This window comes from Camelus dromedarius, chromosome 12 (assembly GCF_036321535.1).
Source record: "Camelus dromedarius isolate mCamDro1 chromosome 12, mCamDro1.pat, whole genome shotgun sequence".
NCBI lineage: Eukaryota > Metazoa > Chordata > Mammalia > Artiodactyla > Camelidae > Camelus > Camelus dromedarius.
This window is the reverse complement of record NC_087447.1, coordinates 4,496,470-4,620,224: the sequence shown is the minus strand read 5'-3', so window position 1 is coordinate 4,620,224 and position 123,755 is coordinate 4,496,470. Positions and strand designations below refer to the sequence as shown.

Here is a 123,755-nt window from a genome sequence, read left to right as displayed (position 1 = left end):
GTGGAGGGGTGAGACCTGTGGACAGGGGGCCTCAGGCAGGGCAGCTTCATGGATGCTTGGCTCATGTACGGCTCGATGCTTGATTTCATGCTCTTCTGTCGCCGTCCTGAAATTCTGAATCATCTTTAAGATCAAGGCCCTGTATTTTCAGTTTGCATTGGGCTCTACAGATTACATACCTGGGCTTTGGGCCCCTGGCCAGTCCCTGCTGACGTCTGCCCTGAGTGTGTGCCAGCCCAGGGCTGCAGTTGCGCATCAAGACAGTGCTGGGGGCCGGGGCCCCTCCTGGCCCTGCCATCCGTGTTGACCCCCGTGGATGGGTCTGCCAGGCCACACCGGCCCCAAGCAGGGAAGGGAGCCCCCCTGCCCTCCCCGGGCCGCACCTTGTCCATTTCTGCAGACAGGCCGGGTGGAGCCCTGTCCTCAGAGATGGTCAATACATACTGCCTGCCCCATGCCCACCCAGGTGGTACTGGAGGCAACATGGATCAGGCCTGGTCCCTGCCCCTGGGGTCCCCAGTCTCTGGAAGGAGACAGAAATCAGTAAGGAATGATGTGTCAAGAGGAGGCTGGGCTGTTCTGGGGCCGGACAGGAAGAACCATGTTCCCAGGGTTGGGAGGAAGGAAATGCAACAGCCAGGAAGGGCCTGACCCCAACCAGGATGCAGAGGGAGGTCAGGGGAGAATGATGTGGAGTGCTGGATGCGCTCTCTGTTTGAGAATCAAAATTCAAAGATCTGGAAGAAGTGTCTCCCCACAAGACCCTGAGATTGCACCTTGACCCACAGGGCCTGGAGTGTGGAGGTGACAGCTAAGGGCGGGGAGCCTACCAGCTGCTGGACAGTCTCCAAGATGTGGACCCCAGAACACATGGCAATCCTGCTGCTCCAGTGCTGAAGAGGTGGGACAGGAAGGATGATGGCCCAGAGAGCTCCAAGACAGCTGGTTTGGCCAGGGGACAGAGCTGGGGATGGGCCTGGTTTCCTGGGACAGACCTTCAAGGACTCGCCTCTCCTGCCCTGGCTGCCATGGTGTTCCCCCAGGTCCTGGGTCAGCACGGCAGTGATGGAGACAGGTGGACTTGCTGGTGCTCCTGCTGCTGGGACCTCTTTGAGAGCAGGTGGTGGGGCAGGGGTGACCTGCCATCAGTGCTAAGCAACAGCATGGGAGTCCTGTCCTAAGTGCCGACCCCGGGCCGCCTGAGCCCCCAGCAGGGGTTTACACTCGAGGTCCCTTTGTGACCAGAAGCATCAGGCCTGACTCTGGAAAGCTTCATCTCTTATCCACTTTATCCACTGCTCTGTCTGTCCAGAAAGGGTGCCATCACCCGCCCCTGGGGCTGTTGTCAGGCTCCCATGAGATAAGGCCTGTGAAGACGCCTCGCTCCGTCGGGGGCCTGGCAGGTCCTTGGTAAGTGGGCGAGGTGACATACTTGCCCAAGTTCATAGCGCTAAGGACCAGCAGAGCTAGAGGGTGCATCCGTCTCCCAAGCCCAAGGTGGGGAGCTGCCTGCGGAGGCTCAGGGCTCTGAGCACTTGGGACCTGCACCCTAAGGTGCTAATTAAAGCACCAGTCTCCATGTGGGCAGCCAGTGGAGCAGGCGGCACCTTTGCTGAATCAGAAGCAGCAGCTGCATCATGGGGAGATGCCCCCTCTACTCTCCTGCTCAGCCAGCCCGTCTGCTTGGGTGGCCAGGGGTCTGGGAAGGGGAGGGGGAGGGGAGGCAGAGCTGCTGCCCCCTGGCAGCCTGCGTGCACACTGGGAAGAGGGTGGAACCACCCTCCTAGAGGCCCTCCTCCTTCCCCTCTCTCTCCTCTGGCACCCTGATAGAGCCATTGCATGGCTACAGGTGCCAGAGGCCACTTCGCTGGACCCTTTCCCACCATGTGGCCAGCAAAGGGGAGCGAGGGTCAACTCAGTGGCCTCCTTCTATGGGCCAAGTAAATCTGTCAGCCTTCAGGAAGCAGCTACTGCGTGCAGAGCCCTGCACTTAATTCACAGGCTGGGCGACCCAGAGAGTAGTCAGATAGGACTCCTCCCTTAAAGGTGCTCAAAATCCAGGAATGGGGGCAGTTTCCAAAGCTGTGGGGAAAGCATAGTGTTGAGATATCCTGGGGCCCCTATTCAGATGGGAAGACAGGGAAGGCTTCCTGGAGGAGGTGAGGTCTAATCCATGTCTTAAATGGGGGGGTGAAGTTAACCTGGCTTATTTCATTTAAACTTCACAACAGCAGAGCTAGGTAGAAGGTATCTCCTATTTGTAGTTGAGGAAACCAAGCCTTGGGGGGAAAAAGAAGTAAACCCAGAATTTTTTCATTCATTTGTTCACTCATTACTTTAGCCAATAAACATCACCAACTGGCTACTGGGTGCCACTCAATGCAGCCAAAAGGGCTTCTACTTTCCTTCCAAACCCTCTCACCTCCACAATGAGACCCACTACTCCTCAAGTCTCTTCCATCCCTTACTGAGCCCTGTGGGGTCTCCCTTATGAATGGGCTCCCTCCAACCCCAGGACAGGTTTGGGAGCTCCCCCCTGCCTGGGATCCAGCAGCCCCCTTGGACCTACAGCTGCCCTGAGCAGTTGAACAAAATCCATGTGACCACATCTTGTGCGTGTCCACTGTCAGGCAACACGCTGGGAAACCAGGATGTAGGCAATGTAGGCGGTTCTGTCCCTGAGAAGCCTGGGTGGTTGGGAAGTTGGGTGGGCCCCTGCAGAGTTCCTTCTTGAGAGCCCCTTGGCTGGCTCTTCTGGCACGGGGACCTCCACACCCTCAGACCATGGAGCTGGGGTCCCACTGCGGAACCCTTTGCTGGCTCCTCCCCTCATGGGCCTCTCCCAGATTCCCACTTCTCTGCCTCTTCCTCGCCACCCAAAGGCCCTCTTTTCTTTCCCTGTAAGCTCGTTGGCAGCCCTAATGGTCTGCAATCTTAGCACTTCCTGTTCTACCAACACTCAGGCCACCAACAGTCCTTTGATAGGAAGGGAAATACCTCCTCCCCAACCCAGACTGAATCGTACACAGTGAAGAAAAGGAAAAGAAAGAGTTACATTTCCATGCTAAAACGGGCCCACCCTTCATAACCCCCTTCTCTCCAACCCAACCCAGCAACCACCCAGCACCAGCCTGGGCGCTTCTGGAGCCTCACTCCAGCCTCAGATCAGGACTGAGTCCTGGTGACACAACGGAAGGAAAGACAATGGGGGTCTTTGTCCTCGAGGAGAGCTCATTCCATTTAAAGCCTCTTTCTTTATCCTAAGCTAGTCTTTCCTATCTGAGTGTATGTGTGTGTTCAAATGTCCTTTCTTTTATGAAATCATGGTAATAGTAAATGGCACTTTAAAAAAAAATCATTACTTGATAGAATTAAAATTTGGCAGCTCTGTGTCTGTTCCCAAAAGTGAAGGAGTCCTAGCTGGGTGTTGGGCACATGTGCATTTACTATACTATCCTCTCTACTGTTGAGTACGTATAAAATTATTCACAGTTTTTTAAAAAGTCAAGATGGGTTGAAAATCTAAATATTAAAAATTAAATTACAAAAGGATTAGGGGGAAAAAGTGATCTGAGGAAATCTAAACATTTTATGATGGTGAGGCCAATACAAAGCTTTGAAATAACTCTCCTCCATGAAGCCTTAAAACTCCCCATGGTCCTCAGGAAATGGGCTGAATGCAGATGCCTCCTCCTCCAGGACGTTATCCCTGACTTCAACCCTGCTGGTTAGGCTAGGAGCTCATCATATTGGAGACTTTGGGGGCCCACTTATGTTGGGCAAGGTATTGAAGATTTCATGCAATTATAGGGCACATGGCTCTGTGGCCCACCTGAGTCTGGGATGGAGGAGCCTGAAGCAGGTATTGACAAGTCGTTTGATGATGAGTGAGTAAAGGGAAGCATGATCAGTGGGTGGCTGGGCCACCTCTTCCCCAGGAGAGCAGCTCCTAGCCTTGGCTGCCCCCTCCTGCCCACACACCCAGAAGTGTCCTCTGAGGCACCAAACCCTGTCAACAACACTGACTTGTGCCAGAGGACTGGAATAAAGACACGGACTGGCAAGAGAGAGACGAGGCTGAACAGGACTAAGGCTTTGTGCTGGATTATTTGGTAAGGAAAGTCAGGAGATAGCTGGCTTAAGACTTCCTCACCAGCCAAAAGGAATTTGGAAGACCAAGGCGGTCCCAGCTGCAGGGAAGGGTCAGCACCAAGTAATATTCTCAAAGCATCTGGTCAGTCAGAAGGACCAGGACATCTTTAAAAAGTTTTTAATTAAATTAACAATCATTTACTGAGTATCTACTGTGTGCTAAGTACTATGCACTGAAATACAGCAGTGAAAAAAAAAATTAACCTCGTGAAGCTTCTAGTCCAATGGATCTAGAAATAAAGCTGAGTTTTCAGTGCTGATCAACAGCAGAAGGTCCACCTCATATTTCATATTGTTTGAAGCATCATAGCTGACAGAGTGCCCTTACTGTCCTGGGCTTCCCTGCAGTCTCTCCTGTGCTCCTTGGTCCAGCCCCCGGGGCCTGCCCCTCTGGCCCTGTGCTACCTCTGCAGCATAGCCTTGCTGCTCTTATTCCAGATGGTCCTTTCTGAAGTACGGTCAGCCCTGAATTTGCCCTTCCGTTGCTCTGAAGCTTTTCCTGGCCTCACTATCTGAGGATAAACCCCAGGTTCCTTCACTTACCCCCAACACTTCTATGAATCTCTCCCATTCTTTTCCCCCAGACCTGTAATCACCCCAATCTGGTCCTCCAGATGTGCCTCCCCCTCTACCATGCTTCTGCAGTGCCTTCTGCCGGGCATGCCTGCTCCTGCCCCACTGCTGGGTATCTGTATCTAAGTCCCTCTCCCTAGCGCTCCGCACCAAGCACACCTTCTGAACCAGTTTCAATAGTGACCATGTTCTTCACTAGCTTTGTGGCCTTGGGCAAGGCCCTGAGCCTCTCTGAGCAGCTGAATCAACACAGGTAATATCTGCCCTCGGTTACAGCCTCCCTAGAGGCCCAGTACCTTCAGAGGCACGGACCCAGGTTGGTAGGTGTTATTACCAGTACTCTACAGATAAGACCTGGAGAGTCAGAGGGATTAGATCACCCAGCCAAGGTCACTCAGCCCACATGGACCACACCCAGTGTCTAAAGGCTTTCTGGAAGAATATGAAAATGAATATACATATATATGCAAGACTGGGACATTATGCTGTACACCAGAAATGGACACACTGTAACTGATTATACTTCAATTAAAAAAAAAAGAAAAATTAGGGTCTCAAGGCCAAGAGTCATCAAACCAAAAAAATAAAAAAGTCTTTCTGGGCCTCAGTTAACTAACATGTAAAATGGGGATGATAATACTGATGATAACGGAGCTACTAGAAATAAGCTCCTAGGGAGTCTGCCTCTAGCTACAGGATCTGCTGAAGGGATGAGCTGGGGGAGGGCATCTTTGCATCAGAGACCCAGCTTCCCAGGTGCTGGGGTTGACTCCGTTCAAGCTGGGCTCCATACTCCCTGCCATTTGGTGGGAGAGCTCTGAGATCTGAGCCAATTCGGTGGAGGGAGTCTCAGGCTAGCTGGGGCCGGTGCAAAGGCGGTGCAGAGAGGTGCTGAGCATTGGGGAAGGCACCCCAGTGGCTAACTCTATGGTCTTGCCTTCCCCACTCCCAGCCTAGACTCTGGAAGGCAGCCTGGGGAAGCCCCACAGTAAGCCTGCCTCCCCTCCATGAGCTGGGGTGGTCATTTCCAACCAAGTCAGCGCCACCAGAGATCTGCTAACCTCCCGACACAGAGCCCTCATTATGCTCCAGGCCCACCACCCATGTAAGCATCAGGGCTGTTAGTTTCCCCCGGGGCATGGTGGCACTGGCCTCAAGGCCCAGCAGGACCCGGTCATCTGTGACATTTCCTCTCTCTGCCGTGTGTGTCCCTCTCTCACCACAACCCAGCCTGCTCCAAAGCCTCACCGTGGGGTCTCAGGTCTTTCTCCCTGCCACCTGGACAAAGGTCCACGTCTGTTCTCTGTGTCCTGTGGGTTGAAATGCCACCTGCTCAGGAAGACCCCCACCAGTTTGCAGTCTGTTTTACGTAACCACTCTCTAGTGTTGCCCAGGTAGTGTCTGACGTGCTCCACAGACGTGAGAGGCGGGATCCTTCGCTCCTAGCGCACCCCCGCAGGCTGGGCACAGACCAGGTGCTCACTCCAGGTCTGCCTGGCCGCGAAAGATGAGCACTCCCTCCTCAGCAGCCGGCAGCCTAAGCCTCCCTGCACCGCACGCACTCTCGTGGGTGTGCGATTTTGCGTTCCGCTGAACTCCGGCTGGGTTTCACGGGCCCCCAGTCCTGCCTGCCCTTTTCAGCCCCTGCCGCCAACTTCTGCCCTCTTTCTTGTTGATTTACACGTGACTCTGGAGGGCGCTTCGCGTGCATTTAGGAAGGAGGCAGCAGCTCCTAGGTGTCCCAGCCCGGCCCCCTCGCCCTTCCAGGGGAGGCGGGGAGGTGGCAGGGGTACCGGAGGAGAATTTTGATAGAAGCTCGAGTGTAAATCCTTCTGCAAGGCAAAAAGAGGAACCCCTGCCCCCGCATTTCCCCTCCCTAGCAGTGGCAGGTGCACAATTAGGGGTGCCGAGTCTTCACCTTAACCGTCTCTCCTGGCACAGCCACTCTCTCAGGGGTTAAGTGACCATGACGACGGGTAACCCCCTTCGCCGCACCTTCTAAAATTCTGCTGTGGAGAATGCGGGCATCGATCCCGCTACCTCTCACATGCTAAGCGAGCGCTCTACCATTTGAGCTAATTCCCCAGCTCCCGACGACTTCCGCCGCCGGAACACATTGTGGCTCACATCATCACCGGCTTCCTCCAGGCCCTCCGACCAGCCTGCCCGCCGCTCTCGCTTCCCCATTGGTTCCCTTGCAGCTCCTAGCTCTACGGCCATGACTGGTTTGGCTCAATTTAGTTTTGAAAAGCACTGGCTATTGGATTGGTCGTCCGAAGCGTCCGTCAAGCGGAGGCCCGGCTGTTGCTACGGCGTAGGGGGACCCGGCCAGGTTTCTCTCGGTTTCTGATTTGTTTCTCCAGACTCCGGGGTCCTAGAGGTTCCGGATCCGTCAAGTCCATGGGAAAAGAATGCACTTGACTGACGGGGTCTCTGATCCAATCACAGTGGGTGCAATGGGGACCGCAGGGTGAGCCAATAGGTTGCAGGGGGCGGGAGAGGAAGGCCAATGAGCGCGGATCTGGGGGCGGGGGCAGGGCCGTGATTGGCTATGAGGCGGCCGGAGGGAGGGCGGGGGGAACTCAAGGCCTGCTTGATACGTCCGCCATTTTGGGCGCTTCGCTGATGGTGTCGGTGAGCGCGTTTCCCGCCTGAGCGCAACTAGCGGCGAGTCGCGGGCACCTCCAGGTAATGGGGGAGGGGGCGGCGGAGCGGGCTGCGGCGCGAGGTGCGCGGGGTGCACGGCGCGCGGGCGGCGGCGGCGGGGCCCCTCCGCCCGGCCTCGGCGGCGCGGGGAGGGAGCGTCCCGGCCCCCTCCCCTCCCCCCCGGAATTCGCCGTTCGGCGGCCGGGGAGGCGCTGCGCCGAGGCTCCTCGGCCCGTCCCCGCCCGCGCCTGTCAGCCGCCGGCTCGCCCGCCACGGGCCGCGGGGGCCCCGCCGGGCCGGGCGCTGGGGCGGGACGTGGGCCGGCGGCGAACTTTGCGCTCTCGTTGACGTCCGCGGCCTTGCGCGGCGGGCGGGCGTCCGGGGCGCGCCCCTAACCGGGCCGGGCCCCTCTCGGCTCCGCTCCGCGCCGGCCTGTCCGCCCCGAGCGCCGCCCGGGCCCTGGAGAACTTCTCTCGGCGCGGGCCCTGGAGCGTGTCAAGTTGAGGCGGCAGCTCGCCGGAGACTCGCGAAGCCCATTGTTGGACTCCGTTCTCCGGAAAACAAGTTCTGTGGGTTTCTGTTCATTCGCCGCAGTCATCGGAATACGCCAAAACCAGCTCGGAGTATTTAAATCTCCTTCCGAGCGATTTTTTGACTCCGGTGTTGCGACTCCAACGTAGACCTGGTCACGAATGCCTCCCTGGCGAATATGAGCGAGGGGGGTGGTCCTTCTTTCGGCTGCAAGGACCTCCCTCTTAAAGAAGCCCTCTCGCTGTTAACTCGGAGGGGGTCTCCTAGCTCCTGCTCGCTGTGATCACAACGGAGACTTGGTTGTAGGTGGACAGAATGAGTCCGTGGATGTACCTGTGTGTCCTGACGTTTCAACCTCAGAGTTTCGTGTAATTTTCTCGGTACTTAACAATTTCTCTGTGGGTCGGCTGGAGCTTTGTTTATGTTTTGCTTTTATGGGAGGAGCACTTGGTAGTTGTTTCCTTTCATCCTCACAGCACTTGTTAACGTGGCCATTGTCCTAGTTTGTTAATGTGAAGTTTACTTTGATTTTGTCCTCAAGGTCATGTTGCAGGTAGGCAGCAAGTGGGAAAGGGACTCCAGATTTCCAGCCACAGGAAAGTCTCCTAAGTGGTGGTGGTGGTGGTTGCGCTGTCTTGGCTCTCGAGTTAGATAGCCTGGATTCAGATCTCGGTTTCACCACTTCTAGCTCTGTGACCTTGGGCAAGTTACTCAGTCTCACTGCTGCTTCTGTAATGTGGGAATAATCATAAGTTAGTCGGAAGTAAATGCGTTAGTACGTGCAAAGCAGCTAGAAACGGTGCCTGGCACGAAGAATCAGCTTAGTAATTAGCGGCTGCTGTTAGTTTAAATTTGCTTCTTAAATGTTTAAATATTATTAGGAAGTCAGGTGAGTATTTAAGTCCTGGCTTTGGGTGACTGTCTTTAGAAAGTTCTGTATTTAGGAGTCATTTGGGCTGAGAAAATGAACTGGGACTTTAACTAGTTTTTTTCAGGAGAGGGGTGGTTGAAGAGTCATTTAATTACAAACGTTTTCTGGAGTAGTTAGTGGTGGTGCCTCAGAATTTTAAGAGATAGTTAAATAATGAAAAGCCCATCAGGACCCCAGTCGAATTCTGTTCCCACTGTACTTTTGGATCTTACTTAATCAGTGTGATTGGCTCCCAAATCAACGACTCCAGAGTTTCTCCGTGTACTCCTAGGTTCTTAGTGAGATTTGAAGGGTTACTGTGGATTGAGATACACTTCAGTGAAGATAGTTTGGGGAGTAACTCTTTCCTGGATGGACACTTTGGAAACTGTTTTGCATTTCAGTATGTGTGATCAGGGAGTCTAGAATATCTAACAAAATGCCATCCACTCAGTCACACACATGCTCACCATCTTTTAGTTCCTGCCCTGAGCTCTTCCCCCTGTACTTGAAACCATCCTTGCTCTTCCCCTGTATTACTTGTTTGGGACCTGGCCTGCTCTGTTGCACTGGGGAAGTGTTATTTTGATAGACTCAATCTTAAGTAGAGATGAGCATCTTGCTGGTGTAACTTACTCAAGAACAGAAAGAAGATTGTTTTAGATTAGAAAACTAGCTCTTGTGTAAGGTATAGCAAAACAAAAACTTGCTAGTTTCAGTTAACTACTTGGGAATTTGAGAATCAGACCACAACAGAAGACAAACAGGGATAAAATTAAGGCTTTAACAGAATGAGGTTGGCTTAGCCTCTTTAAGATACAGTTTTGCATCAGTTTGGTTCAGAGTTAATGTGCTTATTACAGATAAAAACATCTTTTTAAAAATACTGTTTGCAGGATTGGTATTTAGTTTATTTCTATGATAAACTTGTATCTTTCCATTTTATATTTTAGATATTTGAGAGCCTGTGAGTATACATTGGTCTAAAATTTTACAGTATTTTATTACTCTTAAGAATAATGATAGTGACAGTGAAGTTCTTCTAACCATCTGCTCAGCTGAAACGGCATTGTTTATTTCATAAAAAGCACAGGAAGCTGTGGTTGGTCTTCCTCAGAAGTCAAGATCTGAGCCCTGGTGTGGGCTGAGTAGTGTTCGCTACTTTTTCTTAGGTGAGATGGACAGAAAATACAGACCTGGCCTTTTGGTTTTAAGCACTTTTCTTATTTCTTTCCTTTCTTAAGGGAACCTCAAATGATTGGTTTTTGATTTACTCTAGATCAGTGGTTCTCAGCTGGGGGATGATTTTGCCCCAAAGAAACATTCGGCAATGTCTGAAGACACTTTTGCTTGTCACACTTGTGGAGTTGGTCACTGTACTGTTGGCTTCTAGAGGGTAGAGACCAGGGATGCTGCTAAACATCCTATGGTGCACAGGAAGGCACCCCACACCCCCCGACAGATGAATTCTCAACCCCAACTATCAGTAGTGCCGAGGGTGAGAAACCCTGGATAAATGCTACACTGGCCTACATTATAGTCATTTGGGATACTGTTTAAGACTGTGGGTGATTTAAGACCCCACCTCTAGAAATTTGTGATGAGAGTTTTAAAACCTCCCCAAGTGATACTGAAGTGCAGCTAAGTTTTGGAACCACTGTTCTAGACCACAGATTTTGGGGACTACTGCTGGGTCAAGGAATCCTTTGTGTTGTCTGTGAACTCTGTCTATACCTAGATCCTACCTTGGAGATTACTTAGTAGGGAAAGATATGTGTATTATTATTTTCAGATGCCCTAAGACTGAACTTTAAAAGAATTTTTAAATGAATTTGTTCTATAAAGTAATTGAGAAACTTATTTTTCTGTTGCTTTATGAGACTACATCCCATATTGTGCTGAAACTTAGCACTCTCAGGTATTTAGGTTGTCTGTGCTAAATAACCTCATCCTGCTGTGACTTTTGAGTTTTGTATCTTTTGCCCTCTTCCAGTCAGTCAGCTGTCAGTTCTGATTTTAGATGCCAGCTTCATCATCATCTTGAAGGCCTGTTTCCACAGAGCCCTGAATCAGTTTGCCAATTCTGCCCTTTGAAGACAAGAGAGAGGCAAGCTCTGTGCTTAACCTTTTAACACAGTGACTCTTTCTGGCTAGTAAAGGGGGCTCCTCTGTGCCCCAGACCCTGACCCAATTAGTCAAGTGTTTTTCCTCCTGGAGAGGTGAGGCGCAGTAGAAGAGAGAAGAGCAGAGGTCCTTTTCTCATACATACTTAGAATTTAGATGATCTAGTTTATTGAATGGAAGAATGTTAGTATAAAAACTATACACATTTTCAGCAACTGAATGTTAAAATCTGGACATATGAAGGGGAGAAGAGCAGGAAGGCACTTTCTAATCCTTCGTCCTTAAATTCAGCCTATGGCCATGTTGGAAATGACAAGTGACCACTCCAATCTTCTAATCTTCATTTATTTGATCAGCAGCTATATTGAGTCCTTACTCTGTCAGAAACTGTGTTAGGGATTCACTCACGAACAGGCACTTAAGGACTTGCAGTCTGTAGGGAAAGGCAGCTTTGACAAGCAAGATGATGTCCTATTGGCTGTGAGACCAGACAACACAGATTGTTAGACTTGTACATGATTTAAATAAGTTTGTGACTTTGTGAGAGGCCCTAGAGGCTTCAGAGGAAAGAGCTTATGTTTGTTGGTTGGGTGGTTAAGATTGCCAGAAGTTTCTTGCCGCGGAATAAAATTGTTACACTTTTGTTTTTCCTATGTATTAGTTACTTTCACTTGCCTCCTTGGTTTGGTGTGTCTTAAAAAGTAATGCTATTCTTCCCCAGCTGGTGAAGCTGTTTAGTAATGACAGACAGAATCTACCTCTATTGTCTTTGCTTCTTGTATGTTCGTCAGTCACTGGATCTAACTTGCACTGTTGACTGGTGCAGTGAACCTAGACATAGTGAGCACCCTTGAAATCGATGGTGCTTCCTGTGGGAATGGGTTTCCTCTGCTGCAGTCTGGGTCTAGGTTGACTGGAGATTTGTTTTTGTGGCCTTTTGACTTTGGCTTAGATTTAGTTGCCTTGGAAACCTCTTTCTTTCCCTTTCCCTCCCCCTTTATTTTTCTTTACCCGGAGAGAAGAGAGAGTTACTAGTCGGATCAATGCCCAGTTTGTTTCAGGTTTTGAATGGTTATGAACTGACATCTGGATACCAGGCAGATTGGCTAGATGGTAAAGAAGCAAGCAAAAGGGAATCTTGGCAGTACTTGAAAGGCTTCTTACCTTAACTAGGACACTTTTTTGTTACAGACTTGGCAAAGATCTGGGTTTGCTCTGAGCAGAGGAGGTTTACTACTTCTCACTTCTAGTTGACTAGTGTTGACCTGTTTTATTAAGTATTAGTGAAGACTACATGGTTGACTGATTTTATGCAAATAAAGTTTGATACTTTCTGAACATCTTTTTACTGATATAAGGAGGCTCTGATTTTGTACTTCTCAGCAACTCTGGAGAAAACTAGGGTATTATTAGCTCTAAAATTCTTACTGTGGGAATATGTATTGACTTAGAATGTTTTATGTGCCCCAGAGGCTGACTACCATGAAATCTGGTGGCCCAAAGAAAAGATGAAGGAAAGTTTTTTGGTTTTTTTGAAATGTTAGGAAGCAGAACTAAAAAGGCTGCAGAAAAATAAAAATAAAAAGGCTGCAGAAACAAAAGTATGACTGAATGTTGAGTCAGACTTGGAGAGAAAGCTGTGTGGATTGCTAGTCGGAGCCTTGAGTTCTATGTACCTGGTTGTAAATCCGAACTGTAATGCTGGTAACAGAGACACTGACAAGAAGAGAAAGGGGAGCTTGCCGGAGAATGTGTGTCCCCTGAGACCCTGATCAAGGCACGTAAGGCAGCAGGTACATTAGCCACTGAAGCACATTCCGGGATGGCTTCGCGTAGTCAGTAGACATTGGTGGACCTTGATGAAATCTGGGCCTTCAGTTCCCAGATGAGGCAGTGATGGGAGGAACACTGACAGATTGACTTGATTGGTTGTTTGGGGCTTCCTTTCATGAGAATCAGTGGTTTTGGAGCTGGAACAGAACTTAGAGGTCATTGATTATTAGAGAAAAATTTAGGTCGTGCTAGAGAATGGACCTGTAGGCAACAGGGAAATCTCAGTCCCTGGGTGGTTCCTTAGGGTTTTGGTGGCCCCACCAGACCATAATTCCACGTGTCATTTGTTTCAGTAGTGACATCACAGCTGAAGCTCACTGAGAGTTAAGAGTAAATGGTGAACTTTTTTTTTGTGGTATAGTACATGTCAGTTTTTGCCATTGTAGCAGATGAAGGCGTAGTGTCTCCTGGTTCTCTTTGTTGGTGTAGAGATACACAGGGTTTCTGTTGCCTCTGAACTGTGGACAGGTCTCACTTGCCTCTGTTGCCTGTGAGTGAGACCCTGTACCTTTCTGTTTAAACAACATCCTTTGAACGACCCCCACTCCTCTCCGCCAACTATGGACCTCTTGTCCTCGATTTATTATACTCCTAGATGGATACAACAGCTATGCATTTGGCACCTATTATTGGCATAGTCTTTTAAGCTAAGGGAGTTTTCACAGATTAATACCTGTTCTCTGTTCTCAATTTGGAGTGCCTTGTGGAGGTTAAGAGGGCACAGGATCTAAAATAGCTGACTTTGAGTTCTGGCTCCCAGTCTTCCAACTGTGTAATTATAATATTAGATGACATCTGTTTTTTAGTTTCCTTATCTATGAAATGAATATTAAATTTAAATTAAATAGCACAATGCCTAGCATGCAGTAGTATTTTAATATTGTTACTGTTATCAGTCTTCCTAATAACAATAGAAGTATGTTCAGAAATGACTCTAATATAAGTTGTAGTGGAATGCCCTAAAGAAGTGAAATGGAATACCATGGTATCATAGAGGACCTGAGAGGTCTAACTGCCTGCTTTGGGGAAGTATAGGGTGATGGTGACGTGGGTCAGGGGAGGTTATGGGGTTAGGTTTTCCCCCCACATTTAGATTATGTTACATAGATTTTACCTGTATAAGTGTGATAATATTTTCTTAGTGTGGTGAGAGAAGAGATCGTAAATTTTGTTTGCACTTTGCTTTCTAAAACATTCATCTTTAAAGTCTCTTTCCAGAGCTTACGACAGTATCAAAACTCTGCTTTGGAGTCCCTCATGTTACATAGAACCATCATTTTTCAATGTACTGTGCTTTTGGAGATAATCACACATGCCTTGCAGGACCCGTGTATTTTAGGAGATGATTAGGTCTTTTAAATTTTGCTCTTACTTTCTTTACATATTTCGCATTATAACCAGATGTTTTTCTGTAAAGGTCTAGTTGGTAAATATGTTAGGCTTTGCAGGCTGTGTGGTCTCTCTACTGACTCTGTTCTGCTGCTGTAGTGTGAAAGCCGCAGTGGGCAACATGTAAACAAATAAAGGTGTCTGTCCTCTAATGCAGTCTTATTTACAAAAACAGGTGATTCTGCTGGGTTTGGCCTGTCCTGCTGGAAACTATTTTTTATTTTAATTCTTAATGAGATTATGTATTCAAAGAGTATATACCAGCGTGTGTAGAGATGTTTAATGTTAAAACCAACAATCGTGTGCGCATTAACCAGCGCATTAAACAGAATGTAGTCACTGCTTTTGGCTCCCTGTGTGTCCTCCCCTGAACACTCCTCCCTTCTCTGACTTCCCCAAGGCAAGCACTACCCTGCACGTATCATTTTTGTTTTACTTTATGGTGTTGCCATCTGTGAATGTATCCATATATAATGTAACTTAATTTTTGCATGCCTTTATATAAATGCAATCATTTTGTTCTGTAACTCACCCACTCCCCTCATATTGTTTTTGAGATTAAGTTATTCAGATGTTTTGAGTTCTTATGTTCTGGGCACTAACACATATGTTCCAATGCTGGGTGTATTAGCAGTGAGCACAGAAGACATTGTCCCTGCCCTCTGGAACTTACGTGTTACTGAGGAAAGACAGTTAACAGGTCAAAGATACAGCAGTCCTGTGGTGAAACAGCTGGGAGCAGAGTCAGGCTGGGAAGTGGGTGGATGGCGGCTGTTTGCAGGTTGAAATGAGGTGGTCAGATTGGACCTTCCTGAGAGGGGCCCGTTGAACACAGGAGGTGAGGGACGGAGCCGAGCCATGTGGTACAGGTCGGGGTGCGGCAGGGGGGTCTGATAGAGTCCAGTGTATGTGAGGTGCTCAGAAGAATGGTACCTGTTGTGTTGGAGGGACAGGAGAGACCAGCCTGGCTGGAGGGAGAGCCGGAGGGAGAGTGGCAGGAGGCAGGTCACAGAGGGTAGCGATGGGGTGGGAGCCAGTCACACAGGCCATTGTTGGGATTTTGTCTTTTTTTTTCTGAATGAGATGGGAAGTCATTGTAGTGTTTTGAGCAGAGATGTGGCATGAGATCTGATTTATGTTTTTTAAAGGTCCCTCTGAAACTGTTAATAGCTGCCCAGGGCTGCCCAGGATCCAGCAGAACAGTAATGGCAGCTCGGACGAAAGTGAGAAGTGGTTGGTTGCTGGGTGCATCTTGAAGGTAGAGCCGACAAGATTTGTTGACAAATATGGAACACGGCTGTGAGAGCTGAGTGAAGGGTGACCAGGGATTTTTGCTTGCTGTGGAAGGTGGCGGGAGGCACGGGCTGTAAAAAGAAAGATCACCAATTGGGATTTGGACCTGTTATGTTCGTGAAGATTTTAGAGAGGGGACTGGAGGCATGTAGGATTAAGGTGTTTGAAGTTGAGGGGAGAGGTCTGGGTTGGCGATAAAAATGTGAGAGTCTTCAGTGTCTTGATGATACTTAAAAGTCCTAATGTTGAGAGGGCAGTGAGGAACGAGGGCTGTGTTGGCAAGGAAGGTGAGGAGGGGCAGCTCTGAGGTAGAGGAGAGCCAGGTGAGCCTTGCATCTTTGAAGACAAGGGCAGTGTTGTCATGGGAGGGAGTGGGGAGGGAGGACTGCACCAGGGCTCGCTGCACAGTCAAGTGCAGTGTGGGCCCAGGCTTGTCCTGTGGCTTTGGCAGCACACAAGTTGTTGATGATCTTGACAAGAGCGGTCCCTGTACGTGGGGCAGTAAAAGCCTGAAAGGAAGGGTCACTGGGGTAGAGAGGAGAGGACGGCAAACAGAGAAAGCCCTTTCGTGGGCACTTGTCATGATGCTGCAGGGAGATTTGGGACCCGGGGAAGGTTTTGTTGAGTGGCAGAAATTACAGCATTTTGTAACACTGGTGGGAAATGGTTCTGTACAGAGTGAACAGCTTGAGGAGGTGGGAGAAGGGGGCTCTTGCTGGGACCATGTCTTTGGGAAGGCAGTGGGCCCAAGTGATAAGTCCATAGGCTCTTCCTTGGTGAGAGGAGGGAGAGCAGAGTTGGGGAGCTGGGAGAGTGGGAGCAGCAACGTTTTCTTCTTTCCCTCTCAGTGAAATAGGGAGAAGCCACCAGTCAGTGAAAATGAGGGTGAGTAGGGGCGGGTGGGGTGTGAGGAGACAAGAAGGTCTGGAGTGTCCTATGGGAAAGTAAGCGTGTGAACAGATGAGCAGCACGGAGTGGCCTCCTGAGGGGAGCCATCCTGGGTTTAAAGTGAAAAGAGCAGTTGTGTTCTTTTTACTGGAAGCAGAGTAGGCAGTGTTGCAGTTGTGTGGGAGTTGTGGTTTTCTTGAAAGAAAAGTGGCAAAGCAGGAGAAGGTCAAGGGGGCGATTACAGTGGTGAGGTGCAGAATGGAAGCTGGGAAGGGAGGGAAGTGAGGCCATGCTGATATTGAGTTTTGTCCACATTGATGTGTGTGGCTGTAGTTTATTCATTTTCATGTCTGTGTTCTACTTCAGGCTGAATATCTCATTTTAATCTTTGTCCTAGCATTGGAGGATAGGATGGTTTCCACTAAACAGGCAGAGAGGCTTTGAACGAGTGCAAAAACAGCTCTCGAGGGAATAGGGCCTGGAGAGGATCGGAATTGCAGGGTAGCAGGACCTGTATAGCTTTCACTTCAGTGATGGTGCAAACTCTATTCCAAAATAGTTGGACCAATTTACCCTCCTACAGGCATTGTTGTTCTGCATCCTTATCAACTCCTGGTATTGTCAGACTATTATATTTGCCAATTTAGTGGGTGTCAACTTCCATCTCATTTTTAAATTAATAGCTTTATTGAGATATAATTCACATATCACTACAATTTACTCATTTAAAGCATAACATTAATAGGTTTCAGTATATTTACAAAATTGTATAATGATTACCACAGTCTAATTTTAGAACATTTCATCATCCTAAAAAGAAACCTTGTACCCATGAGAAGTCACTCTCCATTTCCATTTAACCCCTAGGCAACCACTAATGGACTTTCTATGGGTTTGCCTATTCTGGACATCTCATATAGGTGGAATCATACAGAATATGGTCTTTTGTGACTAGCTTCTTTCACTTAGTGTATTTTTAAGGTTTATCTGTGTTGTACCATGTATCAGTATCAGTACTTCTTTGAATTTGATTGCTGAATAGCATTCCATTGTATGGACATACCACATGTTATTTATCCATTCAGCAGTGATGGACATTTGACTTGTTTCCACTTTTGGACTGTTATGACTAATACTGCTGTGAGCATTTGTGTACTGGTCTTTGGATGGACATATGTATTTCTCTTGGTGTATACTTAGAGGAGTGGAATTGTTTGGTAGTGTAACTCCGCTTTTAACATTTTGAAGAACTACCAAACTATTTTCCAAAGTAGCTGTACCATATTACAGTCCCACCAACACTATATCAGGGTTCTAATCTCTCCATGTCCTTACCAACATTTATTATCTTCCATTAAAAAAAATTGCAGCCATCCTAGTGGTTGCGAAGTGTGGTATCTCGCTGTGGTTTTGCTTTGCCTTTCCTGAATGACTAATGCTGCTAAGTGTATTCGTGTGCTATTCGCTCTTTGTATGTCTTCTTTAGGAAAAAGTCTATTGAAATAATTCTATGCCCATTTTTATTAATTCATTTATTTCTTCATGGTTTCAGTGTTCTTTTTTTTCTGATTTCTTAATGAAGTTGAGCATCTTTTTGTCTGTTTGGATTTCTACTTTTGTGAAATACCTGTGTCTTATTTTTTTCTATTGAGTTGTTTGGGTTTTCTTATTTGTAGGAATTCTTTCATATTCTGGGTTTTATTGCTTATCTGTGTGACAGGTATCTTTTCTCCGTTTGTGACCTGTCTTTTGCTGTGTTTATGGGATTTTTTAAAAAGTGTTTCATTGAAAGCATGGAATAAAAGAGCAAAAAAGGGTCTTAATATCTTCTAATCTTTTTTCTAGTCCTTATACTACCCAGGTGGAAGAGGAAATAGATTTTTGGCTTTTAAAAATTAAAAAAATTTTTTGTTAGATTTATTTTTTGGTTACTTCATAGTTTTTGTTGCTGTTGTAAATGATGTTTTTAGGTTAAATTTTCAATTTGCTGGTAAATGGAAATGCAGATGACTTTATATGTGGCTCTTATATTCAATAACTTCTCTAACTTAGTAATTTTCTCATGGACTTCTTTTGTGTAGATAATCGTCTCACCTTTGAATAATGACAGGTCATTTCTTTCCAGTCCTTTTACTTTTTATGTCTTACTTTCATCTTACTGTGCTGCTTCCGGGCAGCCATCACCAGTGGGCAGTGTGAATGGTAATGGCAGGCCTCCTTGTCATGTTCCTGGTTTAAAAGGAAAATGCTTTTATTTTGCATCATTAAATGTGTGGATACTTTTTTATTTTCTTAACAAGTTGACGAAGATTCCTTCAATCTTTGTTTATGGAGAATTTTTTAAAAGTCACAAGCAGGTATTGAACTTAATTGAATGCATTTTCTACATTTATCGCCATGATGCTAATACAGTTTTCTCCTTTAATCTGGTGGCGTGAAAAATTGCTCCCAAAGGAGCAGTTAACATTGGAATTAACTTTATACTCCTGGGATAAATCCAGCTTGATCATGACATACTCTTTAAAAAAAACAAAAAACTTTTGTCTTGTTTTCTTTTTGTCATGTATTTTTGGTGTTTATTTTACTTGCTAATATCTTAGGATGTAAGTATCTATGCTCATTGGTAAGATTGGTCTCTAATTTCCCTTTTTTTGTATCAACCTTGATGAATTCTGCTTTCAGGTCTAATAAAATGTTATTCTAGTCTAATAAAATGAGCTGTAGTATTTCCTCCTTTTTATTCTCATAGAGAATTTATGTGTAAAACTGGAATTGTCTGTTCCTTCAGTGTTTGTTTAAACTTGCCTGTAAAACCATCAGGGCCTGGTGTTTTCTGCCTGAGATTTTAAAATTATTGATTTGGTTGCTTTAATATTTATAGGATAATTAGAGTCTTTATTTTTTCTTGAGTCACATTTGGTAATTTCCATTTTTCTAGATTTTATTTTGTCTGCATTTTCAAATATATTGGCAGAAAATTCTAATTTCTTATCTTTTGAATCTACCTGATTTGTAATTAATTACTGATGTTTATCTTCTGAAAAGGATGCTTAGATCGTTAATTTTCAGCTTTTTTTATGTACATAATTTGTACACATATATGTAAATAAAGTAGTAATTACCCTTTAATTACCACTTTAGCTACATCTCAGAAGTTCTATGTAAAATTTTTCTTTCAGTTCTGAATATATTCACATTTTCATTTTGATTTCTTCTTTGACTTAGTATATTGAAAAACCTTGCTTTCTGTATCTTTTAACCTTATCTTTGTTATTGATTGCTAACATACATTGTGCTAATAAAATGTGCTCCAGTGTGATTTTAATTTTTGAAATTTGTTGACGCTGTTTTTATAGTGTCTATTTTGTGGCAGATTTTTATCAGTATTCCGTGTGTGTTTAAAGATAATGTATGTTTCCAATTTTAAGATAAAGTTTTCCCATGTCTATTAGATGAAACACATTAATTGAATTAACATTCAAACTAATCCTTAACTAATATTGTCTGCTTGTTCTGTCAATTTCAGAGAGGGGTGTTGTTAAAAATCCCATTATGATGGAATATTTGTCAGATTCCTGTAGTTATCTCAATATTTTTGCTTTTTGCCTGTAAGTTAGAATTATTAAATTCCCAGTGACTTGCAAAGTTTGTCATTTCTGTAATGAATCTTCGTTTTTAGGAATATTTTTTCCATTAAAGTATATTTTGTCAGATAATGGCATAACTGTACCCAGTGACTTTTAGTTAATGTTTGCCTGATATATATTTTTCTACCCTGTAACTATCAAGTTTTCGGTTCCCTTAATGTTTTAGGTGTGCCTTTGAAAGCAACACATAGCTGGATTGCATTTTTATAATTTGACTGTAAGCTGATGAGTGAGTCTGTTTATGTTAATTGTGATCAAAATATTTGGTTTATTTCTCCTATGTTATTTTGTGCTTTCTAACTGGTCTTTTCTCTTGTTCTTTTTCTTTTCTTGCCTGTGTATTGTGAGATTTTTTTCCCTTCATTCCTGTTTGCTGTTTTTACCTACACCTCGTAAGAGATTAGACACTTCTTTTCTTGGTAATCTTATATATTTCATATTTAACTTAGGGCCTAGAGCTATTTGATATCTTGCACTCTCATAAGAACCTTTGATTGCTTTTAGTCTTAGACTCTTCCTAATTTTTATGCAACTATTGTCTCATTTTTATTTTGCTGCCCTTAAAATCCCATAAATAGGTCATTTTTTTATACTGTCATTCTTGAGAGACAGTTTTGCCTAATACCTGATTCTAGGTTGATTTAACAATATTTTCTTTTTCCATTGTTGCCACTGAGATTAATTAGAGGTTAGCTGTCAGTTGTTCCTTATCCACGAATCTGAGATATTCTGTACCTAAAGCACTATTCATGTTGGCCAGTCTAGCAGATAATGTTTACTCTTTAATTTTTAGGTTGCTGGTCTTATTTTGGATTGCTCTTTGGTGTCTTGCTACTTCTGAATAATCAAGTACCAGGTATTGTTTTGGATATTTTAAAAAACTTTAAAAATTACAAGTAATAGAAGATGTTCATTTTGTTAAGAGCTGGCAAATATGTTTTTTTCCCTCCTTTAATGTGGAGTGTTTCTGTGTTAATAAGGGATTTCTTAGAGATTTTCTTCTCCTTCAGATTACTTAGTTCATTTTTATATCCAGAAATGGGAAAGATTTCAAGGAAAAGTACTTTTTTAAAATGGTATCATTTGATTACTAGAAAACGTTTATCTGAACCTTAAATGTGACTCCAGCCACGTATAGAAGACCAAAAGCAATCTGGAAAAAGGATGTGGATCAAAACAGATTATGAACCAAATTTGTCTTTGGGAAAGAAAGAGAGTGGAGTTCAGCATTTATAATATGTGGCCTATCCTGAGGGAGAGGAGGAATGGTTTTATAACTTTTTAATATTTAAAGTCTTTTCTTACTCTGACTAATAAGTGAAAAGAGGCAATCAGAAACAAAAGAGGCATGGAGGGACATAATAATGGCCTGTAGGCTGGGCTAGGTTGGAACTCCCTTTGTGACACTGTAGTTAGCAGACCATATCAGTTGAGGAGGGTTAGGGGGTTTGGTGCCAGCGCTGCTGATCCCAGGAGCAAAGAGTTAATAACTACTTTTAGTTTTGTCCCAGGAATTTTCAATGAGGCGAAGGAGTTTGGAAATGTATAGGCATTGTAACTATTGTATTCAAAAAATAAAGCTTGATAATCTTCTGGGGCAATGAGGAAAGAATGAAAAAGGATTGTAGGGGCACAGGGTAGAGAGAGAGCTGGTTTAGCATAATTGTTGTGAAGATTAAACATTCCTGGACATGTTTGTGTTTATAAACCCCCAGAAAAAAGTAGAGTCCATTCCTGCCATTAACTGTATTGTAAAGTTTTCTGGTTCTTGGAATGAGTTACTTTTTTTTTAAAACAAACTTTATTGTTGTTATTATTTTTGGAGGGGGGTAATTAGGTTTATTTATTTATGTTTAGAGGGAGTAGTGGGAATTGAACCCCAGACCTCGGTGCATGCTAAGCGTGTGCTCTACCACTTGAGCTGTACTCCCCTTCAGCTCAGTTAGTATTGAATTGCCTCTTGATTAGTGTGAACCTTCAGCAGCCTGCCTGTGCTCACCTACCTGCCTTACACTGGGAAGATGTAATTGTGTCTCTTCCTATTTTGCTTGCCCAGTCCTGTTATTACAGTTGTTACTTGGGCTTGATTCATTACTTAGATTATTTTAAGTGTTTTTACCCCAGGAAGGCTCTTCATATTTTATATGAAGAAGGAGCCACTGGGAGGAAGTGAAGGAGGGAGACGTCTAGCCAGAATGATTTCGAGAAAGGGTCATTAAGTTGATGAGAACTGAATTGGAATTTTGGTTTGACCACTGAAGTGATTTTGGGCAAAATGTTTCACTTTCTGAGCCCCAGTTTCTTCGTACACAAAATGGAAATAATGTTAAAGTTCTCCTCTCTTTTCCATAGAAAATAACTGGGTAATTTGAATTTGTAAGGGTTTTTTTTCTTGCAAATGTATTAATTTAGAAGTCACAAACTTTCACAGAAAAAGTGATTAAGACTAAGCTGACTTTATTAATGATTAATATCTTATTTTATTAACTTTTACTGGGTTTGGTTTTGAAATCTTGACTGATGGTAGAATATTGTGAAATTTTCTTTTTTACTCGATTGCCATTTTTCTGTTTAGAAGTCTTAGTTTAAAAAAATTAGTCAATATGTGATTGTATTTGCTTTGAAAAAACAGTAAAGTTGATAAGACTAAAATCTCTTCTGATCACATTCCCCCAGTCCATTTCCACCTTATGCTGTTAATAGTTTTGTCTCTATTTTCTTGATTTTTTTTCTCTGTGTTTGTATACTTACATATGTGTTTATAAAAACTATATAGTGTTGGAAATAAACACTTAGTAAAAAATCATTCATCACTTTTCATGGAGTCCCCTCCAGTACACAGACATCTGCCCTTTTAATTGCTGTATACTGAAGGTGTACTTGGTAGCCATTTCCCGTAAGAGTGAGCTTTAGATTTTTTTTTTTTAAATCACAAACAACTCAGCTTGCTTTCAGTTTGGTATAATAAAGCACTTTGTTCCTAGAAGCTGTTAGAAGTATAGCGTTTGGTACAGAGGTAGGTAAAATACTAAATATAAAGCTGGAGTCTTTGCATTTAAAGTACACCTGTAAGCAGTGAGATGAAACTTTTTTTTTTTTGAAGTCGTTGCTGTTTTTCTCCTTTTCAAATGGTGACATTGTTTTTAAGCTCTACTATAAATGAACAATGATTTAAGAAATCTTTACTGTTTTATTATAAAATACGCATAACAGAATTTACATTTTAACCATTTTTTAAAATTAATGAGCTTTATTTTATAGAGCAGTTTTAAGTTCACAGCAAAATGAAATATAGTAGAAATCATGCAATATTATGGTCTTTTCATACTGGCTTGTTTCACTTAGTAATATACATTTAAGGTTTCTCCATGTCTTTTCATGGCTTGAGAGCTCATTTCTTGTTATTGCTGAATGATATTCCATTGTCTGGATGTAGCACAGTGTATTTATTCACTTGCCTACTGAAGGACATCTTTGTTGCCTTCAAGTTTTGGCAGTTAAGAAAAAGCTGCTGTAAGTGTCTGTCTGCAGGTTTGTATATGAACGTAAGTTTTCATTTGAGTAAATACCAAGGGGCATGATTGCTGGATTGTATATAAGAGTATGTTTTGTTTTATAAGAAACTGCCAAACTGTCTTCCAAAGTGGCCATATCATTTTGCATTCCTGCCAGCAGTGAATGAGAGCTCCTGTTGCTCCACAAGCTCATCAGCACTTGGTGTATCGGTATTTTGGATTTTGGCCATCCAGCAGGTATAGTGGTATCTCACTGTTTTAATTTGCAATTCTCTGATGATATATAACATTGAATATCTGTTCAAAAGCTATGTGTATATCTTCTTTGGTGAAGTGTCTTCTTAGGTTTTTGGCCCATTTTTAAATCAGGTTTATTTTCTTATTGTTGAGTTTTAAGAGTTCTTTGTATATTTTCAGTAACAGTGCTTTATCAGATGTATCTTTTGCAGATATTTTCTCCCACTCTGTGGCTTGTCTTCCTATTCTTTTGACATTTTCTTTTGCAAAGCAGGTTTTAATTTTAATGAAGTCTAACTTATCAATTATTTCTTTCAGGAATCATGCCTTTGGTATTGTATCTAAAAAGTCATTGCCACACCCAAGTTAGTTTAGGTTGCTGTAACACAGTACCATAGACAGGGTGGCTTATAAACAACAGGAATTTATTTCTCACAGATCTCAATCAGGGTGCCAGCATGGTCAGGTTCTAGTGAAGACCTTCAGAGTTTCAAACAGCCATTTTCTCATTGCATCCTCACATGGCAGAGAGAGGGTAAGAGCTCTCTGGGGTCCCTTTTGTAATGGCACTGACCCCATTTATGAGGGCTCCACTCTCATGACCTGATTATCTCCCAAAGGCCCTACTTCCTAGTACTATCACCTTGAAGGTTAAGATTTCCACATATGAATTTTAAGGGGACAAAAGGTCCGTTGCACAAGGTCATCTAGGTTTTCTCCTGTGTTATCTTCTAGGAGGTTTATAGTTTTGCATTTTACTTTCTAAGTCTGTGATCCATTTTGAGTTAATTTTTGTGAAAAATGTAAGGTCTGTGTCTAGATGCAGTTTTTTGCATGTGATGTCCAGTTGCTCCAGCACCATTTGTTGAAACGACTGTTCCAATATATTGCCTTTGCTTCTTTGTCAAAGATCAGCTAACTGTGTTTGTGTGGGTCTGTGTCTGGATTTTCTGTTCTCTTTCGTTGATCTATTTGTCTATTTCATCAGTTTCATAGTCTTGATTACGGTAGCTTTCTAGTAAGTCTTGAAGTTGAGTAGTATTGGTCTTCTGACTTTGTTTTTCCTTCAGTAGTGAATTGGCTATTTTGGGTCTTTTGTCTCTCCATATACTTTACAAACTATTTATTTATTTACTTACTTACTTATTTTTTACAAACATTAGAATTAGGTTATCAGTACCTGCAAAATAACTTGCTAGTGTTTTGATTGGGTTTTGTTTGATTAGAATTGTTCATGATCTTAGTGGGAAAACTTTCTCACCATTGAATATGATGTTTGCTGTAGGATTTTTGTAAGTGTTCTTTATTAAATTGAAGAAATCCCCCCCTGTTTCAAGTTTGCTGAAGAGTTTTTATCATGAATGGGTGCTAGATTTTGTCAAATGCTTTTTCCGCCTCTATTGATATGATCATATTATTTTTCTTTAGCCTGTTGATATGATGAATTATATTTATTGATTTTTTTAAGTGTCAAACAGCCTTGCATATCTGGGATAGATTCCACTTGATGTATAATTCTTTTTATAGCATTTTGGATTTTATTTGCTAACATGTTGTTGAGGATTTTTACATCTGTATTTATGGGAGATACCTGTTTTTCTTTTCTTGTAGTTCTTGGTCTCATAGAATGAGTTAGGAAGTAGTCCTGTTCCTACCTTCTGGAAGAGATTGCAGAGAATTTGTATAATTTTTTCTTTAAATGTTTAGTAGACTTCAACAGTAAACCCATTTGGACATGGTGCTTTTTGTTTTAAAAGATTAGTAATAGTTAATCCAATTTCTTTAAAAGATATGGACCTATTCAAATTGTCTATTCTTAATCTGAGTTGTGACAGATTGTATCTGTCAAGGAGTTAGTTATCCATCATGTGTTATTTAGAGATGTGATATTTAACTTTTACGTACTTTGGATTTTTCCAGGTATCTTTCTGTTACTGATTTCTAATTTAATTGTATTGTTTTCTGAGTGCAGACATTGTATGTTTTCTGTTCCTTTAAATTTGTTAAGGTGTGTTTCATAGACTGCATTCTATCTTGGTGCATAATCCACGTGCATTTGAGAAGAATGTGTGATTTGCTGTTGTTGGATAAAGTAGTCTATACATGTCAATTATATACAGTTGGTTGATGATGTGCCGTCGAGTTCAATTCTCTTTACTGATATTCTGCCTAGTGGATTTGTCTATTTCTGATAGAGGAGTGTTGAAGTCTCCAATTATCATAGTGACTTAATCTATTTCTCCTTGCAGTTTTATCCATTTTTGACTCATGTATTTTGATGCTGTTGTTAGGATTGTTATGTCTCCTTGAAGTATTGACCCTTTTTTATGTTGTAATAACTCTTTTTCATTGACAACATTCCTTTCTCTGAAGTCTCTGTCTGAAATTAATATAACTACTCCTTTGTTTTAATTAGTGTTAGTACGGTATAGCTCCATCCCTTTACTTTTTTTTTTTTTTTAAACAGTATCAGTTTATTTTTAACTTTCAACGTTAATGCCATCAATTGAGAATGTTTCATCTTCATTAAGAGAACTTCAGGAAATAAAATGCTGAGGGGGGAGTCCATCCCTTTACTTTTAACCCATATGCATCTCTGTACTTAAGGTGGGTTTCTAAAACCCAATCAAAAATGGGCAGATCTAAATAGACATTTCTTCAAAGAAGACATATAGATGGCTAATAGGCACATGAAAAGATGCTCAACATTGCCAATTATCAGAGAAATGCAAATCAAAACTACAATGAGGTATCACCTCATACTGGTCAGAATGGCCATTATTAAAAAGTCCACAAATGATAAATGCTGGAGAGGGTATGGAGAAAAGGGAACCCTCTTACACTGTTGGTAGGAATGTAATTTGGTGTTGCCACTATGGAAAACAGTATGTTGATTCCTTAAAAAACTAGAAATAGACTTACCAGATGATCCAGCAATCCCACTCCTGGGCATATACCTGGAGAAAACTCTAATTTGAAAAGATATATGTACCCCAGTGTTCATAGCAGCACTATTCACAATAGCCAAGACATAGAAGCAACCTAAATGTCCATTGGCAGATGATTGGATAAAGAAGATGTGGTATATTTAAATAATAGAATACTACTCAGCCTTAAAGAAGAATGAAATAATACCATTTGTAGTAGCGTGGATGGTCCTGGAGATTATCATACTAAGTGAAGTAAGTCAAATAGAGAAAGACAAATATTATATGATATCACTTATGTGGAATCTAAAAAATAATACAGATCAACTTGTTTATAAAACAGAAAGAGACTCAGAGACGTAGAAAATAAACTTATGGTTTATTCCCCAAAGGGGAAGAGGGGAGAGGGATAAATTAGGAGTTTGGGATTAGCAGATAAAAACTACTATATATAAAAGAGATGAACAACAGGGTACTACTGTATAGCACAGGGAACTATATTCAATACCTTATAATAACCTGCAATGAAAAAGAATATATATGTATAACTGAATCACTGTGCTGTACACCAGAAACTAACACAACATTGTAAATCAACTGTATTTCAATTGAAAAAATAAATAAAGTGGGTTTCTTGTAGACAACATATGATATGCCTAGGTGTAGGTTTTTGGGTTTTGTTTTTTTTTTTTTGCTTCGTGTTCTCTGAGATTCCTGATCTGTGATTTGGTGTCTGACATTAATTTGGGGAAATTCTGAGTCATTAAATACTGTTTCTGTTCCCTTTATCTTTCCTTCTGGTATTGCCATTATGTGTATGTTACACCTTTTGTAGTTGTCCCACAGTTTTTGAATATTCTGCTGTGCCTCCCCCAACTCCCCAGTTTTTTTCGTTTGATTTTCCATTTTGGAAGTTCTAGTGTCATATCTTCAAGCTCAGAGTTTCTTTCTGCTGCTGTGTCCAGTCTACTAATGAGCCTATCAAAAGCATTTTTCATTTCTGTTACAGTGTTTTTGGTCTCTGGCATTTCTTTTTGGTTCTTTCTTAGAATTTTTCTCTCTGTTTATGTTATTCACCTGTAATTGCATATTGTCTGCCTTTTCCATTAAACCTCTTAGCACATTCATCATAGGTTTAAAAAAATTTTCTGATCTGGTAATTCCAGCATCTCTGACATATATGACTGATTCTGATGCTTTTTCAGTCTCTTTGAACTGTGTTTTGCCTTTTGCTGTGCTTTGTAATTTTTTTTTAAAAGACAGACATGATACACAGGTAAAAGGTACTGTGAAGAACAGGCCTTTAGAGATGTAGTGGTCAATTGTCCAGGGAGGGGAAGTGTTCCATAGTCCTGTGATTGAGTCTTTTGATGAGCCTTTGCCCCTGAACATGAACTTCACCAGTGCTTCTCTGCTTTTTTCCTTTTCTTAGGTGGGACAGGATGGCTAGAGTGGCCTGGAGTTGTGTACTTGCCTTTCCTCATGCAGAAGGTTAGAGGGGGCTGGAGTTGGATTTTTCCCTTCCTCCAGGTAGGTTAGGTTCCGGTAAAACCCCAGTGGGTTAGGCTCTGGTAAAAGAGTTTTTCTTGAAGGCAGGCTTTGTTAAGAACAGAATGTTCTGGTGTATTTCAAAATATGTTCCTTTTTCCCTCCCAGAAACAAGAGGGGAAGGGAAAAGTCTATCTACTCACCTACTGAAGGACATTTTGGTTGCTTCCAGGTATTGGCCAGTATGGATAAAGCTACTTTAAGCATCTGTATGCAGGTTTTTGTGTGAATGTAAGTTTTCAGCTCCTTTGGGTAAATACCAAGGAGTGGGATTGCTGTATTGTATGGTAGGAGCGTATTTAGTTCTGTATGAAACTGCTAAACTCTCTTCACAATGCTTGTACCATTTTGTGTTCCCAGCAGCAATGAGTAAGAGTTCCTATTGCTCCACTTCCTCCTCAGCATTTGGTGTTGTGTTTTGGACTTTGGCCGTTCTGATTGATCTGTAATGGCATCACATTGTTTTAATTTGAATGTTTCTGATGACGTAATGATGTGGAGCATTTTTCATATGATCATATCATTTTTAATGACTATTTCATTGGATAGATAAAAGAACCTTGATGTAGACGAAATCATTGCTATTTAGGTTCCATGTATTTGTGGATGACCTGGATTTTTGTCCTATGGTGGTCCCCACAGTGTCTTGTGACCTCTATATTTAGATATTTCTCTTTTTTCTGGTATAAACTCTTTGGACATTTTTATATATAAGACTTTTTACTCAGAATAAACACCTTAGGATGAACTCATAAAAGTAGAGTAATTGGGACAAAGGACTTACAGATCTTAACACCCTGTGATATCTGAGGCCAGAAAAATTACCCCACTTTATACTTTTCCCAGCAGTTCCAGCAAGTTTTATATTGATATATATTTAAAATCTTTCTTACTAGGGGAAAACTTTTAACATAGACAAGCGTAGACTAATATAATAACCCTCAGGTACTCAGCTCCAAATCCCATATACCCAAGACCAATCCTGTGCTACTTCAAGCCCCACTTCTCCCTTATATTGTTACTATTTTAAAACTCCATTGAATTGTAATAGAAATACAGAGAACTACACCCATCATAAGTGAATTTTCACAATCTGAAACCCCTCTGGGTAATTAGTGTCCCAGATATGCCTTTGTCCCCTTTCAGTCATGCCCTCTCTGCCAGGGCAACCAGTATCCTGATATGTAACTGCATTGATTAGTTCTGCCTAGTTTTTTTCCTTAAGTAAACAGAATGTTATGGTATGTTCTTGTGTCTGAGTTTTTCTCTTGGCATTGCTTGTGAGATTGTCCGTGTGCTTGCAGGCAGTTGTTGACTATTTGTTCTTGTTTTATGTGAAATTTTATTGTATGAAATTATTTTGTTGTTGATGAACATTTGGATAGTTGCCGCTCTGGGGCTACTATAAATAGTGCTGCTCTGAGCATTCAAAGTTTGTGTCTTTTGGTGAACATATGCATGCATTCCTTTGGGGGGATATACCCAGAAGTGAAATTTCTAGGTCATAGAGGTATGTATATATTTGATTTTGGCTGCATCTACTAAAGTGATTGTACCAAATTATACTTCCACTACCATATCCTCTTTAGTAGCTTGCATTTTACATCCTTTTCATTTTAACTACACTCCTAGCTGTGTAGTGATAACTTATGATAGTTTTAATTTGCACTAGTGAAGTCAAGCACCTTTTCGTGCTTTTATTGGTCATTTAGTTATCCTTTTTAAATGAAGGGTAATATTTAAGTCTCCTGTTCTTTTTTCTGTTGCATTCTCTTTTTCTTACTGTATTAGCTCTCTGTTGCTACATAACAGTTGTCCCCAAACTTAGTGGCTTATAACAACAATAAACATTTATTATCTCACAATTTTTGTGGGTTAGGAACTTGGGAACAGCTTGGCTGGGCTATTCCAGCTTGGATGTCATCAGCCTTCTGAAGTCTTGACTGGAGTTGGAGGGCCCTTCCCGAGGTGGCTCATTCACATGCCTGGCAAGTTAGTCCTGGCTCTTGGTGGAAGGCCACGGTTCCTTTTCATGTAGGCTTTTGTCAGGGATGCCTAAGTGTCCTGTCCTCAGGACATGGTGACTGACTCCCCCCCTGAGAGAGTGATTTGAGAGAAGGAGCGCCAGGGGGAAGCTATCGTTTTTCTGACACAGCCTCAGAAGTCACATGGCATTTAATTTTGCTGTGTTCTGTTTGTTAGAAGAGAGTCACTTAAATCATCCCAGCTTGGGGAGTTATGTTCCACTTTTTGAAAGAAGTGTCAAAAAAATCTGTGGGCTTATTTTCAAACACAACTTTTGGTAGGATTTCTTTTGTGTTGGAGGTGAATCTTTCAGGAGATATAGGCATGGTGACTATCTTTGTCTACTCTGTGGGTTGTCATTGTGTGAGGAAGAGGAGTTAATATTAATGTAATTCAGTTGATTAATTTTTCCTTTATTGGTTAGCCCTTTCCATATTCCTTTGAAGAAAATTCCCAAATACTTATTGTTTCTTCTATAAACGTGTCAGTATAGATCTTTCAAAGATAAACTTTTTGTTTTAACCATAACATAACCACAAAACTGTAACATCTAAAACAAACTCCCACACAGTAGTTGCTTAATATTATCCAATATCTAGTCAGTGTTGAAATTTCTAGTTGTCTCAAATATGATAAATTTTTAGTAGAGTTTTTTAATTTTGTCAGATCAAGATCCAAATAAGGTCTACCAATTAATACTATCTGCAGATTCCCCAGTTGTCACTCTTCCTCCCACCCGCCTTGCCATCTGTGTGTGAAAGACCTGGATATCTTGTTCTGCAGTGTCCTCACAGTGCTCTGTGTTAAGTAGGTAGCCATGGATTTTTCTCTCTGGGCCGTAAACTTTGTTGCAGTCTCACTGGTGTTTATTTTTCGGTTGTGATCTGTCTCTAAAGGTTGAATGTGGACCCAAATTGAAATTTTTAAAGGGCTTCCAACCTAAATCAGGTAGAAATTCATTCAGATCATAGTTCTGTACTTAAAATATAATAATGTTTGCTTTGAAATGTACTCTCTGTGTGTTTGGGGCCATCTGAGAGTATATTTTCTGTTTTCTGTAGATCACACATTGACTGAAAGCCTTTCCTCTTGAGGAAACCACACCCCCTCTGGTAGTTTAAATGTTGCAGGGCATAACATAAGGTGGTCTGACACCTTTTGGGGGGGTCCAAATCCCTCTCCCCAGTTTTTTTTTACTTGATGTACGGTTATATATGTACAATATTATGTTAATTCAGGTGTACAACATAGCGATTGGACATTTAAATGCATGACAAAATGATCGCCACCCACCTCTTATTAATAACCATGTTAACCATCTACTTTTTTTTTTTTTTCTCCTTGTGTTGTCCACTAGCTGACTGATTTTTTGAGTTGTGATGACCAGTGTTTTAAGGGTTGATGACTCAAAATCTTTTTAGGCTACCTTGAGTTTCCAGTCTTCCTCAGTTTCTGTTTTTCCCTTCTAATAGAAATTTTAACAATAAAGAATTAGAAAAATTAATGATGACATGATTAGAATGAATGTTAGAGAATTAAACAAATCATTTCTTAAAATTCATGTATGTATAAATTTAAAAGGTCATTTTCTTAATACCAATTGTATTCAAAAACTGTGGTTCAACTTCAAGTAAGAAGTAAATTTTCAAAAAAAATTTTTTTTCAGTGTTTTATTTTTAAGTGAGTATACATAAAGGATACTGATTCATAATTCATTCAGCAAATATCTGGGTGCCTGCCCAGTACCAGGCTGGTGCTTCTAGGCTTTGGTCATAAATGGTTAAAAAGATGGCCATGGTACTGGTGACTTCAGTGAATCACAACAGTGTCTCAGTAGAGATACAATGCAAGCTACATGTGTAATCTCAAATTTTCTAGTGGCCTCATGAAAAAGAAACAGGTAAAATTAATTTTAATGTATTTTATTTAACCCAGTATTCCAAAATATTGTCATTTCAACATAAAAATTATCAATGAGATATTTTCACTTTTTGGGGAACTAAATCTTTGAAGTCAAGTATGTATATTTATACATATATACTTCTCAGTTTGAACTGGCTACATTTTATATGCTCAGAAACCTTATGTGGCTACTGTAGTGGACCACATAGGTCATGGTTATCATCATTGTTATCATTGCTCACATGGAGTGGCAGGGGACGCTGACTAGGAACCTAAGTAAACAGTGGCTAGAAGGACCAGAGGAGATGCAGGGAGATGAATTAGGAAGCTGTTTCTGTCCTCCAGGTGGCGGCAGAAGAAGATGGAAAATGAGAGATACTCAAGAGGTGGAGTTGGCAACATTTTGATGAATTTGATGGGGAGGGAAAAGAGGAACCAGGCTCTGTCTTTCACAGCTGGGTGTGCCTTTTCTGGGATGGGGAAGACTTGGTGAGGAAAAGGTTTGGTTCGTGGCTGGTATATGGTAGAGAGCAGAAGCTCTGTTTGGGGGATACTAGCTTTAATGTGCTTGTGAGACATCCAAAGGGAAATGTCTGCTAATAGTAGGATACCTGTGTTTGAAGTGAAGAGGTGGCCTTAACTGGCTTAATGAATTTGAATCTTAAATGTGATTATGGAGGTATTTTAAAAAACCCATGGAAATGGCTTCATTTATTCAACAACCCCCTTTTTTTTTTTTTAAAGTCTTGTTGGGTCTTGTTTTAGTTGCTGCGGCCACAGCATGAATTGAACAAGTGTAAATTGACACTTCAGCCAATGTCGTGAACTTGAGAGTATACCTAAATAGTGTCCACAGTCTGGACCCTGTGGGAACTTCTACCTTAGCAGTTGTGGAGAAGAGACAGAGAGTGGGGGCAGTGAGGAAACAAGGAGAGATGAGCTTAAAGAAGCCAAGTAAGGAGAATGTACCAATGAGGAGGACGGTGCCATGGTCTGCTGTACTGAATGCTCCGGAGAGCGAGTTTAAAACGAGGATAGAAGAGTTTCATTTGGATTTAGCCCCATCTGGAGGTCACTGGTGACTTGAAAGGTAGTTTCAGTTGAGTGGTACAGATAGACACCGGATTAGAATGAGTTGAAGAGGGAATGGTTTGAGACAAAGGGCTCCTTTTCTTACTTTTAAATAACTACTACAAATCATTGAGAAGACAAGCCCAGTAGAAAAATGGACCAAGGATATCAACAGAGAGTTGGCAGATAAGTGAAGTATAAATAGCTCTTAGACCTATGAACAGTGCTCCTAGGAGAAAAAGATGTTGTTGGCCAGGGTGTGAGGAAACAGGCATACATACCTCCTGTGCCGGTGGGAATACGGGTAGGCGTGGCCCCCGTGTAGAGCCATCTGGCTGTATGCATCTAGTTAGAAATGCATGTTGTTCACTCCAGCAGTTCTACTCCTGGAACCCTGGCATTTTTGGTGATAGTAAAAATTGAAAACTAGATGATCATCAGTGATGGCCTGGTTAAATGAACTGTACTGTAAAGTCAGTATCAACTAAAATGTTTTATTCTCCAAAAAGTAGAATTTGTTTTTGTTTTTTCTACCGTGCTATAAACCAAGCTCTTTGAAGAGTGATTTTTTTTTCTCCCTTCTTAAAGATTGAGAAAAATATCAGTGGGTCTGGTATAGGTCACAGAAGGTATTTGGAAATACGCTTTTGAAGAGCGATGTTAAGCCTGTCATTCTGTCTTGACTTTCTGCCTTTTAACACACTTTACGTAAGTTACTAGTCTATATTCCCTTGTCCAGATACATGTTAGGATTCTTTTTAAAGGACTCTGTCCTCTTTTATATGTTTTGGGTTATACACCACAGGAAAGATGGGTATAGCATGTCTTACAAGCTTCGTGGATGAATTCACACCCCAGTTTACCTTATTGCACCTAAAAGTAACTAGAGCTCCTATCACGAGAGCTTTTACTTGGTTTGGGTCACTGACAAGGCAAGCAAGCGTATGTTGTTTGAGGGCCCTAAATGGAGCAATGGTGGTTAAACTGTAGCTGTCTGACGTCAGAGGAAGACTTTCGTGGTCAACTTTCTGTGAGGGAAAGGGACAGGACAAGCCTTTGTAAGCTGTATGTTCTCCTGTCACCTATATTAACCTGGTTTTATTGACCTTTCCATAGTTTGGCCTTCTTCGGAGAAAGTAGCATATTCAGTTGTGGACTTACAGCAAAAATGAAAAACTTGGCACACCCACATAGACCAAATCAGTCTGAGCAGAGTACAGTGACAATGTGTAACTTTAAATTCTTTGTCGTTGGCACTCTCTACTCGAAGATCTTGTTTAAATTTAATTAATTTCATTTAAGAGCTCGAGATTGTGGTTATTCATTGATTCCTTTTTCTTTCTTTCTTAGAGTACCCTGGTTTCACTTCTATTTTATATTTCTTCGTAGAGCCCCAGGAAAGAAGTAGTTGAGGATTTGAAGCATCTTAAGTGATCATTTAGTCTAATCCTCTCATTTTACAAACATGAAAACAAGCTCAGAGAGATGAGGTTACTTGCCCAAAGGCTGACTGAACTGAATCAGTGTTCTCTTCGTCTTCCTCTTTACATCTGGTGAAGTGCGGGTTGTATGATACCCTGCATCATCAGGTTGAGGTGACCTGCCATAACTTCGGGGTGAGAGTGGATTTAATTTACATTACAGCAGTTCTGGTGAAGACTTTTAGGTTATGTGCTGCACTGCTTTATTTTTAGTCATGGAGACAATCTAATAGAACTGTTTTTACACTTTTTGGTTGAGAAAGTTGAAGCCTAGAGATGTGAGCTTAATTCATCAATGATTATAGACCAGAAATGTTTATTCTATGCTTAGTTTTAAATGTGGGTCAGAGAGGTGCTGTTCAATATAATGATTTATCTGTGCTCACTGTGGCTATTAAAATGAAAAGAAATTTGAAAATTCAGTTTCTTAGTCTTACTAGCTGCGTTGGAGGTACTCAGTGGCTGTGTGTGGCAGGTAACTACTGTGTTGGACAGTGTAGGTCTAGAGCATTTACCTTAAAAAATTTTTTTTGAGAACTTTACAAGTGTTAGTGGGGGACACCAAGGCTTACGAGTATAATTCGAATTGCCTACTGGAAATCAGGTCTATGTTCAAAAGTAGGAGAAAAAATTGCTCTTGGAGCTTATGACAGTGCTACATACAGCTGGTTGTGACGTGGGCCTTTTCTCGGTTCATATTTCATCCATTCTTTAGGACAGTAACCAAGAACCTATATGAAGGGCTTTTCGTTTCCTGACTTGGAGGTGTCTTGTTTTGCTTGTTGAAAACCTCATCCTTGGGTTAAGTTTTCAATGAATACATTTATTCACCTTCATGGTACTCAGCATGTTTTTCAGTCTCTGTACTTTTATTTCACATATTAATCACTTGGTTACCCAGATGCCCTACAAAAAGTTGGATGTCTTTCTTGCTGTTGTATTCTAGATTTTGGAAGTTTCAGCTTTTACATCAAATTCATTCTGGTGTATACCATGCATGGCTGAGCTAGCTAGATATAGCTTTTGCGATTGGAATTGTTTAGTCTTTGGTACCATTGCTATGCATCTTTGTACAGTGTTGTTGTAACAGACAGATAGGTTCTCTAGGCTTTACTTTGGATGCTAATTGACTAATTTATGATTTGGCTCCATTTTAATAGCAATTTAGATTGGGTTGGCTTGATGCATGATGGCAGTGGATTTGAGTGTCCATTAGGGTGCATAGCCAGACGATGATGTAATCCAATCAGGTGCCAAAGTTTTTTACTTAAAGTACTTTACATACATGATTTTACTTTAAAAACGTGGTAGTATGGATTTACCTTGGGTATTCTGTACTTTAAAGAGTTGTCTTTTTGCATTCTTGGCAGAGTAATTTTTGATTAATTCTTTAGAAGCCTGGGTATTCTTGCTACAGTTTGTGTTAAATTGATTGGTGTTTCTGAAATTACATGTGTGTATATGTGTATATATATTTATATATATATATATAGAGAGAGAGAGAGATACCTCTGAAGTCATCCAAATGATGTTACTTATTTAGGTTGTTTCTCCCAATTATGAGTGTTCATGCACTCATTTCTGGTGATTTTTGTATTCAGCATTTTGTGGATTTATTTTTTAATTTTTTAATTTACAGTGTGCTAGGCACTGAGGATAAAATGGTGAACAAGACCTCCTAGAGAAGGATTATCTTCCATCTCTTTGGTCTTAGGTCTTTGAAGGTGTGTGAACACACTTGCAGAAATAGGATCATTGAGATCCCCATTAAGATAATGCTCTGACTGAGCTGGTCTACCTTAGGACTCATGTTAGTAACAAGTAGAGCTACTTGCTTTTGTGTGTCCAGGCTCTAGGGTGTATCACCTGTCAGTAACAGAGAGGTTGTTTTTAGTTGTTTGTGTCTGACACGTGGTATAAGAGGAAAATATTTTCTTGCATGCAATGTAATAGCTGTAGCTTCCTCTTGAATTTGCATCAGTAAACAGTATCATATAATTTATATTAAAAATTCATACTAGAGCATAGGGGTCAGGTTATTTTTTCTCTTTTCCCCAAAAGTGAGTTTTTAGAAAAAATAAATTCAGTGTTCTTGAAAGGATTATTTGGAGTAAATCCTTTCTTACTAGTCTCAACTATAAAATAGGAATAATACCCAAGAGGATTGATAGGCACCTGTATAATACGAGCACAAAGGGTTTTTGTGGGTAGATGGTCATTCTTGCTATTCTTGAGTTTTGTGACTAAGCAAGTGCATGTTTAGATACCATTTAGTTGATAATATGTTCCTTGGCTGTTTTAGGTTAAAACAGCCTCATTCTTGACTGATTTTTGTAATTATGCTCTTACATTCTCTTTATTGGCCTTAATCAAAGTCAGTAGTATTGGGAAAGAGGAGACCCTATGTGATAGGGTTAATGTTGTATGGCTGTTGAGGAAAATGTGGCTCCTTTAAGGAATGATTGGCAATAATAAATACAAAAGTAGAAGTATATTATCTTCTTTTAAAAAAATACTGATTTCCTGTTTTGAGGGGGTCCCTTTGGATCCATTTCCTCTGAGAGAATAATCTATTGATAACACTACTGCAGACTGAATATTTGTGGTCTGTCCCGTCCCCCCCTCTCCCCCCGCCACTGCCTCCCCTGCCAGATTCATATGTGGAAGCCTAATCCTCAGTGTGATGGTATTGGGAAGTGATTAGGTCATGAGAGTTTAGCCCTAATGGATGCGATTAGTGATCCCAGTGAGTTCCCTTGCCCCTTCCTGCCATGTGAGGACACAGAGAACAGGCAGCCATTTATGGACCAGGAATGGGGTGTTCACCAGACGCTGAATCTGCAGATGCTGTGACCTTGGACTTCTAGTCTGTAGAACTGTGAGCAATAAATTCTTGTTGTTTATAAGTCATCCAGTCTGTGATACTCTGTTACAACAGCGTGAATGGGCTAAGACATCACCTAGTAAACCACATAATATATATTCTTTATTAGCATATCTATATTTCTCCTCCTTTAGCTTGCACGACGCTGTGCTTTTGCTGCCACTGTCTTTCAGTAGTCTGCGCTCTGGCCATGCCCCTTTCTCATGTTTGTCCTTTAATTACGGTGTAAAACTTAACAGTTTCCTGGAAGTTAAATACTTGGGGAGTTCCTCCTTTTTCAGCTTCTGTATTCTTTGGGAAGAAACTTTCGTCATCCTCATGGATTCCACCATCATCTGTATATTTTAACTTTTAAAACAAACATCTCTTTCTACCTTAGGTTTTTTTCCAGTGGTCTTATGTCATACTTTGTCTGGATACTGTCAGTTAAATTCTTTCTGGGCTAGGATCAGGAACTCTTTGTTTTCATTTCTTAAACACTGCTTTTCTAATTTCTTCTGCAGCGTCAACATCATCTCAGTACCCACAGGCTTACAGCAGAATATTTTTTTTTCCATTTTACTTTTATCTCCATTTATTATTTCACCAATTCCTGCTTAATTCTTTCTGTAATTTAACTTGCTGTAATCGGTAGCCACTGGCACCGTATTTAAAGCTTTGATTATTTTTATATTAGACTCATAAATTTATTGAAATTTGAGAGTTTATTTAGTTCAGCTCTTTTATTTTGTAGATGAAGAAATGGGTACTTAAGTCAAATGACTTGTCTTAGGTCGCACAGCTAGTGAGTAGCTGATGTTATAGTTCTTTGGTCTCAATACTTCCGGTCTAACATCCTTCTTAAAAATTTACTTAAAAATTTTTTGGGGTAAGTTTTACATCTGCAGTTAAGAGTGAGCTAGTTTTAGGATGTTATGTAAGACGAACAGCATTTCTTAGCCACCCTACCGTCTTTCCCTGCTTCCTGAAGGTAACAATAATACTTAGAACTCTTTTAGCCAGTTAAAAAACACATATTTACCTCCATCTATCTGAAGAGCATTTTGGAAGAGTTCATACTTGTGTGCATGTTTGCTGATTTTTCTTAATTTTCAGCACATCTGTTGATTTCCTCCTATGTGGAAGATAAGGATTAGCTTTCTCTTCACCCCTCACTGCACCCTCCTCCCCACATCCTGTGTTCCCCATCTTTCCAAAATAGGTTTATAGCAGTTTTGGTTTAATCAATACTTATCTTTATCCATTATGACTCTGGATGCTATTTATGGTGTCAAGTGGTAAATTGCAAATACTTTTTAGGAACATCTTTCGGCTTTCCTCGGAAATGTATCTTTTTTTTTTTTTTTTTTAATGTAGTAATCACTAATTTGGGCTCAGACTTTTAGCCAGTTACATGTTCAGGTATTTCGCTAGCTTTATCTTTTTGAAGTTTTTACCTGCTCCAGCTTGGACTGCTGGCCCTCTGCCCGAAGCCTGGGGGTTCTTTTTGCCTCCCTCCTACATTGAATTTCATATTCCTCTTTCTCTGTTGTTCTCCCTCTTGTTTAGTGGAGCAGCCTCTAGTAGTCTTCTGTGAGAAAGATGTGTGGGAGGTAAATCTTTTAAGAGTTTTCTTGAGCTTTTCTTAAGACTTTTCTGTGCTTCTTTCTGGGCACTATTGATTGATAGTTTGGCTGGGTATAAAATTCTGGGTTGGAAATTATTTTTCTTCTGTATTAGTGTGCTAATGATTCTTGATGCCTTTTAAAAATAGTATCACATTTTTATTTAATGGATACTTTATCTTCTCTTATTTCTGAGGATGCTAATCAATTTTTCAAATGTACTCTTTTTCTTGTACAGTCTTTCCTCCAACCTGCATTTTTCTGTTTGTTTTGTTCTCTACCTTTCATGATAGAGGCTTTCCTGAGATGTCTGGTAACCCTTGGTTTTTGTTCCTGTTTAAAAGTTGGGATATGCACACACTTGGCACATAGAGTTGAATCATAGGAAATTGCCATTCTTTCCCAGCTTTGTTCACTGTGAACATGCTTAGTTTTCAGATATTCATTTCTGTGTAACACCCTCACTAAAAAGGAACCAAGGTTTCTTGGAGAAATGAGTGATTTTAGAACTGGGACAGAGAATGTACAAGATGAATCTGGAACATGTTATGCAAGGAAATAAGAAAATGCTCAGAAAATATGAAAAGCATGTAGGCATCTGCTTGAAGGGGTTACCAGTGGCCAAATTTGAGATAACTGGAGCATCAGAATGAATAGTGATATTAATTAATAAAATAAGAATCTGAGTCCATACTGTTAATAAATTAAAGGTAATTGGGGAGAAGCAGACATATCTTTACTAAATTTACAGTGTCAACTGATTAGTGCAGAAGGAACAGTAGATTTACAAAATAAAGATCATTTTATAACTGTCAGTAACAATTGATTCAGATATTACCAAAGGATACTAAAACTGTTGGGTGAATATTTTAAGAACACAATCTCAAAATATCTTCCTACAGATTATTTACTAGTTAATTACTGAAGGAAAAATGGTTATTTTACAGTGGAGAAATATTGCAAATATCATCTTAACCAAGTGATCAAAATTATCACCAACAATGGGACAAACTGACATCATCTTGCCTACTTATGTGGTACTGTAGGAAAAACAGATCTCCTTTATGTGGTATTACTGCTAGAAATTCATACCTTGTATTCTTTGAAAATGCCAGTGAAATGAAAGACAAAGAATTGCTTGAAGAGATAATGACGTTCGGTGTGATACATGATCCGGGATTGAGGTGAAGTGGCATTGCCGTAAGGGATGTTATAGATACATGAATTGGCAGAAGTGGAGTGTGAACTATATGGTCTGTATGGGACCGTTAATATGTTAACTTTGTGACTTTGACATGAGTACTGTGGTTGTGTTAAGAGAATATCCTTGTTCTGAAGAAATACAGAGTGAACTATTTCAGGGGTTAAGGACATGATCGCTGCAGAAACTCAAAACGTTTGAGGGGTGTGTAGAAGGAGAGAGGGGTCGTACAGCAGCAGAGATAGTGATTAGTTGTGAATCTGGGTGAAGGCTCTGTGGGAGTTTCTTGAATTGTTCTGCAAGTTTACAATGAAAAGTTTTGTTTTGTTTTGTTTTGTTTTTTTAAAGATTGGAGTAAGAGTGGTTGGTTGGAGGCTGATGAGTGTGAGCTTTTCAGCAGAGTGACTAGTTGAGCTCCTTTGGTTGGGAAGTCCCCAGTGTCAGGATTTTCCTGTCACTTTTTCTTGAAGTCAGTGATTAGAAGACACTTTGAGTCTTCAGCCTGGAACGTCAGAGTCCAGTGGGCAAATCTGGCTGAGGGTGGGTGGGCATTTGGGTGTGCCCGTGTCTCTGTGCCCTTTCTGCAGATCACACGGTCCCTCTGTTTTTAGTGTGGCAAGCCCATCTTCAGCTTTGCTGGCGTCATCTTCCTTTTTGGCTTCCTCCTGTCAACTGCCAGTTTTGGGAGGGACAGGAGAAGGCAAGGAGATTGAGGGATCTAAGGGTTCATTAAATAACTTTTTCTATCAGTATTCCTTTTGCTCCCTTCTGGCACTCCTCTAACTTTGTTGGTCCTTGGGGTTGTGCCTTTAAAAAGCAAGACAGAACAACCCAAACAGTCCTTTTACTGTAGTTTTAGAGGCATTTCAGTGTGTTTAATATGCACTCTTTAACCCAGGAGTACTGCACTTCATTTTGTTTTGTGTCTACCTTTTGGTCTTGTTTCTCACATTCTCACACTTTAGAATAACCACATTTCTTATTTGCAATAGTGTTAGACCCACTTTTCCCCCTAACTAGTCTAAGTGAAAAGACTGAGCAATTAAACAAAGACCTTTTTCCAGAAAAGTGGATAATGTCTCAGCATAGTTGTTAGAGCTTAATAAGCACCTGGATTTGTAATGCTGTGAGCATGTTTGATAGCTGTTTTGTCTTTTGGCTTCCCTGGATGGGAGTGTGCGGCGTGGTGAGGCAGGCAAGTTGGTACAACTCTGCTGGGAGCCTCCGAGGGTCTGTAAGTGGGTGAAGTGGGTGGTCTTGGCTGAGGGGAGAAAGGATTGCAAATCTGTTGCAGGCCCTACAGCTATTCCAATTTAAGTGCTGTGTGTGTGTGTGTGTGTGTGTGTGTGTGTGTGTGTGTGTGTGTGTTATGTAACTTCATCAGATTTTAAAAGGGAGCTGGAACGCCTAACACAGAATGGTTGTGTTGGGACTAGAATTACCTATGACATTTAGAAATGCACTTTTTACACTAACCTTTTAAGTTGGTCATGTCTAAGGACTGTGGTGTCACATAATCTGTTCTTAGAATTTAAAGGAAAAATTTAGGTGATCGATTACACTTTTTTCAAGTTTTTGTTCAAAAAACATTTAAATGGTGAAATGTTTTTAGAATCAAATATTCTCTTTATTTTAAGCTAGGTTTGTGACTCTTCTTGTTGATTTTTGTTTCAACAAACGGTTAGTATTGTTTATATTTGGTAGAATTTTATGGAACAAAAGCATTAAATGAGCAGCATTTATTTTGAGATGCCTTGTAGACTGCATCCTCCTAGGACTTCTGATTAGTATATTGTCCATGTGTGTTGGAGTCTTTTTCCACAGTATTTAGTTATGAATGAAGTGCCCTCAAAAACCGTTTAAGTTTATAGTCTTTTCACGTGTAGCATTTGGTTAATTCACATTAGAGACAAGATTTGGCTACAGCTAGGACTTCAGTGAACTTAACGTTCTGCTCAAAATTCCTAGTAAGTTATGATTGTTTAAAGGTATTACATGAGGCTACTTGGGTGCATTTAGAGGGAGATACCTTTAAAATTTGTTTTAGTATTTTAAAGTATGGTAGCCTTGCAGTTAACTCTATGTTGGATGAGAATATCATTGATGTTTTCATAAGATAAAAGATAAGCGTATGTATTTTTTCTTATTTATTCACTGATAGCACTCTTATGATGACTCTGTTTCTGGGTTATTTTAGTAAGTGTAGGATAAAAGCTTTAGGTAGAGGGATGACAGTGCCTTTTTCCTCTTGTCACATAGAAAAAAATTCAATTAACTAGAACTTTTCAGTCCTCTGAGGTACAGTTCTGTGTGGACCAGCGCTCATCAGACCAAAAGAGAACATGTTGTGATTATATGCTCTTTTTTTTCTTCATAGGAGAGCTTCTGTTGCATGCCCACCACCCCACTTTATTCCTGCTAATGTGCTAATGCAATAAATTGGAAGACAACTGTTGCCAGGATAACCTGTAATGGGCAAGGAGCCACAGAGAAGAAAACATTTCTTTTAATTTTTAAACTTGGTTTGAAAGGTAAGGTCATCAAGGTTATGAGGTTTTCTTCCATGAGTTACATCAAGGAAAGCAGTTTTCTGTCATGAGACTAGGGAGTCTAGGTGGACCAGATCTAGTTCATCTCTGAGCCAGATACCACATGGTTCTGTGGCACTGTGGTATTTTTAGGAAGTTAAACGGCAGCCTCTGTAGTTTGCTCAGGTGTGTCTTGGAATCTGTAGCACCCATGGGATTCCCAGTTTTCCATGGGGTGGGGGGTTTAGGGGGTGGACTGGGCCTTAAGGACCAGACAGGCCTTGCAAGCTAAAGTAGCATGCCAGAGAAAGACTGCTAGCAGAGACCCAGCGCTGCTTCTAGGTCATCTGGCTCGCTCGCTAGCTCGCTCTCTCTCTCTCTCTCTCTCTCTCTCTCTCTCTCTCTCTCTCTCTCTCGCTCTCTCGCTCTCTCTCGCTCTCTCTCGCTCTCTCTCGCTCTCACTCGCTCTCACTCGCTCTCACTGTCTCTCTCTCTCTGTGTGTGTGTGAGTGTGTGAGAGAGAGGTTTTTGTTTTACACTAGCCAAAGGGCGTCTGGCTTCTGGCCAGCCACCTGACTCTTGAGTTTTAATTGCTATCAGTTTGGAACTCTTCACTGAAATTTTTTGTTTGTTTGCTTGTTTGTGTGTGGGGGGGCAGTAATTAGGTTTATTTATTTATTTATTTTAATGGAGGTACTGGAGGTTGAACCCAGGACCTCGTGAATGCTAAGCGTGCCCTCTACCACTGAGCTATACCCTCCCCCACTGAAGTTTTTTTATTAAAGACCAGAGGTTTACTTTGCATATTTGACTTTTGGGTTGGTTGGCATTTAATAGATAGTGGCCCAGTAGGACCTTTTTGGTAACACGCACACGTTCTTAATCCAGTTTCATTTGCTCCACAGTATCTCTAGGAGGAGGTGGGCGTACACCATTTAATCATCTGCCTTTCAGGCTTCGTTATCTCAGGAGATACTATAGCTGTTCTGTTGTAACAGCTCTCAGTTTGTAATCCCCTGGCCAGCATCTTTCCTAGGCGGTATACCACTTTGTATGTGGTCTCTTCCACCTCCACCCCTTTGTGAATGACTCTCCTCAACACCCCCTTCTGCTTACACAGTCAAGTGCCAGCTCTTAATATAGAGGTTCTCATCTAAATCTTCTGACTTGTCAAGCTTTTATCTCCATGTTATTCTGTATAAATCCTGACAAGGAGAATTCCCTTTCAGTGGTCATTCACCTCTTGGCACCTTGTCGCATGTAGGTTTTTTTTTGTTTGTTTGTTTGTTTGTTTGTTTTTTGGCTAATGGAGCCCAGTTCTTCTTTTTCTCCACCATGGGGTATGCTCTAACCCCTTGGGTAGGGCCTCTTTTGTTGCTGTTGTTTGGTTTGGTTGGTTGGATTTTTCTATTTCTTTGTTTGCTGATTTTTTGTATATAGGAATCTTAAGTGTATGCAGTCACCTCATAATTTTTCTGTATGACTTAGCCAGTTAGGTAATCTTTTATGGTATCTTGATTTCAGATTGTGCTTGCATTTATAGAGCCCTTACTAAGTGCCAGGAATTGTACTAAGTGCTGTTATATTTTCTTTCTTTTCATACTTTTTTATTTTATAATACATCAGTACATAGTCTGCATAGGTGCATAGTTTAAATAGTCAAATGGTATCACAAGATTTATAACAGAAAATGACAACCATCTCCTTCATCTTTCCTATCCTGCCCCCTCCTTATCTACTCTCTAGGAGCTGCTACCTTCATCTTTTAGCTGTTTCTCATATTTATTTATTTCCGCATTTCTAAATCATATAATATGTATAGGTAGCAGTTTCTAATCTGTCTTACTTCTAACCATGAAGGTGAAGGTTTAGCTCTTATGTGCATAGCTCTTTCCCTCTCTCATCTCCTAACATAGTTAAAGCACAGCTTTGGTTAAGATCGGTAATAAAAATTTGTATATTTTGGTTAATTAGTCCCTAAATCTCTGACCAAATTTTTAAAAAATTCTTCTCAACATGGTAACATACCTCTGGCAATACACTTCCTTGAACATGTCCTTTCCAGAGCCCTCTGCCTCATGGGTTACTCCGGACTGGTTCCTCTTGACTTTCTCTGTAGCTGCAGGTGTCCCCCTTCTGGGAGTCGGCTGTGTTTCTGGGTGTGTCTTAGCCCTGGTCTCATGTTTTCTGGGTCTTCCCTCACGGCTTATTGCCGTGCTTTGGTGAAGCCTATTCTCCAGCAGCTTCCTGAAGAAATAAATCTTTCAGACCTTCCATGTCTAAAAATGTTCTTTTCTAGAGTATTGAGGAAACTGATGTCATTTTGATTTCCAGTCCTTTCATAAGTATTTTTTTTCTCACTAGAAAAGTTTAAATACTCTTCTTTATCTCTGATACCATGGACTTTCACACTGTCTTAAAGGATCTTTTACCCCTCAGTGTGATGGCCTGTGCAGGTCCTAAGAGTTAGTCGCATCTTTATGCTCTGAGAAAAAAACATTTTTATGATAAGAGAGGATGGTGGTAGATTATGATATGTTCTAAAATTTCTGTTACTTAGATGTTGGACTTCCTGAATTGTTTCTCCATTTTCTATCTTTTCATAAAATTTTTGGCCTTCTCATTGACTGTTCCTTTTCTTTGTCCTCTGTTGTTGTTTTAGTAGAGCTTCTGGAGAAGTGGGGAGTTGTGTGGGTTTCAGCTCACTAAACATCTGGAAGTTTGCATAATCCTTTTTCTGTTTTCTTGTTGAGACTCCATGTCAGCCCACATGTCACCATGCCTTTTATATCAAATAGACTTTGAAGAAATTCATAAAACAACATGGTGATCACTTAGGATAGCCTTATTCTCCAGGATGGAGAGTTCTCTGCCCTTGTCCTTGTAGAGAATCATCCAGGCTCTGCCAGAGCGCCTCCAGCCTCAGGGCCTTGATGTGTTCCTCACCTTTGTCAGGTTTCTGCTTCTGCTGCTCACAAATGATCTGTACTTTTCACTCTTTGGCTCTTTATTCTTGGGAGCTATACATGGTAGTATAAAAGAGCTTTAAGATATTCAGAGCTAGTTATCTTTTCCTCCAAGTGGCGAGTCCTTCTGCCACCCTGGTCCTCTTTGGGCGCTGTGCGGTGGGCAGTCCCTCCATCCTCACCAGAACAGGGTATGAAGCTGCCTGGCGTGAGGTGACCTGCGCAGGGAAGAAGGCTGCAGCAGAGTTAGTATCTCCCGTGGTCCTAGACACGATTAATCTGTGGCTGCGGTCTGAGATAACTTGCTTATTAGTCACAGCATAATATAACTTTATGTTGAGCTTATAATTAACTAAAATCTTTGGACTTGTTTCTTTCTTCACTTTAACAGTTTATTATGCCTGGCCTAGTGCCCCCCCTCAACCCCTCAATATATTTTTCAGTTTTTATTTTACTTCAGTCCTTTATTTTAAAAGGACTTTGCAATTATCCATGTTAAGTAAATTTCTCTTGGTTTCATCATATCAAACAGTTTTTTGAATGCTGATTCGCTCGTGTTTTCTGTGCATTTTGACAAACCTGTGGCATCCTGGCCAATCAGCTGATAGCCACTGACCCTCAGAGCGAAGCTGCTCCCTTGTCCCCAACCATTCTCAGGCTGAGCTGCCCAGCCGGCTTGTCTGTCAGGTGACCCTTTGCCCTGCACACGAAGACCGGGGGTTCCCATTCGTGAGTGTGTCCCAAGATTACATTAGGCTGCTGCGGTTTCCCTTCTGCAGGCTGGCCTAGGACCGGCTTGTGCTCTTGATTACTGCTGCTGTGACATTTGCTCAGCCACTGTCCCTGCACCAGTCCTGTGGCATGCACTGTAATGGGAAGAGTGCAGACTTCGGAGCTCAACAGATCTGAGTTTGGGTCCCAGCTGGCTAGGATATTTACTAGCTGTGGTCTTTGGTAGGTCATCTGACCTTTCAGAGTCTTAGTTTTTTCATCTGCAAATGAGAGCAAAACCTTGAAGGGTTGTTTTGAGGTACAGATAATGTATCTAAAAGCATCAGGCCCAGGGTCTGGCATATGATAGGCACTTAATAATTGTGAGCTGCTGTTAGTCATTTTTCTGCCTTTAATAGAAAGTTGCTGTATCAACAGTTACTGTTACTGTGGAACAGCTAGAAGAGACTGAAGACTTTTTCATAAGGAGCTGTAGAGACCTTGAGCACTGCTCACTTCTCATGTGCTGCACTGCACTTTTGTTCCTGAGTAGAAGCTCAACAGTTCATGAACCTGCTTTTCCTTTTCTTGCACATACTGGTGAAACATTTATGAAGGAGAGCACTTCCTGGAGGTTACCAGTTTATTACTGCTGGTCTAGGGACTGTTGAGGTAGCCCTGAGTGCTTTATGATCATACATGTTCGGATTGAAGTTTGCTGGACAAGGAAGATTGAAGGTTAAAAAGAAGTTGGGGGAGGTGCTTTTAAAAGATTTTTGTGAACAACCTGCCACTTCTGTGTTCTACTAAAGAATTGGTTATAACTCCAAATTAACCAGGATAGTTAGGTCATTCTTAATCTGAAGCCTGTTTCTTACTGGCCTTTTTTCAGAGGATCTCAGTATGTCTAGTTTGTATCTGATTTGGAAAGGCTGTTCTCTTTGGGCATCTTGTCTGTAACAGGTGTATGAATACACAAGTGGCCACTGTCACTTGTTTCAAGTTGGTTGACTCAAAAACTGTGTATAACTTGCTTTTACTTTGTGAAAATGTGGGTGAGTTGGATTTTCCAAGTCTTTCCCCCACCTTGTGTTAGTATAGAATTCTCTTCTAGCTGTGCGGTTTTCACCTCATTCTTGGCCTAGATAGGACCTCCCTGTAGTTTTAGATTAGAAACTGTTTTGGAGTGTTTCAGATAACAGCCGTTCTAATCTCATCATGTTTCCTCTTGCTCTCCAGTTACATGTCACTTCTTTGTGATGTTTGAGTCAGATTTGTTGACAGCTCATAAGAATTTTCTGATTGGACTTTCATCAAGCTCTCTTACCCATGCCATCCCTTTCAGCATGTGCGCGCGTACACACGTGCACAGAGTAGACACTTAGATCTAGCTGGGTTTTCCTTGTGTTACTGCTTTGATCTCTAATAAGGCTCCTGGCGAAAACCTGATTACCGTTGTGTTATCCTCATTACTTGTCCTTTTTCTTTCCAACTCCTTAGTCTCACTTTAAAAAAACAAGCACAAAAACAAAACTTCATTCTCAGTATAAATAAGTCATACTTTGCATATACTTGTATTGACGTTTTTGAAGTTGTGGAAATTATTCACACAAATTCATGTACATTTGCGTTTTCATAATGAGAATTTGTAGAGGAACACTTTATGTACTTGCTTTAGTGTGGACTCCGGGACAAAAGTGAGGCTGGCTTTCTCTTGATTGGCAGGCGGCTTTTTAAATGTAAAAGCGAAGTGGGCGATTTAAGATCTCATCTCTCCCTGTACATAGCATCTTAGAAGTGCATTTGGAGTAAGCCCCAGGGCATGGGTAGGCATTTGCTTTTTGAGGGCCTGTATTTCCCAGGTAGCTCAGAATTCTAGAGGCAAGGCAGAGATTTGTATCATCTGATACCGAAATACAGGTAGGAATGAAGAAAACATGAAGACTCTGAGGAATTTTGTTTGAAATTGGAGGGGGGATAGTAATTCAATGTGAAATCTGTCAGGGAATAATAATTTTCAAAATAGAGGCTGTTGCAGGGTCTCACCGTCTTCTGTGAGTCCTTAAAATGGTCTCTGGATCTCTTTCTGTGGCCCATCCCTCTCCAGCCCCTCGTTCACGTTTCTGACAGTATGCAGACTGTAGGTCTGATCTTGTTGCTGTTTGTCTTGCCTTACCTGACTCCACTGTTCATGTCTTAGTCTGGCGTGTGGTACCTGCAGTGTCCCTCCCTGGTGCTCTTGTCCCCAGCACTCCCTTCCCTATCCTGCATTTCAGTCCTGTTCAAATATGTGGCCATTCCTAGAACAGGTTTAGTTAGACCTCTTCCCTCTCTTGGCCTCTGTGGGAGTATGTCCATTGAAAATGGGCTTGCCACAGCTTAAATTTCATCTCCTCAATGTTGTTCCCTCCTACTTCTATTCAGAATCATTTCTTTCTGTATACTTTGTTTCGCCTTTGCTATAGCTATTTGAATGTATGTCTGTTGCAGTTAGAACTCACTGGGTCCTCTTTGCTCCTGCAGCAAGCCTGCGCTGCTCCACTGTGCACTCATGCATGGCTGTTTGAGATGTGGCCTTGTGTTGCCTGACCGTTTCCTAGTGCCCTCCCAAAGGCTCTTTCTTCTTGTCATCAGGACCTTCTCCCTGCTGTGAATTTCCTGAAGCTACTGGGTCTACCTGTCGCCTGTGCTTGCAGGCTTACTTCTCCTGGCCCAGAATACTGCTTGCTTCCAAATCACCTAATGAACCTTACCTATTTTTCAAGGCCTAGCTCAGGCCTTGTGTGTAATGAAGTGTTTTCTGGCCAGTCTCCCCTCCATTGAGCTCCCTTTCTACAGAACAAGCTTGGAGTTTGCTTTCGTTTTCTGTGTTTTCTCTTAGTGTTACTGTGTTCTTTGGGGGCAGGCACCATTTATCGTATTACTTCTGCGTTCGTCGATACAGTGTGTATTAGTGCTTTGAAAGTACCTGTTGGTTAATATAGTGCACAGTAAATGGATTTGACTCTTATTTACTATTCTCAAAGAAAAACTGAAATAGCAAAGAAGTTTCATATTAAAACTGGGAAAGAGTCTGTAATGTCTGGGTGGTAGAAAGTTGATTGCTTTTAACATGTTCTTCGGAAGAAGCAATTGCAGAGCAAATACAATGACACTGTCTCTGGGTTTGTACTGCCCTTTACTCTAAAGAAATTTGTTATCTATAATAGACACTCTGATACTTGATTTGATTAGTCCAGCCTTTGGGTGGGGGTGAGGGGGTGACTGAGTGAAATGGATACCTTTACTAAGAATGGAGAAGCAGATACCGGGTAGGCTTCCCGGGCCTTTGTGATCATTTTCCATAGTACTTAAAGAGAACTGCCTGCAAAGGCCAGCAGTTATTTCTTCTCTGTGTTCCATGTTCTGCCTCTTCGTGTGAAAATTATAATGTTCTCCTAGGCATTGAGCTTTGCTGTTAGGGGGAATAGTTTATCGTTAACTTATAGCACAGAGGTGATCTCCCTTTAGAGTGGCTCTGCCTTTTACTATTTATAGATTCTTTCCTCTCTGTCCCCTTCCTAGTGGTGTACTGCTTTCAGTGAGTGAGCAACCACCAACCCCTCTTGGGCTCAACAGTTCCCCATTTGGGTCTTGTCAGATGCTGCCCAGCTAAGTTCCCTGCATACCTGAATCCAAGCCCAGGGGTCCTGAGACTCCAGGTGTCTGGACACTGGCAGGAGTAGGTGAGCCAGTAAGAACAGCCTTTCAGCAGCTCAGTTTGCTCAATACATCTTGTTCTCAGGCTGCTCATAAGCTCAGCCAGAGGTTTGGGGTAAACATGTCTGCTGCTCGTGGAATAAGCAGGTGGTTTTGAATCTAAATGGAGACTGTGAGGACTCAGTGTTCTCCAGAACAAGGGGGGAGTTTAGTTTTTTTAGTTTGTTTGTTTTTACATTAATCAAACATCACTGTTTCCCAACATGCTTAAGTGACCTAGGCATTTTTTTTCTTCTTCATAATAGTTTTGCAGTAACTTAGAAAATGAAATAAATTCCCAGAGACATGCACCTGTTTCAAAATTTGGCCAAGTATGTCTATACCAGTAGTGAGCCACTTGTGGCCCTCCTGATTTTAAGATGTAGCCTTCTCCGTTATCACAAAGTGAAGAATTTGAAAACTTATCTTCTATTTCTATATATATTCCTAGATATTAGAGGCTAAAAACCAGTTCTAGTATTTTTGTGACCTATTTTTTTAAACTGACGAATGTCCAACATATACACAAGAATAAACATGTTTCTCATGTATGTTTATATTTTAGAAGGAAGGAAACATGGCCCGTAACCTCTCCCCACTCACTCCGTGTCGACTCTTGTGTGGGAAAGATGATGATTAACTCCTGACTTTGGCTGTGGAAGGAGATGGGGAGGCTATTTTAGTACCAGGAGAGAAACTTGGCATCATAATTGTAGCAATCATATAATTAGAGCTGTCATGGCCACATGTGACTCTTGAGCACTTGAAAAGTGGCTGGCGCAAATTGCCACGTGCTATAAAATGTCAGAGCACCCAGATTTTGAAGACTAGTATCTAAAGAATTACATGTTGAAGTAATGATGTTTAGATGTATGAGGTTAAATACACACTTAAAATTAATTTCGCTAGTTTCCTTTTTACTTTTTGGTGTGGCTACTAGAAAATTTAAACTTACATGTGGCTCACATGGTGCCTCGAGTGTGATTTCTGTCAGCGCCAGCTTGGGCGATGGGTGGAGCCAGTGCGGTTCCAACAGTGGTGAGAGGAGGCCTCGAGGCAGTGCTGCAGGCGGACTTGAGGTGTGTAGGAATTTGAACTTGGGCAGTGTGTTTGCATGCTTTTGTATAAGGTCATGAAAAAATCTTTATTACAGATATTCCCTTCATGGCACATTTTAAAGAAATAGTATTAAAAATTTATAATACATTTTGTTGTCTTAAAGTGTTTCCCACGTGTTCTCTTAGGTGGAAGCAGTGGCTTCTTGTTTCTGTAGTTTGTGCTCCTTACTTTAGGTAACTGCAGCTGTTTAAACTAGAAGCATGTTACACAGGTTACTGCAAGACTGGAGCGTGAGAGGAAGTATTCACGTAGGACATGGGGTCTGGGGATTCCAGTGGGGCAGGTTATAGAATGGTATGGATACATTCAGCTGGCTTCCTGAGTGCGCGCGCGGCCATGCCGTCTTGTGGGGTCCCCACGCCCAGACACATTGGCTTGAATGCTTAACATTGCTGTCCTGAGATTCTTCATAATCTTTGAATCTTTTTTTGAATCTTTGAATCTTTTGCCCTGGGTCCAGCCAGTCCTGGATATCACAGTTGGGATAGCAGTGTGTAGACTTGGGGTTTTGCAGAACACCGTTTATCCTACTTGGATAGAAAATTGCCAAATTTAGGCAGAGTTAGGAGTAGGGGATTTTGAATTTTAAATTCATCGAAGTTCTTCCTTGTCATTTCCAGTTTCTTGCTCATTTGTAGGTATGACCATCAGCAGTTTCTCTCTCCAGAGTTCCAGTAGTTTGTTTTTCAGTGTGTTCATGGTGTCATTTCTTCTGGGCTCCTGTTGGAAAGTGATATGTTCTGCTCTGCTTCTGTCACATTGAAAGAAAACCCACTAATGTCAGTTTATCCACAGGGAGCTTCTGAAATAAATAACACAGTCATGTGTTTGCATGGTATGCTTTTCCTCTATTTCTCATGGTTATGTAATTATTTTGAATATACTTACTGCAGTTTATTACAAATGATCAGCAGTGGTTTAAGCCCAGGACAGCAGCATCTGGGAACTTGCTAGAGATGCACAGTCTGGGTCTGATCCCTTCTTTCCTGAATCAGAGCGTGAGACTGTGTTTTAATCAGACCCCTAGGTGTTTCCATGCCCATGAAAAGTGTGGGGAGGCGTGGTTTACAGCTTGCCGACTCCGATGTGTTTACTGCACAGGAGGTTCCAGTTGCCGAGTGCCTGTGCGTTCCAGCTACGAGACCGGGCCTTTCTCATCAGCTACTCACAGCCCATTTACTTGGTGAGAGTATTGAGGCTAGAGAGGGGAGGTAGTTTTCCTGAGGATGCAGGACCAGCCAGTAGAGGAGCTGGCATTGGAATTCAGGTCTGTTTAGATGCGTAATAGTCCTACCAAGAGTTGAGGAGAAAATGATGTTTATTGGTTGTAGGTGGTTTACATAAACCACAGTTGGGCCTTGTGGGATATGCTCTACCAGCAGGGCCTTGGCGTAATCTACAGAGGGCATATTCCACGGAGGGACAGGCCTTCTCATACCTGCTGCAAATGATTTAACCACATCCCCATACCAGTTCCTGTGTCAGAGAGACAAGGTAGCACCTTTTCTTTCAGAAACAAAGTGACGCTGCTTGACTGCTTTTGAAATAAAAGTACTGTGGCCCAGATTTTGCTTCCAAGAAGGAAGGTATTTTAGTAATTTCGGAGGACCTTTAATTAAAACAGTTGATCTAAGATGAGTAAATTTGTGGATCCTTTGATTCTATCTTGTGCATATATGGTGGTAATTTACACTTGTGGGGAAGGCAGAGCATAGCAGAGGTTGTCACCTCCGTGGTACCAAGTAACGGTTAACTCCTCCCACGTCTTCTTCAGCTCTTTTGGAGAAAACCCTATTTTCAGGCTGCCTAATCCAATTTGCAAAATAACTCTAGGATTTTGCAGAAAGGTGGAGGATAGTTCTGGTTTTATCGTTTTCCCCCTTTGTCAATATTGATTTAAAAGGCTATAATTTGGTTTGTAAAAAATTGTATTTCCTCTTATCTCTAAATCCTTCTGAGTGCAGCTAGGGTAGCAGTTTTAAAGTGTATTTGTGTTTACTAAAAATGAGCTGTTGACGTTCTGACTTTTTTCAGTTTTTCTGAGTATCTTAGAGTAGTTACAGTATTAAAAGAACTCCATTCTACCTCCTGGCCCTGGGCAGTTGAACTTTGAAACTGTTAGTTCATACCTAGCTTGATTCTACTTCAGAGGACACAAGTTAGGGCCAGGCCAGAGGTAACTAATTTACTAGTGCTGTTCGTTTCCAGTCCAGTTTGCTGTTTGGCTAAAAGATAAAATACATAATGTTTGCTGACGGAGTCTACTGTGGTTATATTTTATTTTTAAGTTTGTAGTACACCTACCCAATTTAAAGAAAATGTACTGTGGAAATGTATATTTCAAAGTGTTCTGATTTAAAAAGGTGCTATTCTGATTTAGGATAGTGGAAAGTAAAAGGAGTTGGGCATTTTAAAAGATAGTTGCTCAAGAATTCCTTTTCTTGTGTTTAAAAAAGTATAATAAAACAAGAAGTTGTGGGCTCGGGAGATCAGAGGAGCTGGTTGGTCAGGTAGGCCATCCTGCTGGAACACCCGGTCCAGGTTGGGACGGCTCATCGTAACACAGCCCAGGGCAGCCTCTCAGGTCAGCAGGCAGCTTTCTTACACATGGTGACCTGGGGATGGAGGCACCTTCCATTTTTCAGCTCTTCTGTCCCTTAGGGCCCTTTTTGTCATCAGCATCCAGCCACATGCAGGGGAGAGCTCATGAAAGTTTTTATGGCTCACAGCCTATTGGAAAAAACTTTGTCACGTGGTCATACTTACTTGCCCAAGAAGTTAGGTACGTGGTCTAGGTGAGTGCATGAGGGAGAATGGGTCTGGTAGACAGTCCCGCCTGGCACCACGTGGCTGCATCCCTCCAGGCAGGCGGTGAGAGCTGGGGGGTAGGTGCCTGTGTGGGTGCAGAGATAGCAGAAAGGAATGTTAGTGTTAGTGGGTACTCTTTCCTCTTGAGCAAGGGACGCTAAACTTTTTCTATAAAGGACCAGATAGTAAATGTGCAGGCCACATATGGTCACTGTTGCATATTCTTCTCTTTTCCTTAAATAGCCCTTTAAAAGCCATCAAAACCATTCTTAGCTTGCAGGCTGTGGGCTTGATTTGGTCGGTGGGCCATAGTTTGCCAGCGCCTGCTGTTATTTCATGACTACTAATTATCAATTTTTTCCTGTATATCCAGTATGTAATAAGTTACCTTTATAAGGCTAACATTTTGGAAGTCTGTTTTTATTTGAGACAGATATGAATGATTATATCTCAATCCATATTTTAGAAGTAGACATTCATAGTTTTCACTTGATGGGTATAAGTGTATATCTTATTTATAATTAATCAATAGTAAGGGCTCAATATCAAATTTGCTTTTGTGATTTATTAGTATTATTAAGTATACCTTGCCTTTATATGTAGGATTACCAAAAAAAAAAAAATAGACCATGCCACTTTAGATGAGACCTAATTTAAAAAGACTTATGGCTAAATTATTAACTATGTCCAGTTTTCTGACTTCAGGTGGAGAGACTATTAGATTATCAGAAATTTGTGTTACAGATCAAAATAAGTGCATACTGATCTGATAAAGCTGGGGTGTGTGGGAAGGTATTTGAATACCCCTAGTAGCTTTTCAGTCAGTGACTTTGCAGAAGTATTTAAGATAAGTAAAGTGAACTATATTGTCAGTCTGTAGTCATCCTAGTATTGAATTTTCCATGATCAAGTTTGAAGACAAGGTAGAAGACTGAAGACAAGGTGAATAATTGTTCTTTAAAGTGATTTTGCTATTTCAGTCTTTAGTTTTCTTTGTTAAGAATGGCATAGGTTTTTTACCATTTTATGGCTTTCAGATTTTCAGCTGTGAAAGTACTCAGTGGCTAAAAGTGCTGGTTCGTGGTGGTTATTTATTTAACTTTTTAGCATTCTAAAGAATATCTCAGTGCTTGTCATTTATTGCTGCAGATATTAGTTTTATGTAAGAATGTGTTTTTCACCCTCAAGAAAGGGTTTATTTTCTTCCTTTTTCCCAGCATTAAATTCTTAGCTACATATGGATGGATTAATTTTATAGGCTAAAATCATCCCCAGTTTTAGCTTTCTTCTTTCAGCATTTTCAAGTAAAATTTTTTGTTATCAATAAAAATATTTTCTTTTCTAAGAAGGGAAAAATCTTGCCAATTTTACTTATTTAGAAAGTGTTTTACAGATTCAGTATGAAACTTGTTTTTCTTATGTGACCCAAGTTTGCATTTCAGACTAAAACTAAATGGAAATTTGAAAAATTAATATGTGATGTTGAAATTTTATTTGAAATACTCTTTGCATTTTGTTTAGACCAGCATGTTTTGGAAATTTGATCTTCACTCATCATCCCACATAGACACACTTCTAGAAAGAGAAGATGTAACCCTGAAGGAGTTAATGGATGAGGAAGACGTCCTACAGGAATGTAAAGCTCAGAACCGCAAACTTATAGAGTTTCTGTTAAAAGCAGAATGTCTGGAAGATTTAGTCTCATTCATTATAGAAGAACCACCTCAAGACATGGATGAAAAGATCAGATACAAGTAAGAAAATTCAGTCTTCTGTTTAGGGTGGGACTAAAGCAAAGTGGGGGTAGAACCTGGTCATTCTTGTTGGCCAGCAGCTCTGCAGGGCTGCCCTAGACCAGTTGCAGAACGTTAACGTGCTTAGGGGCGCGAGGCTCAGGGAGCAAACAACCTATTCTAGAACTAAGTCCAGTGAAGTCACAGGATTTGAGAAATGAGTGTTCTAAATTTCACCAGAGTGTTTTGTCTAAGGGTGAATTGCATTATAAACAGTGATGAAGTGTCTTAAAATAGGAGGACGATCCAAGTAAGTATTTTCTCTTCTTTACAAATAGGAAGAGAGTGATTATGTGACTACCCAAGATCACATGGCACATCTAAGCCAGAGCTTGCTTTATGAATGGCTTTGCTGATAGAATAAATTCTGACCTTTTGCTAACTGAAAATAAGGGTATGGATTTTGGTGAACATCAGCATAGCTAAATTTGAGCAGCGAACACCTTGGGTACCTACAGTGGCTCTGTCTCCATCACTAGTTTCATCAGCTTCTAACACTTTGCATTCAGACCCCTGGAAATTCTTTGTGAATAAATACTCTTATGTATTTAAAGTATTGGGGTTTCAGTTAATTATTTTTCGATCTTCAACTCTATTGAAATATTTGGCTCCCCTCCCCACCTGAAAATAGAACCAATTCAGGAACAGAAAGTGATTGATTATGTGTTAAATAAGCTTAATGGACTAGGAAGAATTATGGCTTTTAGTAGATTCTCCTTTGCCTTTTCTCCCCTAGTCTGTCCCTCCTTTCAGGTATCTTTTCATTTCTTTGTGGGGAGAATTTTGCTGTCAGAGAAATAATACTTGTGAATGCTTTCAAGTTGTTGGTGGCTTGGATCCTCAAGGAAGCCCTGTTCTTATCCAGCCATTACGGTTGACAACTAGTATTCAGCAAGTCTCCACTTAGAGATCAGAGCCTTACGAAAGGAGAGGAAAGAAATTTGGCAGCAGAAATACTAGTGTACTCTCATCCTCCAAAAGACAGCTGCTTTGCTGTTTTGGAATTCCCTTCCCAGTGGACCCGCATGTGTGGGTGCTGCTTGCTGTGGGGCTTATCTGGGCAGGAGGCACTATGGTGTGGGCTTTGCATCAGACCCACCTGGGCGGGTGCAGCCCTCTCTTCGTAGAGGCTCTGAGAACTTGAGCAAGAGACTTAGCCTTCTTGGGTCTGTGTTCTCACATACTGAATGAAGCTATTACTTCTTTAACTGGGAAGAGCAGTCACACCTTATGGAAAGTGCAGATTCTACCAGAAAGTAGCTGTGGCGTTTGTTGTAGTGCCATGCCAGCGGTTTTTGTGTGTGTGCGCTACCTTTGAGGTTATGAGAGCAGGTGTGTTTCCCTGGACGTACAGCCTTCTGGTTGGCACCATTTTGAGGGAGCATGACTTGAGCTGAGCAGAGCAGTTCTTTGCTGCGCTTCTGGCTGGACTGGCAGAGAGGGATTTTTCACATGGGATCTGAAAAGCTTTTAGGGTTAGAGTTGACTCTAGGCATCTAAGGAAATTTAGGCTAGTGTTTGTAGTTTATGGAGTGACTGCTGCACTTTGTGAACTTCGTAACTGTTAGTCACACTTGTGATTGATCTCATCACTGTTTTAACTTAAATCAGTGATCACATACAAGTAGTAACGGTCTGTCGTTTTACGGTAGCCTTTTAATAACAGATACCTCAGTTTTAAATAATTTGACAGAAATTTGAACTAACAGGACTTTGAAAATAGGTCCTTAAGTAGTATTGTAAATTCGAAGTCAGAGATGCTGTTGGTTGGGTCATGGTTCCTGCTGAAGGGCTGCCACCCTGAACGTCAAGGGAAGACAGGCTTCAGGGGGAGGGACGGGACAGGGGTCAGAGGCTGCTGCTGGCAGGCCAAGTGAATGCCAGCATTTGCCTCTTGGAGCACATGGGCCCTGTCAGTGCAGGTTCCTTGGAGTAGTAGACACGGAAGCCGGCTGAAATGCTTTTGAGGAAGAATTAGAGACAGAGCAGGGAGCTCTTGCAAGTAGTTTCCTAGAAAAGGAGCAGAGAGAGAAGGTGGGAGCTACAGGCAGGTGCAGAGTCAGCAGAGGAGTGCTGTTTGGTTTTTTCCTAGATAGAGGAAGCATTGGGGGTTTATGTGCTGTGAGCGGGAGATTCGGTGATTTGGTGACATGCTGTGCTTGAGTCGGTGAAGGGAGTGCCAGCCATCAAGCTGCGGTGGCTTTAGGAGCAAGGATGGCTCCTGTGCAGCAGGAGGAAGGGGCCCAGATGCAGGTCAGGGATGCAGTTGCACTGGGCTCTCTTCTGATTATTTCTGTGTTCTAGGACAGGACAGTCAAGGTCAAAGAGTTGGGGGTGGGGATGGCCTTGCTGAGAGGTGGAGTAGAGGAAGTCTCTGGGTGTTTGAGAAGCTGGTTTAATCTTAAGGAGTAGGGAGGGAGAGCGAGAGTAGTCCAGCCTGTTCTCAACCAGAACTTGGAGCCTTTTGTATCAGTGCCTGGGCTGGATATGCCTTCTTCTTCAGCTAGATCCTGCCTCCAAGTCATCCATGGAAAACGGTGAAAAATTCATGAAAATTTAAAAAGATACCTGTGCCCTCCACTGGACCTTGCGTCAGAATTTTGAGAATACTCTCTATACACTGGGTTTACAGTCAGGGTTGAGGTCTCCTACCTTTTACCAATCCTTTGCCAGCAACTTTGAAATTGGGGCAGTTCAGACAATACCCTCCCCCCAGCATAGCAGTATTTCTGCAGTTTTATGAAGTACAAAATAAAGCAGAATTAAAACAGCTAGCATGTATTTATTTCAGGCCTTTTTTTCCCTCAGTATTTTGTGTGTATTCTCCTCCCCTGTGAGGTAAGGACTATTGTCTTAATACTGCGTTCTTGGAAACTGAGGCCCAGAGAAGTTAAGTAACTTGCCTAAGGTCACAGAGCTTATAAGTGGTGGAGGTAGGTTCTAGAAAGCTGGATGGTGTGACTCCAGAAGCCACACCTGTAACCACTGCATAATCCTGCCCCTGGCATAATGGTGACTTTATGTTATGGCATCTTTGAGCCCATATGTTCTATATAGCGAGGGAGACTTTAATTTGGCTGAGCCAGAAGCCTCTAGAAGACAACTATTTGATAATGTGATCTTCATGCCCTCACAACTGCCAGTTCTGTTGCCTGTCTTTTCAGTTTTTTCCTCCCTACAAAGGTTCATTTGGGGATGTTCTCATACTGTTCAGTCTTCCGACCAAACAGCGGGTCCTCTAGGTTCTGCAGCTTTGTGCTCTGTTGCCAGTTGCTTCTCAAGCCAGGGATCTCCAAACAGGCAGCCACTTGCTTATCTGGGACGCCTGGAGGGCTGTTGCCTGGGTTCTAGCCCACGGTCTCCTGCGTTGTATAGCCCCTCGGGGCTGTTTTGTCACCTCCCTGTTAACATTTGAGCTTGCCACCCTGATGACTAGTTGGTTCTGGATCCTGGCTGCTCGAAAGGGAGGAATAGAGAGCAGAGAAGTGAACTGTGGGTTGGGGAGAGTGTAGTCTGGACATCCTTGGGGGGGGCACGTTGTTGTTGTTGGAAACAGATGAAAAGTCATTTGTGGTAAAAGAAGTGAGTGGAGAAAATGGGTCTACTGCCTCTTTTTCAGAGAGAGCGAGCGCCCTGGTGCTCAGAGGTAAACGTGCTTTCGGGGTGCAGGTATTTCTAGGGCTGTCGGGTTTGTAGAAGAGGACTGTCCCACAGCAGGGAGATCTGATGATGGACGGATCCCCGGAAGAGCCTGGAAGGCTGGTGTGGAAAGCACATGTTTTATACACAGCTTTCCCACTGGGTGACTCAGGCTGCTGTCCTGTTCTCCACTTCAGTATACTGGAATGTGTAGAATCTTTTAAGATGTAATGTAGACTGAACACTTGATAAGCCCCCCAGAAGAACTTTCTGGTACCGTTTACAACCCCTCTGGGACTGTAGCAGCCAGTCCAGGGACTTGGGTGTGTCCTGAGCGGCTGCAGGGCGCTGTGTGTGGTGCGGGTTGCTGGAAGCCGGCGGCCGCTGTGGTGGCGGCCCGCAGACTGTGCCGCTTTCCCCGCCAGAGGAGGCCGCCGCGGGCTGTGGCTCCGGGCTCTGACTGCGGCATCCCCCCAGCTGAGGAGGCCGCGCCCTGCAACACGACTCCCTGGACTCTGAGTCCTCGGTGTGCTCTGGTTTTCTTTGGGGAAATGTATTCCTATTAAAAGTGGGTTTAGAAACCATTTTTTTAGACACACAATAAAATTCACTTTAATGTAGAGATTGGACAGAATAGATTGGAATTATTTTCTCATCCCCAGAAGATGGTTTTTTAATTTTTCGCAAGTTTTAGGAAGTTTTTCTGATTTGTGTTTTACTTTATGTAATTAAACTGTTAATATAGATGATGATGTAAGTATCCTGTTCTTCTAGGTATCCAAATATATCTTGTGAGTTGCTCACTTCTGATGTCTCCCAAATGAATGATAGACTGGGAGAAGATGAATCCTTGCTAATGAAATTGTATAGCTTCCTCCTAAACGATTCCCCTTTGAACCCACTACTTGCCAGTTTCTTCAGCAAGGTGCTAAGTATTCTTATCAGCAGAAAACCAGAACAGGTAAATATTGTTTTCCAAAAGGTAAGTATTAGGGCTGATCATCCTCCTGAGATGATCCCCCGGTAATTTTGTTCCTTCAGTGTTCTGAGTTGTGCCTTAAGTCCAGGCTCTATAAGAGAATATATTTTAAACATTAAGCATTCAAGTGCTTGCTGACTTAACACTGACTTACACATTAATGAATATGCTTAACTTGACCTCTTCTTTCTGAGTGCCTCACATCTCAGTTTTTTAATATACTTCCGTTTCTTCTTTTGACAAGTAGTCAGAAGCATGAGAATGTTGGGTGTCCGTTTGTGAAGACAGCATGACGGTGCACACTGAGTGCCTTGAGTGTGTGAGTGGCTTCTTAGTGACTCTGTGATAAAGTGACTTTTTTTGTTTGTTTCCCCTAATGATGACCACAAATGAAACTTATAAAGCTTTCCCAGAAATGTAATTGATGGTAGTTCACACAGATGGCAATTACTTCTATTTTGATTCCACTCAAAAACTCGAGACATCTGGGTATTGACTGTCATAAACATACATGTGTAGCTCTTCTGTTCTTTCCAGTAGTACGTGACAGAAGTTCATACCTGACTGTTACGGCAGGAACCTCCTCCCCCTCTCCTCCTCCTCCGTGGTGTTATCTGGCATGTCCCCACGTCCCACCCTGCCCCCTATGCTTTGTTTTGTTCTTAATTCTATATGTAGTTGGGAAGTTGTTTTCTTAAGTGTCTGTTGTATGTGTAGTGGTTCTTGAATGAGGGCCACATGAGAATTTGTTTGAAAAGCAGGATCTTGAGCCCCATTCCAGACTGACTGAATCGGACACTCGGGCTGGAGCCCAGCATCTGGGGTTTTAACAAGCCTTCCAGATGACTCTGACGCTGGCCAGAGTGTGAGAATCACCGCTCTAGTGGGTATTGGTGTGGAAAAGGATCTGCTTACAAGGAGGTTGTGATCCACTTATGGAAACAGGCGCCCAGGGAGCAACAAGAGCCTCAGGTGCCCGAGGACAGACTGGTAGTTCTGCCAGAGTGCAGCCAGTGAGGGTGTGATGACAGGGGTGCAGGCGGTCAAACCAGTCGGGCCTGGCATCCTTCGTGTGGAGAACAGGCTCCGTGACCCGTCCTTGCTGTCAGCAGACTGCAGGGACTGGAACTATTTTAGGCCCAGTCCGTCCATCCTGTGCCATGTGGGTACATGTTGTATTTTAGGAAGACGAGGTCGTTCTTTCATGTTCTTAATTGAGAAGGATTACCTTCCTAAATGTATTGGAATTGAGATTCTTTTTTCTTAGATAGTAGTCCCTGAATCACAATCACTCTGATAGATTGTCTTTCCTCCTCCTGTCTTTTGATGAGAAGTGACAGCACTGCTGACTGACAGGGGAAAGTGCAGCTCATCCCGTCAGTGTAAGCAGTGTAAGTTACCAGTCAGTTCCAGATGCTTGTAGCCTTGATCGAGACTGGTCTTCACCTTCTTCGTGCTATTTCTTCTCACTCTGTGCTAGGGAAACCCAGATTTGTGGGTCCTGGTTTCAGTGCACCTTTAGTACAGAGTGATGGACAGTATTTGTATTGATCTTTAAGGTCAGAACTTAGCGTGTGAGGACGATGGCACATGCCAGGTGAACCCTGAGCAAAGGCCCTTCACTCTGTTGCTTGTTGTGCTTCTTGGTTCAGCCCTTAGTAACGAGAGGATTCAATAACCCTGCTCTCTTAGCTACAGGAAAAGTCAGACTGGCACCTTTCTATCCTTTTGAGAATTATGAGTGTAAATAAAGGCTTCCCATCACATGATAAATTAGTAAGAATATATGTAACTGCAAGTAACGAAAAAACCCAGACTCAGTCTGGTTGACCCAGTGCTGCGTGGGGCCCCTTCAGTGCAGTCTGGCTGACCCAGTGCAGACCTCTGCTAGCTCGTGGGGCACCGTCAGTGTTGGATGGGCAGCGCCTCAGTGACCTGGGTCGTCCTCGATACAGGAAATCTTGCTGTCCTTGCTGTGCTGTCCATGGCACTGGCTGTGACTTGTGCCTCTGGCTCCAGATCCAGGGCTTTTGCCATTAAGTAACGCAGTATTTTGGTCAGTTGTGACTTTTTCTTCCTCTCTCCTCCACTGCTTTTAAAAACTACTGTGTGACTCAGTTGTGAGTGGATTAATTATGTATACCTTCTTGAGGGTTTATGTTACAGTGTTTACCCTCACAGTCTAGAGAAGCAACGGGTGACGGTTAATCCCGTGTTTACACCTGCTTGTGTGAAGCAGTTTTAGTTGTCACCTCTTGCTGTTAGACTTCTTCATGTGGGTTAATGGCAGAATTGTGGCTTTGGGGACATAGAAATCTAGGTTTACATCTCAGGGCAGTCACTTTTTAGCTTCTAGTGAGATACTTAACCGATCTGAGCCTCAGTTTCCTCATCTGTAGCATCGAGTTAAGCAACCCCAGTTGACAGGCTTTGAGACTCTTCAGTGAGACTTTGTCAGGGCCATGCTTCTTCTGGGACTTTTGAACAGATGGTTCGTGCACACGGACAGAAATGAGGAGGTGTGCATGGGTGTTTAGGACAGGACAGTCACATTCTTCCCCTGCACAGTGGAGACCCAGGTGGCAGCCATGACTTCATTACTGTTCTCATGTCCCCTCAGGGTGACTATCAACCTTGTCCACACTCACCCTCCTTGTATTAATCTGATCAGGTGTATTGCTGAAATAAAATCCAAATGTGATTATTCTGTAGTGGGTGAGTTAGTCACTTTGATGTAGAAATCTTCATGTTTGAATTTTTTTCTTAACTTGCTTGAGTATAATTAGGATTTTGAATATTAATCTGCATTATAATGCAAAGCCCAGTAGACTTGCTTTATGTCCATGAACTGATAAGTGGTATATTCTCTTGCTCTTTATATGTATAAGGCATTAAATTTGATCGTCATTCTTTGAGAGTTAATACTGAAAGTCAACAGAAATAAAAGATTCTGTTATGGTTTGTTTGTATTAGGGAACATGTGGTAACTTAGGAGTTTTTTCCGAGAGTTTTTTGAGTATTGTAACAGACGGCTTTCCAGTTTGGTATCTTACGACTAATTCAGCATTTGCCTTTCCTCACCTTGAAGTGGTGATGGGATTTTGGAGGGGGCAGCTGGATAGGTCAGGACTGAAAGCATCCTAAAGTTACATTTTGTTAAGTTAACATGTCTTTCAGTTGTGGCCTGTTCTCCTCTAGATTGTGGACTTTCTAAAGAAGAAACGTGACTTTGTGGACCTTATCATCAAGCACATAGGGACGTCGGCTATCATGGACTTGTTGCTCCGGCTCCTGACGTGCATCGAGCCTCCGCAGCCCAGGCAAGATGTGCTGAATGTGAGTAGATTGTGGCCAGTGTCACTGGGATGGGGTGGTGCCTGAGCCGCGGGGCTGCTCAGTTTGGGCGGGATTCAAGGGGTTGGTGGAAAGGTGACTGGGAAACTGGGGGTGGAGGGGGTGGATTTCCAAGATAGGAGGAAACTTAGACTTTGCAGGATTAGGATCCCAGGTGTGCACTCTAGGGACATGGGCTGTTTCCTTGTGGGGTTCTTTTCCCTTTGCTGGTTTGTTCTTCAGCGGGAGTAGGAAGGGAGAATGGACAGAGGCTTTGTCTTAAAGCTGGTCTGGTGGTAAGAGCAGAAGTAAGACGGCTGAGAGCTGCGCGTCTCACCTGAGTATCCTATGAGGCCTTCTCCTTGAGAAGGTGGTCACGCTGCAGGGTTACCTCTGAGAGTCAAAAAGCAGAGGCGTTAGTATTTGTAGGGAGTCAGGCTGCAGAAGTAACATTCTCCTTGTGGATACCTCGGAGCAGGGGGTAAGGAGAATGGAGTTTATGTCCAAAAGGGTACATATTTTAAAATCTGGGGAGATGGTCATTTCAGGATATGTGCTCTTGAGGAGCTGTCCTGGGTGGCATCTGGGCGGGCCGAGGAGGAGTGTGAGTGACTCGAAGACGCGCTTTCTCACGGGCGCTCTCCTTTGCTTCCCCTTCTTGTCTGTCTCTTCCCCTCTCATTCCCTTCACATCCTCCTCCCAGAGCCATTCCCAGTCCATTCTATCTTTGATACTCAACCTCTCACACCTTAGAATTTTTCCCTGGAACTGAGTTTTATTGAAAACGTTAATTAAAGACGGGAAGGATCAGGAGGAGAGACAGAAGGGCCTGTCAGGAGGTTCCCCAGGAAAGGACGTGTTCTGCCGAGGTGGGCAGGCAGTCCTGTGTTCTTGTGACTGGGAGCATTGAGGGATGGGGTCAGGGCCGGAGCAGTAGAACCGGGCAGAGGTCTACTGAGAACTGTGGTCATTGTGAGGAAACTGGCTCAGAACCAGGTGAACATCCTGGGAGCTACCCACGGGAAGAGGCCCCAGACTGGGGCGCTGGTCCCCTTTAGGTGTGTTTTTGTATATGTGAGTCTTTCCCAGTAGAGGTTAGGGATTCCAGGGAAGCCGTGGAGGATAAGGAGGAGGATCATCTTTATATTTAGATTATTATAGGGGTAAGTTATTCAGTATGGTTTCTTAGAATTCCCTTGGTCACTTCCAAAGGAATTGTAGGGCCCACTTCCAAAGGAATAGACGTGCTTTTGAGGGGGAATGTAGTGGTAGGTGGTTAATAAAAGCACAGGTCAGGGGAAGGGTGGTTAGAAACTCCTAAATGTCTTACACTGATTTGGGAGCCCAACATGGGCTTGGACTGTAGGTGCTTGTTAATAGCTGTGGAGGCAGTGAGCAGGTGGAGGGCTGACTAGTTCACTGCCCACAAAGTTTCCTACATTTTCCCAAGGTGTTCAGGCCCCACTCCCTCTGTAGAGGTGTTTGCATCCTGTTTCAGGACTTTGCTACTCAAAGTGTGGTCCCAAACATCACCTGGGAGCCTGTCAGAAATCCCAAAGCTCAGGTCTCACCCCTGCCCCACTGAATCAGAGTCTGCATTTGAACAAAACCCTTGGGGGGTCAGGTAATTCGTGTTCACATTTAAAAACTGATCTTAAAATGTAAAGTTGGGCCTCTACCTTTGTGGTAGTTTCCTAATGACTTTTGTTTGCATTTTTCTTTGATGTGTTCTTCCTTAAGGAGGGGAGACATACCTAAGATTTTTCTCTTTGCACCTTTAGCAAATTGTGTTTGATTTCTTGCCACCCAGCCCTTAACTGCCATCCCCCATCTCCTTTAACCTTTGGAGTGTGTGTGTGTGTGTGTGTGTGTGTGTGTGTCCCCGTCCGTCCTCTCTAGGTTGTAAGCACCTTGTTTGTTATAGTGTTTGTGTTCCTTGCAGAGTTAATATTGATTGTACCAGCTGATTTTTCATTCATTCTTATTCTCATGCCCTTCATATTTCATTCATGGCAGTAGTACGTGTGTAGATGAGGAAGAGTGTCCTCGTCATGATAATAGCTCTTTGCTAATGTGTGACAGGGCAGATACACTCTGTTTCTGTGGTGCCCCCAGCCGCCACATTTCCTGTGGTGGTTTTGGTTTTGGAATCTAAAAGTTCATCATGTTTTAAGCCAGAGGCTTGATACTAAATACTGCTTTTCTAAAGCGAATGCTCTCTTAGGACAGAAGTTGTATAAATTCCATTCCCCTCTTGCCCTTAATAACCAAAGCACAGACCCTTTCAGTGCCCAGTGTCTGAGAGTTACCCCACGGCTGAGAAACTGATGTGTAGAATTTTCGTATATGGGTGTTGTGATTTGGGGAGGAGTTGGTACTGCAGCTACTGTTAAAGTAACATATTCACTGGTATTTTCCTTGGGGGACTTTTAATTTTCTGTAGTGTTCAAAGTCCAGAGAAACCTGTAACATTCTACTTAAAATGTGATGGATATTTCCGAATATGTTAATCTTCATTGGGGCTTGAACCAGAGCTACTCATTGCTATGATTCCTTCTACAATGTGTTTTACAGTGGTTAAATGAGGAGAAAATTATCCAGAGGCTTGTGGAAATAGTTCATCCATCGCAAGAAGAAGATGTAAGTTCTCTTTTGTGACTATAAACTTGATTTTTTAAAAAAAGAACATGTTTATTTGGGCCCAGAGCATAATTGTGCCAGGTGTGGATGAAGGCAGAGAGTAGGTAGGACAGCGATGAACTGGCATTCTTCAAGTTGGCAGTTTCCTGGACACTAAAGGCTTTTTAAAATACTGCATTTTACTGATACCCAGAAAATTTCCAGAAACGTGAAACAGTGAGCCCTGGGTCTGGCACCGTCGTCTCTTTAGAGCTGGGACTCTGTGCTCCATCTGTTCACCTTTGTTACAGACCTTCATCCATACTTGTTTTTTCTTTTATACCCATCTTCAGCCCAAATGATGTGGTTGCATCTGTCTGCATTTATTTTTTCCATTCTGGCTAAAGCTTTCCAGGCAGCACAGCAGGACCTTGGTCACCAGTGAATCCCTCACTGTCAGGCTCATTCCTGGCTTGGGCTTTTGTGCTCTGACAGGTTTGGCCTTTGTCCTGGTGCTACAGATGGACTTGGCAGTAGAATTGAAGCCGCTTGTAGTTTGCAGATTGAGCCGTGTCCTGGGGGAGGCCTGTCGGGAGGCGGGTCACCAGGACAGCGGGTGTGCTTCTCTCCTGCTACTCCTGTTGCTGCCTTCAGTAGCAGACTGGGCCACGTGGAATTGCCAGCTTCTGCAGAAATGACAGTTCTGTATGGCTCAGTCTAGTGTCTACAGAGGAGTTGGCTCAGACAGCATGCAGGGTATGTCATGGATTACGGGGACCTCCTTGTATGCCTATAGGCGGTGGCTTAGTTGGAGAGTGAGCACTACAGAGGAGCAGGGCAAAGGAAGGAGCGTGCAGCCTGAGGGGTTCTCTCTCGTGAAGGCAGATCTAGCCCCTTCTACTCTGGTCTGTTAAAAATCTTCTGGTACCTGGAGTTTATCTAAAGTGAGCTCCCTATCCCGCTACCCCTTTTAAAAGAACAAACCAAAACAACAACGGAAAAAAACCAAACTAACCGTTAAGGGGGCTGTTGATCCCTCCCACTCCCCTGCAGTATTGTTACCTCTGACACTTGGGACATTCCAGTGCGTACCCGTGTCGGGTGCTGGAGTGTGAGAGCCCCTGCTTCGAAGGAGCCTTTGGCCTGCTAGGGTGATGAGCCCTCCTGCTGGGGCTGGGGGAGCTGGGTGGATCTAAGGGCACACTTCCAATGCAGTGGCAGTGTGGCTGGTGTAGGTGGTGGTGAGTGAAGACAGGAGTGTGGGCTGCCTGCTCTCAGGGAGGGAGGGCACATCACATCCTTGGACGAGGCTTGTTCGTCTCTAAGTTCACGTTCTCGAGCAGAAGAACATGATTGTTCAGCAGGATACCCTCCCTGTCTGGAGGGTCCAGGAGGAATTGACAGAGGAGAAGCCCAACTCTCCAGCAAGTTCTTTGCAAAGAACAAAGCATTTGGGGCATTAGCACCATCTCTGCTGTACTTGCAAGAAGTTAATTTTGTCTTTTGGGCAGTCCTGTTGGTACTTCTGTTTTGTATTAAATGATGAATTGCATATTAAAATTATACTGACTAATTTGTATTTATTAAGGAAATGTTAGACTCTTGGTTCCAAATTGTGGGTTTTGATATCCGGGTATGCACTGTCGTCTGTGCAGGAATCTCCTCCTTCTCCTTGCACTGAGCACGCTGCTCAGTCTGCAGGGAGTGCTCAGTGCGCGTGCCACGGGACACGCAGTGTTTGGCGCCAGGGTTTTCAAGCTTTCCTGTACACTGGGAGAAGACGCACTATTTCTTATCCATTACTGTATTCCAGGAAGCTGGATTTTTGTTTTTAAACCGAAGAAGTGTATGCATCTTTCTGTGCTGATAAAAGTGTATATTTTGAGGATGTATTTTTCTTCAAGTATTTAATTGTAGAAATTTTTCCTTGCCAGAACTTTAATCAGATCTCTGTACGCAAAGTAACATGTACTATGTTTGCACTCTTGTTAAGTAAAACTCTTCAGCCTGGCACTATAAAATATTCATGCTTTACATATGCTATTTCTTTTGACCTTGGCTTTTTTTTCTTTTAACTGTAGCTTATGGTCAGTATTAATTTGTGTTATTAAACAATTTTGCCTAACTGTTTATTAAAAGTTTGACTTCTGATGTGTTTTTGTAGTTAAAATTGTACTTCTTTCCTTTAGCGACATTCAAATGCATCACAGTCACTTTGTGAAATTGTTCGCCTGAGCAGAGACCAGATGTTACAAATTCAGAACAGTACAGAACCAGATCCCCTGCTTGCCACCCTAGAAAAGTATGTTTGAAACTCCCTTCTTGTTCTTTTGTATTGCTGCTCTATGTTATGTTACTGTTGTAAGTGGTTGGTAAGTTTCCTTATGTGGGAATCTGGTCTCTGCAAAATACTCTTGGGTAGGTAAGAAGGCAGGAAAATCTGTTTATCTGATCTCAGCCACTCCTGATGTTCAGCAGAGACTAACAGGGTAAGAATGTAAATAAATGATACTTACATGCAGACTTTGAACGTTTCCAATAGTTATAAACTAAATTCTATAAAGCTGTCTTAAGATGGGGCAGTCACATCATTACTGCAGTCACTGCCTCCGTGGTCTTCAGGGGGGGAAATAGTCTTACGTATGAACTAATTTGACCCATTTTAGTCAATGATTTTTATTGGAAGTTCTTCTTAGGATTTACTTTACTGTAGCAGCTGACTAGAGGTCACCTGACCAGATTGATTTGAAGAGTTACACATCTTGTATGTTTTATTTCTTTGTATTTCTTACTTTCAGACAATTCCTAGTGAACAGATATCTCACGTTTAGGTGGAAGACAGCCTGGGGATGGTGTGCTATTTTGAAGTCTGTGAATGGCCAACTTTCACATACTGGTTTTTCTAAGTTCACACATTTTCAGAAGTAATATCTACCGTGAAGTATGGGCATACATTTGGCCTGCATCCATACAACTGAAAGTTATTTTAATAAACAAAAATAAGACATTTCCCCACGTTGAGTGGATAATTGGAAAGAGTGTGAACAGTTAGCATTGTTACGTACGAGTGGTAGTCTTGCTTCCGTTTGCTGCCACTGTTCTTGTTCTTTTTAATGTCTTTGTTAAACATGGTTACATTAGGGTTGGACTGTGCAGCTCTCAATTCTTGATACTAATGAGCTTAGAATGAGTTGGAGTTGGATCTCAGTTGAGCCCGTTAATTTTATAGAAGGGAGTCTTTACTCTTAGCTGCCCATATAAAAAAACAAAACAAAAGCGAGCCTATCTCAAAAGACTTGGAGAGAGACCCTGGATGGCTTCTTGCGTAAAACAGTTCGTATCATGAATTTTATCGATGCTCATCCAAAAACTCATTTTTTTTTTGTTTTTGAGGGGCGAGGTAATTAGGTTTATTTATTTATTTAATGGAGGTACTGGGGATTGAAACCAGGACCTCGTGTACACTAAGCATGAACTCTACCACTGAGCGTATTATACCCTCCCCTCCAAGAACTCCATTTTTAAAAAATGAAAGTGAATATATTTTCTCACTTGTAAATAAATGCCTAATTATTTAAAGAGTATGAAGGCATTTATTTCTTGTATCCTGTTCAGCAAGCTCAGTCCTTCAGTTTATGATGTCCTGTATATTTGGTCATCCTTACATGTTTACACAGGGCTCAGAATATGGCTCAGATACTGTGTTGCATCTTGATTGTCAAATTTTGCTGGTTATTGTATCATTTTTGCCCACGAGTAGAATGCTTTCACGGATACAGTAGATTTCCGACTGGATGCAGCCATGAAAGAGAGCCTCTTTGTTGGCCGCTCCCTCCCGTCCTCACGGAAGCGTGGGCCTGCGCTCTGGGGAGCCGGAGTGCGGCAGCTGATGGATGCGGTGGGTGTCTGCAGTCGGCCTTGTGTCCATCCGTCCCCTCTTCCTGGAGCCGGGCTGCTATTTGAAGAATATGCATATTGACTGTAAAAAAAGCAGTCTGTTTTCCAGAGCTCAATCCCAAATTTAATATTTATTCTATTGACTGCTGTGTGTTGAGTGACTTCTACAGTGCTCTTTTGGGTAGAGGTCTCACAAGTTTAGGGCTGGTCTGGGAGTACTTGAAAGCTGCTTCCTGCAAAGGGCTCCTCTGAAGTTAGGTGAGGTACCAGTTTTATTTGCTTCCCCAAAATAGAAAGAGATTCTCTCCTACTTGCTGCCCTAACCTGGCAAAGGAGCTGTTGCTGTACCCAGTGAGCACAGCTGCACCGTGGGATGGCTGGCGTGTCTGCCAGGGGAGCAGCAGGGACAGCCCAGCTGCACGCCATGTTGTAAGGGAGGCTCCATTTCTTAATCCACATGGATCCTGAAAGTGACTGAGACCCTAAGAAACCGAGGTTTCCCTTGAGAACATGCACATAAATTTACCTAACAGGTCACCCTTGTATCTTACATTAATTGTGACTTTGTTCACGTGTGGGCGAGGTGTAACGGGAAGGGCCTGTAGCGAATACTTCTGGGGCAGTGGTTCAGTCACATCCATTTCATTGCTGCCACATTGTTAGGATTTACCAGATTTTAACTGTAGAGCAAAATGCAGCAATTGATGTTTTCTTTTACCTGTTTTAGGTGTTTATTAATTATACACTCGTGCCTTTGTGGAAAAACGTTTCTAATTAGAGCCTTTTTGAAAACTTCCCCTTCTTTTGTAGGGGTAATGGGGTAAAGGGTTCTAAGTCTTGTTCTCTAATACCCCCGTCTGACATCTAGTCCAGGGGTATTTTCTGGCTCTCCACAAGATTGGCAAAGGCAGGCAGGCCCCAGTGATTTTGCTAAAGGCAGGGGATAGGAATATATACGTATGCCTACTTTAATAAATGTACTAGAAGTGAAATACTGTTAAGTAAAACAAATATGCCCAAGTGAGCATATTTACTTGTACTGCTTGCTTTATTGATACCATGATCTTTTTCTGTGAAGTTGCTGGTGTTAAATGGTGCAGCAGTTAGCACTTGACTGTTGGTTTTTTTCCCTAGGCAAGAAATTATAGAGCAGCTTCTGTCAAATATTTTCCACAAGGAGAAAAATGAATCAGCCATAGTCAGTGCTATTCAGATATTGCTGACTTTACTTGAGACACGGCGACCAACGTAAGTTTTTCTTTTATCCTACAAAATAAGCCCTTTGGTTTTGCTTTTAGAATTTTTAAAAACTAAGAGTTAAGTTGTTAGTTGATAGCTGCAGTATCACACCCTTCATTTTCAGGTGCTGAATCTTTTTTTACTATACAAGCTATAAGTTTTATATGAACGTGATACATAGATGTAGTTGAAAAATACGGATTGGTGAACACTGTTGGCAGTATTTGGATTCTAGTCATTTGGGTTTATGAAGTAGTTACCAAAATGCTACTGTAGTAAGCCAAAACCATGTAAAATCACTCAAACACAAAGGAAGCTTATTTTTTGCTTATGAAAATTGAAAATAGCCGTTCCTGGTTAGTTTGCAGCTCTCCTCCAAGCGACTTTCCATCTTGTGGTTCTTTCCAGTGCTTGCTGACTTGAGACTTCACGTTTTCTGGGGAGTTTCAGTGTGAGGCACCACGGTTCATCAGGCTGCTTAAAAATGGGTAGGCAGGTGGCTTGAGGCACTAAAGAAAAACTTGTACTGTGTGTTTCGGAATCAGAAATATAGTCTACTTTTGTGCCTCTGGACAGCCATTTAATGTTTTGTCATATTATTTTTTTACAGTTTTATACCCAAAGCTAATTTACTTATTAATTGTCAGAGTTTTCTAATTGTTACCTAGAGCATGAGAATTTGAAGAGGTATGTATATGCAAGTGTCCTAGGAATGTGTGGTTTATATTCTAGAATTTGTATTTTCTTACTCACTTTTGGATCCAACCAGTGAACCAGAGGGCATGAAGAAGAAGGACAGGTCTGCTGTCAGCAGGTGACAGGTTTAGCCCTCCGGGGTTTCTGGATTTACTTTTAGTAACATCATTTTTGTTTCTAGCAAAATAGTAAATACAGCCTTAGCAAACCCTGCTTTCCGCAGTCCTGCTCTCTGTTCCTGGTCTTTTAACCTTTGCTTAGTGATCATGGAAGGGCAGTGTCCAAGTTTGTCATAATTTGGGGATTGTATCTGCAGTTTTTGACTTTGTCCATGTCTTCCTTGGTAAGTCATATTTTAAATAATGTAACCAATGACTTAAGGTATTAATCAGGTGGTACCGGACTGTTACCTTCTACTCACACTGCATGGCAATTGCATCATCTCTTAAAATGGTTTAAACGCACGTGAGCTGGTGCTGTGAGATTTATATTGACTGCTCTGGCTTGAGAAAGGAATAAATCTGAGAAAAAGGATGCACATGGAAGAGGAAAAACCCCACATAATCGCACAACTTAGAGCAAATGGAGACAATACAACAATAAAAGAAATAATAGGGGGAAGTTTTTGATCAGAGGGAACGTATCCCCAGACCATAAAGGTTTATCAGATACTAAGCAGGATTAAATTAAGGGAGAGGGGAGGGTGACGACTAATATCTTAGTCTTATCCTTATGAGATTTCTGAATCTCTAGGATGAAAGGTAAATCTTAAAAATATTTGGACAAGAAGAAATGGGTGTACTCCAGAACAAATCACACTGCCAGACATCTCATTTGTAAAGCTTAATAAACACTGAAAAACAGGGCAGGATTGTGACCCTGAAATACTTTTCTTGATGTGTAAAGGCAAGAGACATTTTCAAGTGTGAGACCTCAGTGTTCCGTCTGTCTTCTGTTCCTGGGGTGAATTACTTGAAGATGGACTTTACCAAAGCCAAACAGAAAAATAAGTTAGAATAAAGAACTTAAGGAAATATTTTGGTGAAAGTAATGATAAATGAAACAGATAGGAATGTGAAAATTAATGTGACTATTAAGAGTGAATAACTGAATAAGCCAAATGTTGAAAAAATGCAGTAAATTCCAGATTATTTTAATAAAACTCAAGAAGTGAGGAGAAGAGGGTGGGTTAGTGCACACTAGAGTTCCTGTCTTCTGCTGAGGGGCTGGGGTGCTTTCATGTGCAGTTTCATTTTTCATCCTGAAAAATCTTGTAATTCAAGTATGTTTTTTATGAATGTAGAATGATGGTAGGTTGTGTAACTCCCAAAGCATTTTAAGGGCAAGGAGAGCAAAGATACCCCAAGAACTGTAGACACAAGGGTAGTTGGCACGTACCTGTAAGCCCTTCTCAAGAGGTACAGGCGACTGGTGAGAGACTGGAGAAAGCTTTGCTTGCAGAATAGGCCTGAGGAAATGCAGCAGCAGCCTTTGGGGAGATACATGATTCCCCATTAGGATCCTTCTCTGTTTTTGTCCCTATTGAATAAAACCCTTAAGCCACCAGGGAATGGGTAGCAAACCCTATTATCCTAAAGACCCAGGTGAAGACCATTTGCAAGTGAGAGCAAGGAACCAGGGAACCTCTTTCCCACTGGACGAGCAAGGACATGTTCAGGGCCCAGACTATTAGGGTTCCCCTACCCCTGAAGTCAGGGCAGGATCTCTGAGGAGCCCCACCCCTGAGACCCAGGGACACTGGCTGCCTGAGACTGAGGCTGACCTAGAACAACAGAGCATTTCTCCCCCCACCCCCCCACCAGGCTGCCACAGCAGTCTGCCGACAGGGGAAAGGCTTGAGTGTGGAAGCAGACCCTCAAGGCGCAGGAGCAAGCTTAAAGGGAAGGACTTTAGCTAAGGAGGGAGCAGACATTGAGAAAAACTTGGCAACAGAGCCCTGACTATAAACACAAAGTAACTTGAGACAAATGCGAAGTCTTTAGTGCACTGAGAGAAACCAACCATAGCAACAACAAAATCCAGCCTCGCTCAGCTGCTGACTACAAGTTGGTCTAAAAACCCCATACTAAAGACCTGGGGGGAAAAGGACCTTTGTCGTTCACAGCAAATACTATTCACATCAGTTTCTGTGATCTTACATAAGATATCCACGTTTCAACCAAAAATTGCAAGACAAAGAAACAAGATAAAAGAACCCTAACAGAGGTCTAAGGAGAAAAGGCAATTAATGGAACTAGATTAAAAAATGTTGAAACTATCTGTCCAGAATTTTAAATAACTATGATTAACATGTTAAAGGCTTGTGGAAAAAGTGGACAATATGTGTAAAACGGATGGAGAATTTTAACAGAGATATGGAAGATCAGATGGAAATGCTAGAAGTGAAAAAATACAACAGAAGTGAAGAATGCCTTTGGGCTCATTGGTAAACTTTGACATATGCGGGAAGAGAATCAGTGTAGGATGTTAGACATCGCCTGTCCTGAAATACGGAGAGTTAAAGCACAGGGAGAGTCGCTCTGTGAGCTGTGAGGACCTGCAGTAGTGACCTGCCACGAGGAACAGGGGCGCTGTGCCCAGGCCGCAATTTCTAATACTCTTCTTCAGCAAAAGGACCCAGGGCTCCGTGGAGAAGTGGCTGGTTCTGCGACTGGGGTACGAGATACTGGGCTAAGATGAGTGTGGAGCGTCAGGTAGTGAGGAAAGTAAGGGCACGCTCAGAAACCCCGCGGGAAGAGGGCCTTGGGAAGGGCAGGGAGCCCTCTGCAAGAGCTCCCATTGGCCAAGCTGGAATTGCTTGCACAATAAAATAAAGTAGTATCTTATCATAACGTAAATTGTAAAATGTCCGAAAGTCCATACTGCTGTAAATAAATGATGAATAAATAAGTGAGGGAAGAGAGACAAGTCTCCCATGGAGGAGAGTTCAGACAGTTCATAACCCCTTCTCAGGAGCAAGAACTAAACCCTCCACTCTTTACGTGCTGACTGCGGCCGTGACTTCCTCCTGAAGAGCGCAGCACAGGAGCAGAGGAACGAGAACCTGGCAGGTCCTCGTCAGTCGTGGTGGAGAAACCTGACAGACACTCAGCCAGACAGTCAGAGTCAACAGCCAGTGATAAGTTACGTGGATGGTCTGTGCCCTTGATACGATATAATGAAAATGGCATTCTCCCTGTGTGGTCTTCCTCTCAGAGACCCATGATCATGAGAAAAACAAGACCAAATCCCAGTGGAGAGACAGCCTGCAAAATACCTGACCAGTAGAGTAACTATCACAGCCAAGAGGAGGCCAAGGAAACACGACAGCTCAATATAATGTGAAGTCCGGGATGGATTCTGGAACAGAGAAACAGCTTTAAGTGAAAACTAAGAAAGTCTGAGTGAAGTGTGGATTTCATGTATGAGTATCGGTTCATTAATTGTAACAAATGTAAGATGATAATGGGGGAAACTGGGTATGGGTCATATGGGGACTCTGTACTATTTTTGCCATTTTTCTATAAATCTAAGGCTGTTGTAATAGAAATTGGCATAACACGTAGGCAGAAAATCAGTAAGAACAACACTAGCAAATCCACAAGACGTGATTGGCAACACCAAATGCTGGCGAGACTGCCAAGCAACAGGAACTCATTCATTGTTGGTGAAACACAGAATGATACACCTAATTTGGAAGACAGTTTGGCAGTTTTTACTAAAACTAAACAAACTCTTACCATACGATCCGGCAGTTGTGCTCCTTGGTGTATTTACCCAAAGGAGTTGAAAACTTACATTCACACAAAAACCTGCAAATAATCGTTTAGCAGCTTTATCCATAGTTGCCAAAACTTGGAGGCAACCAAGGTGAGTGGATAAATAAACTGTAGTTCAGACAGTGGAATACTATTCAGCACTAAAGAATGAGCCCTCATGCCGTGAAAAGACATGGAGGAACCTTAAATGCAAGTGAAAAGAAGGAAATGAAAGAAGCCAGTCTGAACAGGCTACATACTGTATGATTCCAACTATATGACACACTGGAAAATGTCATATTTTACTGTGGAGACAGTGAAAAAATCAGTAGTTGCCAGAGGTTGGCGGTGGGGGCAAAATTAATAGGCAGAGCACAGAGGAATTTTAGGGCAGTGAAAATGCTCTGTGTAATATTGGAGCGACAGATACTTGTCATTATACATTTGTTCAGACTCCTAGAATGTACAACACCAAGAGTAAACTACAATGTAAACTGGACTCTGGGTGGTTATGACGTGTCCGTGGAGGTTCATGGATTGTCATAAATGCACCACTGTGATAGAGGATGTTGGTAATGGGGTAGGCTGTGCACCTGTGGGAGCAGACAGTATATGGGCAGTCTATACCTTCCCCCTCCATTTTGCTGTGAACTTGAAAAATTGCTCTATAAAAATAGTTTTAATAAAAATCAATCAATATAACTCTCATCAATAGACTAAAGAAGTAAAAACGTGATCACTTCATTAAATTCTTTTTTATAAAATGTCTCAGCAAATTAGGAATAGAAAGGAACTTGGAGACTGATAAAACCCTCTAAAAAACAAAAAGAAATAACCCATGATGGCCACCATCGTTCTTAATGGTCATAGCGTGAAATCAGCTCCTGAAATCAAGGGACTTGTCAAGGATATTCCCTATCACCAGTCCTGTTCGGCCTCATGCTAGAGGTCCTAGCAGCACAGCGAGACAGGAAAGAAAGAGGCATCCAGATTGGGGAGCAGGATGTGAACATAAGTTCTAGGGGCCACCGTTCATCCCACTAAGCGTAGCTAAACCAGACAAACACCATAGACGAATACCCAGTGCTAGTGACAGTGGGAAGCACCTGGAAGCCGCACATGCTATTTGAGATGTAAAGTCACGTGGCCGCTTTCTGAAAGCACTTGGCAGTTTTTAAATAAAATTAAACAGATCTTTATTGTATTACCCAGCACTCTCTTAGATGTTTATCCAAGGAAATGAAAGTGGTGTCACACAGAAACTTCTAAGTGAATGTGTATGCTTTATTCATAATCACCCCAAGCTGCAAACAGCCAGAGAGTGTCCTTAACTGATGAGTGGATAAAGAGGCTGTGGTCCATTTGTACAGTAGATTGCTATTCAGCAGTGGGAAGGAACGGACTGCTGACACCTAAAACCATCATCACGTCTTGTGCCTTTCCAAATCTGAGTTCTGAATTTAACATAGCTGTACTTGGAATATCAACATGGTTTTTGTTTTGGATTTGGCAGATTTTTACATGTATTTGAAAGACTAAAACTATGAGAAACACAGTGGATATTGACAACAGTACATAAACCAAAGCTAGTACATAAATTGATGCTAAGTATTTATTAGATGTACAAATAGAATTTGTATGAATGACTAAGGAGCTTTAGTATATGCTTTTGCATGGCTTTTCACGTAAGTGGGGGGAAAGCAGATTATTCTGTAAGTGTGGCTTAGTGAGTCGCCACTTGGGGAAAGAATATGTGTATCCCTGTTATGAGTAAGAATAAATTCAAGATGGATTAAATAAAAAATATCAGAGGGAAAGTATGCAAATGTTCAGAGCCGTGGCATTGTTAAGAACCTTTAAGCATGGCTTCCTGTACAGAAAGTACAATGGAGAAGGCTATATTTGGCCATATAAATTATTAAAACCCCTACACATTAAAAAGCACTATAATAAAAGCAAAAGGCATTTCCTTTACCTACCCCTCTTCTGGTAATCGAGTTTCTGAATGCTGTTCCACGCAGCTCTTAGAGATCACTTAGACGTGTGAGAGAAATGTCTTCTAGGAACAGGCGTAACAGCAGGCCTCTGGGGGCCAGCAGTCTGCCGGGACGTGCGCTCAGTCCTCGGCTGCGTCAGCCTGACCCTCACGGCAGTCCTGGGAGATGCGTTCTAGAGTGGCTCCCATTGTCCATGTTAGAAGCAGTAACTAACTGGGGAGTGAAGAGCCGGGGCTTGGGCTCAGGCAGTCTCGCTCGAGCAGCTACATTATTGAGCACGAGTTGGCACTGATGTCCAGCTGCCACACCACTCTCAGGTACACCTTGTCATTTGAGCTGTATACCCACGTTTTTAGACCCCTCCTTCCTATGCCCTTCTTCCCCAGCCTTGAGAACCACTGGGCCCTTGTGCTTATTACTGGCACTGATTGGGGTTTGGGAGTCTCCTTCCGCTTGTCATTGTTTTCCTGTGAAGAGGGGTTTTAGTGAGTGGAGATGGAGCTTAATATGGAAGAGTGTTTTAAGCCTTTTAAATAGGAGGCCGCGTTGATCTTCAAGGAAAAATATATAGAATAAGCACATGCCTATTTGTCATTAACAGCCCTCCAGTGGCAGGCAGTATGCTACGCCCTGTAGTTCAGGGAGCAGATCTGTGGTTTTCTAAATTTTCTGGTGTTAGTGCAGTAGGTGTAAGGAATTAGAAGGTTTAGGAAACTGGGAAGAAAGGGCGTGTAATTTCTCACCTGACACAGCAGGCCTTTGAATTTCAGGTCGTGTTGGCTGATCCCCGTCAAGGTATTACTACACCCTCTTCCTTTCCCTCCAGAGTCTTCTGTATAATTATTATATAGTCTGTAGCTGTTACACATATACCTATGGACTGATACGGAGCATCTTGAATGGTTGTGAAATAATAAATAAAATTGACTTGCTTTGTTTCAAGATTTGAAGGTCATATAGAGATCTGCCCACCAGGCATGAGTCATTCAGCTTGTTTGGTCAACAAGAGTGTTCTAGAAGCCATCCGAGGAAGACTTGGATCTTTTCATGAACTCCTGCTTGAGCCACCCAAGGTAGGGCAGCTGCCTCAAGCGTAGCTGGCCAGCACGGTAGTTTGATTTAAGCCGTTGTTGGAAAGTGTGTGAGCCTTGTGAGTCGTAGAACTGGCTGTGACCAATGTGTACAAAGCATGTTACAAGGTATACACTGACTGTTTTTATTGCTTTTGAGCTAGTTTTTAATCAGCTTTTATCTATATATGGTATCTAAATTGATGGATGGGCTAGAATTAAAATTAAGTAAAATATTGATTATCTGCTTAGCAAACTTTAGCTTTTTGTTCCTCCTGTAAATTCTGGGTACTTACATGCTACTAAAGTAAACAGCTTGCTTCTCACAGCACGGTATTTTCACATCTTTGGGATAAAAGTTAATCTTTTAGGAATTAATATTTGAAATTGAGTTGGACCATTGTAACTACCTGATGGACAGATACCTTGTTTAAGTAGTCAGTTGAATATGACTTGGAGTGTTAGTTTTTCTGTTAGGAGCACCCGTGCGCTAACCTAAAAACTACTGTTTACTCAGACAGCCACTGAAAGCACAAACAGCAGATGGCAAAGACCTACAGAAGAGGGGTGTCTGCTGTCCGTGGTGGTGTCCTTCCGTGACCCCCGTGACCCTCGGGTGGGTGCAGATTTAGGTTAGGGGAAGAGGCTCTTCCTTCTGGAATCTTGCGGGTGGGAGGCTCAGTTCTGAGAGTTCTCCCGCCAGCACCAGCTCTTACACTTTCTTTTTCCCCTCTGCCCTGTGTCACTGAGGCCAGCACCCTGGACACCGTAGTGCACATCTCTGTGAGAGTTTAGTATGCTAGCTTCTCCCTTCTAAATTAGATGTCTTCTGTTAATTTAATCATTTTGTGGAGGAGGGGAGCACAGAATAATTTATGTCCGTTACTTGGGGAGTCCAGTGCAGCTTCCAGATTGTCCCTTCAGACGACAGGTGCTCCCTGTGGGAAGCAGTGGCCCCACCTCTGCCCTGCTGTCTCCCCTGCGTTCAGCCCGTGTGGGATACAGACCAGAGTGTTCGGTGTTTCCCGCCTTGGAAAGGGCCTCTTGTGGTGTTCAGCAGTGGCATCCTTCATGCCAGACATAGGAAGAAGAAAAAGAGAGTAAGAAAAGAAAAGCATCGTTTGGGAGAAACAGAGAGGACATGGCAAGTGGGGAAGTTGGAGGAGGAAGGGCCTGCGAGAGGAGAGGGTGGTGGTGAGGAGCCCTGACCTGTCTTAGACGCCACCATCTGCTTTCTAGGTGGACAAAAAAGAAGCATCTGGTGTGGGCTCTCACACTGGTATTCTTAGACCTGACTAAGAAGTAAGGCAGTGTCCTGTTTTTACTGCTAGGAGTGAGTGAGTTCAGTTAGTAACTGGTTTTACTGTACGATGTGTGTGAGAAGCTCCGGGAAGCTTTTTAAGCTGTCTGCTAATTAGAACTGTCCTACATGGAGTAAAACTGAGCCTGGCGGCTCCATTAGGCCTGGGGGAGAGCAGGAGGGAGCATAGCCACTCGCTGCATGGGCGGGGCGTTGGGAAAGGGCACCCCCATCACTGCATTACCGGTCATCATCCTTTCCTGCCAAACTCCTGAAATGTTCAGTGTCTGTCTTTTGTGATTCCAAAGTATAGAAACTCCCTTTTATGGAAAAGAACAGGTTTGAGGTTGGCCCTGTTTCAAGGTCATGATCCAGAGGCAACTTCTGAGTTTGCATTTTTATTGCATATTTGGCAGATTGAGGACTGCGTTCTAACACCGCTTGTAACTTTTCTTAGTTTCTGGTCAGGTTTAGAACATTGTAGTTCTTTTTTCATGGACTTCTGTGGCTGTCTGCTTTTTTCCTCTGGTGTTTGTAATGTTGAAGATGGGGATACTTGATTTCTTATAAAATTTATAGTCCAAGGAAATTGTTTAATTTTTTCCCTCATGTTTATTTCATCATACCTTAAAGAGATCAGTAGGAGTTTTGTATTTTCATTTGTGTATAGAATTTAAGCCACAATGTTTGCAGCATTCGTTTACCTGGTGTTATATGTTAGTATGTACTCCTCTACCCTTTATTTGTGTAGTTAACTGAGTTTAATTGGAAAGCCTTTTCTTCCTCAGAAAAGTGTGATGAAGACTACATGGGGTGTGCTGGACCCTCCCGTGGGGAATACTCGGTTGAATGTGATCAGATTGATATCCAGCCTCCTTCAGACAAATACCAGCAGTATCAATGGGGACCTCATGGAGCTGAATAGCATTGGGGTCATATTGGTAAGATACTCTCTGAAAGACGTTTTTATTTGTCCTTGCTGTTTTACGGATACATAACTGAAGCTTAGAACCTCACAAATTTAACAGTATATGTCAGTGACTTTTCTTGGTCTGAGCATCAGCAGTCTCTTATATAGTTTTCCACTTGAGTTTATCATTAATTTTGAATGCTTTTAATTTTTCAGTAATAATTTACTGTTGCTGTGTGTAAAGGACTATACTAGAGAATTTCAAAGATGATTTAAGACAGACGTTTCCCTCAAGAAGCTCAGTCTCAGGGAGACAATGGAGTGAGTGTGGTCACCTCTCCAGGGGACTGTCTTAGCTGTAAGCACCTGCTGCTTACAACATTGTTTTCTCTTCATAATTAGCAGAGGATTCAGTCTTTATCTTCTTTCCACTGAGGTAGATCAGTAGGAGACATCTGAGACTGTCTTTTGAAATTGTTCCTTGAAACAGTTGTTAGTCTGTTACAGTGGAAGCAGAGGAAATGGAAGGAAGAAGGAAGAGCCCAGAATTAGCTGGGGCTCCCCTGACCCCAGAGCTCCCCAGCTCCAAGGTCTGTGCTAAGAACCCTCAGGCCTGGCTCTGGTGCCTGTGCTTGCTGGGTCCTGCTCTGCACAGCTCAGACGGCTCAGGGGTTGCCTCTAAGCAGGTTACCCAGGACGTCTGGTCATACTGCACACATTGGGGAAGTTGGTGTGTGCTTCCAAGGAGGGTCTGGTATTTGCTCTTTACATGAAAGACCTTGATCCTGCACCTCATCTACATTGCTCATGTGATACTGAGTGTAGAACCCTGTGTGAGAAAGTACCTGGTTTTTCAGATCATGCCCAGAGAGGGGGTACATTCCATGGCTAGTAAGTGGTGGAGCCAAGATCTGAATTCACATCCTGTTTCAAACTCATGCGTGCTCTGTCAGCCACGCTGTGTTTTCTAGTGTCATTGAGATATTCGTAGTTACATTTCCGCTTGGGTTAAATGACATGTTGGTAGAGGGCGTCGAGAGCAGGAGCATTTTTGGAGAAAGGTGACAGCTGCTTTGGTAGCGGAGCCGTTGCCCTCTGGGAGCATAGTTTTCGCTCTACCCTCTGACTGGGTATAAAACTCCAGGATTGTGTCTTTCTACTCCTGTCTCTGGGATTCTCCTTGAAGTCATCAGTTACAGTCTTTAATCTTGCTACCAATAAGTATACCGCTATTGTTAATTCATTCTATTGTTACTCTTGGAGCTACTTTTGAGGGCTGACAAATCTGATAAAACGCCTAAATGGATCATTAATCATTACTTTTTCATTTTGAGATTAGATAACCAGACTCAACAATATCCTGAATACATACTTCAGCTGTGCATTTTATGCTTTTAGGAATTTTCTTCCCTTTTTTTGGTGATACTGTTACCTTTTCAGGTAATCAGGAAAACTCTTGCAAACTTCCAGGCGTTCCATCCGTCACTGCCTCTCACACCTTTCCTGCTTTGCTCCGTTCGCTGGTAGTTCTGAGTTTTGAATGCCTGACTGGTTATTCTTTCTTAAGGTGTAAGCACCTTGAAATTGGAACCTTTATTTTTGTCTGTCTCTGTCTCCCATATTGCACCTGGAACTGTGCCCTGCTCAAAAGCCATCAGTAAATATTGAATCAAAATGAAATCCTCAAATTTCTTTGAAAATTATTGGAAATTTATTGAACTTAGTATCTGTATTAGTTGCTTTGAAAATATAAAAAGATACTCCCTTTCTCTTTGAGAAATTTACTGTTTTCTTTTCTTTGTGTGTTTATTGTTAGTCTCTGGATTCCAAGCAAATTCTAGCATGTTGAATGAGCATGTATTTAGCCTATGTTCAGCCTATGAAGGAATTTCAAACTGCCTTAAATAAAATGTGCTCCTTTTAATTAGTCCTTTTGGACTAGGAACATACCATTTTTACTTTATTAATTCACTGGTAAATGTGTTAAAGCAGCGGCTTAAACCTTGAGGTGGCTGAGTAAAACAAAGCATTGCTTTTCTTTTTTGTAGGACATGTTCTTCAAATACACATGGAATAACTTTTTACATACGCAAGTGGAAATTTGTGTTGCACTGATTCTTGCGAGTCCTTTTGAAAACACAGAAGACAGCACAATTACTGATCAAGACTCCACTGGTGACAATTTGTTACTGAAACATGTGAGCTGACTTGGTGTCTTTTTTTCTGCCACTCCTGGTTATAACGCTTTTCCACTAAAGGTGTAAAGTGAATTGAAGTTTAAGGGTGTGAGGTGAAGTTTCAGAGTCTAAATATTTAACTGTCTTTTCTTCATTGTACTTTTAGCCAGTGATTCTATGAGACATATCCTGGACAAGTAACCAGTAGGTGAATTTTTTTAAAAAGGTTAAATGACTTGCTTATTTGGTAGAATTAATAGATTGGAAGATTTAAAAATCTTTTGGAGATTGAAAGAACAATAGAAATTTAAATACTGCAGAAAACATTTGCATAATTATTTGGCTTGCTAGAGTTTTAATTTCTGGTGCTGAAAACATGACTTCTGGAAAGTTGGGAGAAGTGAGTTCTGTGTGGTGCTGAGCAAGTCTCTTCTTGGGCTCTCTTTTCTTTTATTGAATATTAGGTGATTTTACTAAATCAGTCATGAGGTTTCTTCCTGCTCTGAAGTTCTGTGATTGTATGACGTTGTCTAGCTCACACTGGGTTACTTCCAAACCGTGAAGATGGGAGAGGCTACCTGGAATAACCAAGTAGACGGGGAAGACAGATGACATTTGATTAAAACTGGCCTTGCGCGTACTGATAATGCAGCCCACAGCACCTGCCTGCAGAATTTTGGCAAGCCACAACTATTTTTAATATGAATGCAGTAATGTTAGTTCATCTGCAAGTAAGCGTTGCTCACATTTTTAAAAAGTACAAGTATTGCTGTGGATTGTGAGTTGAATTTTTGCCAGGGCATAATTTTCTTTACTCCATTGTCATTTTGGTTGGGCTCTGTATTTCTGGGCCCAGTTTTTGTGGCTTATCAAACCCGACTTTTCTTTAGGTCATTGCTCACTGGTGGTGGGACTTGAAATAACTATTTCCCGGTAGAGGCGCAGCTGAAGACCCAGAGCCTGTCTTGAGTCCCCACAGTGTTCTGAGGGTCTTGAGTACATTTATTATCACATTACATCTGATTTAGCCAATAATTCACAGCTGTATTTAGCTTGCTGGGTTTTACATATCACTTGTCTGTTTATTAGAGTTGTATTTCACTTTGAAATTTTGACGCTTTTGACATTTATGTGAATGTTAACCAGAGCATTCTTTTTTATTCAGCTCTTTCAAAAATGCCAGTTGATAGAGCGAATACTTGATGCCTGGGAAATGAACGAGAAGAAACAGTAAGTAAATTGTTTTCTGATAGGGGTTCAGTGTGATGTTTTTCCTTGGAAGAAAATAGCCGCCCTTGCCCTCTACAGAGAACAGTGAACATAACTGCGCGGCACAGGCCACTTCACAGGCACACATGCTTCTCTGAGGACTTCCGGATCATTTAATTGTGACAGATAGCTTTGTAATAATTTACTTTTAGACTTCCCTGTCTTTCAGCCTATCTTGATGGGAATCCAGGGGTTGGGAGAACTCCCCACCTCTTTCTGTCTTTGGAGCTTCCAGTCCTCTGTGAATGGCAGTTTGTCTGAGCAATGGGGTGGTGAGAGGAAAGAATTATGAAGTCAAGTCCTCCTTGATTATCAGCACGTTTGTCCTTGTTACCCCAGCTTCTCATTGTAGAGAAGAGTCGCTCTGTGCATGGAACTAGAAGGGGGTAAAATTGCCTAGTGTTTCTTTTTTTAGGAAATTTCTGTTAGCCAATTGGCAAGATTACTTGAAATATTAGCCAATACATGTAAGTAGCTTTGTTATGTAGACTTTTTCCTTGTGGTGGTGTCTGGAACAAGCGTTCCTCTCTAGTACCCTGGAGCTTTTATGCCATCCTGCAGATTCTGAAGCAGGTGGGGATGCTTGGAAACAGTGTCAAGGCATACTTCTTGTGTTTGTGTTTAAGTCAGGTTTATTAAAGTGCACGGTTTTTGGTAGACGTTTCTCGGAGTTCTGACAGATGCCTGCAGTCGTGTAACCACCACAGTCAGGATGGGGAGCATTTCCCTCATCCCCCGAAGCTGTCACACCTCCTTACAGTCTAACCTTTCTCAGGAGCCTCCCTACTCTGTCTCTTTTCAGACTTAACTTGCAGCGCCCGGGAGAACGAGGTAACTCAGGGGAGGTGTCAGCTTTATGTTTCTGAGGTTTGGTTTTTTTTAAAATTGCTTACTAAGTATTGATAGGGCTTTGCCTTGAGTTTGTGTGAGGAAAGGTGGCATTTAGTTGGAGTGTGGCAGGGGATTAGTCTTGCTGGACCTCAGATACGTCCTTCCAAATGGCGCCCCTTTCAGGGGGCTGTCTGTGGCCAGACTGACACCTCTTGTTATGTGTCTGACCTTGACCTCCCTTCCTATCTCTGCCTCGTGTCACCAGTGCTGAGGCGTCCCTTGCGCTCTGCTCCCCACAAGCTGTATCCTCTGGAGGCCTCGCTAATAATCTCATTTTTTTAAGGAGTCCTGAAAGAGCTTTGCAAGGTTTCCTCGTACAAGAGACCTAAAAAGCATCAGGGGCTTGGGCCAGAAAACGTGGAGACGGGTGTGTGTTTTCACCCAGGGGGCGGGGGAGGGTGGCACTGGGGGAGCACAGCAAAGCTTCTGACTAGGACGTTGCCCAGAAGGGACACTGGGGTCTGGGGTCTTGTGAGACTGGAAGAGGCTCCTAGCAGCTGCGCTGAGATCAGCCCTCTGCCCTCTGCCCCTTAGGTACTCAGCCCTTCTGAGATTATTAGCAGATATTTTATTTTCCAGGCAAGCCTATAAGCATTGTATGGTTTTTTAAGTGACTCCTGAGTCTCCCTTTAAGCAAAGTTCTGTTCGGTGTGTTCCCTTCTATCTGCAACCAAAAGTGTTTTGTTGCATAGAATTTAAAATCTTGACACGTAGTAAATACTCGGGCAGAGAAATCACAGAGATGTGAGAAGTCTTGTGTGAATGTGAGGCAGGGTCGTAGTTGTGAAGATCAGACCCTCCAGTCAGGGAGAGGGATGAGGCGCGGTTTGTCTGTCTGTGTCCCCAGCAGTGTGTGGGCAAATACCAGCTGACCGCCTCTCATCTCGGCCAGCTCCTCAAATCAGCCAGTATTTTAACTTGAGAAATGTAATTGGTAGATAATTATCTATGATGATTGATTGATATGATTAAAATGTGATGTCTTTAAGCAAGGTGAACCAGCAGAATTCTCACCTCAGTCCCATACAATCTGTTTAAAATCTGAGAAGCAGTTTCATAAAAAGATACAAAGGAAAGTCACAGGAACATTAGACATCAGTGAATGTTTGCTTTTTTGTTTTTAAAGATAATGTTATTGAAGGTTAATGGTTGGCTTGTATATGTGGGTAAAATTTGTTCTGTTGAGTGAGGCTGCAGTAGACTCTTGGAGCAGACAGTTACTGCCACGCTCCACCCTGCCCGACCCTGACCGGGTGGTGTTCTGGCACCCTTCTTTTCTGTTTGTTCTTGTCTTTAGTGCCTCAGTTTTAGAATATATGCTTAAATCCACTGTAGTTATCAAGCTCTTTCATCGCTCTGTCCTCTCAGGAGTCTGAATATTTATTTGTTACCCCTTGTTAGGGCCGAGGGAGGAAGACGGCACGGCTACATGGGACACCTGACGAGGATAGCCAACTGCATCGTGCACAGCACGGAGAAGGGCCCCAACAGCGCATTAGTACAGCAGCTGATCAAAGGTAATTGCTTATGGACTTGTAATGACATGTTGTTGTTGGGTTGGAGAAAGGATTGAATGCATTTCATAACATTTCTAATAGCTATCTGAGGAGTTTCCTTATATTCCCCAATTATCTGGAGATGTGAATGAGGTTGTGGAGACTGTCTTTCAACACTAGCTCTCTACTGTATCTCTGTTCTTCCTGCCGCAGTCCTTTAGTAAGCATTGGCAGGCTCGGCCGGTCACTGGGGCCACCCCCTTCCATGCTGAGAGCATTCACTGCTCAGTGAATTGTTCCTGTGAGCTTGAAGTGCTCGTAGGCTGACAGTTGAGCCACTTGAGCTGCAATTACTCTCGCTTTCTGTTTTCTTCTGAAGGCCTCCATGTAGCCTGTGGATTTAGTTCCTTTAGCTGGAGTATTAAAGCATTTATCAGCACTTCTTCATCTCTCTATTGCTAAAGTGAAGGTATTAGCCAGTGTCCTGGAGGACTCCTGTACTAGCGTTTGAATGTTACCCGCCCAAGGTTAACTGGAAGAACTTGTGTGAATGCTATTTACGTTGGCACCCCGGCCATGAGTCCATGTCCTCCCAGGTGTGACCTCTGTGTGCCCTAGGTTTGATGCCTGTGGGGTAACTAACTAGTCCTGTGACTTACTCTGAAGGTGAAAAATCCTTAACTTCTGTGGTACAGCATTCGTTCAGAGTTAACTTGCTGAAAATCATTTCCCAGTCTGTTCTTCTGTTTCAGTCTTAAGAATGTGTGTGTGTTCAAAAGGCTGTTGTTACCTGTTAAATGTGCACTGAAAGCATAGGTGTGCCCAGTGGTGGAGATGTTGGGACTTGCTTGCCTGTAATTTTGCTTCTTGAGAGAGATACAAGCCAGTTCATCACACTTTATGTCCTTACCAAGGAGAACTGGCCATGTGAATGCTTGTTTTTAGATTAGTCTTCGTTTTATGAAGTTGTTTGCTAGGTGGCGTGTGTGCGTGTGGATGTGTGAGGGTGTACGCATGTGTGTGATTAAATTGTTAAATGACACCTTGAATCTAGTAAGGTCTCCAGGATTACAGCTAGAATTTCATTTTCTCAGCAAAGTATTTGTATATCCTTTGCTTCAGAATTTCTCTAGGAGGTAGAACTCACTGTTGCATATGTATCCATATGTTGACCTATGACACAGACTTTTAGAAAACGTTATCTTTGAGCGTTTCGAGAAGCCAGACTGGATTTGGTTCCATGGAACATTCATTAGCCTGGTGCCATTCAGAGTTTATCAAGAAGATGTATAGGAGGTGACATTTGCAGCTTTTTCTAAACTTACATGACCATGGAACACGGCTGCTCTTACCCCACCTTGTAGGCTGTTACCTTTCCTGGGGAGTTTATTGGAATCATTCACGTTTTCCAGGTTACATTTTGACGAAAAGTTCTTTAAAACCTTGTTAAATTCATAGAGCTGTTTAGGGCTCTTGGCATCAAACGTAGACCACTGTGGGGAATGTGGTTCCTGAAAGTTCTCAGGGTTCAGACTGAGCAAGGCTGTAGACCTCGTTCCTCTGGGAGCCGGGTGCTCAGCTTGCTCCCCTTTGACAAAGCACACGGGTGGTGCGTGCCCGTGTTCCCTGTTTGTTTTACTTGTCTGTGTGTAAGTCACTGTGGTGATGACGCTCTTTCCTTTTCTCCCTCTGAAGATCTTCCAGACGAAGTCCGGGAGCGATGGGAGATGTTCTGCACAAGCTCCTTAGGGGAGACTAACAAGAGGAACACGGTAGATCTAGTAGGTTCTGCAAGGTTACATTTCTGTGATTTCATTGCCCTTGGTCTTTGCCCACTTATCCAGGAAGATCTGAAATACCTTCCGTTTGTCCTGTTAATTGTGGGCCAAGGATAAGTTCATGTTTCTTTACCAGAAAAAGAGGTCAGTGTTCACAATATTCTTGCTAATTTGTCTAGTCAACTCCTAATTCCTGCCTGGGAGGACATAAGGGTACAGAGAAGCTACTGGTGTCCACCTCACACCAGACTTGTCTCCACCTCCCTCAGTGCCCTGCTCCCTCAGCACCTCGGCAGGCAGCCTCCGGCCTCTTTTCACTCTGTTGGCTTTGTTGCCTTGTGCCTCCGGTCATCCCAGGTGGTTAGAAAACCTAAATACTCCTTTGTATACTTGCTAACGTTACTGAGTTGAGTTCACCCTCATTTCAGACCATTCCCAGTGGGGGAAAATTTTGTAGATGACTTTGAAACCCCAGCTTGAAAGTTTAACAGATTGGTACTTTGAGCCAGGGAATAATGGCATTGATAATATTTTAAAAAATTATATTGGACTTTGGAATGTAGTCTTTGTGTTTTTTTTAATGCAGTAAGTTTTAAGGTAAGTATTACTTTTGCTTTTAAAGATGAGGAGAAGCATTTCCTTTTGTAAGCACATGCCAGCTGATAATAGAGATGGTGGTCTTGACTCTCCATGGAAATGGATGTGTCAGGCATTGGATTCCATATTTGAAATTTAGCAGCTACAATCTTGAAATTCTAATACACAGTCACCGCCCGATTCTTGGACAGTAAAGCATCCGGATCTGCTGAGGACAGAATTTAGAAATGAGGGCAGCAGAAAGGCTCTGGCAGCTACAGAGCAATCACTGGGTCATCCTAGTCACACCCCAGCGGGCCTGTTGCCCCCTGCCATGTGATTGTCTAACAGGTTTGGTTATCTTTTTCCAGACTCTTGGCAGATTAGTGGCTTGGTGGATATACTGATAGAATTACTAGGTATTAGGAGTTGGAAGAATTTTGAAGTTAAGAGACAACTGTTAAAAGGGAGCTGTGTGGGGCCATTTAATTAAAATAGGTTTAATGGTCCTTAGTGTCTCAGTGTATCCTAGCCCAGTGGAGAAAATGACATTCACTTTGACAGCCATGGGTCGTCAAGGAAGGGTTGAGTAATTTTTAATGAATGTATTACCCAGTGTACATTGGTTTTTTTCCTCCAATCAAATTGGTTAGAGTTCTGGATAATCAGGGTTTTATTATGGGGGAAATTGTTCTCCCATACTGTTAAATTGAACCATTTAATTTTAGAGGCTCCCATATTGATTCCTTGTTAAGAATGTAGGCCATGTCTTCTCCTTGAAGGGGATTTTTGTCTTGTTTTATTATTTATAAAGGAATAGTTAAGAATTTAAATTCTGATCTTGGGAAACTTCTTTTAAAATTGTCCTTTGTTTGACTTCGAAGGTAGAAGTGAAAAACGTCCAGTTAAACTTGTTGTTATCAGGATTTTAAAAGACCTTTCTCTCTGGTAATTTAAGCAGCTTTCTCTTGCGAGTAGTTACATATAAAGAAGGACTTCATTGCAGTTCAGGTGACACTCTACTTTGCATGATGCTGTCAGCGATCTGGTCTGTGGCTGTGTAAATGGTATGTACGTCCACTGGGAGGAGTGTGGGCGTGCAGTGCAAGATGAAGGCACGGCCCTTTTGGGTCAGACTCACCCAGGCATATTCGCACCTGTGTTGAAGGGGCGCGGTCACCCTGGGCTCCGCCCCTCAATCTAATTGAAGCTCAGTTCTCCTTTGCCTGTTGCGTGTTCCACCATATTACTTGGACCACATTAATAATCCACGGTAAAACGAAAGAAGTTGGCTTATGTAGTCAAAGTGGTCAGGTAAACAGAGACCTGCTAACAGTGCTCATGTCCTGTGTTGACTTAGCCCCACTCTGTCATTTTGTTGTTCTTGAGACGTTCGTATTCATCTCTCAGGATCCCTCTTCACTTCCTTGGTCTCACATACCTAGTACTAAAACACTGCCTCCAGTTAGTGTTAAGTCTTACAATAGAGAGTTTTGCTTTGTAGCATTTTTAGGGATATAAGTGTTCCAAGTTTTTAATTAATCGTAGACCACCAAGGAGACTTGAGCTACAGCCTCCAGGATCTCCATTTTTCTACCCAGAATGTTCCAGGCTTTATCTCAGCAGGATTGGGTACCACGTTCCAGGGAAAATGCACTGTTGTGAATAGTGGTATAAATACAACTTGGTAAACGCAGTGGGTCTTGCCCTTGTAGAAATGTCATGCAGAAAGCGTGCCCACCTCATAATGTAGTGGGAAGTCCAGATAGAGCATTTCCCTTCTGATTGTTTCAGGTACATTCACTCATCACTGAAATCGGCAGTTAAGTAATAGATTGCTTATCCCCCACCTCCCTCCCCAATTAGGTAGATTAGATACACTGCTTTGACTTAGTTGGTTTTTGGTTGATGGCTCAGATAGCTTTCTGGGAATTATCTCAGGTATATTCATGAGACTTGAGTCAGCCTGTAGTTAGCACCAAATGCTTGAGTTAGTACATTGTTAGGTTGCCCTGGTCTGTTCTTCGTTGTCTGGTCACAGCAAGGATTTGTCATTTACGCAGCAGACAGCCACTGTTGTGCTGGCTGCAGGCCTGGGGACTGCTCGTGTGTGCAGGCTGAGCTGTGCTGCCCCAAGCGCCCGTGTCTTCTCGGGCAGCATCTTTCTTCAGGCTCTGGTCACTTCCAGGGCAACATGCTGATTACCTTCTCGCTGAGATCTTTGAAGTGCTTTAATCTTTTGACCCCATCATGCCAAAGTATATGCCCAAGAGATCCATATACTCCTTATATTTTTATGTTGGGAGTTTATTATGAATAAAGTTTGGTCTTTTAATTACATCCAGAGACCGCGCTGTTTTGACTAAGCCCCCAAACTATAAAAACTGGTGAGGATTTAGAGTAAACAGAGATGATGCAGGAGACGTTTTTAAACTGACTTTGGAAAAGAGGATTGTTTCATTCTCTGCCTTCCTCTTTAAGGGGGAGAATTTTTTTAAGTGTTAAGGTAGTTTTTGAGCTAGTTTATGGAGGTTGTATAGAGTGATACAGATGCTCCAGCAGGTCGGGGTAGAACCTCGGAGAGTGCGTGTCTGACCAGCCACAGGCATGTGGGTGCTGGGGGTCCATGGTGGGGCCACTGCTTCTGCCTCTCACTCAGAGCTTACCAGTCAAGTCATGCTTTCGGTGTTCCTAGCACCCCTAATCAGCCACAAGGAGGAAGACTCTTGTTTGCTTTTCCCTGTAACAAGAGTTAATGAAACTGAAATTTTATTGTGAAAGAAAGGTACGTCTCAAAAGTTTTTTTTTCCACTGCTGCATCAAGAGTATAGTTTACTTAGACTACATCTTGCTTGGCAAGAATGTTCTTATATATTTGTTACTTTTTAAAAGGTTATCATTCTGTATTCTCATTTAGGGATTTATTATGATTATTCATCAATTCAGTAAGTATTTGCGTGGCTGCTGTGTGCCAGACACTGAGGAGATTGCACTCAACAAGACTGGCAGAAATCCTTGCCTCAGTGGAGGTGGGTGAACAGCTGGACGAACCAACTAGGGGAAGAGCAGGTGTGTTTGGGGTGGATGTGCACCTTAAAATTAGGTGGTCTAGGGAAAGGTCACTGAGCACTGTTGTGTAGAGGCTGAGGGAGGTGAGAGAGGACAAGCGAGCACAGAGCCCCAGGAGTGGGTTGTGCCTGGTATGTGCAGGGTTTGGCTTGTCGGCAGTGTGGCTGAACCAGAGCGCAGGGGGAGGGAGGGACGTGAGGTCTATGGGACTCTGCAGGCCGGGTCTCATGAGCCTGACGGCATGCTCCTTGGATTGTGATCTTAATGAGGTGAAAAGCCGTTAGGTTTGGAACTGAGAGCTACATACTTTGATGCACAATTTATAAGACCATTACGGAGTTGCTGGGTTGAGAGCAGACTATATTGGGGTGAAAGATCGAAGCAGGGAGACTGATTAGCTGCCTAATACAACGTTAATCCGGACAAGAGAAACTTTCCAGAACTGTGGTTACAGGCTTGCACCAGGAGGGGATAACGGACTTGATGAGAAGTGATGGGATTTGACAGTAGCGTGGACAGGTGTGAGCGGGACAGGAGCAAGAAGATGGCCTGAGATTTTAGCTAAGGAAGCAGATGAATGACAGAGGCATCTACTGAGATGGAGATGCCTCAGAGGGGTGTGTTCTGGAAGTTTGGATCAGGGACTCCATGGTGGATACACCTGTGTGATGAGCTAGTGGGATTCCAATTAACAGGTTTCCCCCCTGTAGGTAAATCGCATCATCGTTTAGCTCATTTTATTAATGACGGGTTCAGACCCGGCATGGAATGGGTAGAATCGAATCCCATATCCTTTGGTAACATAATTGAAGCTTGCGTGCATTCTGTCATTATTAATCATAACCTCTTAAAGCAGTAGTTTATTTTTGGAGAAAGGAATTGTTTTAATTGCTTTGAAGATACAAGTTAAGGAGACTGTGAAGGGGTCACAGTGTCTGGCACATAGTAGTTTCTCAACAAAATCTAGTTTCTTATCTTAATTAATGAGCTGATAAAATCTTATTTTGTAGCAAAAAGTGTGAATGAGGATACGTGTGCTTAGACAAGACATGCTGGGAGTAGCCAGCTCTTCTTTTTTGTTCTCTCTTGTGCAGTTCACCTGGCTTGCTCTTGCAGTTGTCTTCTACTTTTGTGCCCCACATGGGGTTGCACCCCTAAAACACACACGGGCTTAATATGATTCTTGTATTAGTCTGCCAGCCAGGTAGCTCGAAGCTCCTCTAAATCCACTGCAGTAGAACCACTTGAGCGGCTCTCAACTGCAGCCACCCCGTAAGATGTCGGCTGCCATGACCAAGCAGTGTTCCACCACCTCCCTTCTGCGTTCTGTCTGGGCTCTCCGGGAGCAGCCCATCCCCGTATCTTCCCCACTGACTTGCTAAAGCCATGGCTGGCCCTCAGACAGTCTCCCTTCATCGACCAGGTTCTGCCTTTGATTCTATCAGGCCAGATTCAGAATACCTTAGGGAGGATGGAGAGGGAATTAACTGGAAGCACTGGGTGATTCACTTGAAGTTAGTATCTTTACCAGAGATGGCTAGACAAAGGGAAAAGAGATTGATTTTATTCAGGCAGTGGTCTATTCAGAATTTCGTAAGTCACACCGCATATAGACCCATTTGGATTCTACTTTGGGCTTCTTGAATCAGTGTTGGAACATCAGAAAGCAAACCAGGCCAGTTTCTGGAACTCTGTGCTGTTAGGCACCGCTTTACGGGTCAGCAGGCAGCAGCCACTCGTGTCTTCCTCTGATGACAGCGCCCTCTGCCCAGGACACTTCTGCCGAGAGTACAGGATGAGCGACTCAGAACACAGTGCGAGTCGCCCTCGGAAGCATAGTGCTTGTTTTTAGAGTTTCCTGATGGTTCACGTTGACCGCTCACTGCATCGCGGTTACTGCTGCTAGTGCTGTGTTTAGTCATTTGTGTGTTCTCGTTTCTAATGGTTAATACACTCATGAATTAACAGAAATCACTTACCGTGAATTGGTGAGCAGTTTGTGTTTATGTTTTTGCTTATTTAATTAATGTGAGTTGGTTTTAAATTGTGAGGGCAGGGGGTTATGTTTTAAGGAGCAGAAGATTTTGGGTCTTTTTTGAGCAGGGGACTATTCGCTCGAGTCATATTGAGAGCCTATGAACAGTGATTTTCTCAGAATGTTCAGGAAATGCAAGAATTTAAAGAGAAATGGTTGTATTTAAACCCGACCTTTCTACTGGCTCATTAGTGATCCTTAGGAATTGCAGTTTACCCTTCAGGCTTGGCATATTTAATATTTTTATATTTTATCTGAGCCATTACTTCTCCCTTCCCTTTGTAAACATTTAATTGGAGAAAATGACCAAAATCACTTAAACAGAGTACCTCATCTCTCACGTGTTTTCTGGTGATGTTACCAGTGAGTGAAATGACCACGGGGGCGGAAGGACAGGTAGCCACGCCTTCTGGTTGAGTGAAGGGTACACTTGAATTATTGGGTGGATTTTACAACTTAGCTGTTACTTGTTCTTGTTCTTGCTATTGTTACACATTGAGAGAAAAACTAAATGTGATTTTTCCATAAAAATGCTGATACAAATGTCCAAAACTTCTCTCTGTTAAATAGTTTTTTACATTTTTATGCATATAGGTTACAACCTGCCATATTCATTCATCCAGTGATGATGAAATTGACTTTAAAGAAACGGGTTTCTCACAGGATTCTTCTTTGCAGCAAGTGAGTCATGCCTAAAGTTTTGCTTTTTGTTTTTGTTTTAAATGCTTAGTTTAGTTGCCATTTATGAATCCAGCTTTGGAGTCAGACTGTGCATTAGGGTGTGATTTGGGGTTACTTATTAGTTAGGCAAAAACTTTTTTTTTTTTTTGAATTGTTGGGTACGTGAGAGGAAGGTTTATGCTGATCATGTAAATCTTAATCATGATATTTTATAAATTATCCAGGGAATGTTTCAGATCTGGTAACAATGATGAGTCGGGTAAATTTTCAGGAGTTTGAATGAACTCTGAATAGCTGAGTGAGTATCTCAGATGTGCTCATTATGCAGACTTTTACAATAGATGAGTTGTTGCTTAAAGATTCCTATAGTAGAGATCTGTGGATAAAAATAAGACTTCTAATGTCAGTGAAAGTAACTTTCACAAATATCCCTGAACCAAATTGATCTCCATTTATCAGCTGCTTGTTATCTTTGTGAGGGAGAAAACAGAATATAAAAATAAGGATACTAATTTATCATCCATTGGTGCTTCTTGGGGAGGTGACAGATGATTTTACTCTCTTGACTGGATATCAGGTTGGGGTGCTAATTTGGAAGCCCCTTTGAAAGTTACCAGCTCCTCATAGGGAAAGCTGCCCTTAGTCAGGACCGGGTCGCCGTGGCCTGTCATTTGTTTTGTGTGGCAGTGGAATTAACACAGCCACCTTCCATCTAGCACTGAATGTTACTTAGCTGCTTTTTTCTCAGTCTTTAAGCCTCTTTCTCCAGGGCCAGGACGAAGCTTCTGATGATTACAGTAGCATCTAAGTAGACTGACATACTCCAATGTAGGTTGAGCAAAGCAACTGCTTGGTTTTGATACTAAGGCAATTTAACATTCGTGTTTTCAGAATAGGTCCAAAGTAGCATTTTGGCAGCTAACTGGCTTCTCTTGATTCTTCACACTGCTGCCCTTTGGAAACCAGCTTTCCCAGGTGAGGGGCACGGAGCAGCCAGCCCATGAGGGGAGCTGCTGAGCAGCCTGGGGACCTGGAGAGTGCAGCAGCCCCTCCCTCACAGCCCCTCACCGACACCCTCTCCCACCCTCGCACCCGGGATGGCCCTGGCTCATCCTGAGCTCTCAGGCCTACGAGTGCTTTCCCAACCCTGGAGTGCTCTGCTGCCGCCCCAGGAAGCACCTTGACGGCAGCCTTCCTCTGTGCTGAAGCACCTGGACAATATGGAATTAGTCCACTCAGCCTAGTGTGAGCCCCAGTGCTACCCATTGCTCCACGCCTGTAATGACGCTTGATGATGTAAAATGTGCATTTTCAAGGTGATTTTGATCTGGTGAATAGCTTTAAGGAAAAGAATGCCCTAAACATCTATTTGTAAATTAACTAATAAGCTTGGAACTTCTGGGCCACTGATAATTGAGGATGGTGACATTTCGGTATCTGGAAAGCAGACCTCCTCACTTCTCATGAAATCTGGGTCCAGGGTCATAGCTTTTCTGGGGAGAAATTTCTGTCTTTTTTTGCTTTGGCTGACTGCTGATGTACATATGAAGCAATCGCAGTCACAAAACTGCCTTACTAACACCACGCTCCTATTCCTGTGGGCTTACCCACTTTTGTAACCCTCCAAAGGTAGGAAGGTAATTACCGTTTTCTGATTGACAGACTTCCAGTAAACTTTTCTTTGCACGTTAAACTATAGATCAGTCATGGAGCATTTTGAAAATAAGAAATAGGCTCCAAAGCATTTTTTTTCTTTAAATTCGAGAATACAAGTCTGCCTTAATTTACGAATTTCATGCTGGTCTCCATTATAATCAGGTTAGTTTATATTTTATATATATATCAACTTCGAGTTCCTGTTCACCTTTGAAGTTAGCAGAATGTTGGTAAAAGCCCGAGTGTAGGGAGCTTAGGGCAGGCCGCTTAGCAAACCTGTGGGGCTGGCTTGGCTCCAAGTACCTTGCAGCGCTGGTGCCCTTCTGGTTTCCTCGCCTCCGGTGCTGGGCTCTCCCGCCTTCCTGAGGAGGTCCTCCTTGTGCGGCGGCTGGACAGTCGGGGCTGGCTGCCGCGGGTGGGCTCTGGAGCGCTCATCTCACTGCCCCTGCTGCGCCCTGCCCAGCAGGCGTGCTCGGAGGTGGTCAGGTCAGGTGAAGCGGACAAGGGTGCTGTTGCCCAGCCGGCACCCCACAGAGGCTCACTAGTGAAGCTGTGGGCTCCCTTCTCAGTGAGTTGAACAGTCCCAGGCTCTGGAAAATGTGAGGGAGTTTTTTTCCTTTTTTTTTTTATAATTAAAAATTTTTAATAATTACACAGCCATATGGTGCTTTCCAGATTTGGATTTCTCAGAGTCCAAAGCACTTTTTATAAAGCTTTAAATAGACTACAGTAATAGTCTTCACTTACGTGGGTTTAATAAGCCACGATAGCTTTATTAGTGAAAGTCAGATTTGAAACTTAAGTTCCTTGCTGGCTGTATCTTCCTAGAAGCTATAATGGAGTCAGAACCAGAAAGGACTAGTTCGTTGGTTTTCTTTTTCCTCTGCATTGCTGTGTGGAGGCTGGCTGTCAGCCGCCCCGTGTCTCCCTAGAAGGCAGACGGTGCAGATGTGTGTGCGCATATGCATGTATGTGTGTGTTTTCACATCTGCATGTACACACATGTATGCATTCACACATGTACTTATAAAACGCTTAGTATTTGCATTCTGTTATGAAGCAGTTAAAGTATTATGAAGCATTTAAAGGAATACTTTTGGAAACATTTCTTCCCTTTTATACCCAAAAGATTCATAATATGATCTCTAGAGGTACAAAACATTTAAAAGAGAAAAAAACGGAAATCAAAACAGTTGGAAAGGACCTTTTGCACTTGTGCCACCAAATTTCTAATCTGTAAGTAAACTCAGAGCCTGGTTTATGCTGCTCGCTCAGAAGAATGACTTCGTGATTCTTTACCACATCTTTAAAGTTACCAACCGTCCATTCTGCCTTACAGATAAAGCTTCAATTCAGAGGAATTGGTTTCTTTCTACTTCTGTTTTCCATTCATACGTCCAGAACTCAGCCCAGCCTCCCAGAATTGGTCCCTCCCCTTCCTTCTACTTTCACCCCATCTCCCACAGCCTTGGTTCCCTTACCAGATGCAGCCCGTGAGGGTGGCCCCAAGCTTCCATGTGATATCGTCTCTGGGCAAGAAGGGGGCAGCATGAAATGTGAGGGTGAACAGAGCTCTGGGGCAGTGGGTACCTCGAGTGAGAGAAAAGTGAGGTTTTAGGTCCTCAGTGAGCTCGATACAGCATTTTCTAGACCTAAGGAAAAGATGCCTTCCAAAGCCAAATATAAGGTTTATTTTTAAAATTTTACACAATTTGGATTATCCATGCCATAATTCCCTGCCACCAGAATGAGTAATCAGGAGTCATCGGCAGAGGCATTTCTGCAGGGTGGGGTCCGTGGGCTCTGCTCAGAAATCGGTGGAACTCAGTTACAGCTGCCTCCTGATACATGGCCTCAGGAGTGATGCCTTTAGTTTAGCCACCGGCTGCTGCCTGCGCCCCTGGCGCAGGCTCACCTGGGGAAAGAGCTGTCGCGTCGTGTGCAGCCCCATCTGTGTGGCAGCTCGCACGCTGTTTGTCTCCAAGCCTGTCACTTGGGGAAGAATGAGGAGGGGCACTCCTCCTCATGTGTTCTTTACTCCTGGTCGAGAACGGAGGACATGTTTACCGATTTCACTTGCTCCCCTGGGCCTGCTTATTGCTTTGAATTAGAATAGTAACATTTCTGTGGAGTACATCTGAACATTTGCCCATTTCTCACCTAAGAAAACCCACGTGAGCATGGTGCGCTCCAGAAATGGTGTAGGAACTGGCTCCTCCATGGAGCTCTCAGTGTCGTAGTCTTTTCAGAGTGATTCTGGATCAGTGCTAAAACTTTCTGTCCTCTCTCTAAGGTAGGATAGTAGTTACTTTTCTTCTCTTCCGGGCCTGTAAGACTTAAATCTTTTTTTAAGAAAATGAAATGTCCCTGAACGTTGTGTTGTAGGGTTGTAATAGTGATGAGTAGTCATTTTTCCTCTGGTGCCATGTTGCTGTAGTGGATTGGGGGTGGGGAGATGCAGAGAGGGAGGGTGGGTGGTTACCAACGTGTTTGATCTTAAGGTTGGTTGTGTTCAGAGGTGACTGATAACACCTTATAATTTCAGACTGGCACATGTCACTTGATCACCTTTTTTGAACTAGACCCAAACCTTTCTCTAAAGATAATTGGGAATAGAGGTCACTTAACATTTCTTACATGACATGTGCATTAGAATAACTTGTGGATCGAAATCCAAACTTTTCCTTTTGGGAGTAAATTGTGTCTGAAATTATTTGACTTAAAAAAAAACACACACACACCAACTTTCTAAGCCATATGGCTATATAGATAAGATGGTTTCTGGAACACAAATGGGCAAATAGTATGTAGAATGTCATTAGAATCATTATATCACTGTCACTGGTCCTGGGGTTGCCAGGCCTTTTCTGATTATCAGATGCAACAAATGACGTCCAATTTTATTGACCAGTTTGGCTTCAACGATGAGAAGTTTGCAGATCAAGATGACATTGGCAAGTGAGTATATTTTTCTGTTTCCATAACTGTCTAGTACACTCTGCTCTTTGTGAGGTATTTTGTGGTTCTCCTGGATTCTTAGAACTCTTGCATTCGTGAGTTGGGAGGAGCCTGCCCTCCCAAGTGCTCCTTTAGTTCCAGCCAGTCCAGCCTGAAAGCACTCAGAGGACAAGCAGGAATAGAACGTCACTCCCACAAAGAGGGCTTGCCTTTGGGCTGGACGTTGGTCACAGAGGTTAATTTTTATTCGATTTAGGGACTCACATCATTGTTCCACTCGTAGGTTACAGCGCTAGATAGCGGCATGCAAAGCGGTGAGCCGTGCGCTGGTTTACTGGCGTGAGCAAGCCTGGCTCTGCAACACACAGTGAGGAGGGCTTTAGCTCACGGCTGGAGCGGTTCCCCTCACGTGCGAGCGTTCTCCTGTAGGCAGCTAGCCGGAAGGTAGAGTTGGGTTTTTGTTGTTGTTTTTTGTCTTTTTCCCGCAAGAGCCAGGCAGGCAGGGTAAGAGGAGTGCACAAATGGGAGTCTTTGGTCCTGGGCAGAATTGATGAGTAGAAGGTGTGTGGTCTGTGTACCACAGACATGAAAACGACCATTTGGTCAAGCACCTGACCTTGGGAAACAAGAGGTGTTCATAAACAAAGTATTTACGAGATGGGCGTTATGGCTCCCAGGGCACAGGGATCCCCCCCGGGGACTCCCCGGTGATGGGTGCGAACGCCCAGCGTCGCTCTGGTTCCTGAGCACTGGCTGCTCAGTAGTTGGTTGCACTGCAGCCAGTGGAGGCTGCTGTTTGTCGCAAGTTGTGGTTTATACCAGGCGAGAAGCTAGAAGACTTTTGTGGCGCATTCTGATTGTGCCGCACAGCATGCCGTGTTGGCGCAGGGGCCGGGGGCTCCACTGAACAGAGCAGGGGTTGAAGGCCCTCAGCTGCCCTAAGAATCGGCTCATTTAAATCCAAAAGGAGCAAGGACCCACCACTCGGTGTGTGTCTACACCCAAGAGCGCTCACACCAGAGCCTGCAGGTCTCCCCACGTGGCACGTCAGCACCTGCCTGTCTAGACTCGTTATTTGAACAGTTGCTAGGTAGGGATCCACACACAGTCTTTAGAATTTGTATGGGGTACTTGGAATAATGATTGATTAGAACAGGTCTTGTAGAAATTGTAAGACAGCCCCACCCACTCAAAGATTATGTTCAATAGGCTATGGATTCTTTTGTTCCCTACTTTCTTCCTGATTATGCCACATTATAACATAAGATTTCAGGAGGCTCTGTGTATTTTATGTATGCATTTGGCTATATCCTGAGAAAGTTCAGGGTCTGACAGCTTCTACGACCCTTTTCACGTTTTAACTTGTTTCTTCTTTGCAAGTAACCTTTTTCTTGGTTATGTAAGTGTGGCCTCTGGAGCCAGGTTGCTACCATGGATGTTAAAAATCTTTTGTAGGAAGGTTTCAGGGTATGTTTAATATGTCTTAGAAGGCTTCTGTTCCAGCCTTCCTATCTTATATAAATTCCTTAATACCAAGGGAGGAGATATCATTTCATGCAAGCACAGTTTGTTTTCACTTACGGAGATTTTAATGACAGTGTAAATATTTAAATTTGGAAAATTTCATGAATGCTTTTTCTGAGGCTGTAGATAATTAACTAGTCCTACACTTCTGTTTTGTTTACAGTGTTTCTTTTGATCGGGTATCAGACATCAATTTTACTCTCAACACAAATGAAAGTGTAAGTATTAATGCCTTTCATGAGCAATAAGGCATATGGGAGATGGACAGGTGGGAACAGGGTTCTGCTAGAGCCTGCATATGAGTGCTGTGTTCAGTGGGACCCTTGCCAGTGTAGACATGGTTGTAGTGTAAGTTCAAAGGCTGCAGTTTGACTCCAGCCTGCTGCTTTTTACATCTGAAAGTTTTGAAGAGAGAAACTTGGGCTAGATCAAGGCCAGCCTCTCATCACCAGGCAGTTGTGAAATGCCAAGTCAGCCACACCAGCAGATTGACATGAGAATACTGTCATTGGAATGGGCACAGTCTTGATTTTTATGTCAGTTAGCATGTGAGACCACCTGTTGATTTGCTGTTGTGATAAGGTGTAAACTGACTGGTCTGGACTGTGAAAGCAGAGGAAGTGGTACAGGTTGCTTTTCCTGTTGGGGTAAATCTGTGACTGCATCTCAGGTGGGTGGGCAGGGAGGCTCCTAGATTTCAAATGGTGCTTTCACTAGATGAAGGCGAGTTATACATAGCCAGTCGCAGTTTCTTGTATGCTAGTTTTGAAGCCAGTCTTTTGGAGGGAACTTTTTGTTGTCACTTACACAGAAGTTGACATTAGATGCTTACATTTTATTTTGGTATACGTGGTGAGGAAATGGAATAATGTAATTTACATTGGTAATTTTTAGAGAAAATGACTTGATTTTTAAGTTTGTTTCGCTCTTTCTCTCTTGTTTTTATTTAGGGAAATATTGCCTTGTTTGAAGCATGTTGTAAAGAAAGAATACAGCAGTTTGATGATGGCGGCTCTGATGAGGAGGATATCTGGGAGGAAAAGCACATTGCATTTACACCAGAATCCCAGAGACGGTCAAGGTGAGAGGCAGTTCGTTCTGGCAGCGACCCAGCCACTGCAGAAGCACGTGGTCATTAGGAGGCATGCACTGTGTCCTCTCCAGACGCAGATACGTGGCCTGGAGATCAGTGCTTTCGTCATGACCAGAAATGCCCTTGTTAATTGACACGAGTTGGTGAAACTGCTCTTGTCTGCAGTGTGACAGGAGTATGAGCAAGTCACGGGAGTCTGCTTGAAAATGCTGTCCGTGTTGAGACGTAGTTCACGAAACGCTGTGACACAGCCTCTTCTGAATGGGAAGTGATGCTGAGGAATGTAGTTGTGTAGTGCTTGGAATAAACGCCCCCTTACCAGTAATAACAGCAGCAGCTGAGTTTATGCACTGTGTCTTACAGAAGACTGAAGGTTTCCCTGGGGAGGGGAAAAGTCGTTTCTGAAAGTTCATTTAACTTGGGGAGATGGAGTCATGGCAGTTGATACCCATTGGGATCAGTCCATTATTTGTTTGGGTTTTTTTGTCCCCTGATTTTTAAAATTCACTCTATCCAAAAACCCCAGTTAAAATACAGAGCTTGTCAGATTGCATAAAAAGTAAGATGTGACTTATGCTGCCTGTGGGAAATAATTTAAATTATTTAAAAATTTAAATTTTATTTTTTTAAATATTTTAAAATCTAAGTGTAAAAGATTTAAACAGGTTAAAAGAAAAGTTGGAGGGGTCTATATTAATATTAAAATGAATTTCAAAAGAAAGGGCCAAAGAAAAGATCATAAAGGGATCACTAGGAGGACATAGTAACAATTCTAAATGCCTACCTACCTAATAATAGGGCTTCAAAATACACAGAGCCAAAACCGTTAGAACTGTGAAGAGAAGTAGGCAAATTCATAATTATAATCAGGTATTTTAACACTCCTGTCCCATAATTGATAAAACAACAGGCAATAAAAATACAGAAAATGTAAATACTGTCAGCCTGCTGGGCGTTTATAAAGCACTCCACCCAGCCTCACGGCGGAGTTCGTGTTCTTTTCAGGTGTACGTGAAATATTTACCAAGAAAGACCATGTTGGGGCCATAAAGCAAGTCTCAGTAAAAAGATTTCAAGTCATATAAAGTATGTTCTCTGATCCTGGTGGAATTAAATGAGAAATCAATAACAGACCTCTAGAAAAACTCTCAATCTGTGGAGCTAAATGATAATGAGTTAAAGAAGAAATCAAAGAAGAAATGACACAGTATTTTGAATTGAAAGAAAATGAAAGCACGGTATATCAGAATTTGGAGGGTGCAGCTGAAACAGTGCTTGAAGAATTATTTCTAGCACTAACTGCTTACATTAAAAAAAAAAAATCAGTGGCCTCAGCTACCACTTTAATAAACTAGAATGAAAAACAAACAAAAAAAAAGCAGTACAGAAAATCATTGTAATCAGTGAGTCGTGATCAAACATTGGTCTCTGAGAGGATTAGTAAGATCAGAACACCTCTAGATGGGATGATCGAGGGAAAAGGAGAAGATACGAATGCCTAAGACCAAGAACGAGGCGACGTCACTACAGATTCTGCAGAGACTAAAAGGGTAATAAGAAATATTAGGAGTGACTCTGCCAATAAGTCTGACAACTTAGATGAGTTTTGAAAGATACATACTACCAAACCTCAAGCAAAAAAAGATAACCTGAATAGTACTGTATCTATTGAAGAAGTTAAATTTTTGGTTTAAAACTCCCCCCTCTCCACACACACAAAAACTCAAGGCCTAGAAGCCTTCTCTGATGAATTCTACCAAACATTTCAGGAAGAAATTACAGAAGCTTTCAGAAAACTGAAGAGAGGAAATAGTGCCCATCTCATTCTATGAAGCCACTTTATTGTAACCTGATGTCAAGGACTGGCATGACATGACGTGACATTATAACAAAGGTGACCTATTATTCTCATGAACATAGATGCAAAAGCGCCTGTCAAAATACTTAGCAAATAAATGCAACAGTAGTGCATCGTGACCGTGCAAGGTTTATTCCAGCAGTGCAGAGTTGTTTTAACATTTGAAAATCAGTCGGTAAGCATGTCCAACAGCTATTCCTGATAAGAATGCCTGGCAAACTGGAGATATTTCTTCAGCCTGCTTAAAGCTGCAGTAAACCTACAGTTAGCATCATACTTAATGGTAAAAGACTGAATAATTTCCCTCTGAGATCAGAGACAAAACAAGGATATCTGCTCTCACCACTGCTTTTCAGTATTGTGCTGGAGTGAAGAAAAAAATAAATGGTATCTAGATTGGAAACGAAAAGTCGTATTAACTTTCTTCATAGACAGTATGACTGTCTATGTAGAAAGCTGTTGGAATCTACAAAAAGATGGCTGGAACAATTCAGTGGGCTTGCAAGATGGCAGTCATGGATCAGTATCACATTTCTACATACTGCAGCTGACAATGGTATTGATATTATTAAACAGCACTATTCATAGTAGCATCAGAATATTAAACATGTAGGGATAAATCTAACAAAAGATTGCAAGGCCTACTGAGTGAAAGTTGTAGAACAGCCGAGAGAAGTCAAGTCTGAATAAATGTTTGTAAGCTGGAAGGCAGTATTGTTGAGATGCCAGTCCTCCCCACATTGATCTAGGTTCAGTGCAATCCCAAGCAAAATCATAGCAGGTTTTTTTGATAGCTGTTAACAAGTTGATTTTTAAATTCATATGAAAGTGCAAAGGACCTAGAATACCCAAAACTACTTTCTTAAAGAAAAAGATCAGAGTATTAACATTACCTGATTTCAAGATACAGTAATTACAACAGGAAATAGATTAGGGGGACAGAATAAAGAGCCCAGAAACAGGCCCACACATACAGACATCTGATTTATGGTGGTGGTGCAAAGGAAGTTCACTGGAGGAAGTATAGTCTTTTGAAAAATTAGTGCTGGCATAGTTGGTCGCCTGTATGTGTAAAAATGAACTTAGTCCATACCTCTTGCCATGTATACACATTAACTCAAAATGGATCTTAGACCTAAATGTAAAACATGAAACTAGAAAACTTGTACTAGAAAGTCTGTGACTTTGAATTAGGCAAAGATTTCTAAGATACAACACTGAAAGCACTATACATTAAATTATATAATTATATATGTTAAACTTGATCAAAATTAAACACTTCTGTTCTTCAAAGGACATTTAATATTAAGAGAATGAAAGGACAGGCACACACTAAGAAAACTTTGCAAATCGTGTATCTGATAAAGGACTTCTATGTAGAGTATATAGAGAACTCTCAAAACTGTGGTTATAAGAAAAAAGGTAACTCAGTTTTTAAACTAGGCTAAAGATATGAAAAGACACTTGAGAAAAGAAGAGAGGTGGGTGGCAAAAAAGCACTTAAAAGGAAGCTCAGTGTCCTTGGTCGAGAGGGAAATGCAGTGACACCACCGTAGGATACCTGCGCACACCCACTGGGAGGCAGGTTTTCAGACTGCTATCTGCGTCTTTCAGCAGAGCCCACACGGCAGAGCAGCTGATGCCTTAGGTAGGATTAGGCAGCATGAAGTCTTAACAGTGACAGGCAGATGTGGGCCAGTGTAATGTTTTTGTTGTTAGATGACCTCGAAAATTTTTTGGATTTAGCTGGTGGCTGATATGCAGCACCAAGTATTTTGGTCCTTTTCTTCTTAGCTCGGGGAGTACAGACAGTGAGGAAAGTACAGACTCAGAAGAAGAAGATGGAGCAAAACAAGACTTGTTCGAGTCTAGCAGTGCCAACACAGAGGATAAAATGGAGGTGGACCTGAATGAGCGTAAGTTGTACCTTTGCCGCTAGAGCATCTCTGTGGTGTGGCACCCACAGGGTGTTACTCTTTCTCCAGGCTGAGCAGTATTCTGGGGTCTGTGTGTGTGTGCGTGTGCGCGTGTGCGTGCGCGCGTACAGTTCAGTGGTGTGGCTGTACTCACATTGTGCAGTAGATCCTCTACAACTTTTTCTATCTTGCAAAGCTGAAGCTGTGCCATTAAACAGCACTCCCATTCCCCTCCCCAGCCCCTGCGACCCCTTCAGGTGCCAGCCACAGGCCGGGGCCTCTGGTACTTCTGACCAGCTGGCTACAAATTGGGAGTTCCCACGACCTCTTTGGGTTGGATTATCTGCTAGAACTGCTCATAGAATTCAGAGAAGCATTTTACTTACTGTTACCAATTTATTACAAACAATACTTTAAAGGACACAAATGAATAGCCAGATGAAGAGATAAATAGGACATGGCCCAGAAGGGTCCTGAGCACAGGGGCTTTGTCCCTATGAAGTTTGTGATGTGCCGCATTCTGTTCATCGGGCCCGAGGCTCTGCGGCTCTGCAGTTTGGGATCTTATGGGGGCCTCACTAAGCAGGCAGGGTTGGTGAAGTCGTCTCTACTTCCAGCTCCTCTGTCCTTCCAGAAGGTTTGGGGGAGGGGTGGTAGGGTGGGGTGGAAAGTTCCAACCCTCTAGTCACTTGGTTGCTGCCCCCCACCACCCCCATGCTGAGACTGCCCAGGAGCCCCCAGCCACCAATCATCTCATTAGCATATGAAAAACCTTGTCACTTCAAAGATTCCAAGGAGTTGAGGGGGGAAGCAGGGACCAAATGTGTATTTCTTATTAGTCGCAGGAAGCTTGCTGCTTGTGCTAATAACTGCAGTAGGCTGCGGGAGGCCAGGGAGCATGTGCATAGGAAATGGGGCAGATGTGGACTGGGAGGCATCAAAGTTGTTTCCATTTTATTGCAGTTGACTAGCCAGCATACTTTAAAAAATTAATAAACCTTTTATTTTGGAACAATTTTAGATTGACAGGAAAGTCGCAAAGCTTGTACGGGGAGTGGCTGTGTACCCTTCTTCCGTCTTCCTCCTAGTGTTAATACAACCTTGGGACCTTTGTCAGAATTAAGAAGTCAATATTAGCATGTTCTATTATGTGTGGCTTTGTATTCTTGTGTGATACCTCTGTTAAAAAAAAAATCATAAAAAAAGGAATTGCTAAAGGATCAGGAGATAATAGGACAGATGCTATCGAATTGCCTTCCAAGTGATGGTGCCACGTCCACTCCTCCCAGCAGTGTGTGAGAATGCTTGTGTGACATTGAACTACCGAAGTATTCTCAAAGTGGAATTCCTCTCCTCTTTGTAGCACCCAACTGGTCAGCCAACTTTGATGTCCCCATGGAGACAACCCACGGTGCTCCCTTAGACTCTGTGGGGTCCGACGTCTGGAGCACAGAGGAGCCGATGCCAACCAAGGAGACAGGCTGGGCTTCCTTTTCAGAGTTCACATCTTCCCTGAGGTGAGCACACATGCTAGCTTTCTAACCTTTCCACACGAGAATTGGGGAGGATATCTGTGTACTGTTGACACCGCTTGTCACCTTGAGTTTTTTCCAAGTTGAATGTAGTGCATTGAACAGGATTGAAAATCAACATGGCAGAGATACTGACACAGCTGGGAGTTGCAAGAAGAGCAGTTGTCCTCCTCCTTCCTTTCATCCAGGGTGAGCCAGGAAAGGGAGAGACTGCTAACACAGTAGGCTGGGAGGATACAGCCCAGGAAGGTGATCAGCAGAATGCTGATGAAGATGGTGTCTTCAGAGCTTGTCTGGTCTCACCCAACTGTCAGGACAGGATTGGGAATGAGGTGAAGCCAAGTAATTCCTGACAGGCACCTCTGTGTGGAGTATTACAGAAAAATGCAGGATGCATCTTGAATTTAATAGATAATATAAGCTTGTAGCTAGTCTAGTGCTGTAAATTAAGGGTTATGACAGCTGTGGCTGTCAGTCTTGATCCTTGTGTTATTCTCGGTGACAGCAACCTGTCATTTCGTAATTTTCCAGAATAACATTGTTAGCATTTGAGTATTAACCATGGATTTCATGTCTTGTTAGGCTTAGTTTGATTTGCTTAACGTTGCTTTATTTTGTCTACTGAAAAAATTAGTCTCTACCACTCCATCTGAAAGATTTTGTTGCTTTCCTGTTCTAACAAGTGACTTTTTAAACAATCACTGTTGATGGAAAAGATAAAAAGACAAACTATTACGCGTTAATGGTTACCGTTGTACATGAACCAGAGAGTATACTCGGCTAAAACCCATGTTGCTTCGTAGCAGCTCTAATAGTGGCAGTAACCTCTCGCTCAGAGGTGAAGGTGAGACTGGTGGGAAGCGCCTCCAAAACACTACGAATCATTTCACTGCCTCTGCTCTGGGAGCGGGCAGTCACGTTTCCACCTCTCTCTGGCTGAGAGTTGTTGAAGCAGCTGCCTTCCCTTTACAAACCCCTGTGCACAGGCTGCTTTCTCTGAAGTGGCATTAAGAGGGCCAGGCCCTGTGGGCAGTTTGGCTCGAGGTACTGAGGATTCTTGTTGAAGATGGCACAGTAGACACGGTTGATGCTGTGCAGTAGGTGCACTGCCGTCCCAGCCCCGGGAGCCTGGTGGTCACGGTGCGCTCGAGGGGCTGGGAGCATTTGAAACTGTCTAGAAATTTCTAGGAAGTCTCTGTGTTACCGCCCTGCTGGTTTAGCAAAATATTTACAGATTACCACACTCATCTCCAGCACCAGGCTGCTCTCAGTTCTTAGATCTGCGTGTCGTTGGATATTTAACCAACTGCTGATGTCTCCCCAGTGGAATCGGAACTCATTTTCAGAGGTTTTTTGTGACTAATGGTAACCGACGGCTATTTCCCACTGCTAATATCTGAATTTTCTCTTTCCTAAAAGTACAAAAGATTCTTTAAGGAGTAATTCTCCAGTGGAGATGGAAACCAGCACTGAACCGATGGACCCTCTGACTCCCAGTGTCGCTGCACTGGCAGTCCAGCCAGAAGGTGGGTGCAGAGACCACCAGGGTGCCTGGCCTATGGACCGGTCATTTGGTAGTTGTTCAGACTTTAACTTTTGCTTAGTTTTCTAGATCTGAAAAGTTGTCTTTGGCCTCATAGCAGGTTTGTAAAACTAGACTTGACTCTCAGGCTCAAAGGACCCAGGAAAATAAGATGATGGGTCTGATGTCCACAGGCAACTGATGAAAAGGAATTGTGTATTTAGTCCAGAACTACACCATGTTGAGTCTAGAAGGGGTTAGGGATCAAAGTTATCATTCAGTCCTCTCAGTGTACAGAAGAGGAAAGATGGTCTTTGCAGTCCCCAGGGTGAATAAAACCAGAATTAGCCACATGCATGCCAAGCCCAGCCTGCACCCAGCTCTTCTGTCCCTCAGAGTCTGCTTTGTTGGAGCACGTCTGTGTATCTGGGCACATTTCAGGCTGTGTGGTTGTTTCTGTGCTTCTCTCCTTTATGAACAGATGAAATGGGCAGGGGTACCCAGTGGCTGTCTTGTTACTTAAAATATGCACATTGTTCCTTGCATAGGCCCTGAACCATTTTCCAACCTGATGATTAGGGCTGCGGGAGGTGAGTGGAGTGGAGAAGGGGGTGTTGGTAGTGTGGAGGGAACAAAGAAGCGAGTCTTTAAAAGAAGAAATGATGCAGCTAGAGGGCACAAGAACCAAGGGGCAGAGAAAAGAACCCAGTAACTAGTAGTTTGTATGTCACTCTTCTAAACATTCTGTCTGGATGACCTGATCTATCCCTCAGCAGGTCTCCATAGGTTCAGTCACCCCATTTTGTGGAAAAGAAAACCCAGGCACAAGTGGGGCACCTTGTCCCAGGGCTCTGAGACTAGTAAGTGGTCAGGCTGGGTTTGAATTTAGGGAATCTGACTTCAGAGCCAAAGCTTATAACCAGTATACCCCTCTTATAGAACAAAGACATAATCCACAGGGAACCACGAAAAGGTAACTTGAAAAAAGAGAAAAGAATGGGACCCAGGGGGCACAAGTGATAGGAAAAGGATGACTGAGAACAGTACACGGATGAACCATGAACAGTACATGGACTGTGGTGGCTGGAGGCTGCAATGTGCAGCCGCCGCCTCTGTCCCGTGCTGGAGCCAGAGAGCATTAGGAACAGGAAGGTGGGCTGGGAGGAAGGTGGTGGGCTTGTGGGCAGCTGGGGAGACAGGGGCACCCAGGCAGCTTCTCTGCCCTGGGTCCCTGTGCCCGTCAGTCAGCCCGGGAGCAATAGGTGGGCCATCTCACTTTTCTTCTTCAAGCAGTGGAGGTAACGCTGGGTGGATGGGTCTGCACAGGACAGGGGTAACCGTTCTTGTTTGGTTTGGTATACGTGACCATCAGCTGTGTGTGCTTTTCAGCGCCAGGCAGTGTGGCCATGGAAGCCAGCTCTGACGGAGAGGAGGATGCTGAAAGCACGGACAAGGTAACTGAGACAGTGATGAATGGCGGCATGAAGGAAACGCTCAGCCTCACTGTGGATGCCAAGACAGAAACTGCGGTCTTCAAAAGGTAACTAGGGGCTCAGTCATTCTGGAGCTTCTGGTTGTTGGGAGGGTGGTGGGCGAGAGGCTGCAAATACTAACGTCTTTAATTTGCTTCAAATGTGGGTTCAGACATTAGCCTGACATCTTTCTGATATCTTCATTAATTCATTAAATCTTAATGAAGAGATGGAATTTTGATCCCTAAGTTTGCGTGCTCCTCCTCTTTTATAATGTTCAGAAGACTGTAGTTTAATCTTACAGATTCAAAATACATAAGTATAAAAAATTGACAGGCCTCTAGCCATAATAGGAATTGCATTGTATACAGGCCACATAGCCTGGTGCATCTAAACCAGAGGTTCAGTGTTTACAGATCATTTTCTCCAGGCATAATGCAACCAGTAGAATTCAGTAGCAAAGTGATAGCTTAAAAAACGTATTTGGAAATTAACCTCACTTCTAAGTTCATGGGTATCAAAAAAGGAATCATAATGAAAATTTAAAACTTAAAACTGAAGGAATAATGAAAAAATTCTATCAGAACCTACAGACTGCAACTAAATCAGTGCTTTGAACTTCGGTCTCCATCTTATATTAGACCCTTTCAGATCATGAGAAATAATGGTTCCCAACTTATGAACCAAAAACAAGCAAAGCATGAAAGAAAAATTAATTGTAGGTTAATATCTTATGTATAGGTGTATATGCAGAACACTTTAAAGATAAAAGTGAGCAAACCAAATCCAGCAGTGTGTTTTTAAGTCATGACCAAAGATGTTTGACATGAATGTAGGGATGTTGTAACATTGTAAAGATTATTGAAAGTAATTCATAGATAAAGGGATGAAAGCCATTTGGACCTTCAGTAGACAGACAGAAAGCATTTGACAAAAAAATAAAGCTGTTCGTAACTGTTTAGCATCCCAAGAATAGAAAGTAGCTACCTGAAACTGAAGTGTCTACTAAAAATCTGCAGCAGACTTTATTCAGCACTGAAGCATTGGAAATAGTCCCTTCAAAGACATGACCCAGATTTAGCAAATGTAGCAGAAAATAAAAGTAAATTTAAAGTATAAAGATTTGAAAGAAATAAAATGGTTATTGTTTGTAGATTATGATTTTCTACATAAAAAACTCCCAATTGAATCTATAGGCAAATATTAGAATTACTAAAAAAGTCTGGCAAGTTTACTGGATACAACCACAAAACAGTTGTGTCTTATAAATCAACACAAGATGTCCTAGGGTAGGCCTCTCCCTTTTTAAAATTAAAATGTTAAAAACCTTGTCTGTAACGCAGGCTGAAAGATACAACAAAGGCCTAAATAAATAGGGAGATATGCCATGTTTGCTAATGGGATGATATCTTTGGCATTTCTTAACAAATTAACCTATAAAATGAACATACTTCTCCACAAAATCCTGATGGAGTTGTTGTTGTTGTTTTTTTTTTTTTATGAAGGGGAGATGTTGATTCTGATACTCACAGAGAAGACCAAGGAAAACCAAGAACAGCCTAGGTCACTTCAAAGAGGAAAGTGAGGGGGTCTTCACCATATTAGGTATCAAGGCTTATTACTGAGGTGATGTGTGTGGCCTTGGCACAGAGTTATACACACAGGCCCCTACAGTCACACGAGCTTGATACATGTTAGGATGACATAATTTGAGGAGGGAAGACTGGACTAATAGTGATTATCCATATTAGAGAAAAATAAAATTAAATCTCTCTCTCAACATAAGTATGGAAGGCAAAGCTACAGCTTTCAGAAGGCAGCATGAGAGAGGGTCTTTAATGTTGTGGTAAAGGATTTCTCAACCATAAAAAAGCCAAACCATTAAGGAAAAGACTGGTAAATTTGGCTTTATGTAGTTTCTAGTGTTCCAAAAGATGCCGTGAGATGGAAAGACGAGCCATAACCAGCAAAGGAACACGCTGTAGCAGAGCATAGGAAGAGCCTAATGCCAATAAGAAAGAGACAACAATTTAATAATTTTTTTAATGGACAAAGGACACAAACAAGTTGCTGTCTGTGGAGGAAAGTAAGGAGCAGGCTAGCTCCAGAGCAGGCCAGCCTCTCAAGTCAGCTGGTGTGTTAGTGACAGTGATGATTCGGTGCTATTCCGTGCACAGTAATCTACTAACTCCTATCTTAGGTTGTTACAGAAAATGGAAAAAGTACAAAAACTGCCTGGATCTTTTTATGAGGCAGTGAAATCTTAATTGCAAAACCAGGTAAGTATAATTACAGAAAATGATCAGCTCATGTCACTTACAAGCAAACTAAATGCAAAAATCCTGTATAAAATATTTGCTATGAACCCAAAGGCTTACTAAAAATAATTCATAATGTTCAGCTAGAGTTTATCGCTGGACTGCAAGGATGGTTCAGTCAGAAAAATCTATCAGTATAATTCACCAAATATTAATAGAATGAAGGAAATCATTTGATATTTTTGAAACTTGTGAAAAATTTTTATACCTATATATGATTAAAACTCTGAGCAAAGCAGGAAGAGAAGTGAGTTTACTTAACTTGGTAAAAGTTAAATACTGGAATACTACAGCAAAAATTATACCTGATGAAGAAATTTTAGATGCGTTCACTTTAATGTAAGGAACGAATAAGGCTGCCCATTGTCATTGCCACTGTGCAGGCAGTTCTGGGCAATGTTAGTAGGAAAGAAAAAGAGGTTTAGGTAACGATGAGACGGGGAGTGATTTGGAGTTAATAATGATCAACTGCAACCAGGTCAGAAGCAGACTTGTAACTAATAAGAATTCAGCAAAGCTACCAGGTAAGAGAGCAGTTTTAAAAATCAGTAGCTTTTCTCTACTTCAGTAATAAACAACTAGGGTGTATATATAATAAAAGGAGAAGTACCAGTCACATAATATTTCAAATTGTAAGTTATTTAGGAAATATCTTAACCCAGATATCTATAGAGAAAACTTGGAAGTGGTAATTACAGCAGCCACAGAAGAAGCTGTGCACAAGGGCAGGCCAGCACACTGAGCGACGTGCCAGCTCAGTGCTGCAGAGACAGTCGCCGTCACCAAGTTAGTCTTTAAGTTTAATGCAGTCCCAGTCACAATTTCAGTTGGATTTCTTTTTTCAGGGCATTTTTACTGTATTTATTTATTTCACATAAGCCTAGAGCTGATCTGTACTCTTTTCATTGGTGATATTGTTCATCCGAAGACTGAAATATCCACTAGCAAACTAACAGAATCACAAAGGCTTTTCACCTTGCAAATTGTGTCCTAAAGTTCATTCAGTAGGACTTTTAAAAGACGTTTGATAAACATGCTCTAAAGTTCATGTGGAATAAAAAGTTTCCCCAATTGCCTAGAGTACCATAGGAAGATTAGTAACAGGCTGCCCTGGCAGGTACTGGTCAGGCTACAGCGTCAGAATAATTAAAGCACAGATAAAGGGGCTGGTGTGATGGGAAAGAGCTCGGTCACAAGACGGGTGGCTTAGCAGGTGCTGGGGCAGGAGGTTGGCCCTGTCCAGGGGAACAGAGGAGACGAGCCATCCAGATGGACTGGAGCCCGACTGTGAAGGCAAGAGCACGTGTGCCTGCTGTGTGCCGGCTGCGGTACCACTTGTCTCACATGTGTCCCCTCGTGTCTTTCTCTCAAGCATCGTATAAGATGAGTAGCACGGTTATAATCCCACTTTCCAGAAGAGGAAAATTAAGCACTGGAGTTAAGTGATGTGGCCAAAGTCTCATGGTAGATAGAAGACAGTGCAGTGTATCTTTCTGACCCATGGGTAAAGAAGGACTTTTTTCCAAAACAAAAACAAAACAACAACAAGCCTCCAAAAGCATAAACCTCATGCAAAGAACAGAATTGGATTACGACAAAGTTAAGAATTTCTGGTTGATAAAGTATTGTAGACAGAATTAAGAGGCAGATGGCAAATTGAGGGGGGGAAAGCTCATAGTTCTAAATCAACAAAAAGAAAATTAGCATTTAATAGTCAAACCAATAAGGAAAAGATAGAAAACCCAAATCACAAAATGGGCAAAAAATATCAACAAGCCGTTTACAGACTAGGAAACCCAAAAGGGCAAAAACAGAACAAAATAGACAAACAAAAAACCCAAACCCAGAAACCTAAGAAGAGATACTCAGGACTCACTTGTTATCAGGCACCTCTTGCTAGACTAGTGAGAACTGGAAAGGTGGGTGATGCTGAGTGTTGGTGGGGCCACAGGAACCGTGTTGCCCTGCTAGCGGGGCAGTTGTTCTGGAGAATGACAGGGAAAGATGAGCAGCATTTTCCACTCTGAGGTGCAGAGCCCTGGGAAGTGCCCGGGCAGGCCCACTGGGGCCGCGGGCAGGGGAGGTGGTTGCAGCGTTGTGCCAGAGGTGTGGGGGAGAGACAGTTTGGTGCTGCTCACCGTGGGAGGCTGGAGTTGGGAGGTGCACCCGCACAGGGTGTGTGCCAGGTTGGCAGGGACAGTTGCTCTTCCAGACTGCGGTCACAGCAGGAAGTACAGTGAGGTGTGTGATTCGGGGGCTCATTGTGTGTCTCCAAACACACACGTATGCATTGACTGTTCGTTTCACAAGAGTGAAAGTAATAACATGTCAGACACATCAGGATAGTTGCTCTGGCCGGCAGGGAGCAGAGAAAGGGGATAAAGTCATGAACTAGACTTCAGTTCCTTTTCTTCCTTATAAATTGCCCAGACCCATCTGAAAGCTGCCGAGAAGTCATCTTGAAGTGAGGTTTTCTGTAAGCAAATCTGGGACCCAACGCTAAGAACGATGGACCATCCAGAAGGGAATCTCTGGCTGCCCTTAAGCTCAATTTAATGCCATCTTGAATTGTGTCAGAATGGGAAATCCAGACAGAACAGGCAGAAATCTTTTAAGTTTCCAGCCCACAGACAGTTGAGAGCATTTGCTGTTTGTCTTTCCTCCCAAGAGCCCGCTTAAGGGGAAAAAGCATCCTTTCATGTTTTATTTCCCTGGCCTTTGACCCCTCAGGATTGGTTTTTATCTCTTTTGGCCGCTGTGGTTGGCTCTCTTTTCCTTCATGGCGTTGTCGGGGGGCCACTTGGGAAGTTCATCCCGGCTCAAGCCGCGCGGCATCTTGCTCAGCCTTGCTGGTGCCGGCCAGCAGGCTGCTCGGGTCTGTCCAGCTGACTTCAGATGGTGGGCTTGGCCCTGAAAGCAGGTTGCTCTAACTGAAGACTCGTTCCTTCAAACAGGTTCATTTGACACCTTCACCGAGTCTGCAGTTTTGCTTATGTGCAGTCATGGACATGTTATTCCCCAAAATACCCCATTTATAGGAGTATTCTGAAACTCTTGTACATTTCTTTTTCTGTTTTGCACACTTGGCTTCAGAGTGTTGGAATCCTATCGGTATGTACAGCGATGTGGACCGCTCTTTACCAGACACCAGCCGCGTTGCATCGTCCCTCTTCTGGCTCCCACTTGTGTGTGGTCCTGCCCTTCCATGATCGCCCAGTTGTGTCCGTGGTCCCTGTGATCCCTCACCTGAGCATGCTCGGCCCCAGGGCTTGGGTCCATGGCCGCCATGACTTCCAGAGCCACCTGCATGTGCCCTCATCCTCTCCCTGGCACTGCTACCTAGGGCGTCTAATGCTGCCTGCCATCCTCTTTCCTGCAGTGAGGAAGGAAAACTGTCTACCTCTCAAGATGCTGCTTGTAAAGATGTGGAGGAGAGCCCTGAGACGGCAGAGGGGAAGTCTGCAGTCCCTCGGCCCCCCAGCAGTAGTCCGGAGCAGAGGTAACTGCCCACTTCTCAGATCCTGTCTAGGCTCTGCTCTGGCTTTGGCTTTTGTCTCTGGGGAGCTGGAAGGGAAGTTGGCCTGGATGGGGGCTGGGAGGGAGGAGGGGGTCATTACAGTTGTTCTCAAGCGCTCGTGACTTTCCTGCACAGGAGTGTTTTCTCAGTTCCCTGTGATCATCGGAGTGACTGAACTGAGCAATTAAGCATAATTCGTCTCCTACTCCAGAAGCTGAAAGCTGGTTTTTGGAGATTGGATAATGTCGCCGACTCTTTGAGAGATTATTGGGAATGGAAGGGGCTCTCCGGCTGGCATGTCTCCCCTTAGCCGTCCCCCTGTCTACTTGATGAGGCACTTAGTTGAGGCTGACATTGAGCCCCTCCACGATCGAGTTCCCATGAAGTCACCCAGCTGCCAGGCACAAGCAAGTCCCGGTGCCCACTGTCCCACGGGTGTGTCCATGTGACACGGGGAGAGCACTGTCCTGACGACCTTTTCATACATGTAGCAAAATGCTCTTAACTCAGGTGATTCCCCCTTTGGGTTTGTTCAAAAAGTATCTGTCTTGTCTTGTCTGGGTGAAGTGTCAAAATCCCACCACCAGAGCCAAGATATTTGAAATGGGGTGTCTCTCTAGTCATCTTCTGCTGAGACTGAGCTGGTGGTCTGAAGGGATAGGCCCAGCCAGAGCCTCAGCCCCCAGTTGCTCCAGACCTTGAGGATTTGCCCTTGGGCCACAGGGACCTTTGCTCAGCACTACCCAGTATTAACTAGTTTGATTAAGTATATCCAAGCTTGTGCATTCCTTCTATAAGGAATAAAATAACCTTCAAAACCATTTCAGAGAAGTTGTACTTCCCCCTCACCAGACCCCCCCAGATCTAGGCCTTTAGGGGTACTGAAGCCAGTGGAGCCAGCAGGGGGCACTGTCTGTCCACCAGTCAGTAACCTCTGTGTTCATGGAGGAGCAGACCCTGCTTTTGTTTTTCGTGGAAATTACAGCCAGAACGAGGGGTTTGCCTTTGCCAATAAAAATTGTGTGTGTATATAAAACAAATTAATTATAAGAACTACTTGGTGTACGTGGGGAGGCTTGGGGAGGAAGAGACGGTGTGACACTCCAATTGTTGGGCGTCCAGCCCCAGCAGGGCTTCTGAGGGTTTGGACAAGTCGCTTTCTTTGCCTCAGGTCTTCAGCGTGTGTTTTTTTAAAGACCTTTTATAGGTCTTAATTCCTAATCAGTTGCACCGTCTCCCTCGTATGTAAATGCCCTTTATACTGAAAGCTGCCTGGAAGACACTCACTCCCCCCACTTGGGAGTAGTTGCTTCGGGAGCCTGTTCCGGGTGTCTGTGACAGAAGGGATACAGGCCTGTGGGTGCAGTTACGTGGCTGTCTGGAATGCGGGACTGTCTGCCTCAGGGGAGCCCACTCGCTCTTCTCCCTGCACAGAAACATCTGCCTCCCCCTACCTGTAGGACTAGGATCTGGAGGGACAAGTTGGGGGCAGTCAGTGGAAGGAGAGGGGCACCCTCGTGACCACTCATTTGCCTACCTGCCCTTCCTCCAGCAGCACACATTCGGATGTGGCAGCCGCTGGTTCGGGCCTGGTGATAGCGGTAGCACAGGAGACACACGGGCAGCATGGGGCCGGGAGGGATCAACGTGCCTGGGTGAAGGAGTCGGAGTCCCGGCTCAGACAGGGCAGTGGGGAAGGCCTCTGAGCAGGCTGGCGTTTGGGCCGCTGTTGGGGCAGCGGGGATAAAGGTGAGTTTCCAGTGTGTCACGTTTGCTTTCTAAGAGTAGTTTGTAGCAAGGCTGAAGGTTAAGGTAGCTGTCTGGGACTTCCTGCATGTAGTCTTAGCCACACGGTTCCCACCGCAGCCAGGTATCACAGTCCTTCGGCTTGACAGATGAGCACTACTGCACTTAAAAGATTTTTGTTGCCACAGAATTTTATTTTTCACTGTTAATCAAGTATGGTCCAATCTCTGTGCCCACAGTGTGCTAAGGAGGCACTTTGCACACAATCAATGCTTACTAATGCTGGTGGGGAGGAGTGTTGTCCCCCTTTCACAGGGGAGAAAACTCAACTGAGAGAGGTTAGGAACTTTACTTACGGTCACACAGCTTGTCCATGGTGAAGGCAGGATGTGTACCCAGCTGTGTCTGGTTCCAGGACTCCAGGGCCGGTGTCCCTGGTGTATTGAGACACCATCGAGTGTGAGTAGGGCTCGTTGTGTGTGTAGCTGACCTCGTGGTTCTGTTAGGTTAGCAGTACCAGAAGCATCCGGTTTGTGAGTTCTGAGTGCTGATTGAGAAGTGCTTGTGCTTCCCAGTTTCAGCTCTAAGCATCCTTCCCCAAGTCTACTTTATAACCATTCTGGTAACACCGTCAAGAATATCGTATGTTTAGGTGGCTGTTTTGGCAGGAGGGTCCTGGGTATCCTGTCACCACTTTGTTCGTATAGCGTCCCTGCCCCTCCTGCTCCCAGGTTCACCTGACGTCTGCTTCCCGGGAGCACATTTATTCATGTGCACGCCTTTGTTCTCAAAGTTGGTCCTCTTTACAAACTTTTCTTTTGTTTCCTTTTTTTTCCCTCCCTCAGTAGCAGAATCCTATTTTTCAAGTGAAATTTTATGTGGATTCCAATCAGTGGAACAGATAAAAAGCTGCTTGGAAGGAGGGATGAGCGAGTAGCTCCTGAAGGCTGGGGGAGCAGCCGTGTAAAACCACCGACCAGTCCGTTCTGTGCTTCCGAGGGCCGAGGCGGGGAGGCCCTGCAGCACCGGCTTTGGCCGCCCTTGCCGAATGCCTCCGTGACCCGAGCTGTCTGTGTCCGCCTTCTGTTTTCTGCCCTGCGTTTCTGCTCTAAGTGCCTCAGGTGTCCGTCTCTCGCTCCGCAGGACTGACCAGCCAAGCGTGCCCGGCGACGCGGCGGTGAATGGCCCCGTATGATGAGTGAGCTCCGCTGCTGCTGACCGAGGACCGCAGGCTGTCACCAATGGGGCTCCGGGGCCTCGTCTGCAGCCCGCCGGGCCGCCACGCTGCGCTCACTCTGCGAGTGATCAGGACCAGCAACCTTTATATTCTAGATTCTAAGACATTGTACAGAGAAACTCAGAAGTGTAAAAATATTGCACATTGACGAATACCAAGAGTTTTTGCGTATGTTTATATTGTATTGTTCTAAATAATGGGTAGCCTGTGAAATAAGATCTTGCCACCCATGTAATAATAGTAGTAATACTATAGTTAAAATGGCTGTAAGAATAGTTTTATAAAAGTGAATACACAGATCTATTGTATTTGAAACATAACTATTTGACAATTATTAGTGTGACCAAAGTACTAGGCAGTTTTCATACATTTTTTCACCTTGTACAAAATTCTGAATTCATTTTTCTTTCAGGTTGGCGAGGAGTTGTAGGATTGAAATGCCCTCTAAGTGTTATTTTGGTTGTTCTAACTTACAAAAGTGATTTTGAATAAGAAATATTTGGTGTTCTTTTTATAACCAGTTTTTGATTGGTAACTGTTTTCTGTATTGTTTAAAACGGATCAAAAAATGTAAGTCTATTGGTAGAGATTAAGTATTTATTGCTACAACTTAGTTGATAAATTGATGTTATTGTAAAGCCATATGTTCTGTTGAAGTCTTGTTTGCTTGAAATGATTATTCCTACAGGTGAAACACTAGACTATTTGGAGTGTACATGGCTTGTGGTTTGGGTTTTTTGTTTTTTTTGTTTTTGTTTTTCGTTTTGTTTTGGTTGTCCATCTGCCTTTTAACCCATTCACCAAAATTTACCTTGTTAACAGGCATCACCAATGAACATTTCAGAGCGATTTGCATACTTAACACACCTAAAATCATATTAGGCAAGGCAGTTGAGAAATGCTCGTGCTGCTAATGGAGTTGGAGTGCGTCCATTCTACAGGCTAGTATTTCTAAACTAGAAATCAGCCCCCGGCACCTGAGCATGTTCGTTGTTTTACTGTTCCTTGTGAGGTTTTCACTCGTAAATCCTAAACCAGTGTATTTTTTTTTAGAGCTGGTTTGTGTACATATATAGTGATTATGGATACTAATTCAATGTAATTTATAATTTTCTATGTCAATATAAAAATACATCACAGCCTTCTCAAACAGCTGAAGCAATATATTGTATATTGCCATATTGTCTGGTGAAAGGGTTAAATTACTTCACCTCTTGCACTTTTAGATGCAAATCAGTTTTTCATTTCTGTAATAGAAAATTATTCACGTATTTTTACATCATTTGTTTTTCCTGACCAGTATTTAAAACCAAAAGGATATTCTGAAAAATGGCCAACAATTTTTTTAGAAATAGCATCCCAAGCAGCGTGCCTAAACATTACATTGCATATGGAAATAAAAAAATCAAATGTCTGATGCCTTATCTCTCACTTACTTCCCCACTGTAAGCGGCGTGGACGCTCTCAGCGAGGCAGACCTAGCCCTCGAGTACCGTGGAGCCGGCAGCGCGCCCTGGGACACACGGCAGGGGCGCTGACCTTGGCCTCCGCGCGCCTCCTCAGGAACCCTTTCTGTCGTGAGCTCCTCTCAGAAGAGTCTGTCTTCGAGCGTTCTCCCCGGATCCTCACGCTGCCGGAGGACAGGGCTCCCTGCGTTCGTCTCAAGGGTGCTGCCCGCATGTGGCCCGGGACCTCGGGGACTGCTGATGGCTGGTGCGCTCTCGTCTTGCCGGGCTGAGGGCTCTGGTGGCCAGCAGCTTGCTCCGGGGGCGCGCACACTGCCCCCGGCAGCTTGGATTCGGCTGCGTCTCCATCCCACCCAAGGTAAACCCAGTGTCTTGTCTCATCCCACCCACTGCTGACAGAAGGGCATTTGGGGCTTTCCTTTGGGGTAGTGTTCTGCGTTGCTTGTCTTGCGGGGTGGGGAGAGGACGCTGGGTGGGCAGAACAAAGTCTGTTGGGGGTGGAGGGTGCCGGCCAGGGAGCGGGAGCGAACGCACTCTCATTGAATTTCGACTTTCATTTCTGTGGGTTGGCCATTCTGAACTGCAAGACTAACATGTCTACAATACAACACCTGTATTAAAAATAACAACCGCAAAAATAAAGCCTGATTCTTTGTTTCTAGAAATCTTCTCTTGTACCTTGATTGGGCTTTAGTAACCAGACCAGGGTGTGGGGGCTGGAATAAGCGTTTCATGGTTCAGGCTTCCCGACCCCCGCTCTCCCCGCTCCCCTGCTCCGGGCCCGAGTCCGGGCCCGCGCGATCAAGGCTGAGCCGCCGCGTCCAGCCTGCCGTCTGCAGGGTGGGGGGCTCAGCGAGCCCGTGTCTCCGTAGTGTATCTGTCCTTGGCTGTGTTGTCTTCCCCGTCTGTAACACCGCCCCAGCCCTGGTTTTTTGGCTTCCAACCCTGCTGATACCTTTGGTGGTGACCCTTCTCAGGCGGTCCATAAATGTCCAGAGCGTGGTGCTGTGTCACAGCTGCTCGTTCTCCATCCTCCTGTCTGTCTGCATAAACAATGGGTCCCCGGTGGTCATCCCAGCACCTCCGTGCTCATCTGTGCACACACCTCTAGACACTGGGCATGGCGGTCAGGGACGTGGGCTCCGGGGCCTGGGGCCGGTGCTGGCTCACAGGCCACCCCACCCATGCAGGACAGCGACTTCCCCCTTTGTCTCAGCTGCTTTCTCCATCAGGTGGAGAGAACGACAGCAAGTCCGTGGACTTAGTGCAGGTAGAAGCTCTTGACTCCCTTCTCAGTCCCCCAGTGTCACCTGCTGGCCTCTCTAAATCCTGGCTTCGAGGCTGCAGTTGTGTTCACAGTTGTACCTACTGGAAACTCAAGTGCCTTCACTCCATGGGGGTTTAACAGTTTCTGCTTTGGGGTCAACTCCATCCCATGTGCCAGCTCTGGCCCGCCACCTGAGTTTGCAGGTGGCTTCACGGGGACAGAGCTACGTCCATCCGTTTGTACATTGTCTGCTGCTCTTACACCATGGTGACAGAGGCCAGGAGTGGCATTGTTTGGATTGTTCCATGGCCGCTGTTCATTCTTCCCTTTGATTTCGTTTCTTCTCTCTGGGTCCCGTCCCCGTCCTTGCTGACGCCTTTACAGCTGCCCGATCTCAGCGTTCAGCGCGTGCTGGCTTCCTTTGCCCTGCCGTCTGCACAGTCAGCATTACTTCCTGGCATGACACGCAGACGGCGTGGTCAGTGTGGCCTTTGCGTGTGTCACCCTTAGTAGGTTCTGCATACTTTAAAAGCAAGGGCCACACTGCTGACAGTGTCTGATGCTGCCTTACTTAAGGCACTGGGTATTTTTGTTTCTCCTGTACAGTCCTCTACTTCGTAACCTGAAACTGCGTTCTTGTTACATGCCAGGCACCGTTCTACCTTTTCTTCGCAGCAGGTTTATGAGACAGATGGCTATCCCCATTGTACATGTGCGTAAGGGGGACACAGAAGTAAGGCGTTCCGTCTGAGGATGCCCAGCCAGCAAGTGACGGAGCTGTGACGATTAAGTGTAACACATCTAAATATGTAACAGAACAGTGCTCGACTATGTAAATACTCAATTAATCTTAGCTGTTACTATTAGGGTGCATGCCCAATCAAATCTGGTATTTTTTTCCTCAAGAGTTTGACAACTTGATATTAAAGTGGAACAGTGAGTAGAGACTCAGTGTTTGATAGCCAGTAGGACCATAAAAATGTTACGGGCAGAGCAGTAGACAAAGACCGAGAGTGTACAAAACTGTCAAAACAGACCGATACACATGAGAGTTATAGCGGGTAAGCTTACAGGAGCGGGGACTTCTGAGTGACTGGTGGGGATGCCCCTACTTGATACTGGACCCGACCCCCTGGCTGCTGTCATGATACATTGGCAGAGTTGAGTAATTGCAACAGAGGCCATGTGGCCTGCAAACCCCAAAATCTTTACTCTCTGGC

General features: G+C 43.1%; 1 protein-coding gene across 21 annotated transcripts; it reads left to right on the top strand.

The window, feature by feature from the left end:
- Positions 1-7,291: 7,291 nt before the first annotated feature.
- PPP6R3 (protein phosphatase 6 regulatory subunit 3) lies at positions 7,292-121,933 on the top strand. 21 transcript variants are annotated; one of them, XM_064492040.1, is made up of 27 exons: positions 7,302-7,413; positions 20,780-20,842; positions 28,098-28,195; positions 42,759-42,912; positions 55,773-56,005; positions 60,458-60,644; positions 63,861-63,998; positions 66,570-66,635; positions 68,804-68,916; positions 71,646-71,759; positions 79,145-79,274; positions 81,360-81,512; positions 83,530-83,679; positions 84,824-84,888; positions 87,220-87,335; positions 89,010-89,095; positions 95,367-95,453; positions 100,021-100,067; positions 101,755-101,809; positions 102,542-102,672; positions 106,337-106,458; positions 107,822-107,975; positions 109,410-109,516; positions 110,902-111,052; positions 116,396-116,413; positions 116,682-116,801; positions 119,709-121,933. In XM_064492040.1, exons 5-27 carry the CDS (start codon positions 55,779-55,781, stop codon positions 119,758-119,760), a joined length of 2,589 nt encoding a protein of 862 aa, XP_064348110.1. In that variant the 5' UTR covers positions 7,302-7,413; positions 20,780-20,842; positions 28,098-28,195; positions 42,759-42,912; positions 55,773-55,778; the 3' UTR covers positions 119,761-121,933. The 21 variants fall into 21 exon arrangements, with proteins under 21 accessions (XP_031304252.1, XP_031304257.1, XP_031304251.1 ...); XM_064492037.1 differs by having other exon boundaries at positions 99,988-100,067; XM_064492033.1 differs by having other exon boundaries at positions 99,970-100,067.
- Positions 121,934-123,755: the final 1,822 nt, after the last annotated feature.

Coding starts and splice junctions, on each gene's coding strand:
- PPP6R3 (XM_031448392.2), top strand. CDS start 55,779: ATGTTTTGGAAATTTGATCTTCACTCATCATCCCACATAGACACACTT. Junction 79,275..81,359: donor TCCTGCTTGAGCCACCCAAG/GTAGGGCAGCTG, acceptor TTTCTTCCTCAG/AAAAGTGTGATGAAGACTAC. Junction 102,673..106,336: donor GAATCCCAGAGACGGTCAAG/GTGAGAGGCAGT, acceptor TTTTCTTCTTAG/CTCGGGGAGTACAGACAGTG.